At 45.8% G+C, this 133,020-nt stretch overlaps 2 protein-coding genes and 1 long non-coding RNA gene across 4 annotated transcripts; 2 read left to right on the forward strand and 1 right to left on the reverse strand.

The window, feature by feature from the left end:
* Positions 1-2,921: 2,921 nt before the first annotated feature.
* Positions 2,922-62,905, reverse strand: LOC138801405 (uncharacterized). Of its 2 annotated transcripts, none has more exons than XR_011364613.1 (5): positions 62,812-62,905; positions 54,834-54,928; positions 52,452-52,558; positions 46,146-46,295; positions 2,922-2,981 (listed from the first exon to the last, which is right to left on the reverse strand). It is a non-coding gene; the product is annotated as an uncharacterized lncRNA (long non-coding RNA). The 2 variants fall into 2 exon arrangements; XR_011364612.1 differs by lacking the exon at positions 2,922-2,981 and adding an exon at positions 28,790-29,173.
* Positions 32,030-33,414, forward strand: LOC138801033 (uncharacterized). The gene is made up of 2 exons (XM_069983430.1): positions 32,030-32,352; positions 32,511-33,414. Exons 1-2 carry the CDS (start codon positions 32,030-32,032, stop codon positions 33,412-33,414), a joined length of 1,227 nt encoding a protein of 408 aa, XP_069839531.1.
* TEKT4 (tektin 4) lies at positions 62,872-96,318 on the forward strand. The gene is made up of 6 exons (XM_069984198.1): positions 62,872-63,590; positions 69,563-69,633; positions 76,398-76,541; positions 85,279-85,501; positions 90,746-90,900; positions 96,038-96,318. Exons 1-6 carry the CDS (start codon positions 63,060-63,062, stop codon positions 96,252-96,254), a joined length of 1,341 nt encoding a protein of 446 aa, XP_069840299.1. The 5' UTR covers positions 62,872-63,059; the 3' UTR covers positions 96,255-96,318.
* Positions 96,319-133,020: the final 36,702 nt, after the last annotated feature.

Consider the following 133,020-nt stretch of genomic DNA (forward strand, 5'->3'; position numbering starts at 1 on the left):
TGGTAAGTGTAATACCATATCCATACTTGTGTCGTTTGGGGGCAGCCTTCCCCGCCGGTGGTGCTGGCTGGGTTTTGGTGGGGCTTTTTGGGTCTGGTCCTGTGACATTGGGGTTGCAGGGCTGTTCCATGGCCTCCCTTCCCTGCATGTGCACGCTTTGCGGGGTTGGCGGTCGCTGACCGACACGGTGTGGAGTTAGCGTAGGGACCCGTGTGGACCAGAGGACCTGCGCGGTGGTACACGGGGCAATATGGCTTGATCAATTCATATACAGACACTCTGGTGTTGATTTTTAAAATAGGCCTAGCGGCATTAGTATCAGCCATAGATGGGATGTGCAGCGGTTCCATTCTCTCCAGTTCGTATTATAGTAGTTATATTCTTGTATATTGGAGCAGTATTATAGTAGTTATATTCTTGTATATAGGAGCAGTATTATAGTAGTTATCACAGGGCCGTCCCATGGCTCCCGTTCCCTGACTGTGCACACCTGGAGGGTTGGTAGCCACTGACTGGCACGGTGTGGACTTAGTGTAGGGACCCATGTGTATCAGATACCGGCACGAGTACATGGGGCAGTATGGCTTGATCAATTCATACACAAAATTCTGATGTGTTTTTTATTTAGCCTAGGGGCACTAGTATCAGCCATAGGTGTGAGGTGCAGCGCTCTTTTTCTTCCCTGAACCGTATTATAGTAGTTATATTCTTGTACATAGGAGGCAGTATTATAGTAGTTATATTCCTGTATATAGGAGCAGTATTATAGTAGTTATATTCCTGTATATAGGAGTAGTATTATAGTAGTTATATTCTTGTATATAGGAGCAGTATTATAGTAGTTATATTTTTGTATATAGGAGCAGTATTATAGTAGTTATATTCCTGTATATAGGAGCAGTATTATAGTAGTTATATTCCTGTATATAGGAGCAGTATTATAGTAGTTATATTCTTGTATATAGGAGCAGTATTATAGTAGTTATATACGGTTCAGGGAAGAAATAGAGTGCTGCACCTCACACCTATGGCTGATACTAGTGCCCCTAGGCTAAATAAAAAACACATCAGAATTTTGTGTATGAATTGATCAAGCCACACTGCCCCATGTACCATCGTGCAGGTATCTGATACACATTTCAGCCATGGGTGCGATGTGCAGCCATTTCTGTCTTTTTGGCTTGTGCATATTTTATGTATTCTGTCCCTTTTTTCATTGTGGCTAGCACTCGTGCTGTGTAAGACCCATGTGATCCAAATTAGCAGGAAGCACCTGTGTACATAAAGGGAGGATCTCCTAGCATTCTCCCATTCTACCTGCAGAGGAATGGAGAGAGAGGTAAGAGCTTGTTCACTCTTGTGTTGCTTGGTGTCCACTTTTTCCGCCGGCGGTGCCTGCGGGGTTCGGGGGGGCCCTTCAGGGTCTGGTCCTGTGACAATGGGGTTGCAGGGCCATTCCGTGGCCCCCCTTTTCTGCTTGCACACGTTTTGCGGGGATTGTGGTCGCTGACCGGCACAGTGATGTTTTTTGGTTAGGGACTCATGTGTATCAGAAGACCTGCACGTGGTACATGAGGCAATATGGTTTGGCCAAATTATATACTAACATCTGATGTTGGTTTTAAATGTAGCTCAATAAGCTTTCGTGTCAGCCATGGGTGCGATGTGCAGCCATTTCTGTCTTTTTGGCTTGTGCATATTATAGTAGTTATATTCTTGTATATAGTAGCAGTATTATAGTAGTTATATTCCTGTATATAGGAGCAGTATTATAGTAGTTATAGTCTCAAAACAAATGTATAAAGGATGAGGCACTCACCAGTCCGTCAGTATTTCTTGATTTTATTGCATTTTCCAACAGGTGGTTAGGACGCGGTCAGAAAATGGTGAACGGGCGACAGCCTGTTTCGCGTCATGACGTTCACGCTTCCTCAGGGCCGAGAGGAAGTGTGAACGTCCTCACGCGAAACAGGCTGTCGCCCGTTCACCATTTTCTGACCGCGTCCTAACCACCTGTTGGAATATGCAATAAAATCAAGAAATACTGACGGACTGGTGAGTGCCTCATCCTTTATACATTTGTTTTGAAACTGTTACCATTGGAGTTACTCGATATGGATGATTGAGCACCACATAATCCATGGGTCGTACTAGAAGTGCAAAAAATCAATGTACACATCAGCATAAGTAGTGCCGAGGTACCTGTGTGAGTGATTATAGTAGTTTTATTTTTGTATATAGGAGCAGTATTATAGTAGTTATATCCCTGCATATAGGAGCAGTATTATAGTAGTTATATTCTTGTATATAGGAGCAGTATTATAGTAGTTATATTCCTGTATATAGGAGCAGTATTATAGTAGTTATATTCCTGTATATAGGAGCAGTATTATAGTAGTTATGTGGATAGTGAGATTCAGAAGCCTGCACCGCTCCAAAATGTGCACTGTCTGGATGGGAACCGTGGATAGGTTTATGGCCGGACAATGAATGTGAATGTGGCTGCTGGAAGGGGGTGCAAACTACAGAGGCAAGGTATACTGAAGTTGAAGGAAAGAAACACGTAGTAGCACTCACCCTTTTTATCTTCAGCTAAGCGGCTTTATTACATTTCACAAGTTGCGGGGAGGGAAAGGGTTCAGGTGTGTACGCGTCCTGGGACGGCCGTTTCGGGGATACGCCCCCTTTGTCGACCAGGTGATGACGTCAGGATGCCAGGAAGGGTGTTATATACAAAATACGATGTGCACGTGATACATAACAACCAATAAAAACAACTGACAGGTATCAAACAAATACACTTAAATCGTTCCACTCGTTGAGAATGAGCGGGCCGACTGCATTTAAACGTGAGATTACCTTCTCAATAAAGTTTGATGTCTGTCCGAGCCGTCCTTAGGGGGGTTAACCCGTTCGAGGCCCAGAAATCTTAATGAGGAGGTGTTGCCGTTATGGACAGTTAAATTATAGTAGTTATATTCCTGTATATAGGAGCAGTATTATAGTAGTTATATTCTTGCATATAGGAGGCAATTTTTATTAATATAAAACAAACATAAATACAGAAATTCTTTTCCATCATAAATAAATACATGATCATACAGTTAAGGCTGCGTTCACACTACGTATATTTCAGTCAGTATATGTTTATTTCAGTCAGTATTGCAACCAAAACCAGGAGTGGATTAAAAACACAGAAAGGATCTGTTCACATAATGTTGTAATTGAGTGGATGGCCGTCATTTAATGGCAAATATTTGCTGTTATTTTAGAACAACGGCTGTTATATTGAAATAATGGCAGTTATTTACTGTTATATGGCGGCCATCCACTCAATGTCAACATTGTGTGAACAGATCCTTTCTGTGTTTTTAATCCACTCCTGGTTTTGGTTGCAATACTGACTGAAATATACTGACTGAAATATACGTAGTGTGAACCCAGCCTTAATCAGACTTGTGCATAAGAAAATAAAATTACACTAACAAAAGTCCATTTTAACTAAAGGGGAATATAAAGAAGTAAATAATAGCCTCTGCCACAATATACAATACATTAGTTCAGATGGACGTTCCTTCATAATCTGATGTTCTCCCCTGGATCCACCTGAGCTCTGACAATGAGGGATATGACCTTGCTATGATTGAATGGCTCACTATGGACAGAGACTCGTGTTCTCGTGTGCCAGTGATGGTACTTGATCACAGAGATGATCAGATACAGGGTCCCCCGGTTGATGTTATACCCATTAGATGTGACCCCATAGATGATTTCCGTGTATTTCAGTGACTGTAATGTGGGGACTTTTAGCTTTGTGGATATGTCACACCAGTTTTTCTGCCCACCCCAGCACTCTGAGATGAAATGAACCATAGTCTCCTCCTGCTGACAACCCAAGGGACACAGGCGATCTGACACACTGAGGAACTTTAGATTTCCCCTGACAAAAAGCTTCTCTTGTAACGACAGCCAGGCAATATCCCAGAACTTAGGGGGGAGCCGCGGACCATTGAGAAGCCACAGACTGTCCTGCAAGATGGTAGTTGGACAGTCTCTAAGTGCAGGTTGTATACAGTAGAAAGTCTTACACACTCTGGAGTATAGCTCTTTCCTGGTTTTACTCTCAATGAAAGAGTTATCAATACTCCATTTCTTGAGACATCGTATACCGTACTCCAGATACTGGGGGAGGAAGCCACAAGTCGATCTGCCCCTCTTGAGACTGTCGCCTCACATCCAAGATTCTGCAAAAGGCAATATCCAGTCCCTGATACCATTTATCCACAGGGAGCTGTCGTTTGAGTCTAGGCCCCCAAAATTAACTTTTAGAAACATGGAGTCAAAGAACACCCTTGGATTTAACATATCAAGCCCACCCTCTCTCCTCTGCAGGTAGGTTATCCCTCTTTTTACTGGGTTCAACCTGTTCAGCCTAGCCGAGAAAGATTCTGGCAAAGGAAAGACGACAGAGACGTACAAGAAGACGGGGACCAGGTAAGTCTTCAACATTGAGATCCGCTCTCTATAGGTCAGCCTCCAGTTCTTCCATCACTGAACCTTTACATTTCCGGTTTCCAACTTTTCCTCCCAATTTAGCCTGGAATTATCGTCCCTCCCGAATTTAACCCCTAAGATCTTAATTTAGGTGGAGGCCTTAGCAAACTGCGGCAGATCAAAGTCTGGGTCTGTACTCAATGTCCAGAAAGCTTGACTCTTCTCCAGGTTGACCAGAGACCCTGAAGTCTCCGAGTAGCTTCTGATGGCTGCAGACATCTCCACCTCACGAGGCTCAGATATCACTACAGTCACATCATCCGCGTAGGCAACAACATGCAGGGGCAAGCAATGGGGGACTGGTACCCCCTGAAAACCACACCGCTGCAGTGATCTCAGGAATGGATCGATAGCAAACACATACAGCAGTGGACTCAGTGGGCAACCTTGTCACACCCCTGCCTCTACACTGAACGTGCCACCCTGCCAACCATTGATCAGAGGAAAGCTCTCAGCCTCACAGTACAAAGTTCTCAGCCAATCTATGAATTGTCCCGGAATACCGTACTTTGACAAAGTGGCCCATAGATATGCATGATCTACTCTGTCAAAGTCTTTAGCCTGGTCAAGACCTACAACATATCTCCCACACCCAAGGGCTTTACATTTCTCAAACATCTCCCTGATGGAGAGCACCGCTCCAGAGATGTTCCGCCCTTTTACCGTGCCATACTGACAGCCTGCCAACAGTGCCGGGGACAAACAAACTAATCTAGAGAACAGAATTTTTGCCAGAATCTTCCTATCGACATTCAAGAGGGCAATTGGCCTGCAGTTCTTGATGTCGCTAGGATCTTTACCTTTAGACAGCAGAATTAGCGATGAGACCCTCATGGATGGAGACATTAGGTGATTTTCTAAACAATTTCTATAAACATCCACCAGGATTGGAGCCAAGAGGTCTCTGAATTTCTTATGGAATTCTGCTGTAATACCATCTGGACCTGGTGCCTTCTTCAGATGTAACTTATCAATGGCCTCTTTGACCTCCTCCACCGATAATTCTGCTGTCAAAGGAGAAAAGTCAAAATCATTAGTATCAGGGAGTGAAGTTGCCTCCAAGAATTGGGTCACTTTTTCTTTATCGAAAGCCTTCATCTGAAACAAGTCAGTATAGTAGGATCTCACGACCTCCAGGATACCCTCCCGAGATTCCTGCAAAACACCCTGGGAGTCAGTGAGACCGATGACAGATTTCTTTGACACACGCTTCCGGAAATTCTCAAAAGGACCCATAAACCCATAATAATAAGTTGGTCCTGGAGGAGGAGTGAACACAATTCTGGACTTAAACGTCATCTAGGAGGCCATATCCATAACCCCCTACCAAGATCTGGACGTTTAGCAACTCCCAAGCAGAAACACAAGGCCAGGTGGTCGCAGTATGGGACCACTTTCTCACTTATCCCGCTAACAGTCTCTGTGGGATTCACAAACGCCAGATCTATTTTACTTATCCTGTTAGTACAGCAATATGTGAATTTTGGCCTCCTTCCACCCTGTGTAAAGACGTCACTCAGACCAGCCTGCAAAACGATGTTATTAAGCACTGTAAAGTCCCTGACCACAGCTCTGCTGGAGGACCTGTCACCTGCTGACCGGGCAACGTTAAAATCTCCAGCCATTACAACGGGAATAAAGGTAAAGAGGTATGGCTTCACCTCATTAAAGACATGGATCCTTTCAGTCACTGTCTGTGGGCCATAGATGTAAATACACCTCCCCATAACAACCCCAGTCATCCTATGTACAGTCACGTCAGTGGTGTTAAACAGTATGGCTACTCCAGCATAATGGCCCTATTCCACGGAACGATTATCGTTCATAAACTCGCTCAAACGACCGCTCGTTAACGATCAATAAACGACTATTTTTTGTGAACGATTACACATTCAATCTAGTGGTAATGTGAACGATAACGATTATTTTGCGGTCGTTACATGATCGTTAAAACGTTCGCCGGGATGATAATGTAGGCGGGGAATAGAAGTTGGAGGTGTGAGAGAGGTGTGACAAAACCTTAAAAAAACCTTGAGAATTTGATACTGTCCAGAACGATTTAACGATTTCTAATTCAACAAAACGATTAGCGAATTATCGTTGGAAGACAAACGATTTTTTTTCGACATGTTGAAAAACTTTTGAGAACGATTCAACGACCATTTTGCTCGAGTCGTTCGATCGTTTTCATCAATTCAACGGAACGATTATCGTTAACGAACGGTCGTTTGAGCGAGTTTATGAACGATAATCGTTCCGTGGAATAGGGCCATAAGGCTCTACAGCCAATGACCAGAAGGATGGACCAGACGTCCAATCTCTCTGGGCCTCAGACAACAGTCCAGATGACGTTAGACGTGTCTCTTGTAAGAAGATGACATCAGCGTTAAGGTGTCTCAGATGTCATATACTGCATGTCTTGTTCTTCTTACTTTTATGCTGTTGGCATTACTGGAGATGATGTTTAATGAGAACCCAGCTATAAAAAGACAATAGAAAAGGACCATATTAGTGACTGCCATCATCACATGTCAGAGTCGCTGTCTCTACCCCCAGTCTCTATATCTGACTGTGTCGGAGTCTCTATAGTGGGGGTTTTCTTTTTTGTGCGGGGGAGCCCTGTGTCCTCTTCACACTCTTTGTCAATCCTTTCTAGCTCTTTCTTATAGTCACCATCTGATTCTGAGAGGACATCATATCTATTGGATAAGACCATGACTCCATCACTGCTAATGACCTGTTTCTTGGCCCTCTGGCCAGCGCTGGGACTCTCCTCAGGTTTGCAGGAGGATGGGTCTTTTTCTTCCTCTTATTACTCTTTATTTTCTCAGATACAGATGGTGACCTAGAGGAGACTGTCTGTGTCTGCTGCTGGTCTGAGGTGGCCTCTATGGGTGCTTGTACCCAGTCTGTGTGTACTTGCACCCCCTCTGATGATGGACTTGGATGTACATTATCTGACCCCTGCTGGACCTCCTGTCTGGTCAGTATTGTCCCTGATATTAGAGCCTCCTTCTCCTAGAAATGGGAATGAGGATGAACTTATTCCAGCCGTCTGTGTCCCTAAACCTGGGAAACTGCGCCCAAAACCGATCCAGACTGGACATGAGCTTAAAGCTAACGTCATAGCCCTGTCTGTCTGGAAGGTTTATTACGGCCAGGATGTCGGCTGGCGAGAACCCCATCTGGTGGCACAGGAGCTCCCGGATCACTAGTCTCCTGGTAGGGAGGTCTTCCTTGTTGCCCTTATGTTTGAACCTCACCACATTTCTCCTCTTAAACGCCTGGCCAGGCACTGGGGGTGAATGATGGAGCACTCCAATTCCAGGCGTTTCTGGGAGGCTCCTGACAGGGGGCACTCTCAGGGGGTTTAGGGTGGGGATCTGTACTAGAGGGGGCAGCCTTAACATGTGGGGGTAATGGGGGAAAATCACACAAAACATTCTTCTCTGTCTCCTCCACCCCATCAACCATGGCATCATCAGATGTTTCCATCTCCCACACAGACTGTGCATCCCCTCCAACCCCTGACACCTCAGGTACACCATGACCACCATGCGGGACTGCGGGACTGTCCCGTTTTCGGGGTGCTGCTCCGCGGTCCCGGAACTGCACCCAGTGTCCCGCATTATATGTGGCTCCACCGAAAAAACAATAATCCAGTAACTCACCTGTCCGCCGGTCCCAGCAGCTCCTCTTCCGGCAGAGCGCGCACTCCCGTCATCCTCAGGGGCGGGCAGCGGGGTATACAGGCACTGACTGTGCCGGAAGTGACCTGCAGCCTCTGTCATGAATTACTTCCGGCACAGTCAGTGTCTCTGTACCCCGCTGCCTGCCCCGGAGGATGACGGGAGTGCGTGCTCTGCCGGGAGAGGAGCTGCTGGGACCGGCGGACAGGTCAGTTACTGGTTTATTGTTTTTCTGGTCGGGGCACACAAATGGGAGGATTGGCTACTATGTGGGGCGCTATATGGGGGGGGTTGGCCACTATATGGGGGGATTGGCTACTATGTGGGGCACTATTTGGGGGGATTGGCTACTTTGTGGGGCACTATATGGGGAATTGGATACTATGTGGGGCATATATGGGGGCATTGGCTACTATGTGGGGCATATATGGGGGATTGGATACTATGTGGGGCACTATATGGGGGATTGGCTACTATGTGGGGCGCTATATGGGGGATTGGCTACTATCTGCTGGTCTCTCTGGCTCCTTCTCCTCTGGTGTAGGTCTCTGTGGTCTCTCAGGCTGTTTGCAGTCACCTGGTCTGGTCCTGTGACATTGGGGTTGCAGGGCCGTTCCATGGCCTCCCTCCCCTGCACGTGCACGCTTTGCGGGGTTGGCGGTCGCTGACCGACACGGTGTGGAGTTAGCGTAGGGACCCGTGTGGACCAGAGGACCTGCGCGGTGGTACACGGGGCAATATGGCTTGATCAATTCATATACAGACACTCTGGTGTTGATTTTTAATATAGGCCTAGCGGCATTAGTATCAGCCATAGATGGGATGTGCAGCCGTTCCATTCTCTCCAGTTCGTATTATAATAGTTATATTCTTGTATATAGGGGACAGTATTATAGTAGTTATATTCTTGTATATAGGGGCAGTATTATAGTAGTTATATTCTTTTATATAGGAGCAGTATTATAGTAGTTATATTCTTGTATATAGGATAAGTATTATAGTAGTTATATTCTTGTATATAGGAGCAGTATTATAGTAGTTATATTCTTGTATATAGGAGCAGTATTATAGTAGTTATATTCTTGTACATAGGAGCAGTGTTATAGTAGTTATATTCTTGTATATAGGAGCAGTGTTATAGTAGTTATATTCTTGTATATAGGGAGCAGTATTATAGTAGTTATATTCTTGTATATAGGGAGCAGTATTATAGTAGTTATATTCCTGTATATAGGGGACAGTATTATAGTAGTTATATTCTTGTATATAGGGGCAGTATTATAGTAGTTATATTCTTGTATATAGGAGAAGTATTATAGTAGTTATATTCCTGTATATAGGAGCAGTGTTATAAGAGTTATATTCTTATAGGTATAAAATGTGGCTGTACGTCAATCTTTGCACGCATTGTTAAAACATATTCTGTTACACTGTATACACAGACGGCAGTTTTTTTCATAGAATTTTCTATGTTATTATATTTAAAATACAGCCATGGTTTATACCTATTTTACTGTCATATTTTACATTTCCTTTACTGTGTGTAACCATAGGCTCATTGTATAATCATTTCCGATATTGTAAGGCATATAAGAATGACTTAATTCTCCAGTCTGGCTGTGTTCTTCTGGGTAAGTATAGAACCTGCTGACCTGGGGGGGGTCTGGCCATCTGTCTGTGATATGTTACATCTCTTGTGGATGGTATGGAGCCACACTGCTCTGGCTCATCTCTCGCAGACTCCCTGACAGGACAGATAGCCCTTCAGACCGCCGATAAAGGTGGAATTTGGGGACATCTATAGGAAACAACACTTGAGGCCTCAGATGACACGTCAGGAACGTGCTCACACAATGCCCCCAGAGACCACCATGTAAGGACTCTCCATCCAAGTGACTTCCAGCTTCTTCTTCCCACTCATCAAACTCTTGAAGTGTTCTTAGGGGCCGAGCTGCAAATGGAATATGGCTTTGTGATAGGAGCATGCCGGGACTTAGAAAAGCTTTTGTTTGTCTCCTTTTATCTTCGATGCAACCATAGCAATGAGAAACCTGTCTCCAAGAACAGCACAAATGTAAAGATAAGCGGCGCACAATGGTACAGAGGGGATAATCTCTCCGCTCGGGTATTTGCTGATGATTCGGTGCTTTGTAGTGATTAGGAACCATCTTTATAGAAATGTGTCACATGGGCAGAGGATTTAACACATTCTCATAGAAACTTCCTGCCAGTAACAATAGAGCACATTTACCGACGCCATGATTCATGGGATTCCACCATAAAAATTAATAAATCCCCCGTAAACGGGCGTCCCTACAATAATTCTATTCAGTGATGCTGACTACTGTATATTCAGTGTTCTTATCTGTAATAAGACCCCCAACCACCATGTGTATTCATAATACGGGGGGCTTCTAATGTCCCACAGGAGATCCTGCAGACCCCAGGTGTGACCACTACCTCTCAAGGGTGAATCCGCCTACTCACAGAGAGACACGGGAAAGGAGATGACTCCACAATAGGTGATTATTACATAGGGGGTAGTCTTATAGTAGTTATATTCTTGTATATAGGAGCAGTATTATAGTAGTTATAATCTTGTATATAGGAGCAGTATTATAGTAGTTATATTCTTGTATATAGGGGCATTATTATAGTAGTTATATTCTTGTATATAGGGGCAGTATTATAGTAGTTATATTCTTGTATATAGGGCAGTATTATAGTAGTTATATTCCTGTATATAGGAGCAGTATTATAGTAGTTATATTCTTGTATATAGGGAGCAGTATTATAGTAGTTATATTCTTGTATATAGGGAGCAGTATTATAGTAGTTATATTCTTGTATATAGGAGCAGTATTATAGTAGTTATATTCTTGTATATAGGAGCAGTATTATAGTAGTTATATTCCTGTATATAGGGGCAGTATTATAGTAATATATACTTGTATATAGGAGCAGTATTATAGTAGTTATATTCTTGTATATAAGGGACAGTATTATAGTAGTTATAATCTTGTATATAGGAGCAGTATTATAGTAGTTATAATCTTGTATATAGGAGCAGTATTATAGTAGTTATAATCTTGTATATAGGAGCAGTATTATAGTAGTTATATTCTTGTATATAGGGAGCAGTATTATAGTAGTTATATTCTTGTATATAGGGAGCAGTATTATAGTAGTTATAAACAAGGATCAAGAAACAGAGTCTCGCACTCACCGGACTGTAGCTGCAAGTGGTTTATTTCCGATACATCAGAGTGGGCTAGGCGGGGAGAGGGGAGATGGCAGAGCAGGTGTGTTCAGCAGGAGCAACAAAATGTTTCACGCCTACAGAGGCGCTTCGTCGGGCTAGGTCGTTCCTCAGGTGGACTTAGTGTAGGGACCCATGTGTATCAGATACCGGCACGAGGTACATGGGGCAGTATGGCTTGATCAATTCATACACAAAATTCTGATGTGTTTTTTATTTAGCCAAGCGGCACTAGTATCAGCCATAGGTGTGATGTGCAGCACTCTGTTTCTTCCCTGAGCCACATTTTGTTTCTCTCTTTTCTCCGTGTTTTGCACTCCTCCTGGTGAGACCCACATGACCGCAATTAGCAGGAGACACCTGAGTGCACATGGTTTTAATCCCTCCTGTTTTTTTCCCATTCTGTTTGCTGCAGCTATGGTGAGCGCAATACCTTATCCATACTTGTGCTGCTTGGGGGCGACCTTCTCCGCCGGCGGTGCTGGCCGGGTTCTGGTGTGGTGTTTTTGGGTCTGGTCCTGTGGCATGGGGGTCGCAGGGCCGTCCCATGGCCCCCGTTCCCTGGCTGTGCACGCCTGCGGGGTTGGTGGCCACTGACTGGCACGGTGTGGACTTAGTGTAGGGACCCATGTGTATCAGATACCGGCACGAGGTACATGGGGCAGTATGGCTTGATCAATTCATACACAAAATTCTGATGTGTTTTTTATTTAGCCAAGCGGCACTAGTATCAGCCATAGGTGTGATGTGCAGCACTCTGTTTCTTCCCTGAGCCACATTATAGTAGTTATATTCTTGTATATAGGAGCAGTATTATAGCAGTTATATTCTTGTATATAGAGGGCAGTATTATAGTAGTTATATTCTTGCATATAGGGGCAGTATTATAGCAGTTATATTCTTGTATATAGGAGCAGTATTATAGTAGTTATATTTCTGTATATAGGAGCAGTATTATAGCAGTTATAGTCTTGTATATAGGAGCAGTATTATAGTAGTTATATTCCTATATATAGGAGCAGTATTATAGTAGTTATATTCCTGTATATAGTAGTCAGTATTATAGTAGTTATATTCTTGTATATAGGAGCAGTATTATAGCAGTTATATTCTTGTATATAGAGGGCAGTATTATAGTAGTTATATTCTTGTATATAGGGGCAGTATTATAGCAGTTATATTCTTGTATATAGGAGCAGTATTGTAGTAGTTATGATGCAGTATGCGGGAGAAATTCAAGCACTCACCGTTGTTATCTTCCAAGTCTTTATTACGTAGAGATCATAGCAGGGAGGGGATGGTGGATTGTAGTAGTTATATTCCTGTATATAGGAGCAGTATTATAGTAGTTATATTCTTGTATATAGGAGCAGTATTATAGCAGTTATATTCCTGTATATAGGAGCAGTATTATAGTAGTTATATTCCTGTATATAGGAGGCAGTATTATAGTAGTTATATTCTTGTATATAGGAGCAGTATTATAATAGTTATATTCTTGTATATAGGAGCAGTATTATAGTAGTTGTATTCTTGTAAATAGGGGCAGCATAATAGTAGTTATAGTCTTTTATATAGGGGGCAGTATTATAGTAGTTGTATTCTTGTAAATAGGGGCAGCATAATAGTAGTTATAGTCTTTAATATAGGGGGCAGTATTATAGTAATTATAGACTTTTATATAGGGACGAACAATTTTGTGTAATCTGCACTTCTTTTGGCCAGGGAAGAGGTACAGATTACATGAACACAGTCATTTGCCAGGACACACCTGCTCTCACCTCCCTCCCCTTTCAAATGGGAAAATTGTTCTGAATAAACAGACTTGTTAAGGAACAGACTGATGACTGCAGGCGCTTTTTCTTACTTTGTGTATTATAGTAGCTATATTCTTGTTCAGGGGCAGTGTTTTTGTACTTTTTTTCTTATACATACTGTCTAGGTTCCCACAATGGACAGTGACAGCAGTCTTTCTAGACATCCATCATTTTAGTGCAAGTACTGATAGTGATGGCAACCAATAATGTTCATGATCATTATTTGCAGACGTCATTATTAATTAGACAACCATCTTTTGGCGGTAAAATGATGGATGTTCAGAAAGACATCTGTCATTGTCTTATTGTAGGAACATACCCTTATAGTTAGAGTTGCAAAAGAAGAGCCCGCGGAGCCTCATTGAAGAGTCTCGAAACACAGGACTAGTTAGATATCCCTTTGGCTAGTCCTGTGTTTCGAGACTCTTCAATGAGGCTCCACGGGCTCTTGTTTTTTTTTGCATATTTATGTTTCCCAGGGGGCAATGCACCTAGGACTTCACTGCATTGAGCGCTTTCATTAGCAGTCGGCAGTGTTATCGTTTGGCTGGTCTCCCTGAGATCAGTGATCTGTTTCTCTCATAGTTAGAGTTGGTATACAGTCAGTGTTAGGTTGTTTGTAGGTGCAGGTCGAGTCCTTCCTACTTTACCTAATGATTGAGATGACTGTAATTATTCTAGGCCGCGTCTCATGTGCCTTTCATGCCCTATAGGAATCGTCTCCTTACGAAATCAAACGTTCTTAAAATAAAGAATCTCATTATCGACCTTGCACATTTCAGCAACTTCTGAGTCATATGGAGACAGGACTCTACTGTGTCTTCTCTTCACACAGACTAGGAGGATGACGTCTTTGGTCGAGGTGATAGAAGGTTTGCAAACACAATGGAAAAATTAGATGAATCCTTAATCATATGAGGTTAAAAAAGTTTTAAAGGTGAAGAGAAAGTCAAAGGAAACTCACCATAGAATCATCGAGTATGGCTGAATTGGGGGTCCAGACGCTATAGCCCCTATTATAGGGAAAGGAAGGTCTTAAAAAAGTGCAATGGATTATAGATTGGACAAAGATCATAGAAAGAGGGAAAAGGGTGATGAATAAAAAGCCTTATGACATGGTGGACGAGGCTAAGGTAGAATGAAAAGACATGGGGGGGGGGGGATTTATCAAACTGGCTCAGCTGCCCCTAGCAACCAATCAGATTCCACCTTTCATTCCTCACAGACTCTTTGGAAAATGAAAGTTGGAATCTGATTGGTTGCTAGGGGCGACTGAGCCAGTTTCACTTTACACCATGTTTGATATACCTCCCCCCATGGGGTCTATTTATAGGGTTATTATAGTCGCCCCCCCTCTATGAATAAGGGTCATATTATTTATAGCGTTGTTTGTATTTAGTTATTTTATTAAATCTGATATTATTCTTGGTGTCAAATCAATGCAGTCTGGTGACTCTATTGTATTATATTGTATTGTATTATATTGTATTGTATGTCTCTTCGGGGTTATAACTAATATCCATGACGTCTAGTAGTGGAGCAGTAGTAATAATGATAAGACGCCTGGTGTCAAGCTGACAAACCAGCAATAGTGTTGACTTCTAATGGGTTAGAAATTATATCCCTGGTGTCTGGGGGGAGGGGGGGGGGTGTTTGTTAATAAAAATATAAAAAATCTCTAGTGGTTCAGCCCTTTGGTGTCCTTATAATATTATTTTATTATATTTACATTACTTAACTTTCTCTATTTATATTACAACTATTATTGTTGTTATTATTATCATTATTATTATTTAGTGGCATTATTTAAATTTTTCTATTTTTAATGCAACTATTATTGTTGTTGTTATTATTATTATTATTTGGTATCATTATCCTATCCCTGGTGTTCGGTGATTTTCTAGTAGGTTACCAATAGCGTCCCTCGCCGGCAAGCAGAAATAAACAGCATGACTGGCTATTGGTGAGTCCCTCCCGTGAACCCCAATAATGAGACACAACACCAGCATGGAATGCATCGGCCACAGCAGCCGTTTTATTAACAATAATAATAACAATAATAAAAACAATAGGCACATTAAAACCTAACCTCAACACTTTTGCCTTTTTAACCCTGAAGGAGGTCCTCGAAGCCCCATAAACAGGCGGTCCCTTTTTTAATCTGAACCACTCCCGACTTGCCCACAGGTTCTACCTCCAGCCGAGGCGCACCTGACTCGGAGGCATGTAACTGAACCCCTGTGTGCCCATCAATTCCACAAGATGCCTCCGGGGCCGAAGCCCCCCACCAGACCCCCTGGTTGCCACTAAAGACCGCCATGCCCTCCTAAATTAGGGAGTCCAGAACCACCTATTGGTTCCCCCCCTAAACTCCAGTGCCAATGTACTACACCGACTTCGAGGACCCCCCGCATCACTCCCCTCCATCAACTGCTGCGACAAGAGAACCCAAAACCCTACTGCTGCACCACCAATGCCCCATGCTCCTCCCCCCCGACGATCCCCCGTCCACCATACCAGGGAGGGTGGGTGGGAGATTGTCAGCTCCTTTCACTCCGGCAGTAAAAACTGGCTATGCCCTCCCCTAACCCCTTCTCCCTTAAATACTAGCTCCCCCCGCCCCTAGCAACCTACCTAGCACCCAATCCCCTACCTGCCATACCCCCTAGCCCCCCAATCCCCTACCCTTATCCCCTTTCTAGCCCCCACCCCTCTCCGCCCCCACATTTTCTTTCTCCCCTCTCCCCTTCTAATGTTAATCAACCCCCCTCCCCCCTTTACTGAAACTCTCCCTCCTTCTCTCTGTCCCCCCAAAGTCCAGTCATGCAGGCCTCCCCTAAGCTGCGCCTCTAGTCCGGCCTGTACTTTTATAATATTTCTCTTCCATGTAATATACAGGATGTGATATCTAATTGGTTTTTGAAGTATCTATGGTGCCTCTTAGGTTAGCGGTATGCCTTTAAATAATATTCCTGCTGTCTAGGGGATTAATATGGGACATTAGTTTATTTACTCAGTCAGTAATGGTTCCCGTTATGGAGAAGTAATGAAAATATTCCTCTTGTCTTGTGGGTCAATGGTAACCGAGGCTCCCCCCCCCCCCCAGTCTAAAGGATGAATAAAGTCATCCCTGGCATCTAATGGTTGAAATGTTTATTATTATTATTATTATTATTATTATTATTAATAAAATTATTATTACTTCTTTTTGGTTTAACAAACAACAATTATAGTATCTATAATAATAATAATAATAATAATAATAATAATTGTGTCAAGGTTAAGTGGCTTGAAAAAGAAAATATCCCTGGTGTTAAAGGGGTTGTCCGGCGATAAAAAATTAATCACAGAATAACACACATTACAAAGTTATACAACTTTGTAATGTATGTTATGTCTGTGAATGGCCCCCTTCCCCGTGTTTCCCCCCACCCACGCTAGACCCGGAAGTGTGGTGCATTATACTCACCGCATCTCGTGTCGTCCACGGTCTCCGATCCTCAGCAGTGACGTCTTCTTCGGGAGGCCGGCAGATCTTCCCGAGTGCCGGCCACCCTCTGCAGCGTCATTTGAAGCTCAGCCGCGATTGGCTGAGCATAACTGTGCTCAGCCAATCGCGGCTGAGCGGCTGATGACGCGGCCACGTCATCAGCTGCTCAGCCACGATTGGCTGAGCACAGTTATGCTCAGCCAATCGCGGCTGAGCTTCGGATGACGCTGCAGAGGGCGGCCGGCACTCGGGAAGATCCGCCAAGCTCCCGAAGAAGACGTCACTGCTGAGGATCGGAGACCGTGGTCGGCACGTGACAGGTAATGTATAGCGCACCACACTTCCGGGTACACGGGTGGGGGTGGTGGGACACGGGGAAGGGGGCCATTCACAGACATAACATACATTACAAAGTTGTATAACTTTGTAATGTGTGTTATTCTGTGAATAATTTTTTATCGCCGGACAACCCCTTTAAGTGGATCAGTAAGAATATCCCTGGTGTTTAGTGGATCAGTAAGAATATCCCTGGTGTTTAGTGGACCAGTAAGAATATCCCTGGTGTTTAGTGGATGAGTCAGAATATCCGTGGTGTCTAGTGGATCAGTAAGAATACCCCTGGTGTTTAGTGGATCAGTAAGAATATCCCTGGTGTCTAGTGGATCAGTAAGAATATCCCTGGTGTCTAGTGGATCAGTAAGAATATCCCTGGTGTCTAGTGGATCAGTAAGAATATCCCCGTTATCTAGTGGATCAGTAAGAATATACCTGGTGTCTAGTGGATCAGTAAGAATATCCCTGGTGTCTAGTGGATCAGTAAGAATATCCCTGGTGTCTAGTGGATCAGTAAGAATATCCCCGTTATCTAGTGGATCAGTAAGAATATCCCCGTTATCTAGTGGATCAGTAAGAATATACCTGGTGTCTAGTGGATCAGTAAGAATATACCAGGTGTTTAGTGGATCAGTACCATAAAATGTATGACAGAATATTACTCTTGGGGTGAAATTGGAAAACAAACTTAATTTAGTAATTTTCGGGGAGTTCCCGTGTCTACGTAATGTACTTTACCAGTACCAATAATACCAGTTTTATTTTTTTACCTACAGGGCTGTATGGGAAGCCATTTTTTGTGCCATGAGCTCTAGTCTTATTAGTATCATATTTGTGTAGATCGGACGTTTTGATCACTTTTTATTAACTTTTTTTCTGCTATATAATTTTTGTTTTAAAAAATCATCAATCTTGGCTGTTTTTTGCTTTTTTCGATTATGCCGTTCATCATGCTGGAACACTATTGCGATATTTTAATAGATCGGACAATTACTCACGCTATGATATATAATATGTTTATTTATGTAATTATTTGTACATGTTACCTTTTATTGGGGGGGGAGAAGTTTTGGCCCTTTTTTTTTTCAAATAAATTTTTATTTTCACACTTAATAAGGCCCCCTGGGGGACTATTACCTGCAATCCCTAGATTGCATATACTGTTCAATGCTATACTGATTGTAACTGACAGGCTGCTCCTGTCCCTTAGGGCCCTATTACACCAACAGATTATCTGACAGATTATTATTATTATTATTATTATTTTTTTTTTTTTTAAGCCAAAGCCAGGAATGGATTTGAAAAAGGAGAAATCTCAGTCTTTCCTTTATTACCTGTTCTCTGTTTATAGTCTGTTCCTGGCTTTGACTAAAAAAAAAACAACTGTCAGATAATCTGTTCGTGTAATAGGGCCCTTAGACTTAACCCCTTAAGGACGGGGCCCATTTTCGTTTTTGCGTTTTCGGTTTTCCTCCTTGTGTTTAAAAGGCCATAGCACTTGCATTTTTCCACCTAGAAACCCATATGAGCCCTTATTTTTTGCGTCACTAATTGTACTTTGCAATGACAGGCTGAATTTTTGCATTTGGTACACTACGAAACCAGAAAAAAATTCAAAGTGTGGTGAAATTGAAAAAAAAAAACGCATTTCTTTTATTTGGGGGAACTGTGTTTTTACGCCATACGCCATTCGCCCTGGGGGCATCAGACAGGGAGATCGCTCCTGCGGGACAACGTCCCGGAGGAGCGATCTCCCCCACTAGTCACCAGGGAACGGTTGCCTCCGGTAATCGGAGGCAGCTGTCAACTTTGACAGCTGCCTCCGATTAGCTAATTAGCGGGCACGGCGATCAGACCGTGCCCGCTAATAGCGGCGGTCCCGGGCTACACGCGGCACCCGGGACCGCGGTGCTTCAAAGCGGGGTCGCCGCGCGGCCCCGCTTTGAAGTGCTAATGAGGACATATGACGTACGGGTACGTCATATATCCTTAAGAGGTTAAAGGGATATTCCACTCAAACATAACTTTTGATATGTTTCTGCCCATGGTGAGAATAACAATTCCTTCCATACTTGTTATTATCTATTCAGTCTCCTTCCCCCAGTTCTGAGCTGCTGCTTTCTGCTTTATCTGCAACATTGTAGCTGCTTTGTAATGCTGGGAGAGTTATTCTGAGGTCAAGATGCTAATGAACTCTAATGAACTGGGGTTAATCCTTCCAGCATTAAAAAGAAGCTATAATGTTGCAGATAAAGTCTGCCAGGGACTTGTTTTCATCAGCCGTCTCAGAAGGAAGCGGGGGGGTGAGACAGAGAAGAGCTCACACACAGATTTTTGTGTCTCCAGCAAAAAGCAGCAGCTCAGAACTGTGGGAAGGAGACTGAATAGATAATATGTATGGAAGGGATTGCTAGTCTCACCATGGGCAGCAACATATCAAAAGTTATGTTTGAGTGGAATACCCCTTTCAATGCTGCGATCATTGCTGCCTGTCATTATTAGTGAGCGCCCGGTGGCTGACAGCCCTTGAGTTTGCTTCATAGCGCCATCGGCACCTAATGGCATACGGGTACCTGATACATCGTCTGGTGACAGGCGCCTATGCTGGACCCTTACTACTTAGGTCGTCTAAAGGTTAATCAGGAATATTCCTGGTGTCTGGTGGATTAATAATAAAGATGTCTGGTGTCCACTGGATTAATGAAAAATATCCCTGGTGTCTAGTGGATTAATAATAAAGATGTCTGGTGTCCACTGGATTAATGAAAAATATCCCTGGTGTCTAGTGGATTAATAATAACAATGTCTGGTGGATTAATAATGAAAATCCCTCTGTTTAACAGAATAATAATAATGAATATTGCTGGTGTCTACTGAATTAATAAAGAATATCCCTGGTGTCCAGTGGATTAATAATGAATATACTTGGTATCTAGTAAATTAATAAAGAATATCCCCGGTGTTTAGTGGGTAAAAAAAATGAATATTCCTGGTTTCTAGCAGATTAATAAAAAAAATTCCCTTGTGTCCAGTGAATTAATAATGAATATCCTTGGAGTCTAGTAAATAAGTAAGGAATATCCCTGGCGTCTAGTGGATTAAAGGGGTACTCCAGAGAAAGAAAACCGTTTTTAAATCAACTGGTGTCATATAGTTATACAGATGTGTAAATTACTTCTATTTGAAAAAAAAAGAAGTTGTCTTCCAATATTTATCAGCTGCTGTATGTCCCGCAGGAAGTGGTGTATTCTTTCCAGTCTGGCACGGTGCTTTCTGCTGCCACCTCTGTCCATGTCAGGAACTGTCCAGAGCAGGAGAGGTTTTCTATGGGGATTTTATACTACTCTGGACAGTTCCTGACATGGACAGACGTGGCGGACTGGGAAAAATACACCACCTCCTGCAGGACATACAGCAACTGATAAGTAATGTAAGACCTTTTTTTTTTTTTTTAAAGGAAGTTAATTACAGATCTATATAAATCTATATACCCCTTCAATAAAGAACATTCCTGTTGTCTTGCAGAATAAGGCCATGTTCAGACATTGTATAACACCGTCCGTTCTGTGACCCGGATGTCACTGGACGGTGTCACTGAAGTACTGAAATACTGGCCGGATGATCTTCATTTCTGCTGAATTCGGGCGCACCCATGTGTGCTCGCATTCCAATTCACCGCTGTACACAATGGAGCGTGCGGTCGGAGCCGCACGCTCTATTGTGGGAACTGACATGTCTGTGTGGCTTCTAGCTCGTGCAGCCGGATGGAATCCTGGCCGGAGTGTATACCATGTATATATGCTCCGTCCAGGATTCCATTCATTCGCACACAACGTATGGTTTCTATAAATCAGCAAATTGCAACAACGGCCGTGATTTATACATAGCATACGTTGTGTGAACATAGCCTAATAAAGAATATCCCTGGTGTCCAGTGGATTAATAATGAATATCCCAGTGTCTATTTTATGTAATACTATAATCTGTGTCGCCTCTGGATCAGGCCCAGAGTACGGACTATATATATATATATATATGTACGTATGAGCCGGACATTGCTCTGTGGTCACAGCTTGCAGATTACACGGCCATGGCTCTGCGAGTGTCCCGGGAAGGGAGGTTCCCTTCATGATATGTATGGAGCTCTGTACACACATGAGATATAACATAAAACATGTAACACAATGCTGTACAATGCAATATTACTAGTATGCGGCCCCTTTAAGAGACGGCATCATTACAGTAACTGTGGGTAAGAGCCTAATGAGAGCGTTATGATGCGGCTATTAGATACATAGAAATCTCCTAATCGCAGTGAAAGCTTCCGAGTATACTTCTCTCCACATTAAGATCACAATCTCCTGGTCCACTCTTACTAACCACATCCCCAGCTTTCAACTGCATCATAAGTGCCATCCAGGGTGTATCAGCTTTCCTGCCTGCGGCGCCAATAGAGGGGATGGTAAACAAGCGAGAGGTGGCGGAAAATGGACGGAGCGCGAGATTACCGTAACCTCATGTGTAACAATAGTAATAGTGATAACAATAATAGTAGTATTATATACTATGGCTGAATGACAGCTAAGAAAGACATTAATGTATACATATTACATAAGTGCAGCTATATGCAGAGGCAGCATTTACACCCAGGTCCTAGTGGTTAGGGGTCTAGAGGTCGCTTGCTCACATTAGTGTTATGAAGTACAGATGGTTGGTGGGGCCCTTTCAAGGAATTTTCCATTGGGGCTTCAGATTACAGCGTCATACTTGCCAACTGTGCTGATTTTGGAATTGGCCTAAAAAGGTGTGGTTTATGTCATTCCCACCCCAAAGTGGGTGTTTCAAGACCAAGAAGGGGCTTAAACAAACACCCCCTTAATACTTTCCCCATATAATGCAACCCACCACCACTATTTCTGCAGTGTCACCTGTTTCATCCCTGCTCTGCTGAATCCATACCTTGAATTACTCAAACCAGGTCACGTGACCTCCTATCTGCCTCTATATTGACCTTTAGATAGCAAACTATATTCTCTCCCTTTTAAATCTTCTCTCAACCCCACAAGGCATCAGAGTGGGGTCACATGGGCAGCTCGGGCCAGTACCATCTATGCCTGCTAGGAGGACATTGTAACAATCCTCATCTCTATAGTCCCCTAAGTAAGATAGTTTTCCTGCAGCGCCACAGCAGGAGACATGAGGAATTGCATAAGGCCTATTGAAATCATTGTGTTTTATGTGCGGCGCCTGGATCTGTTGGGTCTTCCAAAGGGAGACGCTCTTTGCAGCTGCTTACCATTAGGTCTCAATACGCCAACCATCCCTGGATCCCTTATAGGATCTGCATAAAGACACAATGGTTCCTGTCAGTAGCAGTCCAGGTTTTTCCTTTACCACTGTAAACAAAGGTGATGGTGGCTGTTGTTAATAGCAGGACATGCAATGGCACCATGACACCAAAGTTCCTTCTGCTATGTGCCTATAAATATTCCGGCCACAGACAGGAGGTGTAAGGAAGGGGCCACTTGTGTCTGGATGGTGGAAAAGGAAACTGGGAGCTGCTTGTGCTTGTCAGTGGATCAAATGGTCCTCAATACTGCTGTTTGTCTTGACCTCCCCGCAGCCAGTGGTGGATCACAATGTGGGTGGTCGGTACCCAAGGCTCCTGGGGAGCCCACACATCTGATCTTGTCCTGAGTATATATTTTTTAAAATCTTTTATTATCATAATGGGGGCCATGCACTAAAGGGGGGGGCTACAAAGGAGTGGGCCATCTACTAAAGAGGGCGACACAGAAGGGGCATCTACTAAAGAGGGACTACACTGGGGGCCATCTACTAATGAGGGAAATTACATTGTGGGCCATTTACTAAAGTCCCCTCTTTAGTAGATGGCCCACAATGTAATTTCCCTCATTAGTAGATGGCCCCCAGTGTAGTCCCCCTTTTAGTAGATGCCCCCTCCTGTATAGCCCCCTTTAGTAGATGGCCCCCTCCTATGTAGACCTCCTTTAGTAAATGCTCCCCTCCTATGTAGTCCCCTCTTTAGTAGATGGCCCCCTCCTGTGTAGCCCCCTTTAGTAAATGCCCCCCTCCTGTGTAGACCTCCTTTGGTAAATGCCCCCTTCCTGTGTAGACCACCTTTAGTAGATGGCCCCCTCCTGTGTAGACCACCTTTAGTAGATGGCCCCCTCCTGTGTAGACCACCTTTAGTAGATGGCCCTCTCCTGTATAGCCCCCCCCCCCCCTTAAGTGCATGGCCCCCATGATAATAATAGAGTAAATGGAAAAAAAAAATTATATGGTAAATAGAGAGAGAGTAAGTTTTTAAAGGTTTCATTGAGCTTTTGCTGCAGTCCATCACCCGCCCAGCTGGGGGCAAAGAACGAAATCCTCAGATTTATTAGCAGCACCTGATGACGGTCACAGATCTTCTTTGACTTAGCGAGCTGCTACTTAAGATTAATAAATAAATTTTGATCACATTTACAATTCGGCAGGCCGCCCTGCTTTGTATTTTCTACCTCGTCCGCTTCCTTCTTCCATCTTAAATCTTAAAATGCTAAAAAAGAAAATGCAAATGAGGTCATTTTGGGAAAAAACTCATTTATTAAAAGGGCCGGGGACTGTGTACGCAGACGACTTGTCAACTAATGTGGACGTGTCAGACATGGCGGCCCGCAAAGCTTTTAAGAATATTAACAATATGTTTTATTTATTTTGATTGCGCGGCTTTTAGAGGAAGCGGAGGAGCGGCCGCGAAAAAGCTCCGAGACCTTCACATCTTCCCAAGTACAAAGCGGCGATGTGGCTGCTTCAGGCTGCGGGACGAGTATGGAGAACAGGATGTCCCTGGCAGCCATGCTGGGAGTGAGGTCATAGAGTATGGGAGGTGTGTGCCCATTATCTGCGCTCAGGATAGATTGCAAGAAATCACTGTTCACCCTTGAGCTCGATTGTAATCTAAGCAGGTCCAAGACTCCCATTCATTCCTTAGTATATCATTATAGCAATTGTAGCTCCGTTTTTCTGATTCGGCACAGATACAGCCATAACATTGTAACTACCTGGTTTCACCACCAGGGGAGCCGAGGAGTTTATCGCATCCTTTTCATTCATTTTATCCATTAAAGGGAGACTATCAGCAGGTTAGACAAATCTAACCTGCTGATAGCCCCCTATAGCCCCCGGAAAGCTGAGGAGGAAGGTATGTGTCTTACCTTCATCCTCGGCGCCAGTCCCATGCAGTTAGCAGCATAATCCTCAGTCTGCCCGCTCCATTGATTATCGTTAGAAGGAGCAGGCTGACGATGGGGCAGTGCTCCTACCAGTTGCGGATTATAATAGGTCCGTTTTGGGCGGTAGCCCGGGGGCCTGAGCTCCTGGGGGGCCCATGGTCACAGTTCTGCCATGATATGGAAAAAATTGCTGACTTTTTACCTCGATTATGCACAAATCAGGGCATCATGACATTATTCATCCTGTTCTATGAACACTACTCTTGTGCTACCATAGTTACAGTGGGGTGGGGGGCCCAGGCCTACTGAACAGCCCGGGGCCTATGGTAAAGTTAATCCGCCCCTGGCTCCTACAGGGTGGTCTGGACTAAGGAATACACTGCTGACGGCACAGGAATGGCGCCGAGGAGGAAGGTAAGAGACATAGCTTCCTCCTTGGCGCCCCGTACACAATAGGGGGCTATCGGCAGGTTAGATTTGTCTAATAGTTACCCTTTATTAAAACAGTATACTGTCAGTTCCTCAGCTCCCCTAGTGGTGGCAGCTGGAACTGAATTGTATGACTGTAGGGAAGTTGGAGATTTTTCATCAGTGAGATAAATAAGAAATTAAAGCTATATAGATTTGTAATGTACTTTTGTTTAACAATTTCCAGTCTTCCAGTACTTATAAGCTGCTGTATGTTCTGCAGGAAGTAGTGTATTCTTTCCAGTCTGACACAGTGCTCTCTGCTGCCACCTCTGTCCATGTCAGGAACTGTCCAGAGCAGCAGAAAATCCTTTTTTTTTAAATTAGTACTTGAAGGGGTATTCCCTTGTGACAAAATGATCCCCTACCTACAGGATAGGGAATATGTAGCTGATAGCAGGGGGACACCTGCAACCCTGACAATAGAGACCCCTGCCTCACATTAGAGGCATCATGCATGCCACCACTCTATTTGCTGAAACAAGTGAGTACAGTTTTTGGTTTTCCAGGCATGATGCAAATTGTAACTGGAGGGCGGCTTCCCCGTCCCTGCTTTAAGAGAACATTACATGGTAAAATGGCAGCAGGGCCTGAGGAGACGGAGCATTACCCACTGGGATTCCCTTTTTGGTGTTCTTTGAATCATTTTCTCATGTCTCCCGCCCATATGGTATATTCAATTGATGAGTAAAATTGTATGCAGATTTGACAAGGAAATCCTCATCAAAAATCCTTGTCAAATCCACATCAAAGTAAATTTTTTATTTTTAGGAAGGGTCAAATGTATAAAAGAAAATACACTACTCCCCTCCCAATCCCTGCTAATATTATTCCGATACTTACCAGGTCTCCACTTCCTGGTGCCCTCTGGACACACATGACCACGTAGCCAATCGCTGGAGCCAATGAGCAGGCGTTTCCTGTGAGAGCAGGAAGTGAAGGACAGTGGAGACCGTGCCAGTGGTGGGGGATCAGGGAGATGCATTATGCATTCATTTTTATTTCCTCCCAGCCATTTAAAAATAAAATGATCCCGCCAGACAATCCCTTTAAGTAATAGCCAGATGTTCACAGTAAACATGTTATGACTTAGAGGGTGTTACTGCACGTTGTTGTACACTTTCCTGATCACAGTTTCCATGACTCTATCTGGAATCTCTTTCGTTTTCCTTTCAAACGTACATTATAGCATGTAATTGAACAATCACCTATGAGACAGATGTATATGTGTTATTACTCATCATGACATTTTCATGACAATAATTAGAATGTGAAAGTAAATGTTGTCATTGTCAGACTGTCACCTGACATACACCGAAAGGAAGAAAGAAAGTCTGGAGTTTCCTGGAATTCTTACTAGGAAGGTTAGGATGATCCTGGTAATACAACAATCATCAACAACAATCTTTGGTTTATCTTGGATGTAATGCGTTTCAGGGGGCCGCTTCTTAAAGAGACTCTGTCAGCAGGTTTATACTGTCCTCTCCCAGGGTAGTATAACCTAGTGACAGAGTAGCTGAACAGAATGATGTATCACATTGTTCTGTGCAGCTGATCCAAAGATCTCCTCCTCAATAACATGGGCAATAAGTAGTCCTCTCTATTATGTGCTTGAGCTCAGTAGTCCTGGATATTCATCAGAAGCAGGAATCTCTGCCCACCAGGATGCTGATTAACAGTTATCTATCCATGCTGTGTATAGGGAGTCAACTGTCAATCAGCAGTTGGAGGGCGGGGGCAGGGGTGTGGCAAGAATCCTATTCTCCTGCATATTAGGAGAACGGCTGAAAAGAATGATGCAGGTAATACATCAATCTATTCAGCATGTCTATCACTAGTTTATTCTGCCCTCATTTAAGGCGACATAAACCAAGTGACAGATTCCCTTTAAGATAACACAACAAAATCGAGACAATGGTGCCCAGCAAGGGCATGGCTAGAGTGGGAGCTACTACAGCAACAAACTGGTCCTAATGCCATTATACAGACACCATATAATATTTGGAGGACCTGTAATAGATTTTTCATCGAGGTCCAGAAGCTTTATGTTGCACCTTTGGCTCCCAGTGTTTAATTGTGATTTATTAAATCAGTCAAGGAACATGACTCACTCTTCATCTATTCAGATATAGCCAAATTATTGTGTCCAAAGTACCCTCCACATGGGATTGTCTTCTGCTGGATCTTCATGGCCATTATTGTGTTTATGTTTGGACATTCACCTTCACTTCTACTCCCTTAGGGGAAGACATAAACCATACCATAGTAGTGGAACCTCTGTTGCCATAATCAGTTTGGAGCTATGTAGGGTGGGAAGTCTAAAAAACCCTCCCATTCTTAAATCGTGGCCTTCTTGTAGTGGGATGGAGTTTTCCAGTCATATCCTCAATTCTTGCCACCATAGTCATTACTATTTGGTGGCAGGTGGCCTGCAGAAAATATCAGCCTGAGATGTGGATGTAAGTACAGATGTCAAGGTAAGGATCCTAACTCAATACTTAGAAGATGGCCAAAGATGGACAGAATTACTAGGGATGACCAGTAAGGGTACCAACCATAAATCCAACAAAGGAGGTTGGGCTAGATGCAAATGAAGATTCTAGTGGTGGTTTATTCTCCTTTCTCCCATGTTGACCTGAACCAAGGAAGCATGTGATCAGGCTGAACAGCTTTTTGGTTGAGTATTTAGGACATGGTCACCTAAAAAATTGAGATTGTGCTAAAATGTAGAATCATAAACAATGGTGCCCTTTGCTGGTGATGGTTTGAGTCACCATACATAATTAAGGTGGTAGGGTTACCCATGTTGATGCTTGGTTTCTCCACCCTGGGCTTTGTTTTCCTCTCTACCCTCAATTTTTTTGCCAGCAATGCAAATCCTCTGAAGATGAGAGGCCCATACAGCATCTCCTTCCCAATAGCAAAGGATCCTATAGCAGCTACATGATCTGCTTCTTTGGAATATACGCCCATGACCACATCTAGGACCTTGGGGTCTGTTACTTGTTCAATCTTCATGAATGAAGATGGTGGTGTAACCTTCAATTTCCTTTTTCCCACCAATGTTGGGTGGGTGGATCCATCATGTCCTAGGCCAATCCACAGCAGTCATGGGGGGCCACCTCTATGAGCTAGTGCCTTTCCTGTCCACTATTGCAGCTGATGTTGCAGCTACACAAACAGCAGATAATAACATCTTGTGACTGAACCGGTAGTGTATCAATCACAATGTAATCCGATTATCCGGAGTGAATCTAATTGCAGTAGAACTGGCATCTTCTGTGTTTGTGAACAATGGCAGCGCAATTACCTTAATATTAATCACCATCTCCTCCGGTGGGAGAGCGCAGAAACGGATGCATCCACTCTGCTCGCTAGTCATTGAGTAGACGGCCTGGAGATCCCAGAGGGGCCGCACTTGAAGAGTATACAGCTTAACAAACCTCCATTTCTGCAAAGTATTTAACTAACGTCATCTTTCCATTGTACGCACATGAGAATCCAATTAAGGAAGTCATTGCTCTTTGCCAATAATACCAGAGAGCCTACTATTTCCTGCCTGCATGATGGTGTTTGCTGCTTCTGCTTGGTAAACAATAAAATTGTATTCCTGAGGCGTCTGATAGTTACAGGGATATCCGACTCTTCAACCCTGTCCTCCGAATCCCCAACTGGTATACTGTGTATATATAAGGTGGAGAGATTGTGGCCTGACCAGCACAGGGGGAAGTGTTCACCTCTTTTCACACCCTTCGAAAGACCATTGCCAGCTTCCTATTAAGTGCTACTTCACCCCTTGGTGAACAATGTCATGGTTCCTGTAAAGGAGAGAGGTCACGGAAAGGTTCAAAATTCACATGCAAATTGTAAACAGGATTAACAGAAGCTACGATTGACTATGGGAAGGGAACTGGAACTTTTATTCTTGGACCATGGGCTTTCATACATTTAGACGTCAGAACCTGACGGCTAAATTGGGACCAGTCAACCATCTAGTGTGTTTTGTAGCCTCCTGACTCTGACAGATGATGTTGGTTGGGATAAAGACTGGCCATTTCCGATTTTTACTTACTGATTGTAATGGATGGACCAAGTATGAGGAGATGGATCCTCTGGATCACCGAGGAGTGCTAATGTACCTTCCCCAAGGGGTGGAGTCTTAAGGAGCCTCTGGTTTTTCCCAGAGTCCATTGCAAGGCAGGATGGGCTTCGCTGCGGGAAACTCCCAGGTCGCTACCCTCAGGGAAGGTCCCCGGTGACCACCGACTGAAGGAACAGAAGGCGAACTGGAGCCAAGGACTAAATGCTCTTCTTCTGTGGTTGAACTTAAAAACACAATGGGAAGATGTTGTTTAGACTGGAGCTGAGTAGAGAACTAGAAATCAAACAAGATCCAAATGGCTAGAAGGTTGCAGGGAAGTGAGGAAGTGGTGGATAACCAGAGAGCACAGACCTAGTTTGCTGACTGAAACACACCAACAACTGAGCACAGGGGTCTGGAGGTGATCAGCCTAGAATTCACTAGAACTTGTGCCAAGTCTACAAACAGGTATGTACAGGTGAACAGGCATACACCTACCACTAGAGGGAGCCCAATCCCCCAAGAAGCCAGCTCAGCAGGTGAGAAGCTGCCAGAAGATAAGCACACTAAGGGTACTATTACACGAGCCGATGAAGGCCCGATAATAACTAAACAAGTGCCTATCTGCTAGATCGGCGCTTGTTTACGGGGCCTATTACACGGCCCGATTATCGTTTAACAAGGACTGCAGGGACATCGTTACCGATGTCCTTGCAGCCCTTGCTTTTACTGTAAACATTACCTGTCCAGGCTGCAGGGCTCCTCTTGCGGTCTTCTCACCGGGTCCCACGCGCTCCAGCTTCAGAGCGGCCTGTCTCAGCTGACAGGCCGCTCAGCCAATCACTGGCCGCGACGGTCCCGGCATGTGATTGGCTGAGCGGCGGTCAGCTGAGACAGGCCGCTCTGAAGCTGGAGCGCGTGGGACCCGGGGAGAAGAAGACCGCAAAAGGAGCCCTGCAGCCTGGATAGGTAATGTATATCCTCAGCTGCCGGCCGCTCACCGCTATTACACGTAGCGATGCGCGGACGTCGCCCGACAATTATAGGTTTAAACCAATATCAACGATCAGCCAATCATCATCGGCTGATCAATGTATTTATTACACAAAGTGATAATCGGCCGAATCGTAATCGTAATAGTAAGAAGAAAAAGCAGGAGTGTGAACAGATGACCAAAGCATCAACTATCAGGAGAGCAAATAGAAATCAATACTTTTATTTGACAATTATGTCATGTTCATGGTCATCTGAAGATGACAGTACACCTTTGTTGATATTCATTCGAACCTACCAAGTTAATCAGGATCGGTCAACTAAAATGTCCAACTCCTCCATTGGCAGATGTTGGGGGGAAAGGAGATCCATTCATGCTGAATCCTAACATGATTGATCCTTATGTCTCATGGGAGATCATAAGTAACACCATAAGTGTTACTTCCCTCTTCCTAAAACATGCACACTCAAGCAAAAGTTTTTTAATGTGTTTTGCCGGCTTTATGGCTTACCCCTGAATTCAGCCAAAGGTCCCTACTCTATGTGGTAAATAACTTCTACTGGGTACCAGAAAATTTTTAAAATCAAGTAGAATAACAATGTGTCACCAACCAAAATTACAAATAATTATCACTTGTAATAGATGATAACCCAAAGCTGAAAATGAGAAAAAAAAAAATCACAATTCTGTTCTATACAGATCCCAGGGTAGGAAAAGCCTCGTAATATTACTGACAATGACGTCTATAGTGTCAGATTTATCAAAGGGGGCATCATAGGGGCCCTGTTATGCTGCGTTTACACAGAACGATAATTCGCCCGATTGTACGATTAACAATGTCGAAGTAACGTTTTTTTTCATAAAGATCAGCGTTTAGACGGTACGATATATCGTACGGAAATTCGTTTTGCGATCGTTGTGAGATCGCTTAAAGCCTATCTCACACATTGGTTAAATCGGCGAACGACTGTTCACACGGAACGATCTGCGAATTTTTTGCCAACGATCAACGACGATTTGAGAACATGTTGAAAGATCAAAATGAATGATTTCTCGCTCGTCGTTTGATCGCTCGCTGCGTTTACACGTATGATTATCATTTAAATTAGATCGTTATCGTGCGAATTCGCACGATAATCGTTCCGTGTAGATGTAAATTATCTGCTGAGTCAGGCCGTATTGGGCAGATACCGCCCCATGTAATAAAGGCATGTTGCATGATGCTGAGTGTACCTGTAATTTGTAAAAACGTACAGGCATATAGCACAGAAAGTGCAACAGCAACCTACAGGTGCAAGTGCTTACTGTATAGAGGGCTACCAATTTTTGCTTTTTTTTATGCCATTGAGACATGTCAAAAGTTTAGAAGGATCTGAGTGTACAGACCTGTACTAATCAGGAGAACAAGCGAGGAGAGGACTGTGCTGTAGCGCATCCTCTCTCCGCTCTGTGTAAGAAAAAAAAAAAGTCGGGCTCCATAGACTTCCATTATGTACCAGATTCTTTTTTTTTCTAACACAGATCGGGAGTAGACTGTGATGCAGTGAGTTCTCTCCCACTCAGTACAGGTCTGAATACTGAGACCTGGACCAATTGCAACGACGGCCATACTTTTACGAAAAGATACGTGTGTGCATAGCCAAACACTGTATAAGCTTCTCTTTCTGATTCTAACTGTATATGAAAACTGTCTCTGGGTGTAGATGGTCCAGGCATAGCAGCTGTGCCCATCCAACGCCGGATGTATCTGAACATCCATCTAAGGCCCCATTCACACGTCAGTGTCAGTTTTTCCTGTCAGGAAATCCTGATCAGGAGGGCAAAAAAGGCATCAGGAAAGTATCAGGAAACCTTCAGGATTTCCTGACAGTCATCCGTTTTGACCTTCAGGAAACCATCAGGAAACCATCAGGAAAAGCCTTCAGGATTTCCTGATCAGGAGAATTAAAAAAGACACCAAATGATGTCACCAATAATTCCCTCCCCTTGAAAAAGTCACATGATCTCTCAGTAGCCATTTTCTTTTCATCTTTGGATGTGAGAAGGGCTGTTTTAGATATTTGGCTGATCTAGCTCTAGTTTCCGATTGTTTTTTTTGCTGAAAGGATGCCTTTTAGACCTGTAGATCATGTTCTCCTTGATTGGCTTGTCTCCTGGCGGTTCGGACAGCAACCTATGTTGGAAGAACACCCAAAGAGGCGGAGGAGATACTGGGTGCATCCTATTGTCTCCCAAAGGTATAGAAAGGGGCATTTCCACACCCTATACACTGATCTAAGGCGGTACCCAGAAAAATTCTTCAACTTCTGCCGGATGTCTATCAGCAGCTATGATCATCTCCTGACACACCTCCGAATAGGACTTACCCACCAGGACACTGACATGAGGAGGTGCATTTCACCTGAGGAAAGGCTGATGGTCACCCTAAGGTAAAATCAATTTTGTCCCGTGTGTATTTTCATCATTATCCTGCTACAGGTTGTATAGGCTGAGCCTATGGTCTCAATGTCATTCAAAACATTGAATAGTCATCTTTGCTTTGCAACTATTTTCAATACTAATGTATGTTTTTTTTTTTTTTAAACAGATTTCTGGCATCTGGAAACTCATATGCATCCTTGCATTTTGAGTTTCTTTTGGGGTCCTCCACCATATCCACAATAATTGCTTCAACCTGCGAACTGATTTGGCAGCAACTGAGGGAGATAGTGATGCCACAGCCCAAGGCTGAAGACTGGCTTCGTATTGCCGATGGCTTCTATAATTCCGCACAGTTTCCCAACTGTCTGGGGGCGCTAGATGGCAAACATATACGTGTCAAAAAGCCACCCCACTCAGGGTCACAATATTACAATTATAAGCAGTTTTTCTCGGTAGTCCTGTTGGCCTTGGCTGACAGTGACTATCGGTTTATAATTGTCGATATTGGGGCCTATGGGAGCTCATCTGATGCCGGCATATTCCGAGCTTCCAGATTGGGTGACCGGCTCAGGTCTAATCAACTGGGAATACCAGAACCCCGTCAACTACCTGGTTCATCTGGACCCCCTGCACCATTTGTTATTGTGGCGGACGAAGGTTTTGCACTAGCCCCCCATGTGTTACGGCCATTTCCTCGCCGTGGTTTAGATGAACGACGGCGCATCTTTAACTACCGACTTACGCGTGCTAGGCGGTATGTGGAGTGCGCCTTTGGAATACTAAGTAGCAAATGGCGAGTATTCCAAACCCCTCTTCAACTGAAACCTGAGAATGTCAAGCTGGTTATCCAAGCGTGCGTCATCTTACACAACTTTCTCAGGATCCATGAGTCTGTGCTTGAAATTGAGGTGGATCAGTTCGTGTCAACATCTACCATTCCTGTGGACCAAAACCTACATGGAAGACCCGGATCAGAGGCACTCATATTTCGGGAGCTTTATGCAGATTTTTTTTTAAGCTCTGCTGGTGCAGTACCTTGGCAGATGGATGCAATTCATGCCCATAACTAGGTGCATCTTGACATAATTTCTGTTCTATTTTTCTGCTGTTATAGTTAGTTGTGTTTTTAGTTTAGTTAGGGTCTCGCAAGAGAATGAGGACCCTTGACGTGGGCTTGCGAGCTTGAGTATTTCTGCATCAAGTGTATTTTCCCTTTTTAAAGGAATGAACCACAAAATCAATATACAGTAATTACCATGTGAGGCTTTAGTCAATTAGACTTTACACTTCAATCTTCATGGTTAGACTGTATTACACTTGTTTACACCTCTTGTTTACACCTTACTCTCACACCTTACTTTACTTTACTCCTCTTGTTTTCACTTTACTCCTCCTATTTTCACTTTACTCCTCTTATTTTCACTTTACTCCTCTTATTTTCACTTTACTCCTCTTATTTTCACTTTACTCCTCCTATTTTCACTTTACTCCTCTTATTTTCACTTTACTCCTCTTATTTTCACTTTACTCCTCTTGCTTTCACTTTACTCCTCTTGCTTTTACTTTACTCTTCTTGTTTTCACTTTACTCCTCGTTTTAACTTTACTCCTCTTGCTTTCACTTTACTCCTCTTGCTTTCACTTTACTCCTCGTTTTCACTTTACTCCTTTAGCTTTTACTTTACTCCTCTTGTTTTCACTTTATTCCTCGTTTTCACTTTACTCCTCTTGCTTTCACTTTACTCCTCGTTTTCACTTTACTCCTTGCTTTTACTTTACTCCTCGTTTTCACTTTACTCCTCGTTTTCACTTTACTCCTCGTTTTCACTTTACTCCTTGCTTTTACTTTACTCCTCGTTTTCACTTTACTCCTCTTGCTTTTACTTTACTCTTCTTGTTTTCACTTTATTCCTCGTTTTAACTTTACTCCTCTTGCTTTTACTTTACTCTTCTTGTTTTCACTTCACTCCTCGTTTTCACTTCACTCCTTTAGCTTTTACTTTACTCCTTGCTTTTACTATACTCTTCTTGTTTTCACCTTACTCCACCTGTTTTCACTTTGCTCCTTTTGCTTTTTGCCTTATGGTCCTTTTACACGGAACGATATATCGTTCATTTTTGCACGATAACGATTGAATTCGAACGATACTCGTACGTGTAAAGGCAGCGAACGATCAAACGGCGAGAGAGAAATTGTTCATTATGATCTTTCAACATGTTCTCAAATTATCGTTGGTCGTTCACAAAAAATTCGCAGATTGTTCCGTGTGAACATTCTTTCAACGATTTCACCTATGTGTGAGATAGGCTTAAGCGATCGCAAAATGATCGCATAACGATTTTTCCGTACAATGTATCGTTCCGTCTAAGCGCTGATCGTTATTAAAAAAAACATTGTTCATTCAAAATCGTTAATCGTGCCATCGGGCGAATTATCGCTCCATGTAAAAGTACCATTAGGGTCCATTTACACGGAAAGATTATCTGACAGATTATCTGCCAAACATTTGAAGCCAAAGCCAGACAGACTATAGACAGAGATCAGGTCATAAAGGTAAGACTGAGATTTCTCCTCTTTTCAAATCTATTCCTGGCTTTGGCTTCAAATCTTTGGCAGATAATCTGTCAAATAATCTCTCTGTGTATACTCCTCTTGTTTGGACTTTACTCTTATTATTTACCTTGTTTACTCTAATTGTATATACTTATGCTGCGTTTACACTGAGCGATAATTCGCCCGATCGTCCGATTAACGATTTCGAAGTAAACTTTTTTTTTATAACGATCAGCGTTTAGACGGAACGATATATCGAAAATCGCTTAAGTCTATCTCGCACATAGGTTAAATCGGTGAACGACTGTTTACACAGAACGATCTGCCAATTTTTTTTTGTGAATGACGATTTAAGAACATGTTGTAAGATCAAAATGAACGATTTCTCGCTCGTCGTTTGATCGTTCGCTGCGTTTACATGTACGATTATTGTTCGAATTCGATCGTTATCGTGCAAATTCGAACGATACTCGTTCCGTGTAAACACAGCATTAAAGTTCCCCATACACCTTATACTTTTGGCGGTGGGTCCGACCATCAATCTAAGGGCCCTATTACACCAACAGATTATCTGACAGATTTTTACTGCCAAAGCCAGGAATGGATTTGAAAAGAGGAGAACTCTAAGTCTTCCCTTTATCACCTGTTCTCTGTTTATAGTCCATTCCTGGCTTTGGTTGCAAAAATCTGTCAGCTAATCTGTTGGTGTACTAGGGCCCTTAAGGCCCTATTCCAAGGAACGATTATCGTTCATAAACACGCTCCAACGACCGCTCGTTAACGATCACTAACTGATTCTTTTTGCAAACGATAACATAACACACGTGGGAACGGGAACAATATATGTAGCGTAACGATTATTTTGCGATCGTTACATGGTCTTCAAAACGTTCGCCGGGGTGATCATGACCATACGACACACCTACTTTTTTTTTATCTTTCAAAGACCAACGATTTTTTTTCGACATGCTGAAAAACAATTTTGAACGACAATATAACGATTTTGCCTTTGTCATTCACTCGTTTACACCAATTCCGCGAAGCGATTATCGTTAACGAGCGGTCGCTGGAGCGAGTTTATAAACCATAATCATTCCGTGGAATAGGGCCTTTAGGTGTATGGGGTTCCCCTGAATAACCACTGACAGATGATATCTGTTGAGACAGGGGTCGGAGGTGATGGAAAATGACTGCCTGATCCCTTTGTTCTGGAAGAGCGAGAGCTTTCTGGCCGCAGCTTACCCCTCCTGATAGAAAACACAAGAACACTTAGCCATGTTGAACGTTCGTCTGTATGGGAAGGGTGGGGGGTGGGCGGGAGACACAACTGACAGCCGGACGATCATTCGGCCATCAATTATTGAAGATGTATGGCCAGCTTTACACCTGTTGGACTTTACCCTTCTTGTAATATTATTATTGTTAAAGGGAACCATTCACCCCGTGGCCCCCGGCAGAAACTGACATACAGTGACATAAAGGTCAATATACTTACCACATCGCTCCCGGTCCCGTCCCGGATCCCGTTGTTGACACGGAGAAATCGCCGATTCTTCTTCTCCCGCCCATTATGGTAATGAGCTGAGATGAGTCCAACATCCATAGGAAACGACGGACGAGTCCAACTTATTCATGAGGTCCTCTTCTCGTCGCCGCCCATCCACGCCTCCTGGAACTTGATTGACGTCTTCAGTCTTCTGACGAATTCCCGCGCAGGCGCCGTTGCAATGGTCTCACCACCTCTCTGCGCCTGCGCGGTAAACAGGATACGTGTTCGAGGCAATCGGCGCACGCGCAGTAAACAGTGAAGCTGCGGAGCGGCTTCAATTGTGAACTGCGCATGCGCCGAAAACGACTGTCACGGCGCCTGCGCGGGATCCGGCGAGAAGAAAGAAGACGAGGAGGAAGAGGACCCGGCGTCAATCAAGAGTCGGAGGCGGGGAGAAGGCTGGACTTCGGACCCGGCGGCGCTCATTACCATAATGGGCGCGAGAAGAAGAATCGCCAATTTCTCCGTGTCAACAACGGGATTCGGGACAGGACCGGGAGCGATGTGGTAAGTATATTGACCTTTATGTCACTGTATGTCAGTTTCTGCCGGGGGCCACGGGGTGAATGGTTCCCTTTAACACATTACTCCTCTTTTTAGACTTTTTTTTTTTTTTAAGCATGCCTGTTCTCTACACTGTATTCTTCTTGCTTAGACTTTACTTCTCTTGGTGTGACTTTACTTTTATCATTTACACTTTACTCCTCCTCTTCTGACTTTCTTCTTAGGCCAGCGCCATCCTCGCCTAATTGCTGCCCTTGTGTTGGGTATCTGTGGGCAGGTTCATTACCATGAGGAATGGGGCCAACCTGATGTGGTATATAATCTGTTTACTGATTGAGCGCCATGGTGGAACATGATAATTTGTGTCTGCTCCTGCAATTACCTATGCCAGTCATCCAAGTATTTCTATATCAGGCTTATAGGAGGACCCGATCTTGATTAAAAAGTATGGTTGCTTGTTGTCTGCCCCTCCTTCTGCCTCTGACTCCTTTAGTATTTTTTTTTAACCCCTTAAAACATCCTTCTAGTCATTAGCCGACAGGATGCCTCCCAGTCTCTGGGCTGGTAAGAGCCCCATTTCCTCAATGTCCTATATCTCTGTTTCAGGCAAATTAGAAATATAGTCGGACTGAACCATAAATCCTTAGTAATCATATTAGCTAACTGCGATACAAGTCGGTTTAATAGCCTGGTATGGTATCCTAGCCTTGGGAGTCGATAATTTAATTGTGCAGACAGACACAGGAAGACAAATTCACTCCATCGGCTTTAAAAGACTGAGCGTCCTCCGCTATTCATAGTCTGTACGGGAGCCGAGAAATGTGGTGAGAATGTCATTTTAATCTACATAAATTAATATTTGATTTGCATAAATTATGCGTGAAATGGAGGGTGCTTAAAACATCTCGCCTCGGTTTTTTTTTTTCCCTTCTTTTTTGGCGAGACAATTAAAAACATGACTACACGCTTCTTAGTTAATTGGGATTTTTTTAAATTTTTTTAATTCCTTTAATTTTTTTTTTTAGCCCCCCCCCCCCCCCCCCTTAATTTTCTTTTCTGTTACACGTTGTACACAATGTCAAATCCCCCTGGCACAGCAGCTACAGAATAAAGTACTGTAACCCTATTACAAAGAGAGTTGGGCAGGAATCTGAGAAGACGTTCGGGTTTCTTGTCTTTCCTTAGAATAAATAACGCTAATGTGTTTGCTGGGAGGGAGGAAGAGGAGGAGGAGAGCCGGGGTATATATTTCTATTATACCATGAAGGGATTTAGTGTTACAGCTGTTCGGCTTGTTAGCCAAAACCCGGAAACCTCTGAATGGAGAGGTGAATCTCTTTATCAGGCTCCATTTCACTTAGGCTTTCATATATGCAATTCTTTTGCTCATATATGAATATAACTGGCAATGCTCCTTCTCTTTACAAGTGCAAAAATACCCCCTGCCGACCTGGGAAGGTTTACACGTTCACTGTGCAGCTGCAGGAGAATCAGTCAGCTCAACTTTATCACACAAGAATGAAAAATGAGTACATGTATGTATAAATAAATATATATATATATATATATATATATAAAGAATACTCTTTTTTCCAAATGGTCTACTAGTATATAGCTCTATAGGGACAGTACAACCGATTATTTATCTAGAAAATCTGGGTAGTAATCAGTACTGACTGGGTAGCTGCTAATTCTTAGTGTATGACCTCCCACTCCATTACCCTGACCACACTAATACAGTCACTGCCTCCCACAAGGACAACACACTCCTCTCTCCTGCTGCTGTCATTATTATGGCCATCTACTTGGTCTCTGAGTGTTCTATCTCCTCCCACTTAACAATTAATCATCCTCTGCTCCAATCATTGCCATAATTTGATTGGTTACAGTGTTCTATCTCCTCCCACTTCAGAATTCATCATCCTCTGCTCCAATCATTCCCATAATTTGATTGGTTACAGTGTTCTACCTCCTCCCACTTCAGAATTCATCATCCTCTGCTCCAATCATTCCCATAATTTGATTGGTTACAGTGTTCTACCTCCTCCCACTTCACAACTCATCATCCTCTGCTCCTATCATTCATATAATTTGATTGGTTACAGTGTTCTACCTCCTCCCACTTCACAATTGATTATTCTCTGCTCCTATCACTCCCATAATTTGATTAATTACTGAGTGTTCTATCTCCTCCCACTTCACAACTCATCATCCTCTGCTCCAATCATTCTCATGAGCTAATTACGCCTCTACCACTAAATAAGCATAAAAATGCAAATTAGCCCCACAGTCTTAACCCGTCATTGTCTCAGCCCTATTCCATAATTTTGCTTCAGTCATAGTCTAACATCAGTCTACAACCTAAGCCCAGCCCTAGCCTGGTCCCATCAAAATCTCAATACTAGTCAAAGCCACAGTCCAAGTGTAGAAACTAACTCCAATAGTAATACTAGTCTTAGCCTTGAACCTACTCCTCTTACTAGGTAACCACAGCCTTCAACCTTAGCCATAGTTCACAACATTGTCCCAGCACTAGTCTAGAACCTAAATCCAACCCCAGCTATAGCCTCAACTCTATTCTTAGGCTAGAACATAACCACAGTCCTTGTCTAGAACCTAGCTCCTTATTTTATATGGAACTTATCCCCATCACTAGTTTAGAACCTAAACTTAAAGGGATTATCCAGCGCTACAAAAACATGGCCACTTTTCCTCCTACTGTTGTCTCCAGTTCAGGTGCGGTTTGCAATTAAGCTCAATTTACTTCAATGGAACTGAGTTTCAAAACCCCACCCAAACTGGAGACAACAGTAGGGGGAAAGTGGCCATGTTTTTGTAGCGCTGGATAACCCCTTTAACTCTAGTCCTATCCCTAGGCTAGAAGCAAACCATGGCCTTATTTTAGAACCTAACCCCAGTCATAACCTTAACCCTAGTTCTAGCCCTAGTATAGAACTTGGCCTCCACTACAACCACATACTTAACAAAGACCTCAGTGGAGGACGAAACGTTGTATCTATGTGACTTGGACAATAAAGTTTTGGAAACATACCCGTGGATGCTGTTGGACTTCACTTGCAGTATCACGTTATACCCACCTGGGGATCGTGGGTTTCCCAGCGTGCATCCAGAAGAGAACCAAGGAAGGGAATTAAAGGGACTATTGGTGCTGCTGAACCTACTAGTTTGTACAGCCTCCACTACAACCACAGTCAAAGCCTCATCCTTCGGTCTAGAACCTAATCCAAACCCCAGCAGTTGTTGAAGCCCTGACTCTAGTCTAGAACCTAGCCCTGCTTCTCTCTTCCTATCCACCTGAGCCTCCAGCATACCGGGAAGTATAGAAGAGACTTTATAGTAAATTGTTCTCCTCTGACACTTACCCAGTACCGCAGACATTTCATCATTCATGCAAAAATCATAACAGCACATCCAAGGCGAGACAATTAACGGTCATAAATATTAGAGGATCCACCATCAGCGCATTGTACAAGCGCGGCCTGTTATGTTGTGTTTTATTGACTTTCATGCCGGTGATGTAATCCGCCAATCTATTAGCGCTGGATGGAGGGATTGATTCGCGCAGGCAGCTGGAGATAAAAGCCGCTGTCAATCATTAGTTCTGCTAATTTACAGACAGGACCCGAAACACAAAGCAAATTATTCCGCTTTAGAAGAAATCAAGGAATGTGATAATGGAGAGAGGAAGAAATTAATACGTTCAGTTAAGTAACATGGTGTAGCTCATATTTCATGGTGTCATCAATTAGAGAATATTTATTTTCCTCTATGTCATCTTTCCTCCTTTGCCGCGCAGTTGAATACAAGGTGGAGTTGAGTTTCATAACAGGTTGGAGTCCAAGGACTTAAAGCATCAAGGCATGCTGATAGTTGTAGTTTCCTTAAAGTCGCTTTAGGACAGAGAACCAAGAGGTGCCAAGTGTAGAGATGAGAAAACTTCGAGCATGTTTAGGTTCATCCGAACTCAAACTCTCAGCATTTGATTAACGGTGGCTGAAGAAGTTGGATGCAACCCTAAGGCTGCCTGGAAAACAAGGATACAGGGCTCCCTAGGACTGCTGTCAGGACAGGGAGGTAGGGATAAGACATGACAGTGAGCCCTAGGCCTGAACTCACCCACTGTCCCTACCTACTTGCCTCAAACGGCCCTAGGCAGCTGCAGACAACCATGAAGGTGGTCCCTGCTCTGGTGTAAGTGTAGCACAGAACGAGACAGACAAACAAACACAAAAGAGAGTAAACAAGCCAAAGTCGAAACCGAACAGGCAACGCAGTACAAAATCGGTGAACAATCGGATAGTCAAAGGTCAGGCGGGAGGTCAGATAACAGGTAAATCGAGCAGAGGAATTAGGTACGGGGATATAGACAGGAGGAATAGACAGGGGGAGCTGGGATCAGGGTATGAACCTTAATAGCCAGCCATGAGAGACTGGCTCAGCTTTCTTTTATGAGAACAAGAGCCCGGTCTGGATCCCCATTGGCCTGGCACTCCGATCCTCCAGGTTGCAGACAGGCAGAGGAAAAAGTCAATAAAAAGACTTGCTCAGCTGCAGCAATCAAGTCTAGCAGAGCTCAGTGTAACTCCTGCATTGCCAGAAGCTGAGAAAATTGAGAGTTCAGGTTTGAACAAAACTTTGAATGTGCTTGAAGTTTGCTCACTTCTAGCCAAGTGTACTTATAGTGCCCTCTACTGCTACATCTACAACAGAGTTGGTGGATGGATGGACCCCCCCCCCTGTAGGCCTAGTGGAACAAGGCGTATGCTCATGGTGGAATGGACCCAGCTTGGTGTAGTATCACCCTAGCCATCTAGGGGAAGCTTACTGCATTACGGTTTATAATTGCCATTGTGTTCCATCACAGTAAACTTCCTCTGGTGGGGACTGCCGGCCTAGAATGATATAACTCAACATTCAAGAAAAACTGACCTTTACACATAAATTATAGAATTAAAAACTACCCCTCAGAGATTGGATTTCCTAAATTTGTTTCCGGTCAGTTTGCTTTAGTGGGACATCGGATTTAATTCAGAGTTGAAAATCAGTTCAGATCTGACTCTGGTATAGAAGCCGGTCTTGGGTTAAAGGCAGGAGGCTTGCTATAGTATACTGAGCGGAGAAGCATACACTCAGTTAGTGTTTGTTAGGCTGGGAGCTCCATGGTAGCTCTGTGGTTAGCACTGAGGTTTTGCTGGGGTTCTGGGTTTAAATAAGGGGGAGAACATTCAAACTCTAATATCCTACTAATATCTACAAGGAGTTTGAATGTTCTCCCCCTTATTTTTGGAGGTTTCCTCCCACATTTCAAAAACACAGTTAAGTAAATGTGGAATTCAGCCCCAATGGAGAGAAGGACTTAAAGCGACTCTGTACCCACAATCTGTCCCCCCCATACCACTTGTACCTTCGGATAGCTGCTTTTAGTCCTGGGGTCCGTCAGGCAGGTGATGCTGTTATTGTACTAAAAAACAACTTTTAAACTTGCAGCCCTGTGTCAAATGGGTGTGGCCTAGAGTGTCTGTGCCCTAGGCTTGCACCCCCCCTCCATCCCTCCCCCCCTTCCTCTACAACATTAGGAATGCCCCCAGGCATTTCTCCTATTCATCACTTGTCTGAAAACTGCACAGGTGCCTTAATGATCCAGCACATGTGCAGCGTTCAAACAAGTGATGAGCAGGAGAAATGCTGCCTGGGGGCATTCCTAATGTTGAAGAGGGCGGGGAGGAGGGATGGAGAGGCGGTGCAAGCCTAGGGCATGGGTACTCTAGGCCACACCAATTTGACACAGGGCTGTAAGTTTAAAAGTTGTTTTTTAGGACAATAACTGCATCACCTGCCAAACGGACCCCAGGACAGATCTTGGATTAAAAACTATCTACTAAGCTATTTAAAGGTACAAGTGGTTTGGGGGGGGGGGGGGGGTGAGATTGTGTGTAAAGAGTCGCTTTAAGTGATAACATGCTTTGTACAATGCTACGGAACAAGTTTATTCTATATAAATAAAGGAATTATTATACAGTGAGAGCAAGTAGTGACTAGAGATCAGTGAACCTTGAGCTTGTTTGGGCCTGAGATTTGATTAGCGGTGGCTGAAGAAGTTGGATGCAGCCCTACGGAGTTCTGGAAAACATGGATATAGCCTAAGGCCTATGGCTGTATCCATGTTCTCCAGGCAGCCTTAGAACTGCAACCAACTTCCCCAGCGGCTGGTAATGAAGCGCGGAGCATTCATGTTTGGATGAACCCAAGCGTGGTGGCGGTTCGCGTATGTCTAGTGGTGATCCACTAATCACTAAACTGAAGTACTAGAAGTATTGAGCTGAGTGCCATGCCTCTTCTTTTCAGCTTCTTGGAGAGAGTACAAAGTCATCAGCACATAAGCACTTGACTCTTTGATGAGAGCCAACCTTAAAGAAAGAGGCAAAGTACTTAATTTTAGAAGTCAGTGGGGGTCTCCGCATCCGGACCCCCACCAAACAAATCTATGACCTGCCAGAAGTTTGTCTAAGTCATTGATACTCTTTAAAAGGAATAGTAAACATTACTTTTGGTGGTGCTCTCAATGAATCAGGGGCATTGTATGGGGGGTCTGACCGATCCCATACATCACAGTATCTTCCCATCAATCAATAAACGCAGTGTTAATAATACTCTGTGGATCATAACCTAACGTGTTAATCATACCGAAAACTTTTCTGTTAAGATGCCATATAAAATAGAGAGTAATGGCGCAGCTGGACTGCAAAATATAATTAAATGTGTTGCAAATGACAGGTTAAGCAATCAAAGGCTTCTCCGGAAAGGAAGCGGCGCTGAAAGTGAAAGGGAATAAAAGCCACACAAATAGCGACTTTTCTCCCATGTTGGTAAGAAGCCAGTGAGTCACAACATAGAACTTATTAATTATATGGAGGAGAGGGGGAAATATTTACCGTGTTAATAGTTTAACTATGGAAGATGAATGAAAACAAGTGTGAAGCAATGGGGAGCCGGCGAGATGGAATCCTGCTTCTTAATTGAATTTCTCTGCTTTAGGATTGTACTTAATCCTTGGCTAACAAACAGACAGAGAGCGGCCCGAGTTCTAGCTTCAATTATCGTGTTACGCCATCATTAACTTTCATTTAACTAACACAGAGTTTAGGCAAATGCTAACATGGGCTAAAGTGGGGGACTCTGTAAAAATATAGTTAGGAATATCCTCTATGGCAGCAGTCTAGCTGTGTAGTCTGGACCTCCCCCTGTAACAACAGTCTGGCTGTGTAGTCTGGAGCCCCCTATAACAGCAGTCTGGCTGTGTAGTCTGGATTTCCCCCTATAACAGCAGTCTGGCTGTGTAGTCTGGACCTCCCCCTATAACAACAGTCTGGCTGTGTAGTCTGGAGCCCCCTATAACAGCAGTCTGGCTGTGTAGTCTGAACCTCCCCCTATAACAACAGTCTGCCTGTGTAGTCTGGAGCCCCCTATAACAACAGTCTGGCTGTGTAGTCTGGAGCCCCCTATAACAGCAGTCTGGCTGTGTAGTCTGGACCTCCCCCTGTAGTCAGGACTTCCCCCTATAACAGCAGTCTGGCTGTGTAGTCCGGGGTCCCCCCTATAACAACAGTCTGGCTGTGTAGTCTGGAGCCCCCTATAACAGCAGTCTGGCTGTGTAGTCTGGACCTCCCCCTAAAACAACAGTCTGGCTGTGTAGTCTGGATCTTCCCCTATAACAGCAGTCTGGCTGTGTACTCTGGACCTCCCCCAATAACAGCAGTTTAGCTGTGTAGTCTGGCTGTGTAGTCTAGTCATTTAACTAACACAGAGTTTAGGGAAATACTAACATGGGCTAAAGTGGGGGACTCTGTACAAATATAGTTTGGAATATCCTCTATGGCAGCAGTCTAGCTGTGTAGTCTGGACCTCCCCCTATAACAACAGTCTGGCTGTGTAGTCTGGACCTCCCCCTACAACAGCAGTCTGGATATGTAGTCTGGACCTCCCCCTATAACAGGAGTCTAGCTGTGTAGTCTGGACCTCCCTCTATAACAGCAGTCTAGCTGAGTAGTCTGGACCTCTCCCTATAACAGTAGTCTAGCTGAGTAGTCTCATATGACAGCAGTCTGGCTATGCAATCTGGAGCACCCCTATGACAACAGTCTGGCTAGTAGTCTCCCAACCTTTGCCTTTCTTTCAGCATACAATTGTCGAGATATACTGGGATTGGTAGTTCTGCATCAGCTGGGGCCTCAGATCACCGCTCTACACCATGCATCTAGCACTCGCCCATTCCATTCCCACTTTCCTGCCCCCACCACCAGGGCACGGTGCCAACCTGGTTGATTTAAGGGCCCGTTTCCTGCCGGGGTGGTGGCTGAACTGTAATGAATATTGGAGCAGAATCCCGGCATTTTATCATTATCTAAGACACACAGGAAATTAGAAGGCGGCAAAATAAAAGACTGGAGCAAGTTATTTCCCAAATGAGGCTAGTGAATAAACTCTCATTGTGTAGATAGGGCATTAATGTGTGAATTATGGATGTGTCTAACAATAATTATATCAAAAGGTTATTCCCCCCTCCCCATGACCTTTCCTTCATGCTCCTTTCTTTGTATTGGATTTTCCATAAATATTAAAAAAGACGGACTTTTACTGAACGTTTTTGGAAGCGCCGGGCAGCTGAAAGTGAGGAAACAGATCAGATTGACGCAATTTAGTATCCGTACAATCTCAGTCTGACCATGTGATGTCACTTCTTTATTCTCTTATGAGCCGCCATAGACTTTAGAGCAGGGATTGGGAAACTTCGGCCCTCCAGCTGTTGCAAAACTACAACTCCCATCAGGCCTGGACAGTCGCAGTTGTAGTTGTAGTTTTGCAACAGCTGGAGGGACGAAGGTTCATAATCCTTGATTTAGAGGACTGCTCCTTTATGGGCACTTAAAGGGGTGTTAAACAGGTGGAGCCACTCAAGGCACTTCAATTAAGCCTCCTGATAACTTGAGACTTGTGACCACCAAGATAACAGGATTAGGTGGTGTCAGCATGGAAGCAGGGCAGGTGAGTATAGCTGTTTTTTTTTTATTTAGGTAAAAAATGCCGTGCCGCGCTAAGTACTGTATACCTTAAAGCATAATCGTTATTATCAGTGCATTATAGAGCCAGTGCAAAGTATTAAACTGGACCGCTCACCGTTAGTGTGCGTATGGGCTGGCTTGGATCTGTAGTCCTCCACGTCCGTGAACCTGTGTAGCTTTCAAATTGGTACTAAGGATGTCCTGTTAAAGTCGGTGGGTCATCGATCACTGTGTTCCTACAGATCTTTGCCACAAAGTTTTATGTCTAAAAAAGAGAGTGAATACATTTTCCTATTTAATAGTATGCAGCCCGCAGGGCTAAATGCAGAATTTGAATATTTATTTTTATATCTTTAGTGGAGGCAGTAACTACTAGCTGTAGCTCGCAGCAGTACACACGCTAATATTAGTGTTTATATCAGGAGCGCGATTGTTTTAAACTTTTTTTTAAATTGTTTTTTTTTATTTATTTCCACCACAATAGAAAAACCCTTTAATAGGACTAATTTGTATTTCTTAGACATTGTATAGTATGGGATGACGTCATGTATGGAGATTTTATAGGCTGGAATATGTTGGGATTATAAGAGCACTATAAAGCTGTATTGACAGTGTGTGACATTGCTACTAGGTTACTTAGTGTATGTAGGTATCCTATGAGCAGTTTACGGTAGTATTTATTCGGCATGGTGTGGCATGGTTGTTTAGGCAGTATATGGGGTTGGTAGTTGTGTATAGCTGTCATGTTCTGCTCACCACCCACTCCTCTGGCTGTCTTGTTTTGCATTGCACTGCTTATCTGGAGCTCCCTCCTTGTTCTCTTGCAGGGACTTCTTAAAGGGGTACTCTGGCTTTTTTTTTCTTTCGGATCATTTGGTGTCAAAAAGGTATACAGACTTGTAATTTACTTCTATTTAAAAATATCATGTCTTCCAAGATTTACCAGCCGCTGTATATCCTGCAGGAAGTGGGGTATTCTTTCAAATCTGACACAGTGCTTCCTGCTGCTACCTCTATGTAAGAACTGTCCAGAGCAGGAGAGGTTTTCGACAGGTCACTCGACACTGGTGGGCAATAGGTGGTGTAAAGACCAAAGTGTCAAAACACAGGCACAAGTATTCTCTCTCTTCTCAAATATTCTTCAATTTCTACCCCCGAAGTTCTGGCAGAGCACAGTACTATATTGGGTTGGGATTCTCTCGACATCCTCCTCTCTACTCTGATTCTCTCTTCTATTTCTCAGCACGCAACCCAGTCGGCACGACTATACCACTCCTTCTACTCTCAGTACAGATCTGGACCCTAAAGTATTAAGTATCTTATCAAGTGTAAAGTATTGTATCAAGGAAAAGCTGTATGATCTGCTGCCTATCTCAAGTATCTTCAGAGTAAAGCAGATTATATTTATGATAAAGAGACTCTGTGATTCCTCAAGCACCAACACAGCACACACACCTTCCTTGGGTCATCACCTCTTTCTGTGGGTGGCAGTGCCAATAATCCAAGTGGGTCACTACTCGTCTCTGGACCACTGTGATAAGTACCCAAGGGACCCCACAACAGCCCGGCAGGTCACTGTCCACAGAGGAACAAGGTATAGCCGGCCCACTAAAATAGAAGCAGGTATGCCACCATACCTGTGTGCCCAACCAGCACTGGCATCACAACAGATTACCATCACTGGGCAAGGCTATAACTCGGCCAACCACCACAGAACTGGCGTCACACCTAACCATCTGGCAAGTGATCGGCCACTCCTCCGCACCGCCGGAGGTCACCGCACTAGTCCTATAGACACGTCTGGGATGAGAGAGAACAAGCTGTTGAGAACATGTCAGGACCTCCATATTATAATGATCCTTTCCACATGGGCAGATGTTCCTGTAGATCACCTAGCTGGAGCTATACCGCAAAGAATTGCTGGGGATCTGCCAGCCAAGGGAAGTCCAACCTACTACTCAATGGAGGCTCTAGTGTCCATTAAAGGAGAAGTCCGGTGACCTATAAAATTTGGCAGGGGAAGGGGGGAAATTGCTTACAAGTACTAACTTACCACTCACCATGCCGGGACCGGCCTCGGGACCCGCACCGGCACTAAAATGTCACAACCCGGCTAATGGACCGACTAGGGCAGGACGCTGCTCCAGTCACTGAGTGGCCAGTCTATCGTGACGGCATCGCAACTTGGGGGGAAAATGCCTTCCAATGGGCGTCCCAAGGCCGGTCCCGCCACTCACCATGTACTTGTAATCAATTTCCTCCATGCCCCTGTCGGATTTTAAAAATCGCCAGACTTCTCCTTTAAGTGTACTTTACCATTGCTCCATGTGTCCTAATACTAAATGGGGGCTCTAATAAAGTGTCCATTAAGTATACAGTATATTACCATTGCCCCATGTGTATGTCCTACTACTAAATGGGGGCTCTAGTGTCCAGTAAGAGTACAGTATATTGCCATTGCCTCATGTGTATGTCCTAATACTAAATGGGGGTCTAATAAAGTGTCTGTTAAGTGTACAGTATATTGCCATTGCCTCGTGTGTATATCCTAATACTAGATGGGGGCTCTAGTGTCCATTAAGTGTACAGTATATTACCATTGCCTCATGTGTATATCCTAATACTAGATGGGGGCTCTAGTGTCCATTAAGTGTACAGTATATTACCATTGCCCCATGTGTATATCCTAATACTAAATGGGGGTCTAATAAAGTGTATGTTAAGTGTACAGTATATTACCATTGCCCCATGTGTATATCCTAATACTAAATAGGGGCTCTAATAAAGTGTCCATTAAGTGTACAGTATATTACCATTGCCCCATGTGTATATCCTAATACTAAATAGGGGCTCTAATAAAGTGTCCATTAAGTGTACAGTATATTGCCATTGCCTCGTGTGTATATCCTAATACTAGATGGGGGCTCTAGTGTCCATTAAGTGTACAGTATATTACCATTGCCCCATGTGTATATCCTAATACTAAATAGGGGCTCTAATAAAGTGTCCATTAAGTGTACAGTATATTGCCATTGCCCCATGTGTATTACACATCACTCTGTTTGCTCACCATTGATGAGCTCCTCCAGGTCTCTATATACTCAGCACTTATTTGCTTTTCCTAACAGGTTTATTCCGTAAATTTCACCTTAAACCTTGACAGCAAACACTCAGCTCTGCTAATAAGGCCCGGGATAATAGAATCTGATGGGTATTTAGCAAAACAATTACGTTTCCTATTGGCGCCATTGAGAACAAACCCAATAATTACAATTTTATTAACGTTTGTAAAGCGACTCGTGAGCCTCAGCCTCTTGTGACCACAGTGACTCCTAGTAACCAGGACGCTCAAGTGTCCTCAACGCAAAGCATGGGAACGATCTGTTCTTTTCAAGATGGCGCCACAGTGGCTGCCACCATCACCGACTTCGCTGGCACCGGCCCCTCTTACAAAATACAGTTCATTTTATCTACTTTCTTCTCGGTCTAAATGCTGCTTGCTAATTCCTGTTTGTTTCCTAACTTAATCTCCTGAAATAAATTATGTAGATTTTGTTTGCCGAGGCAAAACATACAAGAAGAGCGAGGATGGAAAGCGGCAAATCTGGCGTGAAGGAAAGTTTGCAAACAAGGTGACTATCGGAAAATGGAGGGGACGTGAACATAACGTATAGTGATTGGGTTGTTAACAGTAAGAGGATCATGCCTCAGTGATTAGTATTCTAGTATATACTAGTACACCCAGTCAGAGAGAAACACAGTCACCGGCACTGCTCTATCCCGGCTTCTGATGTAGGATCCCACGGGTGGATTAGGATAGCAGAGTAGATCACTGGTTGGTGCTCACTACTGAATGAGATACACAACGATTTCTAACATCCAAAACAAAGAGGAAAGATGAGGGCACTCACCATATTACGTGATCTTCTTTCTTTATTTCAACTTTATACGTGCATTAAAAGTACTGGACACATCGGGCTTAATGCGGACGCCAGACACCCACCAGATCAGGTAACAGCTGTTTCCTGATCTGGTGGGTGTCTGGCGTCTGCGTTAAGCTCGATGTGTCCAGTACTTTTAATGCACGTATAAAGTTGAAATAAAGAAAGAAGATCACGTAATATGGTGAGTGCCCTCATCTTTCCTCTTTGTTTTGGATGCTAGTATATACTAGAAGATAGGAGCAGTATTATAGTAGTTATATTCTTGTATATAGGAGCAGTATTATAGTAGTTATATTCTTGTATATAGGAGCAGTATTATAGTAGTTATATTCTTGTATATAGGAGCAGTATTATAGTAGTTATATTCTTGTATATAGGGAGCAGTATTATAGTAGTTATATTCTTGTATATAGGAGCAGTATTATATTAGTTACACGAACTGGAGAGAATGGAACCGCTGCACATCCCATCTATGGCTGATACTAATGCCGCTAGGCCTATATTAAAAATCAACACCAGAGTGTCTGTATATGAATTGATCAAGCCATATTGCCCCGTGTACCACCGCGCAGGTCCTCTGGTCCACACGGGTCCCTACGCTAACTCCACACCGTGTCGGTCAGCGACCGCCAACCCCGCAAAGCGTGCACATGCAGGGAAGGGAGGCCATGGAACGGCCCTGCAACCCCAATGTCACAGCACCAGACCCAAAAAGCCCCACCAAAACCCAGCCAGCACCACCGGCGGGGAAGGCTGCCCCCAAACAACACAAGTATGGATATGGTATTACACTTACCATTGCTGCTCTCACAGAATGGGGAAGACATAAGGTCCAGACATGTGAGCACAGGCATATCCTGCTAATTTTGGTCATGTGGGTCTTATAAAGGAGTGCTAGCTGTTCAGAGAGGGAGAACTGTAAAACACGAACTGGAGAGAATGGAACGGCTGCACATACTGCACAGCAGTATTATAGTAGTTATATTCTTGTATATAGGGGTCAGTAATATAGTAGTTATATTCTTGTATATAGGAGCAGTATTATAGTAGTTATATTCTTGTACATAGGAGCAGTATTATAGTAGTTATGGCTCAGGGAAGAAACAGAGTGCTGCACATCACACCTATGGCTGATACTAGTGCCGCTTGGCTAAATAAAAAACACATCAGAATTTTGTGTATGAATTGATCAAGCCATACTGCCCCATGTACCTCGTGCCGGTATCTGATACACATGGGTCCCTACACTAAGTCCACACCGTGCCAGTCAGTGGCCACCAACCCCGCAGGCGTGCACAGCCAGGGAACGGGGGCCATGGGACGGCCCTGCGACCCCCATGCCACAGGACCAGACCCAAAAACACCACACCAGAACCCGGCCAGCACCGCCGGCGGAGAAGGTCGCCCCCAAGCAGCACAAGTCTGGATGAGGTGTTGCACTCACCATAGCTGCAGCAAACAGAATGGGAAAAAACAGGAGGGATTAAAACCATGTGCACTCAGGTGTCTCCTGCTAATTGCGGTCATGTGGGTCTCACCAGGAGGAGTGCAAAACACGGAGAAAAGAGAGAAACAAAATGTGGCTCAGGGAAGAAACAGAGTGCTGCACATCACACCTATGGCTGATACTAGTGCCGCTTGGCTAAATAAAAAACACATCAGAATTTTGTGTATGAATTGATCAAGCCATACTGCCCCATGTACCTCGTGCCGGTATCTGATACACATGGGTCCCTACACTAAGTCCACACCGTGCCAGTCAGTGGCCACCAACCCCGCAGGCGTGCACAGCCAGGGAACGGGGGCCATGGGACGGCCCTGCGACCCCCATGCCACAGGACCAGACCCAAAAACACCACACCAGAACCCGGCCAGCACCGAAGGTCGTTTGGGGGCAGCCTTCCCCGCCGGTGGTGCTGGCTGGGTTTTGGTGGGGCTTTTTGGGTCTGGTCCTGTGACATTGGGGTTGCAGGGCCGTTCCATGGCCTCCCTTCCCTACATGTGCACGCTTTGCGGGGTTGGCGGTCGCTGACCGACACGGTGTGGAGTTAGCGTAGGGACCCGTGTGGACCAGAGGACCTGCGCGGTGGTACACGGGGCAATATGGCTTGATCAATTCATATACAGACACTCTGGTGTTGATTTTTAATATAGGCCTAGCGGCATTAGTATCAGCCATAGATGGGATGTGCAGCCGTTCCATTCTCTCCAGTTCGTATATTATAGTAGTTATATTCTTGTATATAGGGAGCAGTTTTATAGTATATCCTTGTATATAGGAGCAGTATTATAGTAGTTATATTTTTGTATATTGGAGCAGTATTATAGTAGTTATATTCTGGTATATAGCGGCAGTATTATAGTGGTTATATATATTTTTTACAAGATATTGGTATACATCATACATTAAATCCCATTGCATACAATACCAATCAGGTTAATATTAGTCATCATCTGTATTGCTCTTGAAGCCACACCTCATCCAGTTGTACAGATATTGCAGCTGTCAGCCTCTTTAGCTCTGCCTTCTCTTCGCCGTATGATACTGTTGTTTGTCACTTCCAACAGAAAAATATACAGCCGTCTGGGGATATGAAGTAAAAGGTGAGAGTTGTCGTGGAAATATGGAAAAGCCCTTTTAGTCAGAATCTTACTATGTTCTGAGAGTCTCTTCAGACTTCATCTACCTTTAGGAGAACCAGCAGCCCAGTGAAAATAATAAAATCGCTGAGCAAAGATCCATGAAGCCGAATCTCTGAGCAACTTTCAACAAGTTACATTATGGGCCTTTGATGTGAAAATGTTTCTTTTACATGAGGATTATGCATTTCCCCACAGCCGGCAGTGAAGTGCGCACCTAATTGCAATCACGCAATGCCTTGAGAAGGAAACCATTAATAATTCATTTGTGAAATCACACAGCCTCGGCTTTTGAAAATGACTTCCCTTTGCTGTCAGTGTCTTTTAGAAGACGGAGTTGGGGAGGGGGGGGGGTGTATGGAGGAATATCGCAGACTATGGCGGAGGGGGACACCATTTAAATGTCTGCATGAAGTCGCATGTGTTCACCGTGACACCAGAGGCTGCTTGTTAAATGGGTTTGATGGCACTGGTAATGGCGGATCGGGAAATATCAAAGCAGCCAGAGTGTGAGTTTACACTTACAGGTAGGAAGAAGACAAACTTTCCCAGCCTCCTGTGATATGCATATAAAAATACATATTTATGCCTTTGATGGACGCCCAACCCTGAGGATCAGTAGAAAGCAGAGCTGAAGTGCTCCAGTCACTAGGATAGCGCCATGCATATCTCTGTGGTTGTGGTTGGTACTGCAGCTCAGAGTCCTATAGATTTGAACTGAGGCTGAAATGCAATACTGGCAGTGTCGGAGTGACCCATCAGAGGACCGGAGGATCCGGTGGGCCCCCAGCTTTAAGGCCCTATTCCACGGAACAATTATCGTCCGTTAATCGTCCCGTGGAATAGAAGGCAACGATAAGCCGACATTGTTCACGTTAGCTGATCGTTGCGTCGTTTGTCTTTGAAGCACATTGAAAAACAAATGACTGATATAGCAGCGATCTGCTGCAGTTGCTCCGTGGAATAGAAGCGGAGGCAGCAGACCGCTACTATCCTCTATGGGCTGCCCGGACGATCTAGCGATCACCCGGGCAGCCCCCCGCGGCCCCTCCCACACTCACCCGCTCGCTGCCACCGCGCGGAATAGCGGTGGCAGCGATTTGGGAACAATGAGCAATGAGTGCTTGTTTGCTCCTCATAGTCGACCCGTGGAATAGGGGATTTAGAGCCTGCACAAACACTGACTGACGTTGTTTCTCACTGGTTCTTTATTGGTGGGCCCCCAGGATCATTTCCTCTGGTGGGCCCCAGATATCCAAGTCTGACACTGAGTACTGGACACAGGCACATGGGGTTCTGTCAGATACAATCTTCACCAATCTCCTGTATATAGCCAGCTTCTCATATAGAACTAACAAGAGAGTGAGGAGAGGGAGAAAGCATCCAAGTCTTCAGAAAGGGAAGATCACACATACAACAGTCTGCAAGGGGGCAGGCTGAACTATACAGTCATAAGGTCATATTACAGTATATGACCTGACTTACTGTCTAAGCAAGTGCTGATCTAAGAAGAGCAGGTTGCAAACTGCACATTAAAGGGTCTGAAAATGTATAAAGAAGTGAAGATTGTAATTTTGGCATGGTCAATCCTTTTGTTCTTGGGGGAAAAAACTGCAACCAGGGAGTTTCCATATTCTGACCAGCTGAAAGGGGTTATCCAGTGAAAATCTTTTTCTTTCAAATCAACTGGTTACAGTTATATAAATGTGTAATTTACTTCTATTTAAAAATCTCCAGTCTTCAGCTGCTGTATGTCCTGCAGGAAGTGGTGTATTCTTTCCAGTCTGACACAGTGCTCTCTGCCGCCACCTCTGTCCATGTCAGGAACTGTCCAGAGCAGCAGCAAATCCTCATAGAAATCCTCCCCTGCTCTGGACAGTTCCTGACATGGACAGAGGTGGCAGCAAAGAGCAATGTGTGAGAATGAAAAGAATACGCCACTTCCTATAGAACATACAGCAGCTGATAAGTACTGGAATACTTGATATTTAGGTCACAGCTATCTGAAATGGCCATATTATAGGAAACCCATTGATGACCTAGAAACAGGATAGGGTTAGGTTTCTCAGGACACCCCTTTAAGCCTACCCAGGTGGTACATTTAGAGGATATGTCTAGATTTTACATATCACAATGGGATAGTTATGGAGTTCCTTGTGCAGAAATATGTCTGGTTCCTCCTACAATTGGAGCGCAGTACATGATAATATTCTCCTTACCAGCGACCGATCCGCGGTCAGACGCCGTGGCTTCAGCAGCCATAGTCCGGTATTCTCTATAGAAGCAGAGCGTCACTTCAGAATCATTTCCCAGCCTGCTGATTTATACACAGGGAAATGTAAAGTTAAAAGCATAAAAAAAGATTATCCTATACTGCCAAATAATACAGCACCACAAGGAATCAAGTGATACGGATGAAGAAAGGGACCCGCTGAGTCTATTGTACTATAAAAGCCGACACAATTATCAAAGCGGTGAATTACAATAAGCCCGGGATTCACTCACTGACCAGTGGTGACATGATAGAAATTGATAGGGGACTATTGTACAGGATGGCAGCGCCACCTGCAGGCAGAGGAGGGCAATACATGCACAGATCATCACCAGCTGAGGCTGCATTCACATGTCTGTAAAATCAACTGTGGACCCATTTGTTTGAATGGCCCTGCTCACATGTCTGTACGTCTTACGGGGTCTTGATCCGTGCTGCAAAAAGAACTGACAGGTCCTAGTACGGACCGCAATCGCAGCACTGATCACTATTCATCTATAAATAGGTTCGTGCACTGCAGCCATCTACAGATGTGTGACTGTAGCTTAAAGGGGTTATCCGGTGCTACAAAAACATGGCCACTTTCTTCCAGAGACAGCAACACTCTTGTCTCCAGCTTGGGCAGGGTTTTGCTGCTCAGTTCCATTGAAGTGAGTGGAGCTTAATTGCAAACTGCACCTGAACTGGAGACAAGAGCGGTGCTGTCTCTGAAAGAAAGTGGCCATGTTTTTGTAGCACAGGATAACCCCTTTAAGTACTGCAGGATAATTTTCAATGGTGTTTAATATCTGACTTAGGGTATTTTCATACGTACTGAATCCGCAGCGGATTTCACGCTGAATCCGCAGTGGATCCTGTACTGTGAAGCTGAATGGGTTCCATACACGCAGCGGATCCGCTGCGTGGATGGGACTCGGCCCCTTTAACCCCCCCCCCCCTGCCGAGGCGTTAACAGGGCCGGGTCCCACACATGTAGCGGATTTTGCTGCAAACTCACAGCGTGAAATCCGCTGCGGATTCGGTACGTGTAAAGCTACCCTTAAAGGGAGTTTCTGGGTCTTGGAACCAATCTTCTAACATCCTTGGATTAATAGGGAGGGAATCCTTATTAAAGGGGTACTAAGGCGGGAAAAAAAATTCTATTAAAATTAAAAATCTTCTTTCTTCCAGTACTTATCAGCTGCTGTATGTCCTGCAGGAAGTGATGTATTCTCTCCAGTCTGACACAGTGCTCTCTGCTGCCACCTCTGTCCATGTCAGGAACTGTCCAGAGCAGTAGCAAATCCCCATAGAAAACCTCTCCTGCTCGGCACAGTTCCTGACATGGACAGAGGTGGCAGCAGAGAGCACTGTGTCAGACTGGAAAGAATACACCACTTCCTGCAGGACATACAGCAACTGATAGTTACTGAAAGAGTAGGGATTTTTAAATAGAATTTATAAATCTATATAACTTTCTAAAAGCAGTTAATTGGAAAGAATTTTTTTTTTTTGCTGGAGTATCCCTTTAAACATTTTTGTCTTAAATGTACGTACAGGGTGAACCTTCATAGCCTGCTGTGTGCAGAGCCTGTCCATGCTGCCCGTAGCAGTGTCGGCGTCTGCAGGCTGTGCCCCCGCTGCTGTGGCACTTGTGTGGGTGTTGGGTTGTCAAGTGTGAAATGATTTCAGTTTCTGCTTTTTTGGCTGTGGTCTGTAAAATTGGATTTTTTTTTCGTGCAAGATGAAATATGTAGATCATCTGCATGAAGAGGTCTCTGATTTCCCAGATCGGAGATGGAGGGAGCAGGCAGCAGAGTGTCGCACACACTTTTAGGCCCTGCTTCAGGGTGCAATACTCTGCAGTCACTCTCAGGGATGATGCGACTGTCACTCCAGCAGCAGGGAGACTTCTGGCCCGGCTGTCTCTATAGATGGCAGAGTACAATACATGGAGAACTGTATCCCTGCCGCTGAAAGACACAAAGAGAGAACAACTCCCACAGTATCTCCCATCATTGTTATGTAAAGGGGGCTCCTATCAGATTTTAAGGGGTCCCTGGATAGTCCGTTGTTTCCCTCCAGGCCCTCTCCTCTCATGGGTCAAAGGTGTGGCATGTAAGCGAGCAAGACGCTCTTTGTAGGTTCGGACATAGTTTGGGAGACTCCGTAAATACCAATGCTATTATTGTGGGGGCACTCTGGTCATTACAGCGGGTCCACTCTACAGTATTGGAGGCACTCTGTATATCACTATCTATGTGGGGGCACTCCAGTCATTACTCTGTGTACTGTGTGGGTATGCTTTTACTGTCATTGTGGGAGCACTCTATCTCTGACTGGTACCATTTTGGCCATCAAAATAGCAACACGCTATCATTGTGGGGGATCCTAGCTATTACTGTCTGTGGGAGCACTCTATCATTGTGGGGGCATACTAGCTATTAGTGTCTGTGGGAGCACTCTATCACTGTGGGGGCATACTAGCTATTAGTGTCTGTGGGAGCACTCTATCACTGTGGGGGTATACTAGCTATTAGTGTCTGTGGGAGCACTCTATCACTGTGGGGGCACACTAGCTATTAGTGTCTGTGGGAGCAATCAATCATTGTGGGGGATCCTAGCTATTAGTGTCTGTGGGAGCACTCTATCACTGTGGGGGTATCCAAGCTATTAGTGTCTGTGGGAGCACTCTATCACTGTGGGGGGATACTAGCTATTAGTGTCTGTGGGAGCACTCTATCACTGTGGGGGAATCCTAGCTATTAGTGTCTGTGGGAGCACTCTATCACTGTGGGGGCATACTAGCTATTACTGTCTGTGGGAGCACTCTATCACTGTGGGGGCACACTAGCTATTAGTGTCTGTGGGAGCAATCTATCATTGTGGGGGATCCTAGCTATTAGTGTCTGTGGGAGCACTCTATCACTGTCATGGCACACTAGCTATTAGTGTCTGTGGGAGCAATCTATCACTGTCGGGGCACACTAGCTATTAGTGTCTGTGGGAGCACTCTGTCACTGTGGGGGGATACTAGCTATTAGTGTCTGTGGGAGCACTCTATCACTGTGGGGGATCCTAGCTATTAGCGTCTGTGGGAGCACTCTATCACTTTGGGGGGATACTAGCTATTAGTGTCTGTGGGAGCACTCTATCACTGTGGGGGCACACTACCTATTAGTGTCTGTAGGAGCACTCTATCACTGTGGGGGATACTAGCTATTACTATGGGAGCACTCTATCACTGTGGGGGGTTACTAGCTATTACTGTCTGTGGGAGCACTCTATCATTGTGGGGGATCCTAGCTATTAGCGTCTGTGGGAGCACTCTATCACTTTGGGGGGATACTAGCTATTAGTGTCTGTGGGAGCACTCTATCACTGTGGGGGCACACTACCTATTAGTGTCTGTAGGAGCACTCTATCACTGTGGGGGAATACTAGCTATTAGTGTCTGTGGGAGCACTCTCCCTTTGGGGGCACACTAGCTATCAGTGTCTGTGGGAGCACTCTATCGTTGTGGGGGGATACTAGCTATTAGTGTATGTGGGAGCACTCTATCACTGTGGGGGTATCCTAGCTATTAGTGTCTGTGGGAGCACTCTTCCTTTGGGGGCACACTAGCTATTAGTGTCTGTGGGAGCACTCTATCACTGTGGGGGGATACTAGCTATTAGTGTCTGTGGGAGCACTCTATCGTTGTGGGGGGATACTAGCTATAAGTGTCTGTGGGAGCACTCTATCACTGTCGGGGCACACTAGCTATTAGTGTCTGTGGGAGCAATCTATCACTGTGGGGGCGATACTAGCTATTACTGTCTGTGGGAGCACTCTATCACTGTGGGGCGATACTAGCTACTAGTGTCTGTGGGAGCACTCTATCATTGTAGGGGGATACTAGCTATTACTGTCTGTGGGAGCACTCTATCACTGTGGGGCGATACTAGCTATTAGTGTCTGTGGGAGCACTCTATCACTGTGGGGGCACACTAGCTATTAGTGTCTGTGGGAGCACTCTATCGCTGTGGGGGGATACTAGCTATTAGTGTCTGTGGGAGCACTCTATCATTGTGGGGGATCCTAGCTATTACTGTCTGTGGGAGCACTCTATCACTGTGGGGGCATACTAGCTATTAGTGTCTGTGGGAGCACTCTATCACTGTGGGGGAATCCTAGCTATTAGTGTCTGTGGGAGCACTTTATCACTGTGGGGGTATACTAGCTATTAGTGTCTGTGGGAGCACTCTATCATTGTGGGGGATCCTAGCTATTACTGTCTGTGGGAGCACTCTATCACTGTGGGGGCATACTAGCTATTAGTGTCTGTGGGAGCACTCTATCACTGTCGGGGCACACTAGCTATTAGTGTCTGTGGGAGCACTCTATCATTGTAGGGGGATACTAGCTATTAGTGTCTGTGGGAGCACTCTATCACTGTGGGGGTATCCTAGCTATTAGTGTCTGTGGGAGCACTCTGTCACTGTGGGGGATACTAGCTATTACTATGGGAGCACTCTATCACTGTGGGGGGTTACTAGCTATTACTGTCTGTGGGAGCACTCTATCATTGTGGGGGATCCTAGCTATTAGCGTCTGTGGGAGCACTCTATCACTTTGGGGGGACACTAGCTATTAGTGTCTGTGGGAGCACTCTATCACTGTGGGGGCACACTACCTATTAGTGTCTGTAGGAGCACTCTATCACTGTGGGGGAATACTAGCTATTAGTGTCTGTGGGAGCACTCTCCCTTTGGGGGCACACTAGCTATCAGTGTCTGTGGGAGCACTCTATCATTGTGGGGGGATACTAGCTATTAGTGTATGTGGGAGCACTCTATCACTGTGGGGGTATCCTAGCTATTAGTGTCTGTGGGAGCACTCTCCCTTTGGGGGCACACTAGCTATTAGTGTCTGTGGGAGCACTCTATCGTTGTGGGGGGATACTAGCTATAAGTGTCTGTGGGAGCACTCTATCACTGTGGGGGGATACTAGCTATTAGTGTCTGTGGGAGCACTCTATCACTGTGGGGGAATACTAGCTATTAGTGTCTGTGGGAGCAATCTATCACTGTCGGGGCACACTAGCTATTAGTGTCTGTGGGAGCAATCTATCACTGTCGGGGCACACTAGCTATTACTGTCTGTGGGAGCACTCTATCACTGTGGGGGTATACTAGCTATTAGTGTCTGTGGGAGCACTCTATCATTGTGGGGGATCCTAGCTATTACTGTCTGTGGGAGCACTCTATCACTGTGGGGGCATACTAGCTATTAGTGTCTGTGGGAGCACTCTATCACTGTCGGGGCACACTAGCTATTAGTGTCTGTGGGAGCACTCTATCATTGTAGGGGGATACTAGCTATTAGTGTCTGTGGGAGCACTCTATCACTGTGGGGGTATACTAGCTATTACTGTCTGTGGGAGCACTCTATCACTGTGGGGGCATACTAGCTATTAGTGTCTGTGGGAGCACTCTATCACTGTGGGGGTATCCTAGCTATTAGTGTCTGTGGGAGCACTCTGTCACTGTGGGGGATACTAGCTATTACTATGGGAGCACTCTATCACTGTGGGGGGTTACTAGCTATTACTGTCTGTGGGAGCACTCTATCATTGTGGGGGATCCTAGCTATTAGCGTCTGTGGGAGCACTCTATCACTTTGGGGGGACACTAGCTATTAGTGTCTGTGGGAGCACTCTATCACTGTGGGGGCACACTACCTATTAGTGTCTGTAGGAGCACTCTATCACTGTGGGGGAATACTAGCTATTAGTGTCTGTGGGAGCACTCTCCCTTTGGGGGCACACTAGCTATTAGTGTCTGTGGGAGCACTCTATCATTGTGGGGGGATACTAGCTATTAGTGTCTGTGGGAGCACTCTATCGTTGTGGGGGGATACTAGCTATAAGTGTCTGTGGGAGCACTCTATCACTGTGGGGGGATACTAGCTATTAGTGTCTGTGGGAGCACTCTATCACTGTGGGGGAATACTAGCTATTAGTGTCTGTGGGAGCAATCTATCACTGTCGGGGCACACTAGCTATTAGTGTCTGTGGGAGCAATCTATCACTGTCGGGGCACACTAGCTATTACTGTCTGTGGGAGCACTCTATCACTGTGGGGCGATACTAGCTATTAGTGTCTGTGGGAGCACTCTATCATTGTAGGGGGATACTAGCTATTAGTGTCTGTGGGAGCACTCTATCGCTGTGGGGGGATACTAGCTATTAGTGTCTGTGGGAGCACTCTATTGTTGTGGAGGGATACTAGCTATTAGTGTCTGTGGGAGCACTCTATCACTGTGGGGGCACACTAGCTATTAGTGTCTGTGGGAGCACTCTATCACTGTGGGGGCACACTAGCTATTACTGTTTGTGGGAGCACTCTATCACTGTGGGGGAATACTAGCTATTAGTGTCTGTGGGAGCACTCTCCCTTTGGGGGCACACTAGCTATCAGTGTCTGTGGGAGCACTCTATCGTTGTGGGGGGATACTAGCTATTAGTGTCTGTGGGAGCACTCTATCATTGTGGGGGGATACTAGCTATTAGTGTCTGTGGGAGCACTCTATCACTGTGGGGGTATACTAGCTATTAGTGTCTGTGGGAGCACTCTATCACTGTGGGGGGATACTAGCTATTAGTGTCTGTGGGAGCACTCTATCGTTGTGGGGGGATACTAGCTATAAGTGTCTGTGGGAGCACTCTATCACTGTGGGGGGATACTAGCTATTAGTGTCTGTGGGAGCAATCTATCACTGTCGGGGCACACTAGCTATTAGTGTCTGTGGGAGCAATCTATCACTGTCGGGGCACACTAGCTATTAGTGTCTGTGGGAGCACTCTATCGCTGTGGGGGGATACTAGCTATTAGTGTCTGTGGGAGCAATCTATTGTTGTGGAGGGATACTAGCTATTAGTGTCTGTGGGAGCACTCTATCACTGTGGGGGCACACTAGCTATTAGTGTCTGTGGGAGCACTCTATCACTGTGGGGGGCACACTAGCTATTACTGTTTGTGGGAGCACTCTATCATTGTGGGGGGATACTAGCTATTAGTGTCTGTGGGAGCACTCTATCACTGTGGGGGCACACTAGCTATTACTGTTTGTGGGAGCACTCTATCATTGTGGGGGGATACTATTAGTGTCTGTGGGAGCACTCTATCACTGTGGGGGCAAACTAGCTATTAGTGTCTGTAGGGGCACTCTATTACTGTGGGGGTACACCGCCATTATTAGGGTTTTTGGACAGGCATGCTGGGAATTGTAGTTTTTATGATCCCTACTGACAGGAGAACGGAGCCCTTAGAGATCCCGTCTGAAGGGTCAGCGCTGCCGCCAATCCCCCCTCATCTATTCCGGATAAAACAATCTGTAGTAACACAATATACATGAAATATAAGGAGATTAAAGGACGAGCGTCTGAGGGATTTATACTGGATGATGGGGGAGGGGGGATAATCACTCCTTATAGTCCTATGGAAATGTATAGCGCTTATGCTCAAGGGAACGGACACAATGAGAGAGCACCGGACCTGGAGTCATCACATCAGACGTCATTATAGCTCTGTATAGGCTCAGGATGAACTGTGTTTCTATAATCTATTCATGAAGCAGGAGGCTCAGGATGAACTGTGTTTCTATAATCTATTCAAGAACCAGGTAGAGTAGGATGAAGAGTGTCGTGCTATATTCTATGAACCAGGAGGCTCTGGATGAACACTCTTGTCCTATGTTCTATCTATGACCACTGACAGTGATCTGTGTTATTATGAAGCAGGAGGCTCAGGATGAACACAGAGGAGCTGCAATGCATACAGGTATGGGATGGCACACACACACACACATATATATATATAGCTTAGCCACTGCCTGCTCCATTATAAAAGATTTATAAGTTTCCCGACTATGATTGGTCCTTTCTTAAACACGTGACACTTAACTAAGCAACTGTTTCTTAGTAACGGGATGCAGAGCTTCCGGGTAGTTTATCTGGTTACCATATCGACCGCGGAGCAGGCACGCCCGGCGTCGGCACGATTGGCTGCACATGTGTGGTCACGTGACGGAACCTCTTTCTGAGATCCCATCTCTTAGCAACGGAACGCCGTGCTACCCGATAGTTTACACCGTTACCATAGCAACTGAGGCCTAGGGAGAAGACTCCGGCCGCGGCATCCAGCTATTCACCATGTCCGCTCAGGTGCTCGTGTCCCGCCCGCCTGCCCCCCAGAGTATCCCGGCGGTGAGCCTCCCGGTGCACACGGTGGAGGCGGCCTATAACACCGGGGAGCACTCGTCCTCCGGCCTGGCCACCTCCGGGTTCCGCACCGCCAAGTATCTGCTGCAGGAATGGCAGCAGGGCGGCTACACGTCCTACTACCAGGCGTTCTGTGACCGGGACAGCTCGGAGAAGCTGCGGCATGAGGCCCGGCAGCTGTCGGCGGAGTGTGAGGCCCGGGCCCAGCGCAGCCAGGCGGACACCACCAAGAAGCTGGGGGAGCGGCTGCTGGACATCCACTTCTGGAGATCCGAGCTGGAGAGGGAGGTCCGGGACGTGACGGCGGAGACCGGGCTGCTGCTGCAGCAGAAGGGCCGCCTGGAGAGGGCGCTGCACGCCACCGAGATCCCCTACAGCATCGCCAGCGACAACCTGCAGTGCCGGGAGCGGAGAGTGGGGGCCGAGCTGGTGCGGGACGGCGCGGAGGACGAGCTGCTGCGGGTAACACCACAGCGCCCCCTAGTGTCCGGGATGTATGGTGGTTACACAGCGCCCCCTAGTGTCCGGGATGTATGGTGGTTACACAGCGCCCCCTAGTGTCCGGGATGTATGGTGGTACATAGTGGTTACACAGCGCCCCCTAGTGTCCGGGATGTATGGTGGTACATAGTGGTTACACAGCGACCCCTAGTGTCCGGCATGTATGGTGGTACATGGTGGTTACACAGCGCCCCCTAGTGTCCGGGATGTATGGTGGTACATGGTGGTTACACAGCGACCCCTAGTGTCCGGGATGTATGGTGGTTACACAGCGACCCCTAGTGTCCGGGATGTATGGTGGTACATAGTGGTTACACAGCGCCCCCTAGTGTCCGGGATGTATGGTGGTACATAGTGGTTACACAGCGACCCCTAGTGTCCGGGATGTATGGTGGTATATAGTGGTTACACAGCGCCCCCTAGTGTCCGGGATGTATGGTGGTACATAGTGGTTACACAGCGCCCCCTAGTGTCCGGGATGTATGGTGGTACATAGTGGTTACACAGCGCCCCCTAGTGTCCGGCATGTATGGTGGTACATAGTGGTTACACAGCGACCCCTAGTGTCCGGCATGTATGGTGGTACATAGTGGTTACACAGCGCCCCCTAGTGTCCGGGATGTATGGTGGTTACACAGCGCCCCCTAGTGTCCGGGATGTATGGTGGTTACACAGCGACCCCTAGTGTCCGGGATGTATGGTGGTTACACAGCGACCCCTAGTGTCCGGGATGTATGGTGGTACACAGTGGTTACACAGCGACCCCTAGTGTCCGGGATGTATGGTGGTACATAGTGGTTACACAGCGACCCCTAGTGTCCGGGATGTATGGTGGTTACACAGCGCCCCCTAGTGTCCGGGATGTATGGTGGTACATAGTGGTTACACAGCGCCCCCTAGTGTCCGGGATGTATGGTGGTACATAGTGGTTACACAGCGACCCCTAGTGTCCGGCATGTATGGTGGTACATGGTGGTTACACAGCGCCCCCTAGTGTCCGGGATGTATGGTGGTACATGGTGGTTACACAGCGACCCCTAGTGTCCGGGATGTATGGTGGTTACACAGCGACCCCTAGTGTCCGGGATGTATGGTGGTACATAGTGGTTACACAGCGCCCCCTAGTGTCCGGGATGTATGGTGGTACATAGTGGTTACACAGCGACCCCTAGTGTCCGGGATGTATGGTGGTATATAGTGGTTACACAGCGCCCCCTAGTGTCCGGGATGTATGGTGGTACATAGTGGTTACACAGCGCCCCCTAGTGTCCGGGATGTATGGTGGTACATAGTGGTTACACAGCGCCCCCTAGTGTCCGGCATGTATGGTGGTACATAGTGGTTACACAGCGACCCCTAGTGTCCGGCATGTATGGTGGTACATAGTGGTTACACAGCGCCCCCTAGTGTCCGGGATGTATGGTGGTACATAGTGGTTACACAGCGCCCCCTAGTGTCCGGGATGTATGGTGGTACATAGTGGTTACACAGCGCCCCCTAGTGTCCGGCATGTATGGTGGTACATAGTGGTTACACAGCGACCCCTAGTGTCCGGCATGTATGGTGGTACATAGTGGTTACACAGCGCCCCCTAGTGTCCGGGATGTATGGTGGTTACACAGCGCCCCCTAGTGTCCGGGATGTATGGTGGTTACACAGCGACCCCTAGTGTCCGGGATGTATGGTGGTTACACAGCGACCCCTAGTGTCCGGGATGTATGGTGGTACACAGTGGTTACACAGCGACCCCTAGTGTCCGGGATGTATGGTGGTACATAGTGGTTACACAGCGCCCCCTAGTGTCCGGGATGTATGGTGGTACATAGTGGTTACACAGCGACCCCTAGTGTCCGGGATGTATGGTGGTTACACAGCGCCCCCTAGTGTCCTGGATGTATGGTGGTACATGGTGGTTACACAGCGACCCCTAGTGTCCGGGATGTATGGTGGTACATGGTGGTTACACAGCGCCCCCTAGTGTCCGGGATGTATGGTGGTACATGGTGGTTACACAGCGACCCCTAGTGTCCGGGATGTATGGTGGTTACACAGCGACCCCTAGTGTCCGGGATGTATGGTGGTACACAGTGGTTACACAGCGACCCCTAGTGTCCGGGATGTATGGTGGTACATAGTGGTTACACAGCGACCCCTAGTGTCCGGGATGTATGGTGGTTACACAGCGACCCCTAGTGTCCGGGATGTATGGTGGTACATAGTGGTTACACAGCGCCCCCTAGTGTCCGGGATGTATGGTGGTACATAGTGGTTACACAGCGACCCCTAGTGTCCGGGATGTATGGTGGTACATGGTGGTTACACAGCGCCCCCTAGTGTCCGGGATGTATGGTGGTACATAGTGGTTACACAGCGACCCCTGGTGTCCGGGATATATGGTGGTACATAGTGGTTACACAGCGACCCCTAGTGTCCGGAATGTATGGTGGTACATAGTGGTTACACAGCGACCCCTAGTGTCCGGGATGTATGGTGGTACATGGTGGTTACACAGCGACCCCTAGTGTCCGGGATGTATGGTGGTACATAGTGGTTACACAGCGCCCCCTAGTGTCCGGGATGTATGGTGGTACATAGTGGTTACACAGCGCCCCCTAGTGTCCGGGATGTATGGTGGTACATAGTGGTTACACAGCGACCCCTGGTGTCCGGGATGTATGGTGGTTACACAGCGACCCCTAGTGTCCGGGATGTATGGTGGTACATAGTGGTTACACAGCGCCCCCTAGTGTCCGGGATGTATGGTGGTACATGGTGGTTACACAGCGACCCCTAGTGTCCGGGATGTATGGTGGTACACAGTGGTTACACAGCGCCCCCTAGTGTCCGGGATGTATGGTGGTACATAGTGGTTACACAGCGACCCCTAGTGTCCGGGATGTATGGTGGTTACACAGCGACCCCTAGTGTCCGGGATGTATGGTGGTACATGGTGGTTACACAGCGCCCCCTAGTGTCCGGGATGTATGGTGGTACATGGTGGTTACACAGCGACCCCTAGTGTCCGGGATGTATGGTGGTACATAGTGGTTACACAGCGACCCCTAGTGTCCGGGATGTATGGTGGTACACGGTGGTTACACAGCGACCCCTAGTGTCCGGGATGTATGGTGGTACATGGTGGTTACACAGCGACCCCTAGTGTCCGGGATGTATGGTGGTACATAGTGGTTACACAGCGACCCCTAGTGTCCGGGATGTATGGTGGTACATGGTGGTTACACAGCGACCCCTAGTGTCCGGGATGTATGGTGGTACATAGTGGTTACACAGCGCCCCCTAGTGTCCGGGATATATGGTGGTACATAGTGGTTACACAGCGCCCCCTAGTGTCCGGGATGTATGGTGGTACATAGTGGTTACACAGCGACCCCTAGTGTCCGGGATGTATGGTGGTACACAGTGGTTACACAGCGACCCCTAGTGTCCGGGATGTATGGTGGTACATAGTGGTTACACAGCGACCCTTAGTGTCCGGGATGTATGGTGGTACATAGTGGTTACACAGCGACCCCTGGTGTCCGGGATGTATGGTGGTACACAGCGCCCCCTAGTGTCCGGGATGTATGGTGGTACATAGTGGTTACACAGCGACCCCTAGTGTCCGGGATGTATGGTGGTACATGGTGGTTACACAGCGACCCCTAGTGTCCGGGATGTATGGTGGTTACACAGCGACCCCTAGTGTCCGGGATGTATGGTGGTACATGGTGGTTACACAGCGACCCCTAGTGTCCGGGATGTATGGTGGTACATAGTGGTTACACAGCGACCCCTAGTGTCCGGGATGTATGGTGGTACATGGTGGTTACACAGCGCCCCCTAGTGTCCGGGATATATGGTGGTACATAGTGGTTACACAGCGACCCCTAGTGTCCGGGATGTATGGTGGTACATGGTGGTTACACAGCGACCCCTAGTGTCCTGGATGTATGGTGGTACATGGTGGTTACACAGCGACCCCTAGTGTCCGGGATGTATGGTGGTACACGGTGGTTACACAGCGACCCCTAGTGTCCGGGATGTATGGTGGTACATAGTGGTTACACAGCGACCCCTAGTGTCCGGGATGTATGGTGGTACATAGTGGTTACACAGCGCCCCCTAGTGTCCGGGATGTATGGTGGTACATAGTGGTTACACAGCGACCCCTAGTGTCCGGGATGTATGGTGGTACATAGTGGTTACACAGCGCCCCCTAGTGTCCGGGATGTATGGTGATACACAGTGGTTACACAGCGACCCCTAGTGTCCGGGATGTATGGTGGTACATAGTGGTTACACAGCGCCCCCTAGTGTCCGGCATGTATGGTGGTACATAGTGGTTACACAGCGACCCCTAGTGTCCGGGATGTATGGTGGCACATAGTGGTTACACAGCGACCCCTAGTGTCCGGGATGTCTTATCTCTACACAGCGCTGATGTCTTATCTCTACACAGCGACCCCTGGTGTCAGGGATGTCTTATCTCTACACAGCGCCATCTAGTGTCAGGGATGTCATATCTCCACACAGCGACCCCTAGTGTCAGGGATGTCTTATCTCTACACAGCGACCCCTAGTGTCAGGGATGTCATATCTCTACACAGCGACCCCTAGTGTTTGGGCTGTATAGTGGTGTATAGTAGTTACACAGCGCCCCCTGGTGTTTGGGCTGTATAGTGGTATATAGTAGTTACACAGCGCCCCCTGGTGTTTGGGCTGTATAGTGGTGTATAGTAGTTACACAGCGCCCCCTGGTGTTTGGGCTGTATAGTGGTATATAGTAGTTACACAGCGCCCCCTGGTGTTTGGGCTGTATAGTGGTATATAGTAGTTACACAGCGCCCCCTGGTGTTTGGGCTGTATAGTGGTGTATAGTAGTTACACAGCGCCCCCTGGTGTTTGGTCTGTATAGTGGTATATAGTAGTTACACAGCGCCCCCTGGTGTTTGGGCTGTATAGTGGTGTATAGTAGTTACACAGCGCCCCCTGGTGTTTGGTCTGTATAGTGGTATATAGTAGTTACACAGCGCCCCCTGGTGTTTGGGCTGTATAGTGGTGTATAGTAGTTACACAGTGCCCCCTGGTGTTTGGGCTGTATAGTGGTGTATAGTAGTTACACAGTGCCCCCTAGTGTTTGGGCTGTATAGCAGTATATAGTAGTTACACAGCGCCCCCTAGTGTCCAGGCCGTCCCATCTACACAGTGCCCCCTAGTGTCTGGGTTGTCCCCTCTACCATTTTTAAAGGGAAACCATCAGCATGTCAGACAAATCTAACCTGCTGATTGTTACCTATAGAGCACAGGAGACACCAAGGAAGCCATGTCTCTTACCTCCACTCTCAGGGCTGCTTTCTTGCAGTTTGTAGTTTAGTTCAGCGACTAGTCAGGCTGTTTGGAGCACTGGGGGCGGTCCGGATCGGTAGTCTGGGGGTGGTAGCCCCGCCCCCAGTGCTCCAAACAGCCTGACTAGTCGCTGAACTAAACTACAAACTGCAAGAAAGCAGCCCTGAGAGTGGAGGTAAGAGACATGGCTTCCTTGGTGTCTCCTGTGCTCTATAGGTAACAATCAGCAGGTTAGATTTGTCTGACATGCTGATGGTTTCCCTTTAAAAATGGTAGAGGGGACAACCCAGACACTAGGGGGCACTGTGTAGATGGGACGGCCTGGACACTAGGGGGCGCTGTGTAACTACTATATACCGCTATACAGCCCAAACACTAGGTAACCATCAGCAGGTTAGATTCCTCCTTTTAGTACATGTGAAGTGTTATTGCTGATAGCTCGCAGCTATTGGCTGAGCTGGAGCTGTCATTACTGCCGGGATTAGTGGGGTAGGAGCCCCCCTTTGGCTGGGTGTACACAGGAGGTAGTATTATGGGTGGTGTGTCCCTGTACATCTATATCCTGATGACATGTTGTTATATTATAGGAGGTGGAGCTGATCAGAAATGTTCAGGATCTTCTGAAGAGGACCCTGGATCAGACCGTCCAGCAGATCAGGTAACGGTGAGGACCCGTCTGTCTCCTTCCCGTTCTGTCATCCTGATCGGCCTCTTCTAGTCTTGTCTAGTCTATATAATAACTGAATCTTTCCCTCTATTATAGCTTCTGTATTATACTCTATTATTGTCGTACTCTGCCACCTGGTGTCCAGATCTGGTATAAAGTAAATTCTCATCAGGCTTGGTTTGGGTTAGATTTGCTGCCTTTCTTTCATCTAGTGTAAGATGTACATACTTACTGTTACTGTAGGTTGCACACTCCATTGGTCAGTCTTGGCACTGATGTCTAGGTCAGTGCTTCTCAATTCCAGTCCTCGGGCCTCTCCGACAGGTCATGTTTTGAGGATTTCTTTAGTGTTTGACAGGTGATATAATTATACTCAGTGCATCAGGTATTATCACAGGTGTTCTTTGTATGGGAAATCCTCAAAACATGACCTGGGAGGCCTGGGGACTGGATTTGAGAAGCACTGGTCTAGGTGGTGGTTATGACTATGAGCTATACAAACATTACATGGTTACTTTTCTACAATCCAGGAGAAGCTCTTCTGTGTATATGAGGAGCAGCACTATTTCTTACCATTATATTACTTGTATATGATGTTCATCACTATTAGAGATGAGTGAACCTCAAGCACGCTCAGGTTTGTCCAAACCCGAACTTTCAGCATTTGATTATTGGTGGCTAAAGAAGTTGGATGCAGCCCTAAGGCTGCATGGAAAACATGAATACAACATAGGCCATAGGCCATAACCATGTTTTCCAGAACCTCCTAGGGCTGCATCCAACTTTTGCCACCAGTTATCAAACTCCAAAAGTTTGGGTTTGGGCAAACCCCAGCATGCTCGAGGTTCGCTCATCTCTAGTCACCAGAGCTAATGAGTGTAGGCTAGCTGCTATGTTATCTCCACAATGCACACACCGAAAAATAGATCCCGCTCCCCTATATCTCTATAGCACACACAGAAGAGGAGATCCTGCTCCCCTATATCTCTTTAACACATGCAGAAGAGGAGATCCTGACCCCCTAAATCTCTATAGCACACACAGAAGAGGAGATCCTGCCCCCCTATATCTCTGTAGTACACACAGAAGAGGAGATCCTGCTCCTCTAAATATCTATAGTACACACAGAAGAGGAGATTCTGCTCCCCTATATCTCTATAGCACACACAGAAGAGGAGATCCTGCTCCCCCATATCTCTATAGCACACACAGAAGAGGAGATCCTGCTCCCCTATATCTCTATAGGACACACATAAGAGGAGATCCTGCTCCCCTATATCTCTATAGAACACACAGAAGAGGAGATCCTGCCCCCCTAAATCTCTATAGCACACACAGAAGAGGAGATCCTGCTCCCCTATATCTCTATAGCACACACAGAAGAGGAGATCCTGCTCCCCTATATCTCTATAGCACACACAGAAGAGGAGATCCTGCTCCCCTATGTCTCTATAGTACACACAGAAGAGGAGATCCTGCACCCCTATATCTCTATAGTGCAAACAGAAAAGGAACTCTCCCTCTTTTGTGTGTGCTACAGAAGAGCAGGATGTGTGCGCTATAGAGTTATAGGGGAGCAGGATCTCCTCTTCTGTATGTGCTATAGAGATATAGGGGAGCAGGATCTCCTCTTCTGTATGTGCTATAGAGATATAGCGGGGCAGGATCTCCTCTTCTGTGTGCTATAGAGATATAGGGGAGCAGGATCTCCTCTTCTGTGTGTACTATACAGATATAGGGGAGCAGGATCTCCTCTTCTGTGTGTACTATACAGATATAGGGGAGCAGGATCTCCTCTTCTGTATGTGCTATAGAGATATAGGGGAGCAGGATCTCCTCTTCTGTATGTGCTATAGAGATATAGGGGAGCAGGATCTCCTCTTCTGTATGTGCTATAGAGATATAGGGGAGCAGGATCTCCTCTTCTGTATGTGCTATAGAGATATAGGGGAGCAGGATATTCTCTCCTGTGTGTGCTATAGAGATATAGGGGAGCGGGATCTCCTCTTCTGTGTGTGCTATAGAGATATAGGGGAGCAGGATCTCCTCTTCTGTGTGCTATAGAGATATAGGGGTGCAGGGTCTCCTCTTCTGTGTACTATAGAGATATAGAGGAGCAGGATCTCCTCTTCTGTGTGTACTATGGAGATATAGGGGAGCAGGATATCCTCTTCTGTATGTGCTATAGAGATATAGGGGAGCAGGATCTCCTCTTCTGTGTATACTATAGAGATATAGGGGAGCAGGATCTCCTCTTCTGTATGTGCTATAGAGATATAGCGTGGCAGGATCTCCTCTTCTGTGTACTATACAGAGATATAGAGGAGCAGGATCTCCTCTTCTGTGTGTACTATGGAGATATAGGGGAGCAGGATCTCCTCTTCTGTATGTGCTATAGAGATATAGGGGAGCAGGATATCCTCTTCTGTGTGTGTGCTATAGAGATATAAGGGGCAGGATCTCCTCTTCTGTGTGTGCTATAGAGATATAAGGGGCAGGATCTCCTCTTCTGTATGTGCTATAGAGATATAGGGGAGCAGGATCTCCTCTTCTGTGTGTACTATAGAGATATAAGGGAGCAGGATCTCCTCTTCTGTATGTGCTATAGAGATATAAGGGGCAGGATCTCCTCTTCTGTGTGCTATAGAGATATAGGGGGGCAGGACCAACTCTTCTCTATATCTCTACAGCACACACAGAAGCAGCATGGAGGACATTATAGAGCAGTGTACGCTGTGAATCTAGCACTATACAATTACTAGAGAATTCGTCAGCCTCACTATGTCTCTCTTACTCTACAGCTATCTCTTTCCCCCTTCATCTTCATAGACTGTAGAACGGGCAGTATGTAAACCCCATTCCCAAAAGATTGCAGCATGAGTGCCCCCATACCAGTGTCAGTCAGTTATTCATAGCATTACTAACTAGAGCCCCAGTACCCCCATAGCTGCATTAGTCAAAGTGCCCCCATTGGTTGTGCTTTTAGAAAGTCCATTGTGTAGTGTCACCATGAGTGCAGGTAGGTAATGCCAGAGCACCAGTTCCCCATAATAGTAATCCTAAATCGTGTCGGCTACCCCCATAAGAGTAATAAAGTGCCCATAGATTGTAATGCCCTGGATGTTTTAGTGAGTAATGCTGGGTAGAGTCCCCCCTGAATAGTGCTGAGCAGAGTACCAGGACCCCCATAACAATGACAGGCGGTGAACCATAGGGCTTCAGGTCATAGTTAGAGGCATATGGAGTCTATGTAGACTTATTCCTGTATAGACCATGTACCCGACATATAAGTAGCTGTGATCCTAAGGTCACACCATCTGCAGATCACCCTCACAATAAGCAGATCAGGAGCTCACTATCCCTTTAAGCAGCCTGTAAGCACATAATAAAGCCGCAGAGTGGTTTTACAGTATCCTGCATTAAAATGAATAGCCCTGATAGCACTCCCGGGCTATAAACACTATCTATACAGCTTAGATGTAAAAACACAGGATCTGGGGTGAGATAAGCGTCGCAGTTCATCTCCTCTGTCTGTGTCACCATCCGGTTTCTAAAGTCTCCGCTGTAATCATTAACTTTCAATAGTTTAATAGGTGAGATTAATGGGTGAGGAAATGTTTCATTGATGATTCTCGGCTCTTGGCTTCACGTTGGGCCCAGTGGTCCTATCTCCTATCTGTGGATTACAAAGGGTTAATGCTTATAGTTATAATGGAAAATAGTAAGGGACTGCAGTGCTGCCTATCACCAACAGATGGCGATATAGATTATATATTGCAGTTTTATAGACCACCTACTGGTTATAGACAGTACTGCAAGCACAGTGTAAGTTGTAATTATCAGCATTATGATTATTATATCTCTTTACATAGCATACTAAGTCAGCCTAGAGGAGTAGGCTTTACAGCTATTGCAAAACTACAACTCACATCATTCCCTTACAGCCTTCGACTGTCCGGGCACACTGGAACATGTGGTTGAGCAAAAGCTGGAGAGCCTCAGTTTGGGATGGACAGTGCTCTCAGTAATTCACACTACTCTTCCTATCCCCTCAAAGCATGCAGTATCATAAAGAGAGAGAGACTGCAGCTGCATCTCCCTACTCCAAAATACACTAAACAGACCCCATGCTTATGGAGGAAGTTTCTGAACATTTACATGCCTGTGATTGACGGCACACTGAGAGTGGTAGTTTTGCAACAGCTGGAAAGCTACAAGTTGAAGCACATCACCTCTTCCCCTCTCACAGCATTCTGTTTCATAGACAGAGAGATAGAAGCTGCAGCTGCATCCCCCTTCTTCTTATTCTCTCTTAAAGTTATTACTAAAAATAGTTTTCTCGGTTATAGGGGGGGTTTCTGAACATTTACATCCTGTTAATTCCCTTTCGCATCATGCAGTCTCATAAAGCAAGAGAAAGATAGAGTGAAACTGCAGCTGCATCTCCCTTCTCCTTGTTTTCTCCTTACTGTATTAAGGCTGGGCTGGGTCCACACTACGTAAAAAACACAGCCGTATTTCATAACAACGGCCGTATTTGCGCAAATACGGCCGTTGTTATGAAATACGGCCGTGTTTTTTACGTAGTGTGAACATAGCCTTACACTGTATTGTTTTCCTGGTTATGGGGGAGGTTTCTGAACATTTACTTGACAGTTTCTCTCCATATTCCCTTTCACATCACTGCAGCTGCATCTCCCTCCTCCTTGTTTGCGCTTTGCTGTATTAGGCTAAATTGACCCCATGCTAATGGAGGAAGTTTTCAGACAAGCCCGTCATAGATAGGGTATGTTGATAGTGGTAGTTTTATAACAACTGTAAAGCCACAGGTTGGGATACAGGACTTTTACTATGTGACATGTTTCCCCACTTCTCCCCCTTCCCCTGTCACAGCATTCAGTCTCATAGACAGTCTCATGGTGGAAATGAGATATACTACAGATTTCCTCATAGTCACACGTATTATACTGATGGGTGCTCTTTATATGCAGAGCCAGGCTTGATGTTGTTGCAGTCAGTATCTAGAGGAGAATAGCCAGCGCTGGTTTGATCATATGTAACAAGAAGTTCCTTAGACACAAGACGTCTTAGAGGAGAGGGAGATTGGAGGTTATAGGAGAGGCAGGCATGACTGATGGATGGGTGACAGCTCGCTGCTTCTGGAGATGACTGACAAGATATGAAGGAGAAGAACATCTAAGACGACTTTGAAGATCTTCACAATGTCTTCTAGGTTATGAAGGAAGTGTGTTTAGGGAATATTCATCAAGATATAAAGAAAGAGTAAGAAAGAAGGTGGAGAATAGGGATATGACTATGGGCCTGACAGCCATAGAGGTCAGATGAGACCCCTCCACCAATCTGATGCATTGACTTTTATAATGAGACACAAGTCTGGAAAATCTGACCATCCAGGCTTACAACGTTTACAACAGGATCTCTGAACTGTCAGAGCATTCAGGCTATAGGGTATCAATCCCAGAAGCAATATACCAAGGTTCAATACAATGCCTCCTGCTAGTACTGGTGGTAGTAGAGGGAAGACCCCAAGTGATAGCCATATAATATACCTTACATGTCAATATGCCATATAATATACCTTACATGGCAAAATGCAGCTGAGCACCCAAAATCATGGACAGCAGAATTAAGTGGGCCTTTCCTTTGTTGCTCATTGGATTCAGGAGTGTGAGCTAGGCTGCTAGGGATGACCAAGAAGGGGACAGAAGGACCCTTGACCCCAGCCAGCTGTCCCTGCCTACTTGCTACAAGACAGCCCTAGGCAGCTGTAGGCAACCGGGCGACGCTCCTTTACCTGCACCTGAGGTGTAAAACACAAAGCAAAGACAAGACAAAACACCAAGGGATTGTCGTACATCAGACCTAGTGAACAACGTGGTACAGAGTGAGGATCAAAAAAGGGTTGTCAGAGGTACAAAAGCCGAGATTAGTATAGACAGGTAAAGAGATACAGGATACGCTTAGCACACCTAGAATGACTAATAGCTAGCAAAGACTACTGGACAAACAAATACTTTATAGGAGGCCAAGGACTCAGTACAACATGTGATTGGTCCAGGCGCACACAACACCGACTGACAAAGCAAAGGATGAATGGAGAGGCAGAATGTCAATCAGAAAGCAAAACAAAGGTTAACTGTTAAATGACCAGAGGACACTCAGCAAAGAAGAGATGGGTGTGGCGGAGAATCAACTACCACTTCAGCAAATGAAACATAGAATTTAAATACTAAATCAGGCATATACAACGAGCCATGGACCGCACCGGGGTCAGAACAGGCACAGGCTTGACACAGGTCTTCCATGTCTACGGTACATGCTGCCCCACCACTGAAAGCTGTCTATTGAAATTGTAAAAATGGCTGACCCCTGTAATTAGATGGTGGACAGATAAATGCAGTGCAAAGTAAATGGGCATGGACAACATGGACCCTTATTCTTTAGGCAGCTTTCATATGTATTATATTACTTTAAAGCTAAGCTCCGCCCCTGAGGAGCAGCGCCTCTTGTTTTTCTTCTCTTATTTTTAGGAAGTCTGAGTTCATAGTATGCAGGGATCTAATCTAGAAGGCAGGACTGTGGACTTCTTAGCTGTCTGAGGACATCAGGGACAAAATTGTAGACCTGCATAAGGCTCTGATGGGCTACACGATAATAAGCAAGCGCCTTGCAAGCCATAGGGATTGTCCAATTTTTAACAGTGGATCCTAATACTGTCTCTCTTTTCTTTTCAGGCAGAACAGAGACGCCAAGGAGAAGCTGGAGATGGACTACTCAGACAAGGTGGACGCTTACGGCCTTGACGATAAGAGCGGCAGATACAAGAATCAAAGCACCGACATCCAGTTCCATCACAACTCATCCAAACTAGAGGACAAGTAAGTCATAAACTAGGAAGGTGGAGTTACCTGTAATCAATGTGACTTCCAATATCCTAATCACCACATGTAATACTCCTCATGGTGGAGAAGCAGAGATATGAGGAGCTGTTTGTTAGGGTCCTCGCACAGCAGCTGTAGTATCCTCTGTGGGACATAAAGGTAATAGTCACATAATTGCAGCTCCACTATATTTTAGGATAAGACGTTCACTGTTTTGCCTTGAAGCTGTTTTGTATTTGGACACAGTTGATTGACTGACGCCTTTTATCTGTAATGAGTCCCCGCGGTCCTCCGATCGCTGCCCGAGCCTACCGCTACATATATTACATCTCACCCACCAATAAAGAAATCATTATATTCCAGCATTGAAGCTTCAGCTTTTCTATTACACAAACCTCTCATCTGGAAAAGGCTTCAAAGTCACTCTGTGTATTATAGCTTACTGATCTAATGAGCCAATCTCCATTGTCTTATCTATACACATCCATATTCATGTTTTATAGTAGTACATGGGAGCAGTATTATAGTAGTTATATTCTTGTATATAGGAGCAGTATTATAGTAGTTATATTCTTGTATATAGGGAGCAGTATTATAGTAGTTATATTCTTGTATATAGGAGCAGTATTATAGTAGTTATATTCCTGTATATAGGAGCAGTATTATAGTAGTTATATTCCTGTATATAGGGGCAGTATTATAGTGGTTATATTCCTGTATATAGGGGCAGTATTATAGTAGTTATATTCCTGTATATAGGAGGCAGTATTATAGTAGTTATATTCCTGTATATAGGAGGCAGTATTATAGTAGTTATATTCCTGTATATAGGGGGCAGTATTATAGTGGTTATATTCCTGTATATAGGGGCAGTATTATAGTAGTTATATTCTTGTATATAGGAGCAGTAGTATAGTAGTTATATTCTTGTAAATAGGAGCAGTGTTATAGTAGTTATATTCTTGTATATAGGAGCAGTATTATAGTAGTTATATTCCTGTATATAGGGCAGTATTATACCAGTTATATTCTTGTATATAGGAGCAGTAGTATAGTAGTTATATTCTTGTAAATAGGAGCAGTGTTAGGCTAGGTTCACACTGCGTTTTCAGCATCCGTTTAACGCATCCGTTTTTTGCAAAAAACGCATGAAAAACGGATTGCAAAAAACGGATTCATTTGTGTGCATCCGTTTTTCCATTGACTTCCATTATTTAAAAAAACGGATCCGTTTTTTTTGACGGACCAAAAAACGTTGCTGACCCTATTTTTCTGGACGTTAAAAAAACGGATCCGTTAAACGGATGCTGAAAACGCAGTGTGAACCTAGCCTTATAGTAGTTATATTCTTGTATATAGGAGCAGTATTATAGTAGTTATATTCTTGTATATAGGTGGCAGTATTATAGTAGTTATATTCCTGTATATAGGAGCAGTATTATAGTAGTTATATTCATGTATATCGGAGGCAGCATTATAGTAGTTATATTCTTGTATATAGGGGCAGTATTATAGTAGTTATATTCCTGTATATAGAGGCAGTATTATAGTAGTTATATTCTTGTACATAGGAGCAGTATTATAGTAGTTATATTCTTGTATATAGGAGCAGTATTATAGTAGTTATATTCTTGTATATAGGAGCAGTATTATAGTAGTTATATTCTTGTATATAGGATCAGTATTATAGTAGTTATATTCTTGTATATAGGAGCAGTATTATAGTAGTTATGAACTGGAGAGAGTGGAACGGCTGCACATCCCATCTATGGCTGATACTAATGCCGCTAGGCCTATATTAAAAATCAACACCAGAGTGTCTGTATATGAATTGATCAAGCCATATTGCCCCGTGTACCACCGCGCAGGTCCTCTGGTCCACACGGGTCCCTACGCTAACGCCAACCCCGCAAAGCGTGCACATGCAGGAAAGGGAGGCCATGGAACGGCCCTGCAACCCCAATGTCACAGGACCAGACCCAAAAAGCCCCACCAAAACCCAGCCAGCACCACCGGCGGGGAAGGCTGCCCCCAAACGACACAAGTATGGATATGGTATTACACTTACCATTCTGGTGTGGTGTTTTTGGGTCTGGTCCTGTGGCATGGGGGTCGCAGGGCTGTCCCATGGCCCCTGTTCCCTGGCTGTGCACGCCTGCGGGGTTGGTGGCCACTGACTGGCACGGTGTGGACTTAGTGTAGGGACCCATGTGTATCAGATACCGGCACGAGGTACATGGGGCAGTATGGCTTGATCAATTCATACACTAAATTCTGATGTGTTTTTTATTTAGCCTAGCGGCACTAGTATCAGCCATAGGTGTGAGGTGCAGCACTCTGTTTCTTCCCTGAACTGCATTTTGTTTCTCTCTTTTCTCTGTGTTTTTGCACTCCTCCTGGTGAGACCCACATGACCGCAATTAGCAGGAGACACCTGAGTGCACATGGTTTTAATCCCTCCTGTTTTTTCCCATTCTGTTTGCTGCAGTTATGGTGAGTGTAATTCCTTATCCAGACTTGTGCTGCTTGGGGGCGACCTTCTCCGCCGGTGGTGCTAGCCGGGTTCTGGTGTGGTGTTTTTGGGTCTGGTCCTGTGGCATGGGGGTTGCAGGGCCGTCCCATGGCCCCCGTTCCCTGACTGTGCGCGCCTGCGGGGTTGGTGGCCACTGACTGGCACGGTGTGGACTTAGTGTAGGGACCCATGTGTATCAGATACCGGCACGAGGTACATGGGGCAGTATGGCTTGATCAATTCATACACTAAATTCTGATGTGTTTTTTATTTAGCCTAGCGACACTAGTATCAGCCATAGGTGTGAGGTGCAGCACTCTGTTTCTTCCCTGAACCGCATTATAGTAGTTATATGCACAAGCCAAAAAGACAGAAATGGCTGCACATCGCACCCATGGCTGACACGAAAGCTTATTCAGCTACATTTAAAACCAACATCAGAAGTTAGTATATAATTTGGCCAAACCATATTGCCTCATGTACCACGTGCAGGTCCTCTGATACACATGAGTCCCTAACTAAAAAACATCACTGTGCCGGTCAGCGACCACATTCCCCGCAAAGCGTGCGCAAGCAGAGAAGGAGGGCCACGGAATGGCCCTGCAACCCCATTGTCACAGGACCAGACCTACAGGACTACATGAAGTTTCCACTTAGTTTAACTTATGCATATTCTCTATAGCAATTCTGCATTAGCTATTATTGTACGTATATCACCTCCGCATCAGCTACAGCGCTAAAGATTATTTTTTATGTCATTTGTTTGTATACAACCTTTAAACTTGCAGCCCCGTGTCAAATGGCCGTGGCCTAGAGTGTGTGTGCATTGGGTTGGCACAACCTCTCCGTCCCTCCTCCCCACCCTCTTCATCGTTAGGAATGCTCCAGGCAGATTGTCTCCTATTCATCACCTGTGTCAGCACGGCACATGGGCTGGATTGTTAAGGCACCTGTGCAATGTTCACTGCAGAGTAATAGGAAATATCCTGCCAGTGGCATTCCTAATGATGAAGAGGGTGGTGAGGAGGGACGGAAGGGTGGTGCAAGGTTAGGGCACAGATACTCATGGCCATGGCAGTTTGGCACATGGCTGCAAGTTTAAAAGTATTTTTGTAGGGACAATAAATGCATCACCTGCTGAACAGACCCCAGGACAGATCTTGGATTAAAATCAGCTATCCTAAGGTACAAGTGGTTTGGGGGGACAGATTGTGGGTACAGAGTCGCTTTAATAAGCCCTTAAGTTTACACAACAGAATGTAAAACATCACACTAGTTTCAGGCTTATCTGGTGGTCTGGGATAGTGAATGAGTTATTGCCAGTATACCTTTTATACTACGGTAGTGGAAAGTGGTAAAACTTGCTTTCCCTTGCTTGCCTGGTCATAATATGCTTATAAGGAACACTTATAAGGAACAATTGTAGAAATCCCTTAGATAAGCAGGGGTCTTTCTAGGTTTTGCTTTACTTTTCGTCATACATCTGGCAAGTATGGCTGAGTGTCAGTATGAGTAGAGAGATAGAAAAAGGTAAAATCATTGCCTCCTGGAAAATATAGGAAAGACTTTCATTTCACCTATGTATAACCAGCCGGATTACAGCCAGAGTCCTTCCCTGCAAATATTTGTCTTCTGCGAAGTGACCACTAGATGGCAGCAGAGACTTTTCTCAGAAACACTAGGGCTGCCTTTTACCCTCTGTATCGTGTTGGGTCGGCTTGTTGCTTAGGGATAGACGAAATTCATAGCGATTTAGGATCTTGGGAGGTGGGGAGTAAGCGCCAAATGAGATCTTTTGGGACATAGATCATCTTGTTAAAGACAACGTGAAAAATTTTACAAGGTACATCATCCCAGTCTCTCCTCCTACCATACTGTGATATTAATTCATCGGGTATCGTAAAAAGCAAAAACGATGTAGATGGGAATTGCAATCCTCTCCGCACAACTCCTTCCATCGCCTGCCTGTTAGCCGACGGCTTTGACAAATTAATGAGCCGCCATAGACTCTTCCTGTTTGGCGCTAATGCGATATGAATCATGTGTCTCTTTATGGCACATTAGTATCTGTATAGCGTCAGGGTGGATCTCACTGTAGGGTAGGTAGCATTCACCTCTATTAAATGATAAGCGGAGCGCCAGTCTCCGTCCGGACTCAGGTAGGAGTTGTCCAAATGAAGAAAAGAAAAAAAAGGCTTCAGATCTCGGTGGATTTATTCAGTGCTCATTCATCACCCGGAGGCGTATGGACGTCTGCGTGCTTAGTTTTAATCAGTTAATTCATTATTCACTCCTGTCCATCAATAAGCTTACCAGCGGAGTAATTTAATAAATGTAATGAACATGGAGAGGGATAGATAAGGGGAAACTAGATGAATAAATACTGCAATATAACTATGGACACTAGAGGGCGACATTAAACACCATTCCACAGTCCAGGGATGGGGAAACTGCATGACAATGTCACTATTGCAGGGACGGGGGTCCTTTGGCCCTTTAGCTATTGCATAACTACAACTCCCATCATGACTGGACAGCTCTCAAGGCATGATGAGAGTTGTGGTCATGCAACAGATGGAGGGTGGAAGGATCCTCGTCCCTGCCATAGCTATATTGTCATTGGATCCTGCTCCTGTTCACGTTGCTTCTGAATGTGTCTTTCTATTCCTGAACCAGGAAGCTCAGGATGAATAGCTGTAGGTCCTTTCCAAATATTGGCCCCTTCACAGTCTTTCCCTGCAGAGGGGTGCAACAAATTGAACAGCCAGGCCACACAAATGATCCTCGTATTGTTCGTGCAGCCCTGGAAACTGCCAGCACAGATATGTATATATCTTTGCAGACTTTTTCCAGATCACACACCATAACCTACTTACCTAGTGTGCTGCTGTGTGATCTGACATCCTGCGCTCAGCGTCTCCCATCCAGCCACTGTCTTCAGATCCCGCCTCCTCCAGCTGTCAGTCATTCTGGAGGAGGCGGGGCCTGAAGAGATAGCAGCTGAATGTGAGAGGCGGAGAACAGGATGCTGGATTACAGCAGCAGCACAGATCACACACTATTACATACTTACCTAGTGTGCCACTGTGTGATCTGACATCCTGTGTTCAGTCTTTCCCTTCCAGGCGCTGCATCTTTGGGCCCTGCCTCCTCCAGCTGTCAATCATTCTGGAGGAGACGGGGCCTGAAGAGACAGCAGCTGGACAGGAGAGGCGGACAAGATGCCAGATCACAGCAGCAATGCAACAGGTAAGTATGCAATGGTGAAAGATCTGGCAATAGTCAGCACAGATATATGTATATCCGTGCTATCAGTCAGCCTTTATCATTATCGCCCTCACATCCCCTGTTTACATGGAAAGATGTGCTGTAAACAGACGATCAGCCGAGGATTGGGCATTTTCCCCCCTGATCACAGTAACTTACATGGACCGAAATCTTTCTAGCAGCCCTCCTGGCTGATAATCGGCGTGTGTAAAAAGCCCTAAACAGCCGGTATGTACCTCAATTATGGCTTTCATCCCCCTCCCCCAGACATCACGCCTCTGAATCCCGATCACAGGCGACATTTCCTCGTTTTAATTCACTCCTAAATCTGAGAATAATTGCCGCCGTGTTTCTCCATCACTAATTCTAATTGATTTCTGATCGGCTTACTCATCATATACTACTAATCTGTAAAGCTGGATGAATGAGAAGCTTTCCCCCGCACCGGCCTGACACATAATTATTGGGAAGTTATCAGAAACCTAAAGCTGCACATCACTGGTCTCCACCCCGCGCCGCTCCAGCTGCTGCAAAATCGCAGGCATGATGGGAGTTGTAGTTTTGCAACAGCTGGAGGACCGCACCATTAGGCCATGTTCATACTCTGTAAGAGACCGTCCGTTCTCTCTCCATAGTGTGCACTGACAGGGTTTTCTGTGGCCGCTATTTAATGAATAGTGGCCGCAGAAAACTGACATGTCAGTTTCTTGGGGCGCCACTAGGAATCCCGGCCAGAGCGTATAATATGTGTTTACACTCCGGCCAGAATTCCATAGACGGTAATGTAACGTATATATTCATATTAATCACGGCCGTTGTTGCAATCGTCAACGGCCGTACTTTTACGAAAATATACGTTGTGTGAACATGGTCTTACCTTGTATTGTTACTTTTTTCCCCCATATTGAGTGACACTCTCTTGCATTTTGCAGTACCAAATGTGGCCTAGAGACAAGAGTGGCGCTGTTCTTGGAAACAATTAGACCTATAATTAGCCATAGCTGTGGAGATGGCTGTTATAGCCCGAACTTCACATAGTGCTAATAGTGGATTTACATCTCAGAGGCTGTAGCCTGTTCTATCCATCATTTAGGCCAGAGATGGGGAACCCTCAGCCCTCCAGCTGTTGGAAAACTACAATTCCCATCATGCCTGCACAGCCAAAGGGAAGCTTTAGGCCAAACCTAGGTCAGTGCTTATAACTTTGGCTTGGCCTGGACTAAAGCTGGTGGGCTGGACATTCATAAAGACGACATCTACTTTCCACAATCCCCCATAGATATGCACGCTCAGTACAGCCAGTTGTGCATGTCTTCTCAAAAAGAGGGGGGGGGGGAGGGGAGAAAGCCGATGCTAGACATCTTTGGTTGCTGCATATCTCCTGACCACAGCAAAAGGATCCAACATGTCTGACAGTTCTCTCCCCTTGTCGATACTTGGGATGCTGCCATGCACATTACATTACATTACGTTTTGCAACAGCTGGGGAGCGTGCAGTTGTCAGAGCATGCTGGGAGTTGTAGTTTAGCAACAGTCGAAGGGTCCTGTAGCTGTCAAGGAATGCTGGGAGTTGTAGTTTAGCAACAGTCGGAGGACCTGTAGCTGTCAGGGAATGCTGGGAGTTGTAGCTTAGCAACAGTTAGAGGGCCTTTAGCTGTCAGGGAATGCTGGGAGTTGTAGTTTAGCAACAGTTGGAGGGCCTGTAGCTGTCAGGGCATGCTGGGAGTTGTAGTGTACAATATTTAGGCCTCCAGATTTCTAGTCCGGACCAGAGTACTCTCCCCCTAGAACGGCGTCCTGATTGAAGCATCAGTTGAGCATGTGCATTCTACTTTATGGGACTGAGAGGGTCACCCAGACGCTGCACTACACTTTTGTGCAACATTCTCACAGGCTGTTAAAGGGGTTGTCCAGCGAAAATCTTTTTATTTCAAATCAACTGATAGCAGAAAGTTATGTAGATTTGTAATTTACTTCTATTAAAAAATCTCAAGTCTTCCCATACTTATTAGCTGCTGTATGTCCTGCAAGAAATGTTGTTTTATTTTTAGTCTGACACAGTGCTCTCTGCTGACATCTCTGGCTGGGACAGGAACTGTACAGAGTAGGAGAGGTTTTCTATGGGGTTTCATAGAAAACCGAGACAGAGTTCCTGTCTCGGCCAGAGATGTCAGCAGAGAGCACTGTGTCAGACTGAAAATAAAACAACATTTCCTGCAGGACATACAGCAGATAATAAATATGGGAAGACTTGAGATTTTTTAATAGAAGTAAATTACAAATCTATATAACTTTCTGATATCAGTTGATCTGAAAGAAAAAGATTTTCGCTGGACACCCCTTTAATGAAACAGGATATAGGAGACTTACAATTATCTGAACAGGGGTCCCATACCCCCCCAGCACCCACACATTTATCACCTGTCCTGTGGATAAATATTGTCCATGGTCCAGCCCCTTTAAAAGATGCATGACTCCTATCTAGCAACTAGATGAAAGATTTAAAGGAATTCTTTAGGCAGAACTGATACTCTGAGTTATACCTAGCGCAAGGCCTGAGGGATCCAAAGAAAACCATAGGAATTATTCACCATCCCCGCAGGCAATAGACATAATTACTGTTATAGGAATTCATATGAATACACCTTAAAGGAATTTTCAATATTTTTGTAAATAATGTTCTGAACGTTTCTTTATAGTCAGCTGATTTAATATTTTATACTGTACTCCCAACATGATGATGTATCGTCTATATCTGTGACCACACATGTCCCCACTATGACTGATAGATAGAAGGGTCAAAGGCCATTGGCTAAGGAGGGACACAGCAGACAGGACTCTAGTGATCAGGACTGTGGTATCCAAGAGCAGGGTCACCCATCAGTCCACATCCTGCTGCTCAGTCTCACTCCTGGACGTCCCCTTTAATAAAGTCGCTGTTTTTTTTGCTTCCAGTACCTCCACCCCGGAGTCGTGGGCTCAGTACAGTCACGAGAACATATACAGGGCTGAGCGGGAGAGGATGGCCTCCATCAACCTGCGCTCCCTGATCGACAATATCCTGCAGGACACATCCGAAGACCTACGATCCCAGTGCGACACCGTCAACAGCGCCTTCGCCAGGCGGTGCGAGGAGGTGGAGGACGTCAAAAGGAAACTGGAGGATCACCTGAAGAAGGTAACGCCAAGATGGCAGGTCCTCAGCTGTTGTAAAACTAGAAATCCCAGCATGCCCTGAGAGCCTGTGGTGTGCTGGGAGTTGTAGTGCTGCAGCAGCTGAATGGTCCAAAGCGGTCAGGACAGGGGCGTAACTACCACTGTGGCAGTTATAGCGGCTGCTATGGGGCCCGCTGCATCAAGGGGCCCCGTGGCCTGCTCCTACAATACACTGGGCCCCCTGAGCCATCATCATTTGCAGCACCTAGGTGGCCGACTTGTCAGGGCATGCTGGGAGATGTAGTTCACTATCTGCAGGAGAGCCTGTAGCTGTCAGGGCATGCTGGGGGATGTAGTTCACTATCTGCAGGAGAGCCTGTAGCTGTCAGGGCATGCTGGGGGATGTAGTTCACTATCTGCTTCAGAGCCTGTAGCTGTCAGGGCATGTTGGGGGATGTAGTTCACTATCTGCTTCAGAGCCTGTAGCTGTCAGGGCATGTTGGGAGATGTAGTTCACTATCTGCAGGAGAGCCTGTAGCTGTCAGGGCATGTTGGGAGATGTAGTTCACTATCTGCAGGAGAGCCTCTAGCTGTCAGGGCATGCTGGGAGATGTAGTTCACTATCTGCTGGAGAGCCTGTGTGGCATTTGTAGTTGTCACTCATATGCTTGCACTAGTTCTCTCCCTCTTTAGTGCAATGATTTAACCTATGAAGGGTTGATGTCCGCAGTGAGGGAGCAGTAAATAATGGGCGTCACATTATATAGATATAATGGTGTTATAACGACGCCATTATTCTCCGCTTATAGTGATAGATCTGCCGCTCCGTCCTGACAGAAATGTCCTGGGAAAACATCAGTCAACAGGTGAATCAATACCCAGAGTAAGCTGCAGTGCTGAGCTGGTGATGTGTGAACAGCAGGGGGCGCTGCAGGACACCGCTAATGTGTTGTTGTTATTGCAGCAACAGGTGGGGATGTTATAGCAGCTCCGTATCTAAACACAAGAGACCGCTGCGCTGAGGTAAAGGGGGTATGACTGGGGGTTGTAGTACAGAACTGTTCACAAACAGGCTGAGATGGTATCACCTTCCCTATATGGGATCTACACTCAGCAGAGGGGACACTCACAGAAACCACAGGGCGTTAACCACATGGCTGTATGTGACCACAGAGCTGTATGTGACCACAGGGCAGTATGTGACTATAGAGCTGTATGTGACTACAGGGCGGTAACCACAGAGCTGTATGTGACTACAGGGCCGTAACCACAGAGCTGTATGTGACTACAGGGCGGTAACCACATGGCTGTATGTGACTACAGGGCGGTAACCACATGGCTGTATGTGACTACAGGGCGGTAACCACATGGCTGTATGTGACTACAGGGCGGTAACCACATGGCTGTATGTGACTACAGGGCGGTAACCACATGGCTGTATGTGACCACAGAGCTGTATGTGACTACAGATCTTCTATCTATCTATCCATCCATCTCCTATCTATCTATCTATCTATCTATCTATCTATCTATCTATCTATCTATCTATCTCCTATCTATCTATCTATCTATCTCCTATCTATCTATCTATCTATCTATCTATCTATCTATCTATCTATCTATCTATCTATCTATCTATCTATTATCTCCTATCTATCTCCTATCTATCTATCTATCTATCTATCTATCTATCTATCTATCTATCTATCTATCTATTATCTCCTATCTATCTATCTATCTATCTCCTATCTATCTATCTATCTATCTATCTATCTCCTATCTATCTATCTCATATCTATCTCCTATCTATCTATCTATCTATCTATTATCTCCTATCTATCTATCTATCTATCTATCTCCTATCTATCTATCTATCTATCTCCTATCTATCTATCTATCTATCTATCTAAACCAGCAAAATTACCGCAGCACTCCGTAGGTAAATTTTCAAACTGTGAAGTTTATTGCTTCCACAAGTGCATTTAGCAACGTTTCAGCTCAATCGGTATGAGCCTTTCTCAAGCTGATTGAGCTGAAACGTTGCTAAATGCACTTGTGGAAGCAATAAACTTCACAGTTTGAAAATTTACCTACGGAGTGCTGCGGTAATTTTGCTGGTTTATATACTCTTATACCCGTGGTCCGCAAGGGTATTTACTGCAGGCACCAACGACATAAAGATTTCTGGAGTGCTGCGTCCACCTTATGCTATTTATCTATCTATCTATCTATCTATCTATCTATCTATCTATCTATCTATCTATTATCTCCTATCTATCTATCTATCTATCTATCTATCTATCTATCTATCTATCTATCTATCTATCTATCTATCTATCTATCTCCTATCTATCTATCTATCTATCTATCTATCTATCTATCTATCTATCTATCTATCTATATATCTCCTATCTATCTATCTATCTATCTCCTATCTATCTATCTATCTATCTATCTATCTATCTATCTATCTATCTATCTATCTATCTATCTATCTATCTCCCTCCTCAGTAACATGGCTGTCTACCTATCTCCAGTAACCTCACCCGGCTGCCCCTCGGTATAGGACCCGCCATCTGTGTACATGTTATGTAGCAGTTGTTGGCACAATTAATTTGCTGCGGTATTTTCTGTGGCCCCTTTGCCCCGTCTCCCCCTGGTTTCCATAACAACCTGGGCAGTCAGCGGTGGCCTGGCTGATCATTAGCTGGCAGCGGAGCTGTTTGTTTTGCGCTCTGTGATCGCACGGCTCATCCGGCCGCAGACACTTGTTCATTAGAGGGACCCGGCGGTGTAATGTGACACACAGACAGCTGTGAAGTGCCTCACGCCGTGTGTTTCCCTAATATTTACATCCTCATCCAATAATTACCTGCATGAAGGAATTCAGGAGAGGAGGATCCGCTAAGGGGCCCGGCTGAGAGTGAGGGGTCTATACATCCCACTAACATCTATAGCACTGACACCTATACAGTTCTTACATACTACCCATAGACAAGCTCCAATGTAAACTTTTATACAGAGTTAAAGGGGTTATCCAGTGTTAGAAAAACATAGCCCCTTACTTCCAGAGACAGCACCACTATTGTCTTCAGTTCAGGTATGATTTGCAATTAAGCTTCATTCACTTCAATAGAACTGGTTTGCAAAACTCTACCTAAACTGGAGACAAGAGCGGTTCTGTCTCTGGAAGAAAGCGGCCAAATTTTTCTAATGCTGGCTAACCCCTCCACTAAGGTTGTGTTATTACAAACCCTAATGCATTGGTCTCCATTCTGAGGCGCCCTCGCTGTACCAAAACTACAGCTCCCAAGATGCCATGGATCTCCGACTGTTGTAGCACTACAACTCCCAGCATTCACTGACAGCCACATGCTCTCCAGGAGTTGCAAAATGATAGTTGTAGAACTATTCTTCAGCTGGGAGTGGTAGTTTTGCTCCTGCTGGAGAGCCTCAGGATGGGGGTCGCTGCTCTAGTTTTCGGTATGCTACTATAGAAGCCTTCAGATCAGTGGTCGCAATCTGTGGCTCTCCAGCCCTTGCACAACTACGACTCCCAGCGTGATGTGGTGGTTGCAGGCTCTCTAGCAGTGGCCAAACTACAATTTCCAGCATGATGGGAGTTGTAGTTATGCAACTGCTTGGAGAGCCACAGGTTGGGGTTCAGAGCCCTAGTTATTCTTCTGTTGCAAAACTACAACTCCCAGCATGCCCTGAGGATGAGCTAGATCCTATTTTTAGGGGATGTCTTATTTTTCCATGAAGAAGAATTCATATGTCACATGCACAGCTGGGACAGAGCATATGGTATGGCGGCTTCCGGCCACCAGGGGGAGCTAACGTCAGCACACTTGTACAGCACAGCAGGGACAGCGTATGGTATGGTGGTTTCCAGCCACCAGGGGGAGCTCACCACAGCACACTCATACAGCACAGCAGGGACAGAGAGTACAGTATGGCGGCTTCTGGCCACCAGGGGTAGCTCACCACAGCACAGTAGTACAGCTCAGCAGGGACAGAGTACGTTATGGTGGCAGGGGACGGGATAACGGAAGACTGTGTGCAGCTCTACATCTGGCAGAAGGGGAGAACGGGGATGGCGGCAGTCGACGGGCGACGGGCCTTGATGGCTTGTCTGCACATTTATAAGTAATAGCCGTGGAAGGGAACATTGAGGTTGGGGGCAGGTGACAGTCCTTATGTCCTGTATGGAGCTGCTCTGCAACGGACAGTAAAGGTAGGGGACAATCGTGGTGTGCTAAAAAGAATCACAGCTGCATGCCCTGGTGTTCTGTTCGGCGGGCAAGCTTCCAAACAACTACTTTGCTAGTTCTTACTTTCAGGGGAGACTTTCTATTTAGCAATTCAGCAAAACCTCTACTAGGTCTTATTTTCAGGGAAACAGGGTAGATGATGCATGGCTGTCAGGGCATGCTTGGAGTTGTAGTTTTGCAATTACTTTACAGCCACAGCTGTTGGTTTTCCTGCCAGTGAGCATAGATATAGAGAATAGGAGACCTGAGTATTGGATGGGTGCTCTCCAGGTATGAGGGTCCAGTGGTGGTCTGGCTGCCTCCAATTCACATGGTGGGCTGTTTCAGAAATTGCTAGATTTAAATGGGGTCCCTTACACTCTGGACCCTTATCTATTGGCCAGAGGGCGGAGCAGCTGCAAAGAGTGGCTTTCTGTGTCTATCTATGAAGGTAATGTGACAGGCCATTGATTTCAATGAGAGCTGTGTAATACTTCATCTCTCCTCTGGGAGCGCTGCAGGAAAACAGAACACTCACAATTGGATTTCTGTACAGCTAAAGCTTTGGCTGTCCAGGCATGATGGGAATTGTGGTTTTTTAAGAGCTGGAGGGCCGCAGGTTCCCTATCCTTGGTTTACAGATTACAGCTGATCGCTGGGGATCTCAGCAGGAAAATACTCTGCTTATGGTCAGAGGGCTCTTCGAATTAAAAGCCATAGTCCAAAGTGAACAATCCCTTTAAGTTTTTCCCTAATATGCCACATTGGTGATATTTTCCTTGCAGCCGGCTGAGACTACTGACATGTTCCCTAAGTAAATACACTTGCAGATTGAGCGCTCACCCTGCCGGCCATACACACTAATATCCTTGCAAATATTTGAGCACCTACAAAGGCTCCGGAGCTCAGTTATTGCTCAGATGAAACATAACCAGGTTCTGTATAAAAAGACCCGGCAGCATTATATGTATACATGTGTATATATTATACTTCTCTGTCATTCCTCCGTGCAGACCCTGAAGGAGATCGGAGATCAGGAGAATAATATCGCCGCTCTCAAGCAGGCTATAAAGGATAAGGAGGCTCCTATGAAAGTCGCTCAGAGTCGGCTGGATCAGAGATCGTACAGGCCCAACGTGGAGCTCTGTAGGGATCCTGTACAGTTCAGGTAAGTGCGGGGAATAAGGAACATTGCTCCAACCACTGCTCCTGAGATGGATCCTGGGTAAGACTTCTTCACCATACTGATAGAAACCATTATGATTATGGTCATGGTACCTCATTGGGTGAAGACTGGAAACTTGAGCTTCAGTTAATGTCATTTACTATGGTGAAGCTTTGCCAGTAACATCCCCATAGCTTGCCAGGTGATAGCGATGCAGATAAATACTGTCTTTTTCCACCCTTTAATCTGTCCAGTCTACTTTATTCTACTGGTTCTGTCAATGAATACTTCCAAAATGGTTGCTATAGAGTTGAGTTGAATGGCTAGTCTTGGCTTGGCTCTATAGCTTAGGTCTGTCTACCCTGGTGAAGTACCCATAGCATGGTTTAGTTCTCTGTAAATGCAACCCCCTATGGCAGATCAAGCCTCAAACCAAGCAGTGGACTTTGTAAACCATTCATTGGAGAAACAAGTCTCATCCATGGAAGACGTACCTCACACCTTACAGGATGCTGATACCACAGGAGACATCACAGGGATATGGGGTCCTCACACCTTACAGGATGCTGATACCACAGGAGACATCACAGGGATATGGGGTCCTCACACCTTACAGGATGCTGATACCACAGGAGACATCACAGGGATATGTGGTCCTCACACCTTACAGGATGCTGATACCACAGGAGACATCACAGAGATATGGGGTCCTCACACCTTACATGATGCTGATACCACAGGAGACATCACAGGGATGTGGGGTCCTCACACCTTACAGGATGCTGATACCACAGGAGACATCACAGGGATATGGGGTCCTCACACCTTACAGGATGCTGATATCACAGGAGACATCACAGGGATATGGGGTCCACACACCTTACAGGATGCTGATACCACAGGAGACATCACAGGGATATGGGGTCCGCACCTCACACCTTACAGAATGCTGATACCACAGGAGACATCACAGGGATATGGGGTCCGCACCTCACACCTTACAGGATGCTGATATCACAGGAGACATCACAGGGATATGGGGTCCTCACACCTTACAGGATGCTGATACCACAGGAGACATCACAGGGATATGGGGTCCTCACACCTTACAGGATGCTGATACCACAGGGGACATCACAGGGATATGGGGTCCGCACCTCACACCTCACAGGATGCTGATACCACAGGAGACATCACAGGGATATGGGGTCCTCACACCTTACAGGATGCTGATACCACAGGAGACATCACAGGGATATGGGGTCCGCACCTCACACCTTACAGGATGCTGATACCACAGGGGGCATCACAGGGATATGGGGTCCTCACACCTTACAGGATTCTGATACCACAGGAGACATCACAGGGATATGGGGTCCGCACCTCACACCTTACAGGATGCTGATACCACAGGGGACATCACAGGGATATGGGGTCCAGGCCCTAACCATACAAGGGGAACAAAAACACTATGGCTGATACTAGTGAAAAGCCCTTTAAATGCTCAACCAGTGGACAGATGTGGCGCCGTTATTGTTAGAGGACCTGCCCTTTTGGCTGTTGAAAACATAAATTTCCCTCTTCATAGTTTTGCGGTTGGCACAGTTATACCTGTGGTACCCGGAGACTGAGGTTCTCAACCTCTGGCTCCGACAGCTACAATGCCAATCCATCCAAAACAGAGAAGACGTGCATCATCCCCCTATTACACTGATTTCAGTACTCGATGTTCCGGAGGCAGGCTCCAGGTTTTTATATTCTTTTGGAAGATGTCGATCCCTTGGTAATGTTCCACCATTTCATTGTTCTTTGCCGAAGTGCTTAAAGATTGATGAGGTCGCTCTAAATAACACATCTCAGTCTATTCAGATCAGAGCCGGCTTCTAAAGGCTCCGAGTGGCAATGAGTCACATAGCGGCCACTCCGCACTGTCCATGGAGATCGCTATGTGATACCTTTTCCTTTGATCACCAAGAGACACACAGAGCAAAAAATGAAGTCTGCCCATTGTGATCGGATGGGGCTGAGCAGGTATCAGCAGGACGGCAGGGTGCAAAGTAATCCAAACAGTGCCATGACCCTAATAAAGAGACTATAGACACGACAGGAGCCCGCAGGCCGGGACATAAAGGAGAATTAGCTTCAGTGCTTCCTCATCTGAGAAGAATGGAAAATGACTCACCTGGATAGAAACCTTCAGGAAAGAAGAAGCGGCATGATAGTAATCCTTCAGCAAGTGTGCCAGGATAATGTTCTTACCACGTATAAAACACTCGAGTAAAGGTCTTATGGGATGGACGAGTGATCAGGATAAAACATTACATCGTTGATCGCCAATACATAGTAGGTTTCCCTAGGTTCCCACATCCCTAGTGATCTAGGGGACTTAAAGGGTTAAAGTGGATAAAAAATATTTTTAAGTAGTGACCAAATGAGTATATATTGGTTAAAAAAGTTATTTTACTACTTTCCTCTGATATTTTAAGATTTTCTTCTGTTCTGTTTTCTTTGCTGCCCCCCGTTTCCTGTCTAGTTTATATGCTGTAAAGGACTTCCTGTGTATGCTGGGCGCTCTAGCTGGGTATTCAGCCAACTGTCACCCTTCCACTAACTGGGAGGCTCATGTGGGCAGGGGTATAGTGTGTGGGGGGGGGGGTAGTTGGCAGAATTCCTATGTAGAGTGTACAGCAGGAACAGGAAATCCATTACAGGATATACAGTGCATTAGACAAGAAGTGGGGCAGTGAAGACAATGGAGCAGACAGTTTGCATCACAAGCAGAAGGAAATGATATAAGCCTACAGAAAGATGATAAAATAACTGTATTTACCCATATACAGTATGTTCATTTATTAGGTGTCTGTAAGTAGGTTTTGCTATTGGAAAACTCCTTAGCTATGTTCACACTACATATATTTGAGGCTGTATGTTTGAGGCTGTATAGCAACCAAAACCAGGAGTGGATTGAAAACACAGAAAGGATCTGTTCACATAATGTTGTAATTGAGTGGATGGCCGCCATATAATGGCAAATATGTGCTGTTATTTTAGAACAACGGCTGTTATATTGAAATAATGTAAGTTATTTACCGTTATATGGCGGCCATCCACTCAATTACAACATTGTGTGGACAGAGCCTTTCTGTGTTTTCAATCCACTCCTGGTTTTGGTTGCTATGAGGACCTGACATGAGGACCAAATACAGCCTCAAATATACATAGTGTGAACCCAGCCTTAAGGCAAGTATACTCTGTTGTCTAGTATATTGAGGTGAAGTGGTTAATACCAGCATCCCTAGTGACCTTTGGTACTGGGTTATTACCAGTATCCTTTGGGGTCCAGTACATTGAAGGTATTAGGAGCATGGTTTATACCAGCATCCCTGGTGGTCCAGGTAATGTAATGTTTAATATCCCTGGTGGTCTAGGGTAGAGAGTGTTTATTGCCAGTATCCCTGGTTGTCTAGAGTAGCAAAAAGGTTAATTAGTTAATAAATACATGGTGTACATTGGATAGATAGATAGATAGATAGATAGATAGATAGATAGATAGATAGATAGATAGATAGATAGATAGATAGATAGATAGGAGATAGATAGATAGGAGGGAGATAGGAGATAGATAGATAGATAGATAATAGATAGATAGGAGATAGATAGATAGGAGGGAGATAGGAGATAGATAGATAGGAGATAGATAGATAGATAGATAGATAGATAGATAGATAGATAGATAGATAGATAGGAGATAGATATGATTTTAGATGAAGAGAAATGTTGAGTCTTAAGGTCCAGGGAAAAAAAAGTGACTTATAAAGCAGAAACCATTGTGACCCCCCTGCAGGTTTATCAACTCCGTGGCAGACAAGATGCTGGTTAAGCCTGGCACACCGATGCTGTGTGTGTACTGGGCTGTAGTTACACATCCCATAGCAATCTTGTTTTTCTGTTGAGGATCCTGGAAGACACAAGAAGGTCTGAGCCCCATCACTCCTCCCAGTACAATCTCTTTGTTTAGCACAATGAAGCTGAAAATCATTATGTTCTATAGAAGAGTCTAAAGATAAAATGCTGGTAATTTACTTCCTATCTGTGGTGAATGAGTAAATTCCCTGCCCCCAGCCCCGACATCATCAGGAACCTGAACCCACTATTGTTACACCCAGTCATGTATGTCTGATAACTGCTCGGAGGGTGGGAGTGCTGTATCCATTAGGTAGAAGACCCCAGTAGGTAATCTGTGCTCATTAAGTAATGTTGCCCCCTCAATTAGGTAGAAGCCCCCAGTGATTAGGTAATCCCCCATTAGGTAGAAGCCCCCAGTGGGTAGATAATCCCCTATTAGGTAGAAGCCCCCAGTAGGTAGGTAATCCCCCATTAGGTAGAGGCCCCCAGTAGGTAGGTAATCCCCTATTAATTAGAAGACCCCAGTGGGCAGGTAATCCCCCATTAAGTAGAAGCCCCCAGTAGGTAGGTAATCCCCCATAAAGTAGAAAGCCCTTGTGGGTAGGTAATCCCCCATTAGGTAGAAGCACCCAGTGGGTATGTAATCCCCCATTAGGTAGAAGCGCCCCATGGGTATGTAATCCCCTATTAGGTAGAAGCCCCCTGTGGGTAGGTAATCCCCCATTAGGTAGAAGCGCCCCATGGGTATGTAATCCCCCATTAGGTAGAAGCCCCCAGTGGGTAGATAATCCCCCTTCATTAGGTATAAGACCCCATTAGGGGGAACCCTCAATAGGTACTTTCCGCCCATTAAAGGGGTTATCCAATGACTAGTGTATGGTAGGACACACTTGCATGTTTCCTACCAATACGTCTGGTCATCGGTGTGTCGCTACTTTCATCTCTTGGCTCCATTTTCTCTATGATATCCTTGCTGTGCACTGCCCTAAAACTACAGTACCTGGCAGTCCTCGTGACCACCCGCCCAGCCTAATCCCAGCCCCCAACTCTCTCAGCTCTTCATCTCATAGGATAAATGCAGTGACATCATTGCCCCTGGGGAAACCTCCCCCCAATGCTACACACTGTATGATACCTCTATATAATAACAGCCTATAGGAGAGTGTATGGTAGCCACTCACATCCAGTAATATGGCCGCCATGTAGCTGACTGCTGACTTCTCTCTTCCCTCAGGCTCATCAGTGAGGTCGGGGAGCTGACCGAGTCGGTGGAGTTCCTGAAGCAGAAGCTGGAGGAGGCCGAGCAGTCCCTTAGAAACCTGGAGGACACCAGGATGTCCCTGGAGAGAGACATAGCCAACAAGGCCAACACTCTCTTCATCGATCGGGAGAAGTGCATGACCCACCGCACACGTTACCCCGAGGTCTTGAAGCTGACTGGTTTTCAGTAGCCTCAGTGGAGGAGTTATATTCTGCTTAGCATTACCTGTGTGAATAAAGAATAAGGAATCGTCATGAGTTGGCTCTGTCTCATAAAAGTCACCGTAAGGGATTTAGGTAGTCTGGTTCTATTTACAGTATAGGAACTGTATGGCAGTAGTATATCTGCGCTGTGGGGAACTGTGGGGCACTGTATGGCAGTAGTATATGAGCACTGTGAGGCACTGTACGGCAGTAGTATAGGGGCACTGTATGGCAGTAGTACATGGGCACTGTATGGCAGTAGTATATGGGCACTGTATGGCAGTAGTATATGGGCACTGTGGGGCACTGTACGGAAGTAGTATAGGGGCACTGTATGGCCAGTTTTATTAGGGTGTTTCCCTGGGGGTCGCCATAGACCTTTCATACTGTAAGAAAGGCAGCAAAATGAATGCAGGGTAGGAGAGATCTGGTTATGATGAGTTGATAAATGAAGAAGAGGAGACTGGAGAGAGTAATAGCCGCTTCTCTGTGTATTAATGGTCTATAGATGAAGCTTTGTGACTATTCCTTGCGTTGTGGTCCCCACAGACGACCTGAGGTCACTCTCTGCGGCTGGAAGGAAAGCGATCTCCAATCTGTAATCTCCAATTAAGGAAAGTTTTCCTCCTGATTGGTGAAGTTATAAAACTATTATCAGCAACAAAGGAAATTGTAGACGCGGTGATGGAAGAGACATCACCTGCCTTTCCCTAGTAGGTGGCATGCTGACGCTTGGGGTACAGGATAATGACACACTGACACTTGGGGTACAGGATAATGACACTTGGGGTACAGGATAAAGACACGCTGACACTTGGGGTACAGGATAATGACACTTGGAGTACAGGATAATAATACTTGGGGTACAGGATGCTGACACTTGGGGTACAGGATAAAGACACACTGACACTCGGGGTACAGGATAATGACACTTTGGGTACAGGATAAAGACACGCTGACACTTGGGGTACAGGATAAAGACACGCTGACACTTAGGGGGAGATTTATGAAAGGGTGTAAATATACACCTGGTGTAAACTGCCCACAGCAACCAATCACAGCTCAGCCTTTAAATCTGGTAAAATAAAAGAGGAGCTGTGATTGGTTGCTGTGGGCAGTTTACACCAGGTGTATATTTACACCCTTTCATAAATCTCCCCCTTAGGGTACAGGATAATGACACTTGGGGTACAGGATAGTGACACACTGACACTTGGGGTGCAGGATACTGACACTTGGGGTACAGAATACTGACTCTTGGGCTACGGCATAATGACACTTGGGGTACAGGATACTGACACTTGGGGTGCAGGATAGTGACACTTGGGGTACAGAAGACACCACAGCCTCAGACCTGATTGGGGCTGCTGCGGCTCTGGTTTATTGGGGAGCAGCTCTTTTATATGATAAGTTCTCTTATTATGATGATCCCCACTGACTGTATAAAGCTCAGCACATCAGGGGGGGCAGCTCACATTCTCTCGGGGCTCGTTTATCACGTCCGTCCAAATATCACCAAATCCTGGATTTAGTTATTGGTAGGAAAGCTGAAATGTGCTGTTCCAGTGTCAGCATTACATGTAGAGTAATAATCTATGTGCTGCCCGAGCTCCTCCACCCCAGGCAGCCTGAACTACTGCCGGCAGCACTGACATGCATCCAGCAAATCCTATTACATCCTTTCCATTGGCGTCTCTCAGTTGTGCTGATGACAGGTATAGTGCTGAGCAGATTTACATACTTCTTCCTCGGCAGATTCTAATCCAATGATTTCCAATGATTCTACATGCCACTTAGTTTTAATATGCTGTGGGTTATAATATTTGTGTAGTTAAAGGGATATACAGCTAACATTCCCGCTAAGCCTTTGTAGTTTGTTAGCGGAGAGGTTAGAGAACTGGCTGCTGGGTCCTTCTAAATCAAGATATTTAAATAAGTGGTAGGAGCCAAATATCAATGTATAGCACCAACTCATTAGCTGTAATTAGCTTCATAATGGGCAGGCATCCCCCATTGCCCTTCGTAGACTTCTACCCAACTGCCCTCTGTTACTGCACCTTATACCCCTCTTGCAGAATGCTCCTAGTACATCTTACATATGACCTCTCTCACAGACCTCTCTATATGGCCCCTCTCACAGACTGCTCCGTACACCCTTCTCACAGACTACTCCTCATGCCTTCCTCTCACAGACCGCTTTATATGACCTCTCTCACAGACTGCTCCTTATGCTTCATCTCTCAGAGAATGCTTCTTTGCCTCTTTTCACAGGCTACTTCTGATGCCCCCCTTCTCTGACTTCTCCTTATACCCTCCTCTCACAGTCCACTCCGTATGTCCCACATCTCTCATATATTGCTCCATTTGCCCATTCTCTCAGACTGCTTCTTATGCATTCAGCTCTCAGATTGCTCCTTACAAGCTGCTTTCTATGCCCTTCTCGCACAGACTGATCCCTATGCTCTGAATAATTATGCTACACCCTCACCCACACTGTCAGATGCCCAAGAGTCTGTCTTATCACCACCCCTCTCATGCCTTCCTGTCTACCAGGATGGATTAAAGCATGGTAGTCAGTGCAGAGAGGAATAGCCTCTCTAGGAGCCTGGCTTCTGGCCAGTGATCATGTCAGTGTGTTTTGAGTTTAAGCCATTCTGTTTCAGTTTGTTTCTGCCAGATATGCGCTGTAATCTCTCAAGTCAGCTACCTCTGAGGTTATACCAGTCCACACTGTGAGGAACCCATCCTGCATTGGTCTCCTTGTCTATGTCCAGGGTTAGAGAAATTGCATTCTTGCTTCTGGGCCCCCTGGATTCACCGCTTCTTTCAGGCGTCCGGTCACAAATAGTACAGATCGGCTTCTGCATCGATGGTTGTGCTCCTACATACGTCACTTCGGGTGTTGGCAGAATCTACAGAGTGTCCTTTGTGTAGAGCAGGTTTATGCCTGTGAATTACGCCACGCCTCCTTCCCGCCTTGCCATGCCCCCCGAGGTCCCCCTGCCCACCTGCCCATCAGGTGAGCAGGGGATACACCAGGCATACACCAGGGAGAAGGGGCGAATCTGTGCCTTCTCCCTGGCGTACGCCCCAGCTTGATAAATGTCCTTTGAGTTAGAAGTCATCAGTTTAAATATTGAAAGACTTATTATTGAAAAGGCATGTGGGAACTTGGGGATTGCCAGCGTACCTGTAAGGGAATCTGGGCCCTGAATGGCATACAGGGACAGTTGAGTGCTAGGCCCCCCAAAACTGTCCCTGCTTACCTGCCAGTCCAACCCTAGGTGGTTGACAACAACTGAGCGATGGTCTCTATACTCTCTAAGTGAACCACGGAGCGAAACTAGAAGAACAAACTCAATAAGGAAGAGTCAGGCAGATGCAGGCAGGGTCGGACTGGACCACCGGGGGGCCGGGGGATCCCCCGGTGGGCCCGCCCCCCTTTGAAGCGCCCTGTGCTGGAGGTGGGCCTCCTGTTCAGCCTCTCCTTATGATCTGGAGATCAGGGGGCCCTCAGCTGCCTTTCATGGTGCTCTAGTGATTAAAGAACGGCAGCAATCCCCTTTTACTCCACCACTGTAAAGCCATGGACCACCCCTCCCCCTGCACTGTAAGTGGTACAGTCCGTCCTAATCAGCTCCTGATTGGCTCTCTTCCTGCCTGTCACTAGAGGTTCCCTCCTCCCTGCAGTAAACAAACCCTCGTGTGGCAGCAGGGACATGCTGAAAGCTGCACAGAGAAGCCACAGCAGCAGGGTCCCCTCCATCCCCCCTCCCCCTGCAGTCATGTCTCCCCCATCCATCCCCCCTCCCTCTGCAGTCATGTCTCCCCCCTCCATCCCCCTCCCCCTGCAGTCATGTCTCCCCTCTCCATCCCCCCTTCCCCTGCTTTGTGCTGTCGGTGCGAGGAGAAGAGGGAGAGGCTGCAGGCTGCACATAAGAAGATGGTGGAGATGAAGACTAATGGAGGCCCTGGAGCTTCTGCATAAAGCAGTCAGTGTGTCAGTAAGTGCATAAGTAGATCAGTGTGTGTGAGTGTCTGTATATTTGTGTAGTCTTGTCATCTGTGTGTGTAGTGTGGCTATCTGTGTGTGTAGTGTGACTATCTGCGTGTGTAGTGTGGCTATCTGTGTGTGTAGTGTGACTGTGTGTGTGTGTGTGTCTGTGTAGTGTGACTATCTGTGTGTGTGGCTGTGTGTGTAGTGTGACTATCTGCGTGTGTAGTGTGGCTATCTGTGTGTGTAGTGTGACTATCTGTGTGTGTAGTGTGACTATCTGTGTGTGTGTCTGTGTAGTGTGGCTATCTGTGTGTGTAGTGTGGCTATCTGTCTGTGTAGTGTGACTCTGTGTGTGTAGTGTGGCTATCTGTGTGTGTAGTGTGGCTATCTGTGTGTGTAGTATGGCTGTGTGTGTAGTGTGGCTATCTGTGTGTGTCTGTGTAGTGTGGCTGTGTGTGTGTGTGTAGTGTGGCTATCTGTGTGTTTAGTGTGGCTATCTGTGTGTGTCTGTAGTGTGGCTATCTGTGTGTGTGTGTGTACTGTGGCTATCTGTGTGTTTAGTGTGGCTATCTGCGTGTGTGTGTGTGTGTAGTGTGGCTATCTGTGTGTGTAGTGTGGCTATCTGTGTGTGTAGTGTGGCTATCTGTGTGTGTAGTGTGGCTATCTGTGTGTGTAGTGTGGCTGTGTGTGTAGTGTGGCTATCTGTGTGTGTCTGTGTAGTGTGGCTGTGTGTGTGTGTGTAGTGTGGCTATCTGTGTGTTTAGTGTGGCTATCTGTGTGTGTCTGTAGTGTGGCTATCTGTGTGTGTCTGTGTAGTGTGGCTATCTGCGTGTGTGTAGTGTGGCTATCTGCGTCTGTGTGTGTGTGTGTGTGTGTGTAGTGTGGCTATCTGTGTGTGTAGTGTGGCTATCTGTGTGTGTATTGTGGCTATCTGTGTGTAGTGTGACTGTGTGTAGTAGTGATGCACGATGCACCGAAATATCGATACTACTATTGATATTTCGGGCATAAAAACGGTTCGGTACCAGGATTTCCTGGTATCGATACTTTATGTTAAGCTGCATAATAAAGCAGCTTAATATAAAGTATAGAGCAGAGAACACGGGCAGCGGCTAGTTGAGCGCCGGACGTGTTCTCTGTGTGCCACCCCCGGCCCCCTGGTGTCCCCTCCTCCGCCCACGTGGTCTCCGCTCCCGGCGGCGGCAAATTCAAATAGCCGGCACATAGCGAGCGCTAGTGCTGGCTATTCAGGGTAAATGCCGCTGTCACAACTGACAGCAGCATTTAACCCTTCCTGAGCCGCTCCATATGCAGCAGGAGTCTGCTGCATTTGGAGCGGCCCCCACTGCTAATGACTGCGGCCCGCGAGCGTGTTAGGGCGGCAGTCATTTAACTATTCCATTCCCACCCGGCAGTTCCCCACCATCCAGCACCTGCCAGTTCCGCACCCGCCCCGAGCAGCATGGTCCCCCGCACCCGCCCGATCCCCCACCACCACCCTTCCCCCGGGTACAGTGACACAACAACTCGCAGCATACCTTCTTGTGGGGAGTTGTTGTGCACAAGGAGGTATGCTGGGAGTTGTTGTGTCAGGAGGCTGCTAACGCACTACAACTCCCAGCAGCATACCTCCTTGTTCACTACAACCCCCCAGCATACCTCTTTGTGCACAGGGAGGTATGCTGGGAGTTGTAGTGCACAAGAAGGCATGCTGCTGAGAGTCGTGTCAGGAGGCTCCTAACGCACTACAACTCCCAGCAGCATACCTCCTTGTGCACTTCAACCTCCAGCATACCTTTTTGTGCATAAAGAGGTATGCTGGGGGTTGTAGTGCACAAGGAGGTATGCTGGGAGTTTTCGTTTTGCATTAGCAGCCTCCTGATACAACAAATCACGGCATACCTTCTTGTGCACTACAACTTCCAGCATACCTCAGTGTCCACTACAACTCCCAGCATACCTTCTTATGGTGATTTGTAGTGCACAAAGGGGGTATTCTGGGAGTTGTAGTGCACAAGAAGGTATGCTGAGAGTTGCAGTTGTGCAGCAGAAGCCTCCCGACACAACATCCCAGCATGCCTCCTTGGGCACTACAACTCCCAGCATGCCTCCTTGGGCACTACAACTCCCAGCATATCTTCTTATGCACTACAACTCCCAGCATATCTTCTTATGCACTACTACTCCCAGCATACCTCCGTGTGCACTACAAATCCCCATAAAAAGGTATGATGGGAGTTGTAGTGCATAAGAAGTTATGATGGGAGTTGTAGTGCATAAGAAGGTATGATGGGAGTTGTAGTGCTCAAGGAGGTATGCTGTTGTGCACAGGGAGTTATGCTGCAGGGTTGAGGGGAATTAAAAAGTGTTATTAAAAATTTTAAAAAATCACAATAAAAGGTTCTAATAATCCCTTTTGCTTTTTTGAAAAAAAAAAAAAGTGGAAGAAAAGGAACATACATGTTTGACATCCATTGCATGCGTAATTGTCCGAACTATAAAATGTAACAAAGTTATCAAAAATCACATAAATAAGTATATCGCTTATATTTGTATTGTTACTTATTTTTTTTAAACTTTATTTAGTATCGAATTGGTATTGAGTATTGAAATAAGAAAGCTGGTATCGGTATCGAACTCAAAATTCTGGTATCGTGACATCCCTAGTGTGTAGTGTGACTGTGTGTGTGGTGTGGCTATCTGTGTGTGGGGCGGCTATCTGTGTGTAGTGTGACTATCTGTGTGTGTAGTGTGGCTGTGTGTAGTGTGGCTATCTGTGTCTCTGTGTAGTGTGGCTATCTGTGTGTGTGTGTCTGTGTAGTGTGGCTATCTGTGTGTGTGTCTGTGTAGTGTGGCTATCTGTGTGTGTGTCTGTGTAGTGTGGCTATCTGTGTGTGTCTGTGTAGTGTGGCTATCTGTGTGTGTCTGTGTAGTGTGGCTATCTGTGTGTGTGTGTGTGTGTAGTGTGTGTGTGTGTAGTGTGGCTATCTGTGTGTGTGTGTGTGTCTGTGTAGTGTGGCTATCTGTGTGTGTATGTAGTGTGGCTATCTGTGTGTGTGTAGTGTGGCTATATGTGTGTTTCTGTGTAGTGTGTGTGTGTGTGTGTGTGTGTGTGTGTGTGTGTGTAGTGTGGCTATCTGTGTGTGTGTGTGTGTGCACACCTATTATGTATATAAGGGGACCTGGTGTAAAGTGAAACTGGCTCAGTCGCCCCCGGCAACCAATCAGATTCCACCTTTCATTTTCCAAAGAGTCTGTGAGGAATGAAAGGTGGAATCTGATTGGTTGCTAGGGGCAACTGGGCCAGTTTCACTTTATACCATGTTTGATAAATCTCCCCCATAGTATATATTATATAATGTAGTTCTATAATCTATAGATTATCCTATTTCCTATAGATGTTATTATAGATGTATGCAGTGTGCATGTAGACTGTACAGATAAGCGTATAGACTGTATGTAGTAACACATAGATGAGAGATAGTGTATATACTCTCTATATACCTCTATGTAGGGTCTACCTGCACACTGCATACATTTATAATAAACCAGAAACCTTCAATGCAAATAGCATCGGTCTGCTGCTGCTCCTATTCCATGGGGTGACGGCAGCAAATCGCTGCTATATTTGTCATTTGCCAACATGTTGAAAGACAAACGACTGCAACCATCAGGTGACATGGTTCATGTCTATTACACAAGACGATTGTCGGCCCTAACGTCCGATATTGGACAAATACGGCTGATAATCGTTCTGTGCAATAGGGCCTTAAGAGCCGAGTAGTGCCCTTAAAGTATGTGTCTGTGTGTGTGATTAGATGTATGTATGGAAGGTGTGTGTGTGTCTGTGTATGATTAAATGTATGTATGTAAGGTGTGTGTATCTCAGTAAATGTGCATGTGTACAATGTCAGATTATTCCTTAATCCAAATGTACTGTACTAACATGAAATGTTTGGCATCGGTTATGTTCAGTATATGTATGTAGGGTGGGCCCCATAGCATCAATTTCCCTGGTGGGCCCAGGGACCCCAGTCCGACACTGGATGCAGGTCAAACCAGAGATTGCAGAGTGGTACAAAAACAGTCAAAATCGGAGACAATCCATGTCCAGCTCTAGCTTCAAAAGACTATCTCAAGTAATGTCCAAGAGCAAAAGTGGATTTCTTATGAGATGTCAAAGTACTGGTCCAGAGAATGGTTGGACCAGCCCTCTGACATCCAGACAACAGTAAAAAAAGATTGGCAGGGAGAAGAGTCGAGTGGAGAAGGAAACTGTCCATCACTACGCAGTCTAAACTATCTGCAACCCAGGACTAGAGCTAGGAGAAGAAACCAGATGGGTGTAGTGGAGAAGCTGTCAATTACCACACAGCAAGTGCTAGAATAACACAAAGCTCAGACTGGTGCAAAGAAAACATAAAATTGCACCCAGCTATCCCTCTACAGCCCTGTGCATACCCGTCTCCCATTTATTTTGGACTACTTATACCCCTATACCTTATGGCCCTATTCCACGGGTCGTTTTAGAGGAGCAAACGAGCGCTATTAGCGCTCGTTTGCTCCTCATTCCCCGCTCGCTGCCGCCGCTATTCAACGCGGCTGCAGCGAGCGGGTGAGTGCGGGAGGGGCGGCAGGGAGCTGCGGGGGGGCTGCCCGGGGGATCGCTGATCGTCCGGGCAGCCCATAGGATATAGCAGCGTCTGCTGCCGATGCTCCTATTCAACGGAGCGACGGCAGCAGATCGCTGCTATATCAGTCGCTTGTTTTTCAACATGTTGAAAAACAAGCGACTGCAACGATCAGCCGACATGAACGATGTCGGCTGATTGTTGCACTCTATTCCACGGAAAGATTATCGTCCGTAGCGGTCGATATCGTCCGAAAAACGAACGATAATCGTTCCGTGGAATAGGGCCATTACACACTGAGGCTTATGCGCCCCCTTCTCCTTATACCCCCTCTTACTCACAGACCACTCACTATGCCCCCCATCTTTCACAGATTGCTTCTTTTCCCCCTTCTCGTTGTATCTTGTCTATCACATTCCCCTTGTTGCCCAGTTATCCATTTTTTATAAAACCACCCCCGTCTGCAATGAAAACCATATTGATTGTCAGTTCATTTTTGCCGATTGAAAGCAGGATCTAAATGTTCTTAATATCATCTACGTAACTCATACTTTTTGCGGTTAGACTGGATTGTGCCTGTTTTCTACTCCATAATCAGATTGGTCTAATCACAGCGCCATTGAGAGAGTAATAATCTGTTAGTGGAGTCGCGGTCGCAGGCGCACAATGGGTGCAATCTGCTTAATTCTTAATAATTTCTGATAGTAATTATGGTTATTATCCGGGGAGCAGAGACGTCGTGTTTACCTATAATATGAGCACCGATAACATTCTCTAGAGGAAATAAACGACATAACATCTCGGCCACTTCAGGGCTCCGGAAAGCTTGGACGTGAATTAGTGCCCCCTGGGTCTGCGTGGAAGACAAGGGGTTACATGAAATGATTAATTGTCAGCCGTCATGATTGATTAGAAGTGTTTGGCCTGAAGTCGGAGGTTGTGCCCAGAATCATTATTTACTTACATGGCGGAAATGAGTTTTATAGGCTTGGACTCCATTCTGGTGGAATTTTATATAGAGAAATATAAAGACTGACTGCTTACTTATAATACATGTTACACCAGAAAAGGATTGGCATTACTGTACAACCAGGGCCAACTATTTCAAAAATTCATTACAGGCAGGGGGTGGGTGGAAAATAAAAAAGCCAATATGTTTACCGTTCCCAGAGCCTGAGATGTAGACCTCCCTGACCTCACTGGCAGTCATCTCGTCCTGGGTTCCGGGTACGTCACAACGCAGACTCGATGTCACAGACAGGTGGGATTTATCAATGATTGCAGCGGTGTCCTGCCCCAGTTACTGACTGAGCAGGGCATCCGTCAGCCGGGTCGTGGCTTAGCCAGAGGGGAGCTCAGAAGACAACCGGCAACAACCCCCCCACCAGACTTCACCTTTAAGAAGTTGGCCGGGTCACAGAACAACTGGTGTTTCACATTGAGTGAACATGGCCTATGGTTGTATCTATGTTTTCCAGGACTCCTTAAGGCTACAGCCAACTTCTTCAGCCACACGCTTGGATTTGGAGGAACATGAGCATGCTCGAGGTTTACTCATCTCTGATTGGGGCTATTACTATCCAACTGTCTCACCACTGATCCATTGCTCTAGATCAGCTATTTTAAAATAGTTCCATTCTAAATTTACTGGACGTTTGTCCACGTTGCCCCTTGTAAATGCAGCAGTACTATGTTTGCATGGCCACAGCTCCATTCACTACTATGAGACTGACAGTGATCGCCAAGCACTCTGTGACTGCCATTCCTGAGATTGTTAGGGGCCTGGCAGTCAGACCCCCAATGATCACAAACTCATCACCTATTCTATGGAAAGAAAATAAATTATTTTAGAAGGAAAACCACTTTAAATGCCAGCCCCGGGCCGTTTAGAGTGAAGATCCTATTGGTCACCCCTGGCTTGTGCAGTTCTGTGCGGATTATAGCATATGCTGTGAATCTGTACCCAGTGTTTTGTGTTTTTCTCTAGTTCTTTGGTTCTTCTCCCTAGTTTCTTAGTTATATCTTGGTTTACAAAAAGTTTTATTAATTTTTAGTTTTTCAAAAGTATACAAAAATAAGCCAAACATAGGCTGAGTATAAAGAGGGCGAATATTATGACCAAATGATAAATTCTATAGTCAGAAGCAGGAAAAGGAAAGGAATAACCACATACTTTGAGTAGATAGAGAATATCTACTATAATGAGAAAATGCAAAGAAAATAACACAACTTGGACCCCACCAGGGAGACGTACAGACCATAATAACTAAGTCCAACCACTCAACTGATACAAGAAACTAGAGAGGAGTACATCAAAGACAAATCACAACATACAACAAAGCAACAAAAAAGCCTTCATGCCTCCTGTCTCACCCACATATGAAATGAGGTCCAGGCATGCTGCACCTTGCAAAACCTTTCCTCTTGGTCATATAAAATGGAAAGAAGATGATCGATAACCATAATCCAATTCCGTTTGGATTCAACTAGATCACTCTCTTCCATGAGGTAGCAATAGAAATCATAGCCGCTAGAAACAGGAAAAGTTTACTTAGTTATATCTTGGTTATTTTTTGTGTAATCCGTATTTTTTTATTTACCTCTGTTCCCTGGGTCCTAGGCTTTCTAGTTGGCTCTGCAAGGAAATTTAGCTTAGGGTTTCCATAGGGACACTGCAGGAACAGTGAGGTCTTGTGTTAGGTACTGGGTTCAGGGATAGGTCTGGGGAAGGATTAGGGACAGTTAGGGTCACTCCTTTTATTTGTTCCTCTTTTGCCATCTTCCACTACATCCCTGACTACCATGATCCACTCCATGATTTCCAGTCCGGATAGTCTATGGTGAGTTGCCATTCTTTTTGCCTGCCAGTATTGATACTGTGTATATTTTTCTGCTTGCCATACTGTTTGGTTCTGCTGTAAGTCCTGGGTGAATCTGAGTTAATATATATTAAATAGAGTGGTACCCTGGTTTAAGAGTAACTTGGATTAAGAGTGTTTTGCAACAAGAGCTCACAGTTTTTCAAAATTGTAATTTGGTTTAAGAGTTCCCTATACTGGGTAGGAGGGGAGTGGGGGAGGTGCATGGTCTGCATAGCGGGGTCTACAGCCCTGTACTCTGACCCAGGAAGTCTCCCTCACCTTCCAAGTGCTGCTATACAGTGCCCACATATGTCCTGCTCATTCCTTCATACTCCCTGCAGTCTCTGCCAGCCCTTGTATTTCCCATCCTTTCCATTCCTGCTATAATCTGCCTGCACTCACACTCAGCTTTACACACTGCTGCTATAATTTGCCTGCACTCACACTTAGCCATTCACACTACTGTATATAAAGTTTCTGTCACTGTCCTCCTGCACAGCTCTGTGATTCTCCCTTCCTGATTGGTCCATGCTTAACACACCCCCTTCCCGTTGCTGTCATGTGACCACACAGTCCTCTGACAGCAGCCCTGCTTCTCTATTCTAGCCTGTTGTACTACGCTACTTCATTATGGGGATCTGCATCTCCATCCTGCTCCATCGGCTGCTGTGTTATCAGGTTTATGCACTTACTATACATTATACACCACATGCTGATTATAATATCACATATTCAGCTGTTTCTCATTGTTTGTTTCATCTGTTTTACATGTTATTTAGAATTTAAAAAAATCATTATTTTTGGGGTGTGAAACCATTTGTCTGCATTTCAGTGAGTCCTTATAGGAATATTTGCTTTGGTGTAAGAGTGGATTTGGATTACAAGCGCAGTCCCGGAACGAATTATGCTCGTAATCCAAGGCACCACTGTATATAAAAAAGAATAGCTATTGTCAAACTGACCATTCAGTACAACTAAAGAAAGTATATATGATATACACAAAGAAAAGGTGCTGTATGCAGCTTCCTGTCACCCCTTGGTAAGAGGTAAGAGTATAAAATAAAACTGTTATTTCTCTTCTACAACCAAATGTAACAAAAGAAACAGAAATCACGCAGTGAAACATTCCCTTTAAATTCGTAGATAAAAATCTACAGACGCTCATGACCTTCCATGAAGAATGCTTCGGTCTGTATCCATTGTAATTGATTGCCACCGTTTATTAGGTATAAGCAACAAACTGCGGTGATTCATTCCCTGTCAATGACTTGTTTAATATTGTAATTAGTGTTACCAACAAGCATGGCCGAAGCGGTGGGAGCTTAACCAGCCGCACATCAGAGAATCCATCCCAATGATTACAAAGTACATGAGTGATGGCCGGGCTGTGCACAGAGGATGATGTATAACTGGAAAACTCATTGACTATGTCATAGACTTTTATTAAATATGCTGATCTCCCAGTGCTCATTGGCTGCAGCCGCCTACTGGCGCCATTTACTAACTAGGAAGCAATCTGTCCGTACAGCAAGGAATTGTTCTGGCTACAAGAGCAATGATTAAGTAATAAAAAAGGCCGTCTGACTATTTATTACAGGTGACTTTCCCTAGGAGTCGGCGCCAGATACACTGAAAAGTTGCGGTTGTTTTTGTAAAGCAAATATGGTACAGTAAATGGCTTCATCTGATGGCCGGGAGGGGAGAGTCTCACAGCTACAATTTCAACCACATTTAGTTTCTAATATAGCTGAAATATATGTATAATAGTGGTCCTATGGACTATAACACCGCTACATGTGTACAAGAATATAACTACTATAGTACTGCCTCCTATATACAAGAATATAACTACTATAAGGCTATGTTCACACGTTTCTTTTCGTAAAAGTACAGCCGTTGTTGCAACCAGTAACAACAGCCGTACTTTTTACGAAAAGATAAGTTGCCTAGTCTTCTATGGAATCTTGGCCGCAGCGTATGCACATAGTATACGCTCCAGACGGGATCTCTCTTAATGCTGTAGAAAACTGACATCAGAACTCTGCGGCGTGAAGGATCATCTGCCGTATCTGCTGGGACAATTTTTTTAGAGACCGGCCTTTCCTCTTACGATATGTGAACATAGCCTAATACTGCTCCTATATACAAGAATATAATTACTATAATACTGCTCCTATATACAGGAATATACTATAATACTGCCCCCTATATACAAGAATATAACTACTATAATACTGCCCCTATATACAAGGATATAACTACTATAATACTGCCCCTATATACAAGGATATAACTACTATAATACTGCTCCTATATACAAGGATATAACTACTATAATACTGCTCCTATATACAGGAATATAACTACTATAATACTGCTCCTATATACAGGAATATAACTACTAGAATACTGCTCCTATATACAAGAATATAACTACTATAATATTGCCCAATATATACAGGGATATAACTACTATAATACTGCCCCCTATATACAAGAATATAACTACTATAATACTGCTCTTTTATACAAGAATATAACTACTATAATACTGCTTCCTATATACAGGGATATAACTACTATAATACTGCCCCCTATATACAGGAATATAACTACTATAATACTGCCCCTATATACAGGAATATAACTACTATAATACTACTCCCTATACACAAGAATATAACTACTATAATACTGCTCCCTATATACAGGAATATAGCTACTATAATACTGCCCCATGCAGGGCCGTTTTAATACATTGGTGGGCCCAGTGCACAGCCCTCAAGAGTGGGCCCCCCCTTCCCTTTCGGCACATTGTATAATGTACTGAATTTGCCCCCACACTGTATCAAGAGCCCCAATACATACAGTAGTTACCTTATAACACTATTTCCACCATACAGTGATTACATATTACATAAAAACTGCACTAAACAAAACAGAAAGATATCACCAATGATACCATTACATAATACCGCCACATCATGACCCCTAACACTACAACCCTATAACAGAGTGCAGTTACATCCAGTGACTCACCGGGGGCGTCTTCTCCGATCAGAGTCTGTCACCTTTTCTTTTTCTCTCCATCCAGCCTGGGCCACCTTGAAGTCTTCCCCTGGCTGTGAATCTTCTCTCCAGAATCTGCCAGACAAATATTTTAGGCTCCAACACATACAGTAGTTAGGTCCCTTGTACCCCTATACAGTAGTTACACCCCTCTGTACTCCTACATAGTTACACCCCTCTGTGCCTCCATAGTTTTAAGGTGTCCCTGTAGTATATAGACCCTCATATGCTCCTCCAGTTATATACAGCCCTCCTGTGCGCTCCCCCATTAGTATATAGCCCCCCTGTGCACTCTCCCCAGTAGTATATAGCCCCCCCTGTGCTCTCCCACAATAGTATATAGCCCCCCTGTGCTCTCCCACAATAGTATATAGCCCCCCTGTGCTCTCCCACAATAGTATATAGCCCCCCTGTGCTCTCCAATAATATATAGACCCCTATGCTCTCCCCCAATAGTATATAGCCCCCCTGTGCTCTCCAATAATATATAGACCCCTATGCTCTCCCACAATAGTATATAGCCCCCTGTGCTCTCCCCTAATAGTATATAGCCCCCCTGTGCTCCCCCCCAATAGTATATAGCCCCCTGTGCTCTCCCCAATATTATATAGCCCCCCTGTGCTCTCCATAAAATATAGCCCCCCTGTGCTCTCCCCCATAGTATATAGACCCCTGTGCTCCCCCATAGTATATAGCCCCCTGTGCTCCCCCATAGTATATAACTCCCCTGTGCTCCCCCATAGTATATAGCTCCCTGTGCTCCCACATAGTATGTAGCTCCTCTGTGCTCCCCCATAGTATATAGCCCCCTGTGCTCCCCAATAGTATATAGCCCCCTGTGCTCCCCCATAGTATATAGCCCCGCTGTGCTCCCCCATAGTATATAGCTCCCCTGTGCTCCCCCATAGTATATAGCTCCCCCATAGTATATAGCTCCCCTGTGCTCCCCCATAGTATATAGCTCCCCTGTGCTCCCCCATAGTATATAGCTCCCCCGTGCTCCCCCATAGTATATAGCTCCCCTGTGCTCCCCAGTAGTATATAGCCCCCTGTGCTCCCCCATAGTATATAGCCCCTTTGTGCTCCCCCATAGTATATAGCTCCCCTGTGCTCCCCCATAGTATATAGCTCCCCCATAGTGTATAGCTCCCCTGTGCTCCCCCATAGTATATAGCTCCCCTGTGCTCCCCCATAGTATATAGCTCCCCCATAGTATATAGCTCCCCTGTGCTCCCCCTTAGTATATAGCTCCCCTGTGCTCCCCCATAGTATATAGCTCCCCTGTGCTCCCCCATAGTATAAAGCTCCCCTGTGCTCCCCCATAGTATATAGCTCCCCTGTGCTCCCCAGTAGTATATAGCCCCCTGTGCTCCCCCATAGTATATAGCCCCTTTGTGCTCCCCCATAGTATATAGCTCCCCTGTGCTCCCCCATAGTATATAGCTCCCCCATAGTGTATAGCTCCCCTGTGCTCCCCCATAGTATATAGCCCCCTGTGCTCCCCCATAGTATATAGCTCCCCTGTGCTCCCCCATAGTATATAGCTCCCCTGTGTTCCCCCATAGTATATAGCTCCCCTGTGCTCCCCCACAGTATATAGCTCCCCTGTGCTCCCCTATAGTATATAGCCCCCTGTGCTCCCTCATAGTATATAGCTCCCCTGTGCTCCCCATAGTATATAGCTCCCCTGTGCTCCCCAATAGTATATAGCTCCCCTGTGCTCCCCCATAGTATATAGCCCCCTGTCCTCCCCCCATAGTATATAGCCCCCTGTCCTCCCCCATAGTATATAGCCCCCTGTTCCCCCCATAGTATATAGGCCCCTGTGCTCCCCAATAGTATATAGCTCCCCTGTGCTCGCCCATAGTATATATCCCCCTGTCCTCCTTCATAGTATATAGCGCCCCTGTGCTCCCCCATAGTATATAGGCCCCTGTGCTCCCCAGTAGTATATAGTCCCCTGTGCTCCCCCATAGTATATAGCCCCCTGTCCTCCCCCATAGTATATAGCTCCCCTGTGCTCCCCCATAGTATATAGCCCCCTGTCCTCCCCCATAGTATATAGCCCCCTGTGCCCCCCATAGTATATAGGCCCCTGTGCTCCCCCATAGTATATAGCCCCCTGTGCTCCCCAGTAGTATATAGTCCCCTGTGCTCCCCAATAGTATATAGCTCCCCTGTGCTCGCCCATAGTATATATCCCCCTGTCCTCCCCCATAGTATATAGCGCCCCTGTGCTCCTCCATAGTATATAGGCCCCTGTGCTCCCCAGTAGTATATAGTCCCCTGTGCTCCCCCATAGTATATAGCCCCCTGTGCTCCCCAGTAGTATATAGTCCCCTGTGCTCCCCCATAGTATATAGCCCCCTGTGCTCCCCCATAGTATATAGCTTCCCTGTGCTCCCCCATAGTATATAGCTCCCCTGTGCTCCCCAATAGTATATGTGCTCCCCTGTGCTCCCCCATAGTATATAGCTCCCCTGTGCTCCCCAATAGTATATGTGCTCCCCCTCCCATATAACATTGAAAAAAACAAACACTTTTAGTTTTGCCCACCTAGGTCCACGCGTTCCTCTTCTCTTCCCTCCTGTGGCCGCACTTCCTGCAGTCACAAGAGGCTGCACTCCCCTTACCCTCGCGCCGACGCTCCAGTGACGTCAGGCGCTAGAGGGAGAGTGCGGCCTCTTGTGACCGCAGGAAGTGCGGCCACAAGAGTGACTGACAGGGAGGGAGCCAATGGCTCTCTCTCTGTCAGTGTCGCTGCTGCTGCAGCGCTGGCGCGCCGCAGCAGCAGCGGGCGGGGGCAGCGGCGGACGGGGGGCCCTGCAGGGGGCGCCATGGAGGGGTAAGTAGATTACCCATCCATGGCGCTCCCCCCTGACAGGCTGGTGGCCGGAGCCCTGTGCGACCGCATTGGTCGCACATAGCAACGGCCGGCCTGCTCGGGGGGGCCCCTTTAACCAGTGGGCCCGGTGCACGTGCACCATGTGCCCTCTGGTTAAAGCGGCCCTGGCCCCATGTAAAACACTTTATGTTGTATACCACCTTCCCTGTGTAAATGATAGGTGTGATAGGGATATAGTCCAATTTGGTTTAATCTAAGTTGACATTACTAGTGAGGTCTTTCCGCCCTTCTGTATGATGCCAGGCCAGAGATTAGCCGGGTTATGGGGCTTCCTGGGTCTGTGTGGACACGTGATATCGGTTGTTATTATTGTCTTGATTGTGCTTATGTCTCAAATGTTATCATCCACATTCTGGACATCTGATTGACAATGAATGGGAGACATCAGAAGCTATGGAGGAAGCTGTTGATTAGTGGCGGCATGGCTCTTGGGACCGTCTCCGCTGTAAATACAATGCCTTCGTCTTTAAATTAGCGTGATATACAGGAGATCGATAAGAGGTGACAGCTCGGCAATGGGGGAGTAAGCAATTCTAGTTATCCTTGGCTCGCTCTCCTATAGCCGCTTTCACATCTCATTTTCCACATGTAGTCAATTCCTGAATGATGTAAAAATCTATAGATGAAGGAATCCATTCAGGTGGTGGACCTTGTTATGGCCGTCCGCCGGTTCTATATTCTGGAAGCAGCAGCAATAATAGTGGCCTCATGAAGAACGTTCCTTGTGCTATGTCTGGAGAAAGTTTATTAATAGAGATGAGCGAGAAGTGAAATATTCGACCTTCGAGAATGTGAATCGAATAGGCAACGAACGAGTATTCGATCTCATTATAGTCTATGGGAAAAAAACTTGCGGCACTTGGAAATCAAAATTCGACCATTTGGAGGTCACCAAGTCCCCCATGAAACCTCCCTAAACGATGCAAACACCTCCGGAATGACACTGGGACATTAGGGGGAGCATGCCTGGGTGCACCCAACACCCCAAAATCGCAGTATAATGCCACCCTCCACAGTTGCGAAGGAAAAATATTTGCGAACGCTTTATGAACATTTATGGCAATGTTCACACATTTCATTCGTATTTCTTGCGCAGTGTTACATACATTCAGAGCGTCATGTTATTCACGCATATCACTCGTAATGCTGTACGAACGTTACTGGAACAGTATGTATGACGTGATTTTTTCTGGACTACTGGAACAGTATGTATCACGTGCCTTTTACTGGGCTACTGGAACAATATGTATCACGTGCCTTTTACTGGGCTACTGGAACAGTATGTATGACGTGCCCTTAGTGGTGTTAAACAGGGACACTATAAGTCACTTGTACACACAGGGTGCTGGGATGAATACACCTGATGCTGCTGCTGTTATATCATCTATTTCTTAGCACTGAGAAGCTTTGGATTCAGAGATGACTTTTTCGCTGGATCTTCGCCCTGAAAAGGACTTTTGGGTTCTGTATAATCCTGCCTAAAACTCTACTAAAACCTATCTCTCCCTGCTGCAAGATCTTTCCCTGACTAGGTTGAAAGCGCATCTGTGGTCGAGAGGCGGGAGCCAAGTATTTAAGATTCAAGGTCATGTGGTTCAGCCATCCAATGAGGGTAGACGCCGTTTCCGCGCTGCGTGCGTACACCCAGGGTGCCTCACGGCCTCCCTGCATGGTCATTGGGTTAAAAAAAAGCGCCAACTGCAATGGGAGGGCTTTCGAATGTTTCCCGCGTATTCGCCACACTACTCGATTGAATTAGAATCTTTCAAATACCGCAATATTCGATCGAATACCTACTGGATCGAATCGTATTCGCCCATCTCTATTTATTAATACTCAAAGACTTCTGCAACGGTGATGAGATGTTTATTGACCTCTTGTAGAAGTGGAGCCATATTTCCACCATAATGTACCCTCTTAGCCTGGACAGGGGTATATCTATGGGGTGGGGGCTGGTGGGGTAAATACCATGGGTGATGGATGCCTGGGGGCAATGCAAAAATTCACTCTGCCCTGACCAGAATGTATAGCTGGAGGACAAGAGTAGCGGGGAAGCTGGTGCTGTGGTCCTTTTTTTGAATCGTGACCAGGTTCCTGCGCAAGGCGCTGGTTTATTACCGAGCTTCGGCCTGGGCTGAAGCACTGGAGGCGGGCCGGCCCACCCCCAGTGGGAGAAAACCACCACCCCTCTGTGACGCGGCTCCATTAGAATCAATGAAGCCACGTCACCGAGGGGCGGGGGTTTCCTCCCTCTGGGGGAGTGCTTCAGAGCTTCAGCCCGGGCCGGTGCTCAGTAATAGACCCTTGTGCGGGAACCTGGCTGCGGTTCAAAAAAAGGACCGCAGCACCAGTGCCTGTGACGTTCTATTCATGTGCAACACTATTAAAGCGTATGTACCTGATGGTACATATATTGTTAAAGGCCATAGGTGTAAATCATAATAAATCTGATGCGGGAGGAAACCACGCCTCCTCCCCGCCATGTTGCGTAACATGAAGCCAGTGGGGGATTCGTCTGGCGTATGCCATAGAAAAGGGTCCAATCTGCCCCTTTCCCATGGCATACACTATGGGCGCACCTTGATAAATCTCCCCCCTAATGTTTATATCCAGCTATGGAACCTGGTGGCTTTGCAACTATCCTACTGGCACTAAACCAACTGATAATTTGTGGCATGGTCAGGGAAGAACTAAGTGGGTAGCAACTGTGCTTCTCCATCACTACTGTTGAGTAAACTTGATGAAAGTTCAAGTTCGGCAGCGTTCCTCCAAACCCAAACTCTTGGCATTTGACGTCTGGAAAAGTTGGATGTCACCGTAGGGCTGTCAGGTAAAAATAGATATAGCCTAGGGCCTACGGCTGTATCCATGTTTTCCAGGACTCCCAGCTTCTCCAGCCACCGGCAGTCAAATGCCAGGAGCTTGGGTTGAGATGAACATTGCCAAATGGAAACTTTCGGCAGGTTCACTCAAGACTACCCATTACCATTTTAGCAAAGGGGGTCGTCAAACCACTGGGTGTACTAAAGAAAGAGACAAAATGTGTAAAACATAATCAAAACAAAAAGTTTTCTAAAACTTGCAGAAAATGGGAATGGAAAGGTTCTTGGTCCTGCATGTGAGATTCTAACATGGCACAAGTCTTACATGGAGGGACGTGCTCTCATAGATTGGGCATACAGTCAAGAAGAAAACCACTTTGTGTCACCTCTCACCACTTGCACCGATTCTTGGATTACAGACTGTTACTACTCAGGTGCATGTAGCACTGGAGGGAAGAAGCCATAGGTAAGACATCCATTCCGAATGACCCGTCCAGTTCTGAGTTTGACTCCATTTCTGATCCATAGCAATGGGAGGCCCTGGCTCCATGATGGGTATGCCTTTCCGAAACCTGGAAAAGAAGATACACTGTTTACGAGAGGAATGACCTGCTGAGGAGAGGGAGAGATTAGAAGGGGTTATATTACGGACTTATGAGATCCAAGATAAACGGAGACTGTATCTATCTATCTGCCACATGCATATAGTTTCACAAAAAAAAAAATCCAATATAAGATGGGAATCGTAAGAGAGGAAAAAAAGTTCCTGACAAAGATAGAGATGGCCGTAGAGAGCACTGTGTCAGACTGCAAACAATACACCTCTTCCTGCAGGACATACAGCAGTTGATAAATACTGGTAGGCTAGAAAATTGTTTAAATAGAAGTAATTTACATATCTATATCACTTTTTTGACTCCAGTTAATTTTAAAAAAAAATTTCCCTCTGGAGTACTCCTTTAACTCCACTGGAGTAAATGGTGAGTGTATTCCCACAGATGGAGCTGCCACCACTGGGATACCGTTCTGGACAGTTCCTGACATGGACAGAGGGGGCAGCAGAGAGTACTGTGTCAGACTGAAAAGAATACGCCACTTCCTGCAGGACATACAGCAGCTGATAAAAGCTGGAAGATTTTTAAATAGAAGTAAATTACAAATCTATAACTTTCTGACATCAGTTGATTTAAAAGAAAAAGATTTTCGCTGGATAAGCCATTTAAACATCTAAGTGAGGCTGGGTTTACACTGTGTTTTTGCAATCTGTTTTTTTTTAATCCATTTTATGGATGTATCAGTTTTTTGCATAAAATGGATGAAAAAGAGATTGCAAAAACGCTGTGTGAACCCAGCCTCAACCAGAAGAATGGAGGTGAAAGGGCCGATGTTCTGGAGTCAGGTCCCTGAGGTGAGATCTGCATCTCCGACATATATGACAAATCCCGAGGATCTGCCATAACAGTCTAAGGTGGGAGCACTCTATTACGGTGATGGATGAATGTGTGTTTCCTATATCGGTAATCTATCCCCAGACACCATTTATATCTCCTATACACTGTGTACTTTACAGATAATGATATTTCTAGGCTAGATAATACAGTGCTATGTGTTCTCACTGAAGAGCAATTCATCCTCTCCTATTATAGGTGACATAAACCCATAGACAGGGGCCATCCTGTGCTCCCATTCTACCTGTATTAGGTGATAATAAGGCACAGAAGCTTATACAAGCAATGCAGGCCATTTATTCTGTGTATATTGTTCATCTTACCAATATTAGCTGATCTGGCATACACATGTGGTGTCCCACTGCTAGCGTTTCTTTTATGCACCTGTCCAAAAGTTCTCAGGCTAAAACAAGTGGTGGATGAAGTATGTAGTTTCCCCACTAGGTGTCAGTGTTTCTTATATTTATATGTATTTATTACTATTGTTGCACAGCTGAAGGAGATAATGGGTTAATTGTTTGTTTGTACCAGGTGTTACGTGCTGACCACTAGGAGGTGCTCTTTCTTTTCAACCTTTCCTATCCTTACTCTCTTGCTCACTCACAACCCTGTAGGAGGAGTTATCTCCTATGGGAGGAAGTGAGGTAGTTCAGTTCAGACTAGCTTCCAGTGTGAGCAGATGCAGCTAGAGACCAAGAGTTTTCCTAAAGTGACTACTTCTTACACTATGCCGTGCTAAGGGAGAGCAGGAACAAGGAACACTCTAGCCCACAGTAGGAATGTGTCTCAAAAGTGCAGGACAGACTCCTGATACAAGAGGAGCAGATCCCAGTAGTACAAAGCTACCGTAAAGAAAAGGTCTACGTATCCTACTGCGCAGTGCAGGTAACTTGGAAGTCTCTGACACCTCGCTTCACCCAGATAACCACCTAGGACGGGTTCTACGACACAAGGGACCAGAAAGTGGTCAGACATAGTCTAAATGTGAGTTTGAGTATCACTTCACTACTAAAGATATCTACTAAGGTTCCTGCAGACCACACATTCTACATTGGGCACAGGGCTCCTCTGGCAAACTCCTCTCCTCTTCTCTCTACCTTCTACAAAGCACCACTACTACTTCTAATCTTCTCAAGAACCTACCTGAAGCACTAAGTCAAGCACTCAAGTCTGTGTCAAGATTATTTCTGTCTGCAAAACGTGTACTGTTGTATCCTTAAAGCCCTTCAGTAAAGTTTATATTTTTATATCAAACGCACGGGACTCTGCTCCTCTCTGTTTGCACCTATACACACACTACCGTACACCTTGAGTTATTTTTCCCACCTTCTGTGGGTGGCAGTACAACCCGGGGGGTCAGTTGCCACTCCAGTTTGCCGTGACAAGAGCCCAAGGGACCCACAACAAACCCGGAAGGGTACTGACCATTTTGGGGAATACAAGCCGGCCATATACAAAAAGCAGGTACCAACATCTCACCTGTGTGCTGGACTAGCACTGGTATCACGACAAATAACATCACTGGCCGAGCTCACAACAGACCAAATATCTGAGACCCACCACACACAGGGTTACAGTCATAATGATTTGTATTTCCCTACTGATATGATTTTCTAATGTTGCCCACATTTCCCATAATGCCTTTGGCTTTGCAGAGAGGGGTGGAGTCTCATCACTGCTTTTCACCTAATGTGATCACCTGTGGATAGGTGTCAGTTTACACCACCTGCAGTCCTAATGCGTTCTCCTATTCTAGATCAGTCATGTCAAACTCTGGCCCCCGGTGCCATTATTTTTGGCCGGCTGAGCTTTTCCATTGCAGTATTAAATCTGGTCCGCCTGACATTGCAGCAGATTATAATATGGGCGGTCCGGACAGCCACTCGGACTGGCTACTATATAAGAGACTATTTGGAGGGCTGGCTACTATATAAGACACTATTAGGGAGGGTTGGCTTCTACATATGACTATTGGGGAGAGCTGGCTATTATATAAAACTATGGGGGAGGGGTGGTATAGTATAAGAGACTATTTTAGGGACTGACTTCTATATAAGACACTATTGTGGAGGGCTGGCTACTATAAGATTGTTTAAGGCACTGACTTCTATATAAGACACTATTGTGGAGGGCTGGCTACTATAAGATTGTTTAAGGCACTGACTTCTATATAAGCAGTAGCGGTTAGCGCACATAGTAACGAGCGCACATAGTTACAGGCAGCAGCGGCACTGACAGGGCAGGAGCCATTGGCTCCCTCCCTGTCAGTTACTCTTGTGGCCGCAGGAAGTGTTTTCCCTGCGGTCACAAGAGGCCGCTCTGTGTCTCTGGTGCCGGCGCTCGAGGCGTCACTGGAGTGCCGCTGCCATGACAACGGGAGTGCGGCCTTCTGTGACCGCAGGGGAAACACTTCCCGCGGCCACAAGAGGGAAGAGACGAGAAGAGGAGACGCCGGACCCAGGTGAGTAAAAATTTTTTATTTATTTTTTTTTTTTCGTGTGTTATATATAGGGGGCCTATATAAAACGGGAGGAGCGCACAGGGGGGCTATATAAACGGGGGGACCGCACAGGGGGCTATATAAACGGGGGGAGCGCACAGGGGGGCTATATAAACGGGGGGAGCGCACAGGGGGCTATATAAACGGGGGAGCGCACAGGGGGGCTATGTAAACAGGGGGAGCGCACAGGGGGGCTATATAAACGGGGGGAGCGCACAGGGGGGCTATATAAACGGGGGAGCGCACAGGGGGGCTATATAAACGGGGGGAGCACAGAGGGGGCTATATAAACGGGGGAGCGCACAGGGGGGCTATATAAACGGGGGGAGCACACAGTGGGGGTCTATATAAACGGGGGAGCGCACAGGGGGGCTATATAAACAGGAGAGCACACAGGGGGGCTCTATATAAGTGGGGGAGTGCACGGGGGCTATATAAACAGGGGGAAGGGAACAGGGGGGCTATATATATACGGGAGCACACAGGGGGCTATATACAAGTGGGGGAGCTCACAGGGGGCTATATACAAGTGGGGGAGCTCACAGGGGGCTATATACAAGTGGGGGAGCTCACAGGGGGGCTATATAAGGGGGAGCACACAGGGGGGCTATATACAAGTGGGGGAGCTCACAGGTAGGCTATATACAAGTGGGGGAGCACACAGGGGGGCTATATACAAGTGGGGGAGCTCACAGGGAGGCTATATACACGTGGGGGAGCACACAGGGGGTATATAAAACTGGGGGCAGCACACGGGGTATATACAACTGGGGGCAGCACACGGGGGGTTTATACAACTGGGGGGAGCACACGGAGTATATACGACTGGGAGAAGCACACAGGGGGTCTATATAGTATACTGGGGGAGCACACAGGGGGGCTATGTATAACTGGGGGATCACACAGGTCTATATATAACTGCGGGAGCACACAGGGGGGTCTATATACCACTGGGGACAGCACACAAAAGGTATATACTACTGGGGGCAGCACACAAGTGGTATTTACTACTGTCGGCAGCGCACAAGGGGTCTATATAACTGGGGGCAGCACACAGCGGTCTTAATTACATTGGGACTGCACAGAAGTGCCTATATGCCTCACTACTATACTGGGGCACAGAACATACCTAATTATTAAGTGGGGGCACAGGGACACCTTTAATCTGTGGGGGCACAGAGGGGCGTAACTACTATATAGACATAGAGGGGACCTAACTACTGGATGTGTTGTAGCCTAAAATATTTCTCTGACAGATTCTGGAGGGAAGATTACCAGCCGGGAGAAGACTTCAAGGTGGCCCAGGCTGGATGGAGAGAGAAAGAAAAAAAAGTAAAAGACGCTGATCAGAGAAGACGCCTCCTGTAAGTCACTGGATGTAACTGCACTCTGTTATAGGGTCTGTGTTATGGCATCATTGGTAATATCTTCCTGTTTTGTTCAGAGCAGTTTTGAGGTGATATGTAATCTCTGTATGGTGGTAGGAGGTTTATAAGAGGACTACTGGGGGGGGGGGGGGGGGGGGGGGGGCAACGCATGTCGAGGAGGGGGGGCATGGGGGGGCCCCAGACATGACTTTGCTTGGGGCCCCAGAAATGCCAAGACCGCCCCTGTATATAAGACACTATTGGGGAGGGCTGGCTACTATATAAGAGACTATTTGGAGGGCTGGCTACTATATGAGACTACATGGGAGGGCTAGCTACTATATAAGACACTATTTGGAGGGCTGGCTACTATATTGAGCACTATTAGAAGGGCTATATAGTAGGCCTGGCTAGTATGTGGGGCACTATTTGGGGGGCTACTACATGGGGCACAATTATGGGATTACCTACTGCTTGAGGGATATAATGGGTAACTACCATGTGGGGACAATTACTTTAGGATAGGCAGTACCAGGAACGCTGCATGCAGTCTTCATTAAATAGTAAGGTTGGCCCACGACTTTCTCCAATTTTTTTTATTTTGGCCCACTGTGTGTTTGAGTTTGACACCCCTGTTCTAGATGCTTTAGTAATGCAATTTTGCCGCAATTTTATAAAAATCGTTGCAGAAATGCTGAAAAAAATGAAAAATTGGCACTGAAGTATATCTGATTTCCATGCAAATAGTGAAAGCAGTATATACACATAGAGGTGGGCGGGGAGTGGTCTGTGAGCTGCCAGGAGGCTTTGATAGGTGAAGATGTCATCCTGTATTTGACAGGAATTCAACTGACCCACTTCCTCTGAAACATTAAACACTATGATTTTCCATGAGTCAGGTTGGTGATCATGTGACCAAATTACAGTAAAGAAACACATGAATGCAGCTGAGCAGGAATGAAACAGATGGCGCTGTACAGCTAATGATGGTGAGTGAGCATGACATAGGCAAGAAAACCTGCAGTGTTACATAAAACAGATCTTGCTGGGTTAGAGTTCCTTAAAGGGGCTGTCTACTTTAGAAATTTTCATTAATAAAAGGGGGTCTGAAATAGAGGGGGGGGGGGGCTCTTATATTCAGGGTCCTCATCTGTTGCTAAGATTGAATAATGACAACACATTGAGTATGGCCATAGCCTCATCATGAGTTGCTTAGGATGGATCAGCATAGATTATTTTTAAGCGTAAATCTCTTCGGATGGATCTGAGCCGCCATCTGAGCAGAATGTAAATGTTGCTCTTTTATTCTTCATCTTGTTGCTGAGCGGCGTCTCTGTGTCCTATTTCCCCTCGGATGGTAATTATCCGTCCGTAATTGCTTCGCCAAACAAATCAAGACGGAGGACAATAAGTGGCGGCTACGAGCGAGAAGCGGGGCCGTCACACTGCGAAGACTGACACAGGATTTTACATCCGCAGACGTCTTCCTCATCAGGATGGCAGGAGGAGAACTTCAGTATCCAAAGAAGAAGCATTAACTGACCCCGTATTGATAAGCACCCGGGTGCATTGTGGCGAGTACGCTGGACATACTGTATAATCACGCACCGCACCATACCATAGGGGGCTCAGGATAATGAAATGTAAGTATAGGAGTAGGTAAGAAGAGCCATGTCATATAGAAACCACTGGCACACCAAGATAATATAGCCACAAAAATCTTTATTGGGTAATGACATATATACAGAGAACACAGAGAAACACCAATAAAAAATACTATTGTCCCAAGGGGCCGTTTAAGCTTAAAAAAACAAGCTCCAGGACCCCCCACATGTGTAATATATAGGACCAAATCCTAAGTATAAGCTGTCTATTACAACTGCCCTGTCAAAGAGCATATATCTGCAAATGAAAAGAGGGGTCTGATACTATATAGGGACTGCAAAGAGGGGCCTGATACTATATAGGGGTTGCAAAGAGGAGCTTGATTCTATATCGGCACTGATCAGAGGGGCCTATACTATATGGGGACCTTACCACTATATAGGGAAAAAGAGTATACCAAACTACTATGAGGGGGAACAGGGGAGCCTTAAAACTTTATAGGCACACAGGGGCCTTACTACTGTATTGGGACACAGGGCACCTAACTACTATATGCTGGAGCAAGGAGCCTAAAATGTTTTTTTTCTGCAGATTCTGGAGAGAGGATTTAAGATGAGAAGGAGAAGACTTCAAGATGACCTGGAATGGATGGAGAGAATTAGGAAAATTGAATAACAGTGATAAGAGAAGAGTCACTGGATAGAACTGTTCTCTCTTATAGGATCTGTAATGATAGTGGTGAAGGTGTGGTGGTATTTTTTAAGTATTATGTAGTGGTATAGTTGGTAATATTTTTCTGTTTGTCTCAGTAGCAGTGTGGAGTCCATATGTAATCACTGTATGGTGGTAAAGCAGCTACCCAGGGGTCAGGTGTTATGTGGCTGGTTGTTGTAGTACCAAACGAGGGTATTTCCCCACCCCTGGATACACTGACACACGGCTTTTTGATAATAGGACTGGTGTAGTGCAGGTGACGCAGTAAACATGGAGTCCCAGGCATGTAGACAGTTAAAGTCTTTACTGAAGAAAACTTTCTAGTACAGTGCAGGTAGATATATATATATATATATATATATATATATATATATGTCAGTGCAGAGGTTCCCGTTAGGACTCTTAACATTACTATAGCTGTCTAGGAAACCTGACAGTACAATAGACGTTTGTGCTTTGAGTTGATTAATTTGCTGGCAGACAAGATACTTCCAGGCACAGTGTGGTCACTAGTGGATTGAGATGAGCGAACCTGGAGCATGCTCGAGTCGATCCGAACCCGAACTTTCGGCATTTGATTAGCGGTGGCTGCTGAACTTGGATAAAGCCCTAAGGCTATGTGGAAATCATGGATATAGTCATTGGCTGTATCCATGTTTTCCAGACAACCTTAGAGCTTTATCCAAGTTAAGCAGCCCCAGCTAATCAAATACCGAACGATCGGGTTCGGATCGACTCGAACCCGGTTCGCTCATCTCTACTAGAGGAGATATAGATAAGAGTTGACACAGTCTCTGTATACTACAGACACTTAAAGTAGATTAGACTTTGACAATAATAATTTGGGATAGCCTTGACTTGTAGTGGCTCTGGTTTTGAGAGGTCTGCAGACTACATACCGGGGACCTATTCAGACACGAGGTACTCAGCTGTGGCAGTTAGAAGAGAGTCCTGTATCCATGGGAATGAACATATGCCTAAGCTACCCAGTGGGCAATAAGTGACACACAATCAGGGATAAGAGGCCTTCCTCAAAAGCAAATTGGCTTAGGGTACCATCTACATTGTTATATACCAGAATATAACATACATACATACATACAGACATACACTATAAACGACTGCAGCACTACAGACTTCAGTGAAGAAAAAAGCGTAACAGTTTGTTCCATATAACAAACAAGGAAAAAAATCTGCGACGTTTCAGTCCTTCTATTTGGACCTTTTTCAAGCCAGTCAAGGAATGCTGGGAAGTGAGGGCAGAAGTATCTTCTCCCACATTTGTTTCACTGTACATGAAACCATTGGCGGCCTGGGGTAATGGTGTATGAGACGTATAACAAGTAGCAGTTTTATTGTCCCTCCGGAGCTCTAGACCCTTCCTAGCCCCTCGATCTCTGTGATCAGTGTAGATGGGATGTGTATGTGCCGCCATGCTATGGATTGCTAGAAGGGTTAATCACAAAACCAACTCTTACAGTCTTGCTGAGCCCGCGGTCGTCTCCACCAGCCATAAATTGCAGCCTGAGATATTAATTCGTCCCCTGAGTTCTGCCGATTCTCGTTCTGCCTCCCTTGCAAAAGGCGCGTTAGATCTGGAGATGGCAGCGGGTGCTGACATGGCAGCTTTGTCAACATTATTAATTGCAAGATTCATCAAAAGTGCGGGGGTGCATGTCATCTGCATGAAGGTTATGGGAGATGACAACACTGCTAATTACCCAGAAGTCTCTGCAGGGGGACACAACTTCTTATTCGCATAAAATCTAAGATGTATTCTCTGTATCATGCCAGGAAACGGAATTGGATTATTAGTGGTTTTGTGCAACCAAGGAAGACTCTTATTATAAGGGGACATCAAATCAACCGGTGTCAGAAAGTTATAGAGATTTGTAATTTACTTCTATTAAATCTCCAGTCTTCCAGTACTTATCAACTGCTGTATGTCCTGCAGGAAGTGGTGTATTCTTTCTAGCCTAACACAGTTCTCTCTGCTGCCACCTCTGTCCATGTCAGGAACTGTTCAGAGCAGCAGCAAATCCACATAGAAAACCTCTCCTGCTTTAGACAGTTCCTGACATGGACAGAGGTGGCAGCGGAGAGCACTGACTGCAGGACATACAGCAGCTGATAAATACTGGAAGGTTTGAGATTTTTAAATAAAAGTAGTTTACAAATCTGTATAACTTTTTGACTCCATTTAATTTGAAATAAAAAAAAGATTTTTGCTGGAGTACCCCTTTAAAGGTGTTGTGCGGGAGCAGGAGGCTCATTTCCTGCATTTCCATGTTTCGTACGCACACTAGAACTCATCACATGAGGGCATGGCTTCACTCACACTGGATAAATGGGATAAATTACTCCTATCACAATGAGTCTCCCACACCCAGAGGCGTAACTAGAAATGGCTGAACCCCATAGCAAACTTTTGATTGGGCCCCCAGACTGACTACAAACCTGTCAAGTATCCAGTGTCAGTCCAGCTAGTCTGCCCTTATATATTAGGATAGATAGATGTTTACCCCATCAGCTTTACATTCACTTAGGCTGGGTTCACACTGCGTTTTTGCAATCAGTTTTTTTCATCCGTTTTTTTGCTAAAAAAACGGATTAAAAAAACGGATGCATCTGTGTGCATCCATTTTGATCCGTTTTTCCATTGACTTCCATTGTAAAAAAAAAAACGGATCAAAACACATCCGTTTTTTTTAACGGACACAAAAATAGTGTCAGCTACGTTTTTGCGTCCGTCAAAAAAAAAAAACGGATCCGTTTTTTTTACAATGGAAGTCAATGGAAAAACGGATCAAAACGGATGCACACAAATGCATCCGTATTTTGCAAAAAAACGGATGAAAAAAACGCATTGCAAAAACGCAGTGTGAACCCAGCCTTACTGTATATTTATTCACCACATCTGCAGGGAGTTTGTTCCCAGCATCTGTAGTGTCCTAGGACAGGTGCGCCACTACGTCTCTATGTCACCTGTCACATGGTCCTCATGTCAGGTGTCACACTCTGGGCTGAAGAATGCTGTTTTGCACTTTCACCACTTGGTGTCTCACTCTTCCCTATTCTCCTTCCAGCACTTTCCCCACCAATAGGAGGCTAGTCCCAGTCACCCTTATTTAAGCTGGTTAGTTCCTGGTAGGAGGGTTCTTCTTTTAGTGGTGTTGAGAGAATGTTCCTGCTAAAGTTCAAATCTGGGCCTGGCCTGGAGGCCAGGCCCCTGAAGATTGTCTTCTAGTAGTTGTAGTTTGGAGGGAGAAAGTTAGTTTTGTTGGAGTTGAGAAAGAGAGTATGCAGTGCTAAACCCACATGTGGGGTAACTGTATATACCTTGTAAATAATGTAATGTATGTACTCAGTGACCCCACCATCAGAATAGTGATTACAGCTCTGGAGTATAAAACATGACAGATAATTTGGTTTAGTATAATTTATTATTGACCATATCTCCACTCGCATACTGAATCCTGTGGCCTCTGGGTGCCCCCATCACATGAGCTTTTAGACTCCATTAATAGAGAAGAATATTTCAGTTGTTGAACTCCATACAAATATCTTGTCTGGATGACAGAAGATCTGTGTAGTCCATTGTTTGCAGGGCTTTGTTCCTTCACTTGTTCCCAAATCTATAGCCACATTTTTTTGTTGACAGGGAAATTGAAACTAGTGTAATGTCATGGCCGGGTCAGGAAGATTTGTCATTGTCCCTGCATTGTGCAGGTGACAAAGTCTTCTACTATTTCTCTTAACAATAATAGTAGTAGCAGAGAAGGCTCTCTACTACACCACACAGGACACCTCCTCTATACTACACCACACAGGACACCTCCTCTATACTACACAACACAGGACACCTCCTCTATACTACACCACACAGGACACCTCCTCTATACTACACCACACAGGACACCTCCTCTATACTACACAACACCACACAGGACACCTCCTCTATACTACACCACACAGGACACCTCCTCTATACTACATCACACAGGACACCTCCTCTATACTACATCACACAGGACACCTCCTCTATACTACACAACACCACACAGGACACCTCCTCTATACTACATCACACAGGACACCTCCTCTATACTACATCACACAGGACACCTCCTCTATACTACACCACACAGGACACATCCTCTATACTACACCACACAGGACACCTCCTCTATACTACACAACACCACACAGGACACCTCCTCTATACTACACCACACAGGACACCTCCTCTATACTACATCACACAGGACACCTCCTCTATACTACACAACACCACACAGGACACCTCCTCTATACTACACCACACAGGACACCTCCTCTATACTACATCACACAGGACACCTCCTCTATACTACATCACACAGGACACCTCCTCTATACTACACAACACCACACAGGACACCTCCTCTATACTACAGCACACAGGACACCTCCTCTATACTACACCACACAGGACACATCCTCTATACTACACCACACAGGACACCTCCTCTATACTACACAACACCACACAGGACACCTCCTCTATACTACAGCACACAGGACACCTCCTCTATACTACACCACACAGGACACCTCCTCTATACTACACCACACCACACAGGACACATCCTCTATACTACACCACACAGGACACATCCTCTATACTACACCACACAGAACACATCCTCTATACCAGGGGTACTCAACAACTTTTAGTGAAGGTCCACTTACCGGGGTCTATTGTCAGGTGAAGGTCCGAGCTGAACATCAGTAGGAAACGTGTTTTGTTACTTTGTCACAAACGTTCAACTATTTATATACAGAATTGCTGCTTATTAGCGGGAAAATTGGCATTTTTTTCTCTCTCACCAGGCCTTTGATATTAGGTACAAAGGGGGTGACTGCCCTGGTAGTATATAGCCCCCCTGTTGCTCCGCCAGTAGTGTATAACCCCCCCTGTGCGCTCTCCCTCAGTAGTATATAGCCCCCTGTTGCTCCCCCAGTAGTATAAAGCCCCCCTGTTGCTCCCCAGTAGTATATAGCCCCCCTGTGCGCTCTCCCCCTGTAGTATATAGCCCCCTGTGAGCTCCCCCCAGTAGTATATAGCCTCCCCGTGCGCTCTCCCCCTGTAGAATATAGCCCCCTGTGAGCTCCCCCCAGTAGTATATAGCCCCCCTGTGCGCTCTCCCCCTGTAGTATATAGCCCCCTGTGCACTGTCCCCCAGTAGTATATAGCCCCCTGTAAGCTCCCCCCAGTAGTATATAGCCCCCCTGTGAGCTCCCCCCAGTAGTATATAGCCCCCCTGTGCTCTCCCCCTGTAGTATATAGCCCCCTGTGAGCTCCCCCCAGTAGTATATAGCCCCCGTGAGCTCCCCCCAAGTAGTTTATAGCCCCCCTGTGAGCTCCCCCCTGTAGTATATAGCCCCCTGTGAGCTCCCCCTGTAGTATATAGCCCCCCCGTGCGCTGTCCCCCTGTAGTATATAGCCCCCTGTGAGCTCCCCCCAGTAGTATATAGCACCCCTGTGCTCTCCCCCAGTAGTATATAGCCCCCTGTGAGGTCCCCCCCAGTAGTATATAGCCCCCCTTGTGCTTTACCCCTGTAGTATATAGCCCCTGTGAGGTCCCCCCTGTAGTATATAGCCTCCTGTGCGCTCCCCCCAGTAGTATATAGCCCCCTCAGTAGTATATAGCCCCCTGTGAGGTCCCCCCTGTAGTATATAGCCCCCTGTGCGCTCCCCCCAGTAGTATATAGCCCCCTCAGTAGTATATAGCCACCTGTGAGGTCCCCCCTGTAGTATATAGCCCCCTGTGCGCTCCCCCCAGTAGTATATAGCCCCCTCAGTAGTATATAGCCCCCTGTATGGTCCCCCCTGTAGTATATAGCCCCCTGTGCGCTCCCCCCCAGTAGTATATAGCCCCCTCAGTAGTATATAGCCCCCTGTGAGGTCCCCCCTGTAGTATATAGCCCCCTGTGCGCTCCCCCCAGTAGTATATAGCCCCCTCAGTAGTATATAGCCCCCTGTATGGTCCCCCCTGTAGTATATAGCCCCCTGTGTGCTCCCCCCAGTAGTATATAGCCCCCTCAGTAGTATATAGCCCCCTCAGTAGTATATAGCCCCCTGTGAGGTCCCCCCTGTAGTATATAGCCCCCTGTGCGCTCCCCCCAGTAGTATATAGCCCCCTCAGTAGTATATAGCCCCCTGTGAGGTCCCTCCTGTAGTATATAGCCCCCTGTGCGCTCCCCCCAGTAGTATATAGCCCCCCTTGTGCTTTCCCCCTGTAGTATATAGCCCCTGTGAGGTCCCCCCTGTAGTATATAGCCCCCTGTGCGCTCCCCCCAGTAGTATATAGCCCCCTCAGTAGTATATAGCCCCCTGTGAGGTCCCCCCTGTAGTATATAACCCCCTGTGCGCTCCCCCCAGTAGTATATAGCCCCCTCAGTAGTATATAGCCCCCTGTGAGGTCCCCCCTGTAGTATATAGTCCACCTGTGCGCTCTCCCCTTGTAGATGCCCCCCAGACAGAAAAAAAAAATAACAAAAACAACTTACCTAGCACCTCGTTCCCCGCTGCGGCTGTCTTCTTCTCTTCCCGTCGGTCCGGCCCCCGGCTGATACGCGCTCTCTGGGGATGTCCCCGGGATTCCCCAGCAGAGCGCGCATCAGTGACCTCAGCGTACGCCGCCGGCCTGCACTTCCGGGAAGGACAGGCCGGCAGCGTACACTGAGGTCTGTGGTGCGCGCTCTGCTGGGGAATCCCCGGGACATCCCCAGAGAGCGCGTATCAGCCGGGGGCCGGACCGACACTGCCCCCAGCCCCACAGGCGTACTGACATCTAAGGACAGTACGCCTATGAGACGGGAGGCAGTGCGGTGGGGAGCGGGACCTCCTAACCGCCCCGGGACGGACCGGATCCGGGGCGGTTAGGAGGTCTGACCAGGGGTCCGGACAGCTGGCCTCCGCGGGCTGTGTCCTGTGTGCTGTAGTATAGAGGAGGTGTCCTGTGTGCTGTAGTATAGAGCCCGCGGACACCTCCTCTATACTACACCACACAGGACACCTCCTCCTCTACACCACACAGGACACCTCCTCTATACTACACCACACAGGACACATCCTCTATACTACACCACACAGGACACATCCTCTATACTACACCACACAGGACACCTCCTCTATACTACACCACACAGGACCCCTCCTCTATACTACACCACACAGGACACATCCTCTATACTACACCACACAGAACACATCCTCTATACTACACCACACAGAACACATCCTCTATACTACAGCACACAGGACACATCCTCTATACTACAGCACACAGGACACCTCCTCTATACTACAGCACACAGGACACATCCTCTATATTACACCACACAGGAAACTTCCTCTATACTACATCACACAGGACACCTCCTCTATACTACACCACACAGGACACACCCTCTATACTACACCACACAGAACACATCCTCTATACTACAGCACACAGGACACACCCTCTATACTACACCACACAGAACACATCCTCTATACTACACCACACAGGACACCTCCTCTATACTACACTACACCACACAGGACACCTCCTCTATACTATACTACACCACACAGGACACCTCCTCTATACTACATCACACAGGACACCTCCTCTATACTACACCACACAGGACACACCCTCTATACTACACCACACAGAACACATCCTCTATACTACAGCACACAGGACACCTCCTCTATACTACACCACACAGGACACATTCTCTCTCTCTCTCTCTCTCTCTCTCTCTCTCTCTGAAATGTGATATATTAATTTTAGGCTCTTACAAAAATGTGTGTTGAATAAACTGCAGAAACCAAGCAGTCATCAGAAATGGCAGACATGAAGTGTTACATGTGTAAATCCGGACCCCTCAGCTTCTTCCCAGAGCATGCAGGGATTAAAGCTTTATATTCCAATAGACAGAACCTTTGCTGACATTCTTGCTCTGCCAATACTCCCGTCCTCCTGGGATACTTAGCTAGAGTCACACTTAATATTATAACTTGAAAAATGGATTTGTCTTTTCTATTCATTATGTTAATACATTGTAGCCGTGCTGTATTCCAGCTGCTCCGGCCTCCCAGCTCGCAGGTCTAATTGGCAATTCTTCCAAGTGACTTTACTGTTATGGGTGAAATACGAAGAGTCATCGGGACAGAGAACCGAGCACAGGAGCCACCACTGTCCAGGCGTCTCCTGTAATAGATCCTCCAAATGGCCCAGAACGGGAGTATTAATGTTTCTTTATTTTATTTTTTATTTTTCTCAGGGGGGCCTGTACTAAATGGGGGCTTACACAAGTCCGATTTTTCTGCTAAAACTGGCACTGGCCCAGGAAATAATGAATTCAGCCTCTAGCCCCCATAACTACTGTGACAGCCACATTTCCTGCTTCCCAACACAGTCACCATTACAGCAGTCACAGTGCCCACACCAATGGGACATAAAACAGCAATGCTTACACACATGTGTATCTATGGAAGACTCAGAAACTTCAGCGTTGTCATCTGCTGTGTTAGCAGGATAGTGACGGACTGCTCTCCCGTAATGAGTTTGGATGGCGGATCACATTAGTTTGCCGCGGTCTCTATGATTGGCGTGGGCTCCAGCTCCGGTGTGCAGTCTCTTGGGGTCTATTCAGAAGAACTGCAGACTCCTGAAGACGCTGGGGAGGATGTGAAATTTTCATATCATGCACTAGGATAATAACATCGAAGGACAAGTAATCCCAAAAGCGGTGATGAAATACGGCATTAAATAGGAGGATTTTTTTAGGTAATA

Source organism: Dendropsophus ebraccatus, chromosome 9, assembly GCF_027789765.1.
Source record: "Dendropsophus ebraccatus isolate aDenEbr1 chromosome 9, aDenEbr1.pat, whole genome shotgun sequence".
In the NCBI taxonomy this organism is placed as follows: domain Eukaryota; kingdom Metazoa; phylum Chordata; class Amphibia; order Anura; family Hylidae; genus Dendropsophus; species Dendropsophus ebraccatus.

Bases quoted from the DNA above. Each gene is read 5' to 3' on its own strand.
- LOC138801033 (XM_069983430.1), top strand. From the start codon at position 32,030: ATGCCTTTTAGACCTGTAGATCATGTTCTCCTTGATTGGCTTGTCTCC. The intron at 32,353-32,510 runs GTAAAATCAATT...TTTTTTAAACAG, and splicing joins AGGCTGATGGTCACCCTAAG to ATTTCTGGCATCTGGAAACT.
- TEKT4 (XM_069984198.1), top strand. From the start codon at position 63,060: ATGTCCGCTCAGGTGCTCGTGTCCCGCCCGCCTGCCCCCCAGAGTATC. The intron at 76,542-85,278 runs GTAAGTCATAAA...TTTTGCTTCCAG, and splicing joins TCATCCAAACTAGAGGACAA to TACCTCCACCCCGGAGTCGT. The intron at 90,901-96,037 runs GTAAGTGCGGGG...CTCTTCCCTCAG, and splicing joins AGGGATCCTGTACAGTTCAG to GCTCATCAGTGAGGTCGGGG.